The following is a 144,179-nucleotide window of genomic DNA, read 5'->3' as shown; positions in this document are numbered from 1 at the left end:
GACTGAGAATTTCCGCAAATTAATGTTAAAAACCAAACCATACATCCAGGAAGCAAAGACAACACCAAGCAGGATAATGTCAAAACAAACTCCTCCTAGGAACATAATTTTCAAACTATAGGAAATCAAAGATAAAGAAAAAATCCTGAAAGAAGCCAGAGGAAAAAATACCTTACCTATAGAGGAGCAAAGATAGAAATTACATCCAATCTCTTGGAAACCATGCAAGCAAGAAGAAAGTGGAGTGAAATATTGAAAATGTTGAGAGAAAAAAGCCACCAACCTAGAATTCATTACTCTGAGAAATTATTCTTCAAAATGAAGGAAAAATAAAAGGAAAAATTGTTGCTAGTAACCTGCCTTCCAAAGGCAGGGCTACATAGTAAAGAGTAAGAAGTAGGTCAGTTCTCAAAAGAAGTGAAGCCCTGCTTTGAATCATTTCAATCTTTATTGGATTATAGTGATCTCTGAATTTGATTGCCTGCCAGAAGAAAAATTAAATCCTCTCTGGAAGAAGATGTCATCTAGAGCTTAAACAATGTCTGTAATTTTTCATGCACAAATGCCTAGCACTGAAATAAAAATAACCTGGCATACAATAAAACAAGATTTGACTAAAAAGAAAAAGAACAAATAAACAGAAAATAGAAATAAACTGACAGGATATCTAGATATTGAAATTTTAAATACATTCTGTAAAATACCTATGATTAATATGGTCAAATAATTTACTGACATAGTGGAGAATTCCCTGAGATAAATGGAAATTATGAAAAAAGAATCACATGAAAATTCTAGAACAAAAAATAAAGTTATTGAGAGGCCAGCCTGGTGGCGTAGTGGTTAAGTTCACACCCTCTGCTTTGGCGGCCTGGGGTTCACAGGTTCAGATCCCAGGCATGGACCTGCACAGTGCTCATCAAGCCATGCTGTGGCAGTGACCCACATACAAAATAGAGGAAAGTTGGCATAAATGTTAGCTCAGGGAAAATCTTCCTCACAAATAAATAAATAAAGTTATTGAATATAAATAAGTTATTGAAAAATTCAATGGGCTTCAACATAGCTGAAGAAGTATTACTGAGTGACATGATATGGTCTAAGAAAATATCCAGACTGAAGCCTGGAAAAAAAAAAGAGATATGAAATATAATATAAAAGTTTAACATACATGTGACTGGAGTCTCAGAAGAAGAGAAAGGGAGAGAGTGAGAGCAAGCAAGAGAGAAAGCAGAGAGAGAGAGAATAGACAAAAGCAACATTTTTAAATATAAGATTCAAGCGTTTTTCAAAATTGATTAAAGACATCAAGTTACAAATATAAGCAGCAATATAAACTCCATTCAGAATAAATAAAGAAAGCCATATCCACTAAATTTTATCTCACTACAATTGCTAAAAACCAAATATTAAGGGAAAATCTTAAAGGCAGACAGGAAAAAAATTTATTATTTTAAACAGAGCAACAATACAACCTACAATAGATTTTTTCAATAGAAATAATGGAAGCTAGAAGGCTATGGATAATATCTTCAAAGTGGTGAGGAAAAAATACCACCAAAAAAAGAAAGAGCATATGATAAAATAATAGAAGTGAAAAATGAAATAAAAGTTAATTATTCCAAAAGAAGGCAAAAGAATATAAGAACTATATGCTGCTTACAAGAAACAATTTAAGTATAAGTATATGGAAAGGTCGAAAGTAAAAAATCTGGGAGAAATACACCATGCAAGCACTAACCAAAACGAAGCTGGTATATCAAAATGGACAAAAGAAACAGGCAAAAATAAACAGATCCATATATGAGAGAGAGTGAACTGCTCAGACGGTTTTATGGACTAGGCACGGAATTAGTGTATGTAACTTCTACCCACATTCCACTAATGTTAAGACTTCTAAGCAACAGTGGTTCTCATGTCAAGTAAGGGATTAAGATTTAAATTTGAGGATTAAATTTTTTTGTTTGTTTTTAAAGATTGGCACCTGGGCTAACAACTGTTGCCAATCATTTTTTTCTTTTTTTTTCTGCTTTATCTCTGCCCCCCTCCCCCGTACACAGTTGTATATCTTAGTTGCATGTCCTTCTAGTTGTGGAAAATTTTGTTTTCCTATATTTTTTCCAACTTTCAAGTATATAATACTGTATTGTTAACTATAGTCACCATGCTGTACATTACATCCTCAGAATGTATTCATCTTATATCTAGAAGTTTGTACCTCTTGTAAAACATGTCCCCATTTCCCCCAACCCCCAGTCCCTGGTAACCACCATTCTATTCTGTTTGTATGAGTTTGGTTTTTTTAGTGAGATCATACAGTATTTGTCTTTCTCTGTCTGGCTTATTTCAGTTAGCATAATGTCCATAAGGTCCATCCATGTTGTCACAAATAGCAGGATTTCCTTTTTTATGGCTGAATAATATTCCATGTATACCACATTTCCTTTATTTATTCATCCATTGATGGACACTTAGGTTGTTTCCATGTCTGAGCTATTATGAATAATGCTGCAATGATCATGGGGGTGCAGACATCTCTTCAAGATAGTAATTTTATTTTCTTCAAATATATACCAAGAAGTGGGACTGCTGTATCATACGGTAGTTCTATTTTTAAATTTTTGAGGAACCTCCATACTGTTTTCCATAGTGGCAATACCAATTAACATTCCCACCAACAGTGCACAAGGATTTCTTTTTCTCCACATCCTCACCAACACTTATTATCTCTTATTTTTTTTTCTATAATAACCATTCCATCAGGTGTAAGGTGATATAATATTGTGGTTTTGATTTGCATTTCCCTTATGATTAGTGATGTTGAGCACCTTTTCAAGTACCTGTTGGCAATATTATTCATTGCTGTTGTTTTGCTATCGAGTTGCATGAGTTCTTTATATATTGAGGATATTAACTCCTTATCAGATACAGGATTTGCAAATATTTTCTCCCATTTTATAGCTTGCCTTTTCATTTGTTGATTGTTTCAGAAGCTTTTTAGTTTGATATAGTCCAATTTGTTTATTTCTGCTTTTGTTGCTTGTGCTTTTGGTGTCATATCTAAAAAGATCATTGCTGAGATCAATGTCAAGGACATTTCCCCCTGTGTTTTCTTCTATGAGTTTTACAGTATCAGATCTTATACTTTGGTCATTAATCCATTTTAATTTTTGTGAACTCTACAAGACAGGATCCAATTTTATTCTTTTGCATATGAACAACATTTTCCCACCAACATTTATTGAGGAGACTATCTCTGCTTCATTGAGTATTTCTATTGTTTTTATGGTCTCTATTTCATTTATTTCTGCTCTGACTTTTGTTATCTCCTCCCTTTTACTAACTTTGGGCTTAGCTTGCTCTTCTTTTTCTAGGTTACCTGTGATCTTCCTTGTTTCTTAATGTATACATTTATTGCTGTATACTTTCCTTTTAGAACTGCTTTTGCTGCATCCCATAAGTTTGTTATGTTGTGTTTCCATTTTCATTTGTTTCAATATATATTTTTATTTCCCTTTTGATTTCTTCTGTGACCCATTGGTCGTTCAGGAGTATATTGTTTAATTTCCTGATATTTGTGAATTTTCCTCCTGTTATTGATTTCTAGTTTCAGACCATTGTGCTCATAAAAAATACTTGGTATGACTTCAGTTTTCTTAAATTGGCAAGACTTGTTTTGTGGCCTAACATATGATCTACCCTGATGAATTTTCTGTGTACAATTGAGAAGAATGTGTGTTCTGCTGCTATTGGATAGAATGTCTATGTATGTTACATCCATTTGGTATAAAGTATAGTTCAAATCCAATGTTTCTTTATTGATTTTCTGTCTAGAGGATCTATCCATTGTGTAAAGTGGGGTATTGAAGTCCCCTACTATTATTGTATTGTCTATTTCTCCCTTCAGAACACTTAATATTTGCTTACTGTATTTAGGTGTTCCAATGTTGAGTGCATATATATTTACAATTATTATATCCTCTTAATGTATTGACTCCTTTAACATTATGTAATGACTTTGTCTCTTGTTAGTTTCTGACTTCAAGTCTATTTTGTCTGATATAAGTAGTCATGAGCTGCATAATGATGTTATGGTCAACAATGGACCAGATATACGATGGTGGTCCCAAAAGATTAGTACCATATAGCCTAAGGGTATAGTAGGCTATACCATCTAGGTTTGTGTAAGTACACTCTATGATGTTCACACAATGATGAAATCACCTAACAATGCATTCCTCAGAATATATCCCTATCTTTAAGTGACACATGACTGTATAGCTACCCCTGCTCTCTTTTGGTTTCCATTTGCATGGAATATCTTTCTCCATTCCATCATTTTGAGCTTATAGCTGTCCTTAAAGCGGAAGTGAGTCTTTTAGGGTACCATATAATTGAGTCTTGTGTTATCCATTCAGCCACTCTGTACGTTTTGATTTGACAATTGAGGCCATTTACATTTAAATAATTATTGATAGGTGAGTACTTAGTAATGCCATCTTTCAAAGATTATCTTTTAAAATATCATTAATTGTTTTCTAGTTTCTTATTCTTTCTTCCTCTCTTACGGTATTCATTTATGAATTGATGATTTTCCATAGTGGTATGTTTTGGTTCCCTTTTCTTTATCTTTTGTGTATCTACTGTAGGTTTTTGCTTTCTGGTTAGCATGATGCTTAGATAAAACATCTTATAACAGTCTATTTTAAGCTGATAAAAACTTAACTTTGATCATATACAAAACTCTACCCTTTTACTCTCCCCCATATTTTATGTGTTTGAAATCAGTTTACCTCATTTTATATTGTGTATCCATTAACAAATTATTGTAGCCATAATTATTTTTAATAATTTTGTCCTTTATCCTAGAATTAAGTGATTAACACACCACATTACAGTAGTAGAGTATTCTGAATTTGACTATATTCTTACCTCTACCAGTGTGTTTTATATTTTCATGTTTCTGTGTTACGAATTGGCATGCTTTCATTTCAAGTTGAAGAATTTCATTCATCATTTCTTGTAAGAAGGTCTAGTGGTGATGAACTCCCTCAACTTTTGTTTCTTTGGGAAAATCTGTCTCTCGCCTCTATTTCTGAAGGACTACTTTGCTGCATAAAGTATTCTAGTTGACAGTTTTCTTCTTTCAGCACTTTGAATGTATCATTCCTCTCTCTCCTGGCCTCCAAGGTTTCTGCTGAGAAATCCACTGAAAGCCTTATGGGGATTCCTTTGTTTGTAAGGAGGTTTTTTTTCTCCTGCTCCTTTTAAAATTCTTTTTTTGTTTTTTAAGCTTTTTCTCCCCAAATCCCCCCCAGTACCTAGTTGTATATTCTAGTTGTGGGTCCCTCTAGTTGTGGCATGTGTGATGCTGCCTCAGCCTGGCTTGACGAGCAGTGCCATGTCCATGCCCAGGATCCGAACTGGTGAAACCCTGGGGCACTGAAGCGGAGCGTGCAAACAACCACTCGGCCACGGGGCCAGCTCCCTAAAATTCTTTCTTTGTCTTTGGTTTTAGACAGTTTTATTGTAATGTGTCTCAAAAAAGATCATTTTCAGTTGAAATTTTAGGGGGACAGTGAACTTCATGAACTTGGATGTACAAATCTCTCCCCAGATTTGGGAATTTCTCAGCCATTATTTCTGTAAATAAGCTTTCTGCCCCTTTCTCCCTCTCTTCTCCTTTTAGGACTCCAATATTAAGTACATTGTTTCTCTCAATGATATCCCATAGTTTATATAGGTTTTCTTCACTCATTTTCATTTTGCTCTTCAGACTGGATGATTTCAAATGACCTGTCTTCTAGTCCACTAATTCTTTCTTCTGTTTGGCCTAGTCTGTTTTTGAAGATCTCTGTTGAATTCTTCAGTTCAGTCATTACATTCTTCAACTCTAGGATTTCCGTTTGGTTTTTATAACGGTTTTTTATTTCTTTGTTGAACTTCTCATTTTGTTCATGTATTGCTTTCCTAATTTCATCTAGTTGTCTATTGGTTTTCTTGTAATTCACTGAATTTCTTTAGGAGAAATATTCTGAATTCTTTGTCAGACAGTTCATAGATCTCCATTTCTTTAGGATCTGTCATTTGAAGCTTTATTACTTTTCTTTGTTGATGTCATGTTTCTTTGATTATTCATGATCTTTGTGGCCTGGGGCCATGGCAGCTGTCCTGGAGTCTAGGTCTGTGGGAGCCAGCCTGGGTTGGGGCTTGCCAGAAATCTGGGACCATGATAACCAGTGTGGTGCTTAGGAGGGTCAGGATCCCACAGTAGCTTATTTGGATCTAGACCCATGAGGGCTGGCCTGGCACTGCAGTGGGCTAGGAGCCTGGGGCAAGAGCTGTCAAGGACCATGGGAGATAACCAGGTGCTGGTGTGGGCCAGTGCTGTGGTCCATGATGAAGTCACTCACTTCACTCTTCCTCCCCAAGAAGAAGGTCTCTCTCCATGCTGGGCTGCCCAGGCTTGGGGAGGGGTGGCAGGGTAATGTGAAACTGTCTTTCCTACCCTCTTCAATGCATCTTTTCTTAATTCTATGCTCCAACCAGGTGCTGTTAACCCTCACCTCAAATCCTTAGATCTTATAAAGGTATTTTTGTGCATGGATACTTGTTCAAATTGATGTTTATAGGACAGAACAAGCACTAGAAACTCTATACCTCCTTCTTGCTGACATCACTCTTAGGAATTAAATAATTTCAGAGAAGCAGGCCTCAGTTCTAGAGAAAGTAGCTAGCTAAAACTCAACAAGGAAGTCAGAGTCTCCAGCCTCCTGGCTAGGATTTAAGGTTAGATTTCATATTCCCTGGGAGAATAAGCAAAGGGAAAGTGGGTAGACTATCCAAGTACCAGAGCCTGATGGAGGTTATGTAGGGTCCTGAAGCACAAGGTAGTGGCCTCTAATGTGCTAATCACTCTCTAGGTCCTTATACAACTATGGAAAGGGTGGAATAGTCTCTTTTCAGGTCCTATTTATAAGGAAATAGACAGAGAGAGAGACTCTAAATCTCACTAGACGGTGATGGACTGTGATGAGCCTGTAAATGACATACGTAATTATAGACCAGGGGTGGAAGTAGGGCAGGCAGGTTCCAACAAAAGCAGTATTTCTTTGGAGCTAAGGGCTGCCTGGAAGACTCTCTCCCCACAAATTGAAATTCTTTTTTTCCAAGGTGGTTTCATGTCTCTCATTTTCAAATTTTTTTCTTAACCACCTCATCACCAACTCTTCTACTAGCAGCTAAGGTCTTTTCTCTTCCTCTTTTACTTCATTTCTACAACATGTAGGCCACAGAATTTGTCTGTGTTAAGTCTGAGCAAGGAGAAAAAAGAGACCTGAGCCGATTCTAAGCATAAGGATACAGATGCCAGACAAAAACAAAGAGTAATTAGCCATCAGAATAAGATAGAAAGAAAAGTAGCAAGTGACCAGAGGGGGATTAGGTTATGGAAACCTTGACTATGGAAAGGTGACAGATACCTGAGATATAAGGGCATATCATAAGCTCTAAGAATTTAGCAACTGGTGGTTTATTTTGGAAGAATTATCAAGAAGGGGGAAAAATGTGAAAGTTGGCTGGACTTATACCAGTAAGCCTAATAAGAAGTTTCACATACTATTTAGAATCCATGGTTATGTGGTTTGAGAAATCTTAAAAGGCTATATGTCAGTAATGTGAAAGTTTGGATAGATTTTTCCTGTGGGTAGGGAATTTAAGTTCAAGCTGAACTTTTATGAGGAGAAATTGGCTAGAATTCTTTACCCTGGAGCCAAGAGAGGAACTTCAGATATGCTAGTCAGTGATATATCTGTGAAAAATATGAATCTAAGGAATTTTAGCCTTTCTTCATATGCTAAAGGCACAGAGCTTAGCTTGATCAAAAAGGTAAGAGTTTGTGTTTTACAATGTCCCATTTCTTGTATGTCTGTACCCTATCTCCTATTACCTTTCTTCTCTATCCTGGAGACCCAGGCCCTTTATACTTCAGTCCAAAGCTGAAATCCGTAAAGGCCTACATTCTTTCAAAGTGTCTTATATACACCTAGCTTATTATTTCTGATTTTCAGGTAAAAAAGAATGATCAGAGTGGTTAAGTGATTACCTGAAGACAATACAGATTAAAAGTTGTATAGTTTATTTTCATGTATTTTGACTTCTTTCCATCCTTCATGAATCCATTAATTCATTTATCCATTTCTTTAACAAATATTTCCAGAGAGCATGCTATGCACAAAACATCTAACTTCTGCATAGAACCTCATAATTTTTCACATATACTTTTCATTTAATCTCCACAATAACTCTCTAAGACAGATGAGTTCTTAATCCCATTTTAGAGATAATGTAGTTAAAGCTCAAAGAAGTCGAGTTAATATGTCTTAGGTAACCAGGTTATTAAGTGTCACTGCTGTGAGTTGAATTTGGGTCCTCTGATGCAAAGTTCAGTGAACTTCCCATTAAACAGTGCTAAGGACACAAAGAATCTAACAACATATTGTTCCTACCTTCAGAAATTTCATCTAGCTGAAAACCAAGGACAGATTAAATAACAACATAAAGCAATATAGGCACTACAGAACACTGTATTTTAAGTGCCAACTAAATTATGTAGGCAACAGGCGCCAAGGATTCGGAGAGGAGAAAGATCACTGGTCACTGAGGAATTCTGGAAAGCTTCACAGAAGGGGCAGACATTGAGACAGACTTAAAAGATTAAGAGGATTTGTACACAAAAGGAGAAAGGGCTCTCCTGGCATAGTTGATGATATGAATAATAACAAAGATATAGAAATATGCATGACATGTTTTAAGGAACCGTAAGTAGAGTACTTATAAGAGTTGCCATTTATTGAAAGGCAACATGGCTTAGTGTTTAAAAGCATGACCTCTGAAGACAGACTCCCCGGGTTTGAAACATGATTCGACCACTTACTAGCTTTTAACATGGTAAGTGAGTTAATTTCACTAAACCTCAGTTTTCTCATCTATAAAATTAGGATAATGATATTACCTATTTCAGAGGGTTGTTATAAGGATTAAATGAGTTTACAAAGTATTTAAAGTAGTGTCCAAGCACTATGTAAGTTAACTATATGAAGTACTGAAATCATTGCAAATACACTGTACTCCATGCAATGGACTAAGCACATTATATTATTTCATTGAATTTTCATCATCCTATAAGGTATGTATTGTTATCTCCGTGTCACTGGTGAGAAAACTAGAACTAAGAGAGTGAAATTTCTTAAGATTAGACAGCTGGCAATTTAAAAAGCTAGGATTCAAACACAAATGCAAAGCCTATGCTCTTAACCACAAAGCTATACTTTCTGAGTACAGGAAGCAGTGCAAAAATAAAGAAAAATAGATTGAGGCCAAATTATTGAGGGCCTTGAAATCATCAGGCTAATACAATTAGGTCAAATACTACAGATAGTGAAAAGCCACTGAAGGCTTCTGCACAGTGATGTGTTTTAGAGAAATTTATCAGGCCACAGAATTCTGAAAGGATTAGAAATCTTTGGGCCCTAAGAAAATCAAGTAGACACAAACATATCCCAAATGAACTTGTGGAGAGCAGGCCAATTCTTTTCGTCCTACAAACTCGCCCTTAGAGTCATCCATCTATGTAACCCCATTTGGTCTCTAAATTGTAATCAATAATAACTTCAGCACCAAATAACCAAAAGAAAAGTTGAAACTTCTATTGGCTGATTCCTAAATCCACCCAAATCAAACAATAGTGTTACATTCTACTGCCTAAACATAGGTGCATACACTTATATATATCCACGGTCTCTTTGTGACCTACAACTGAAAGGTATTTAACAACTAGAAAATGAATCACATGTGTAATGCCTCTTGATTTAACAGCCCAACTCATCCCCCCAGATGCTATCCCCAACTATAAAGCATAGCTGGAGAAAATCACACAACCAGGTTTGCGGCTACTAAAAATTCATGATCTTCAACCTCAGTTTGGCCTGAAATGCTGCCAGGCAGTTTGAGTCAATCTCTCTCCTATTTCTCTCAGTGGCTGTTCCAAACTTTCACCACTCTTAAGCCTTCGACACCTCTTCCCCATCCTACCATAACTGACACTTCCTAATCCACACACACATGCTCAACAGATGATGTTTTCTGTATTTTGGTGAGAAAATAAATTTAAATGCAATCACATAGTAATTTCCCAGCTCCTGACTTGCTGCAGTCATGAATTTATCTGTAAATCCACTTATTTTTATATTTTTCCCTCCATGATCAGTAAAAAGGTGTCCTTTCTTATAGCCAAAGCTTAATCTTTTCATCTGTGCTCTGGACTCCCTCCCAACTCTATCCTATCACTCCACCAACCAATTCCTCTCATTTCTAAATTTTCAATCTTGTCTTCTCTACTGGTTCTTTCACTTTATCACATTCTCTTAAACAGTTCGATTATTTAAAATTCTCTTTTAACCCATGTCAACTACTCCCTACTCTTCTTCCTTTCAAAGTCAAGCTACTTGAAAGAAGAGCTGTGTATTCCTTGAGTTCTTTCTTCTCTTCATCCATTCTTTTGATTTTTCCTTGGGCCACATGTTCACAGAATGGGATTAATCATATTGCTTGGTTCATGACACACTCATCATTGGTTCATCCATGGCCCACTTTTAATAATTTGGTTAGTTGGTCAGACTACTTGCTCTCTCTCCTTCTCTATCCTGCCTTACAATTTCCCTTATGAGTTTTTCCTGAAGAGCATTCCCTTAATGAATCTCATGACCTGAATTCTCATCTCAGACTTAACTTCTAGGAATTCTGACTAAAGACATTAAGGATGATGGAGCGGAAAGATAAAAAAGAGCTTGAAACATGTGAAATCTTGGAACCACCACAACTAGTTCTGTACTACTTAATTCTGGGTCTCTTGTAATGTAAGAAAAATAGCTCGCTTTTTGGTGAATCTCCTATACATGGGTTTCTTAGACTTAGACTTGAGCATAGTCTCCAAATGATCCACTCCCAAACCTAGCTTCTCCAGTCCAGATCACTCTTTGGAATTCCAGATACATACATCTAAGTATTTTAGTAATGTCTCCGTTTAACACTTCAAACCCAACTGGCCCAAAACTGGACTCATAAATTTCTCCCAAAATATGCACTTTTTTTTGTATCTCAAACAACAGTGAATGTCACCTCTGACTGTTCACTTATCCCCCAAAAAATCTCAAATTACAAACAGAACCCTGCATGCCCTACCAATCCCTTTTATACCTTTCCTCTATCATGCTCCCGTGTACCACTGCTCCAGGTTGACTTAGTCACTGGGTCCAGTCCTGTGGATTCTATCTCATAAACATATCTTAAATATTCTTCCCTCGCCATTCCTACTGTCAATGCCACTGCCTTACTTTAGGTCCTCAGCATTTTGCTCGTTGATAATAGCCTCCTACCTGGCTACTTGTCTCTTGTCCTGATCCTCTCCAAGTCATTATTTACTCACACTTCCACTAGAGGGACTTTGTTTTGGCAGGAGGCAAAAAATATTCTCCTCTCAGGCCAGCCCAGTGGCTCAGCGGTTAAGTTCATATGTTCCACTTTGGTGGCCTGGGGTTCTCTGGTTCAAATCCTGGGTGCAGATCTATGCACCACTTGTCAGGCCATGCTGTGGCAGGCTTCCCACATATAAAGTAGAGGAAGATGGGTACGGATGTTAGCTCAGGGCCAGTCTTCCTCAGCAAAAAGAGGAGGATTGGCAGCAGATGTTAGCTCAGGGCTAATCTTCCTCAAAAAAAAAAAAAAGAAAGAAAGAAAGAAAAGGAAAAAAATATATATTCTCCTCTCTTCACATAAGTAGCATGCATGGTAAAACAGGATAAATTTGAACAGATTGTTTCCTGAAAGAGAAGGAGAGAAAAACAAAGGAAGAAAGGAGCTAAATTCTGCATCAATTTGGACAAGGTAAAGATTAAGGATATGTGCAGGATAAGGAGAGGATCTATACATTGAACCAGTTCAGCAGGAACAGACACTTTGAGCCAGAGTCCCAAGGAAATCCAACTACCTTCTCTTCCCTGCTCTTCCACTAAATCCCCTGAGAGATTGGGAGGGACATAGGACTTCCATCACTTGCGGTTTGAACTTCAAGCAAACTTCATTTGACTCTTAAATGGCCTTGTACCTTGCTGACTGCTGAGTTACAACCCAAATCTGATAATATCATTCCTCTTAGAATTTTTCAATGATTTTCTACCAGCATCAGAAAAATGTGACCATCTTAGTCTTACCATGTGATCTGGCTATAGTAAGCCCCCCAGAGTTTACCACACCAAACTACCCAGGTTACACTATTTTGTGCTTCAGTGCCTTTCTGCAGGTTGTTCCCCGACCTGGCACACCATTTTCTTCTACTCTTTCCCCTTTACCGATAAGGTCTATTTGTCCTAGACGATGCGGCTCAAGCCTTTCCTCACCTACCAAGTCTAAATACCCTTCAAATGGATTTCACTATCACTCTAGATGAACTTCTACTGAAGCATTTCTAAAACTATATAGTAATAGTTAGCATTGGGGAAGAACAGTTCCATCAGGGGAAGAAAGTACAATCTGTGTCTCCAGAATAGCTGCATGCCTCAGACACAGTAAGTACCCCCTCTCCGAAGTTTGTTTAATGTTTTTTTTGCCACTATTTACTGAGGACTTACTATTTTACAGACTTGGTAATAAGGGCTTTATGCACATTTTTTTTAATCCTCAAAAAACCCTAAGTACTATTATTAATCTTCCTTTTATGAGGGAAGTGCACACATAGGGGTTTAGTGACATATCCAAGTTCACACAGCTAGTGACTAAGCATGTGTCAGCAATCTGTATCCATATTAATAATAATAAATATTTGTAAATTCTTTGAAAAATGACTGCATCATAAAACATACATGTAAACCAAAAACTATCCACATTCATTCACTTAACAAATATTTAATGAGGAGAGAGGGGTAGGAGATGGGAGTCATGCAACTATACTTCAGTTTCTCTAAGTAAGTGCCTTATCCTTTTAAAACAAATTCACAAAATAAGTAAAAATAATTAACCCTCTTTTTTTCCGCTAACTCTCATTATTCCTTATTTATTTTCTTTTGCAAGGTGTATTGCCTAATTTCCTTTGGGCTACCATGATTTTACTCAGTATCTGGGCTTGCAGGTAAAAGATAGTGTTCATATCTCAGTTGAAGTCATGCATCGTTTTATTGGAAATCAGATATGTTGATTTACTTTAAAAAAATACAAGACAATCAGTGAAGAAAAGGAAGAAAAAAGAAAACCACAAAAAGAATTCATTGTACATGAAATACTTGGAAAAACAAGTAGCCATGTTAGTCTACTAACTAGGAGAGCTGGAATGAATTAAAACAGAAAATAACTGTACCAAAGTAAAAACTAGGTAAATTCCAAGCTTCAGGACCCTAAATCTAGTACTCAAAACATCCCAACACCAACTGAAATGGATGTCCAGTCCAAATATATAGCAAGAAGTAGGTGCGTTCAAATAGCATTTAGTCTAAAGCTGAGTGTTCATTTGCCAAGCAGACAGGCCATTAAAAACCTGTGCTTTCGGGTGTTTTTCACTGAACCTGAATTTTCAGATGTATAAATTAGTTTACCGCCTTGGAAAGACACGATTTCCTGTTTTCAAGAGAAATGCAGGCTTCTAAAAGCTTATTTAAAAGGTTCAAAAGGCTACTTGGGCATCAAATAACTATTAAAAACAATATTTTGACTATTTAAGTGTAAACGAATCAGAAACATATGGATCAAATTTCCCTTAAATTGCACATGCTCTGAACTGAAGAGTATAAGCATGGGTGAAACCTGTTTTGGATTTCACTGAGCCCAAAACATTTGAAAAAGCATCTGAGATGTTCAGTGAACTCAAGAGTACAGCTGGATTCACCCCTCCCTAATTCATCCCTATCCTATGTTTACGGTCTTAATATAAAGAAAGGGTATAAGTACACAGATAGCTGACAGGTAAAATGTTTAGACCTAAATTTAGAGGTGATTGAAAAAAGAAAGAGAGAATAAATTTTTGAAGTCTTTTTAAAATCTGTCTCAAATGAGAAAGTCTTTCAGTTTTAAAGAAAATCTGAAATATTCTTTAGATTTGTTAGGATTTTCTTTTGAATCTCTGTCTAATTAAAGATTTAACTTACATAACTCTAGGATGGAGTATAATAAACTAAACTAAGATTTTTAAAGCTTCTACTAGGTTCCAGGATGCATGCTTTATTCATGTATATCACGTGCGTTATTTCTTTATTCAATCCCACCAAAAACCAGCTTCAGGTCCCCATCACGCAAAGAGGAGAGAAGGCATTTGTATTTCACTCAGTTTTATTCTCTTCACCTGGAGATGTCAACCTGTTTATTATAAACAGCCTGAGTCTAACAGGTTAACTGAAAAAAATAAAACATTTTCCTCATCAAATTAAGCTGATAATTTTAAGAAATGAAGTCCTTAGCTACTAGTAGAACCACACAGAACTGGGAGACAGCATAAAAAGTGATTAAGACTACATGTTTGGAGAGCAAATTACTTGGTCTTTTTGTACCTCAGTCTTTCGTACCTCCTCTGTATAACTGGGGTAATAATACATGCCTTTTAAGAGCATTGTGAGTATAGAGTGGGAAGTTGTATGCAATGTTCCTGAGAGTAAGTGCACAGTAAATGATAACTATTACATAAGAAATATGTGTATATTGATGTGCTCAATGTTTATTTTCTCCAACAATCAGTCAGAGCCAGACTGTGTCACTGCCTAAAGCCCTTCCCAAAACAAGTCCCTCTGATCTCTCTGCAAACTCTCTTGATGAACACTTCCCCAAGCACACAATAGACAACGAAAGGCCCCACACATCTGGAAGAGGTTGCTTGGGACCACTTCCATCACAAGTTACAACTCTCCACCTCATGGTGTGTGCCCTTTGGGACGCCATGCTGGCTACTTGAAGACTGAGGCTATTCCAGCATGTGTCAGGTCAGAGTGTCAAACAGCAGGGCCTGCCATAATCCAGCTCCTGCTAACTAAAATACAGCACCACTGTTACAGGAGCCTCCCTTTTGCCATTAAAATCCAGCTGGCTCCTCTACTACCAGTTTAGGGAGTTTACTGGCCTCCAGGAAGTCATAGCTCTTTCTCAGGTCCACCTCAGCTCCAGCACTCTGCTCATCGACTCCACCATGGCTGGAGGAGCTAGCACAGCCCAATGTGCAGGCGTATTCAGGGTAGCTCCAATGCTCAGGTCCATTATCTCTGAGAAAAGAGAAGAGATATTGACAGCCCCCTCCCCACCAACTACTCATGCTTTCTTATCTGGGTGCCTTGCTTCTGCCTCTCTGTGACCTCCAACTTTTGCTCAAGGAGGGAGATGGAAATGGGGTGGCTGGGGAATGTGCCAAGAACTATACCACAATTCCATACAGGAAAATGGCCACAGGACATTTTTTTTTGACTGCTCCCCCCAGCTCTAACACTTTCCTGCACGTCCTTTTTCTTAGGAAAAGGTTTGATTCCCCAGCATGGCAGCCCATGAGGTTTTCATAAAGTTCCTGTGCAGGTTTTAACTTCTGAGTCATTTCAAACCCTGTCAAATTTGCTGGTTAGTCAGGTTTCCATTGCCTGTCAGCAGTGAAAACCTGACCAGAAGAGGTGTTCTGGCCAGCAGGGATCTGTGAGTCACTTATCTCCATGAGGTTTTAATGAGTCACATTAACTCAAGCACTCTGACAAATCCATACATAAGGTAATTGGTTATAACTGCCTAGTGAGAGGCTGCACATGGAGCGAAGGTGTTGAATGTTGTGTACTCACCACGGGTAAGAATTTTAAGAGGCAACCTAATGGCTTGAGAGCCTTCTAATTCTCATTAGGTCTCTCTTTGGTTCAGTTGCCCTTTGTTTTAAGTTTGCAGGACCAGGAACTAGCTTCAAATCATAGCTAAGAAGGTAAAAGTCACTGGTACTTAGCAGAGGGCACCCTTCAGTTATGTGTTCTCTGAGAGAAGTAACGGGAAAGTATGCCCTTCCTGCAGCTCCAGTGATATTCAATTTTAGTTCATCTGTCAAAGGCAGATGAGCTGGCGAAGTAGAATTCTGGGTGCTGCTTAAGCTTGCACACCCCATTATCCACAGTGTTATCACTCGGGCCAGTTTGGTATAAGGCTGCAGTGTCACTAGCAATACTAAGTCACCAAGGAAAGAGAAAAAATCATTATTAGAGCTGCTGACCTGGTAACAGATGATAACTGAGTGAAGACATAGGTCAAGATCATGCTAAAGGTCAGAGCAACTTCAGGCATAAGATTGTTAGTACCAGGGGCCTGTTTGTCAGACTGAGCATTGCATAGGGGGATCTAGGCAGGAACTTACATTAGTGTCCTGCAGTATTGTAACTATGATCCAAGGAATTCTGTCCATATTTGAGAGGTCTCTTGCCAATGGAAGTGGTGACTATGGACTTATTTCTAGGGGCATAGTACTAGCCCTCACAGAGACAAATGAGACTGTCAGGACCTTGCAATAGCCTGAGTTCAGGAGGGATGCTAGATCCCTAGAAGACCTGACTGGGATACCAGGAAGGGTAACCAAGCAGGCTACCAAGTAGGAAGTGAAGCCCCACAAACTCCTCTCTTCCTCATATTTCACTCTCTTGTCACTAGCCCCAACATACCACTCAAATGCCCAAGTCAGAAACCTAGGTACCATACATGACACTTCACTCTCTCACTCCCTCATATCCAAATCAAGCACGGATCCTTTCATTCCACATCCTTTATGTCTTTTGAATTTGTCACTTCTTTCCATCTCCACTGTCAATACCTCCATTCAGGGCACCATCAACTTTCACATGGATTACTAAAATAACCTCCTAACTATTCTACCTGCCTTCCTACAAGTTCCCTCTTCTTACCACTACCTCCCATGGAGTCTGTGCCCTAGCCTTCTCTAATTACCTAAAGCTCCCTGCATGTGCCATGCTCCCTCTTGCTTCTGGGGTTTGCACATCTCCACTTGGCTAAGTCTTATGCCTTCACTTCCTCAAAGAGGGCTTCCCAAGACTGAGCTCACTGTCCCACCCCCGTACTACTGCAGAACCTATAATAAGAGCTAAGAATACCACACCGCAGCTTCCTCTGCTTGCTTTTGTCTTTTTGATCAACTTTGTACTCCCAGCTCTTAGTACGCCACCTAGAACACAGAAGGCCATCAATAAATATTTAATTAGTGGACCGGATTCTGCGACTTGGGGTCTAAACTCCCAACATATCACATTCTGAATCTAGATGATATTGTAAAAGAAGAATTAGACAAAAAAATAGAACTCCCATATGATCTAGCAATCCCACTTCTGGGTATATATCTGAAGGAAATAAAATAACTATTTCAAAGAGATATCTGTATCCTCTTGTTCCCTGCAGTATTCACAATCGCCAAGACATAGAAATAACCAAGGTGTCCATCGACAGATGAATAAAGAAAATATGGTGTATATAGATATATATATACAATGAAATATTATTCAGACATAAAAAAACGGAGGAAATCCTGCCATCTGCGACAACATGGATAGACCTTGAGGGCATTATGCCAAGTGAAATAAGTCAGGCAGACAAATGCTGCATGATATCACTTATATGTGGAATCTAAAAAAAGCTGAACGGATAAAAACATAGAGTAGAATGGTGATTGCCAAAGTTGGGGATTGGGGAAAATGGGGAGATGTTGGTCAAAGGGTACAAATTTCCAGTAATAAGAAATACATTCTGGGGACCTAATGTACTATATAGTGACTATAATTAACAATACAGTATTATATACTTGAAAGTGTCTAAGAGAGTAAATCTTACATGTTCTCACCAAACACACAACAAAATGATAATTATGTGAGATGACAGATGTGTTAACAAACCTTATTGTGATAATCATTTTGCCATATATACCTCTATGAAATCATCACACTGTACACCTTAAAGTTACACAATGTTATATACCAATTACATCTCAATAAAGCTGGAGACATTTTTTAAATTTAAAAAAGAGTTAAGGGACATAGATCCCAAGAATTGTGGCTCTGCCTCCAGATTCTGAATCTGAAGAATGTGACTACACCCAATGAGAATAATCTTCTATCAAGTTTGTAAGACGGCTGGATGGGTATTTCAGTGAATCAGCAGTAAACAATTAAAGTAGGCAAAGGAAAAAACAAAAGAAAATAATACAAAAACAAAAACAAAACACCAGGCAGAGGTAATAATATTTCCTCATCCAAACAGAGCTTCTTGAACTTTCTATGGTGGCAGGAAATAGTAATGATATTTCAAAATGAACATTACATACTATAATCTGTTCAGACACTTCTTTCAGAGATCTCTATTTTTCAAGAAACTCCTTTTATAACTCATTCTAATACTGAGTCTAGATCAATTTGCTCCAAGCTGACCATAAATCCTCTTTTCACCCCCCCACCCCACACACACATAAATTCCACCTACCCCAAATTGAGGCTATCCTAGGCACAAGGAAAACCAAAACCTAACCTTGATATCAAGTATCAAGATGTTAGTCTGCTAAAATGAAACGAAACCTTCTTGCACACCCCTTTTACGTAGAAAACTGAACAAGTTGAAATCAAACGAGTTGAAATAAAACAGAAATTTTACATGATAATGTAAGAAAAAAAGCAAGGATCCTCAGGGCACAGTAATGTTGCATCTAAGACCGGTCAGAAAGTAAGGCTTCTTAGTTCTGTTTCCATTCATTAGCTAATCAAAACACTTTCTGTTTGATGTACTTGACAACTCCCTCATGCACTGAGATTTGCTAAAATCTGCTAATCATGGTCAACATCATGTACTTTCTCTAAAGGTTAGGCAGCTATCCTGTATGATTGTGCAGGTTGCTTACTACATAAAGATGTTCATCCAAAACAATGACTGGGGGCTGAAATCCAGCCTGAACTCAGCTCAACAAGCTTTGTACCCCAGCTTGGGGCTTGCATCACCAAGTGGAGAGGACACCTTTTTCTAATCCACACAAAGGTACTAAATGGATGGTAGGGATCCTGCTTGAAAGGGTTAAGACTCAGATACTGTCACAGCTCTCAAGTAACCCTAGAAGATCAAACTTCTGAATTATATGTTCCAGAGATCGCAAAGGCCTTCATCAATCTGAGGATATACCATTCTGCCCTCTAATCATCATGACTTTGAGCCTGAACCATTAAATGAATCCATTCAATCTCTGCCCATCAGAACCTTTGCTTACAGAGGAAACTGCCAGAACTTTAAACCATACAGAACAAACAACAAGGCTATAAAAGTCAGCTTGAGGCTAGAGAGTAAGTAAAATCTAGCATTCTGTTTATATTTCAGACCTGCTGATTCCAAGCTCTTTGAACACACTTGAGTCTTTGGCTGGTAGTACAATATCTCAACTTTCTGGGAACATCATCTTTCCTGAGTTTCAGCCCCCTAGATGTTACCTTCTGACTGCCATCCTGGATCTGGTTTCAATCTCATGCCTCAGCCTTTTACATCTTACTCCCCCGAGGCTGACCACCCTTTCCACTAGTGATAAATGTGATCCCAGGCCCAACCAACATTCAGCCCAATATAGGGAAAAGGTCTGATGTGGCTGCCAATATGGTGTATTTTATGGGCTTTAAAACACCAAACTTCACAACAGTGTTTTTCTTTTTACATATTATTTCATTGTCTTCCTTAACTACTTGTCATAAAAATCTCATTCAGTAAGACCAAAAGGGCTTACCATATCCTTATCTTTATTAACAACAATAACAAATATCCACCCTGGCAAAGACCATAGAGCTAAGATCTAGAGAACAAAAATCTGTGAAACCCAGGCCCTACCTTTGAACATTACCCCATAAATATCACATCATGTCCAGAAGGGCTCTCATTGTGGGAGATTCTGGCCATGACCAGCATGCCAGAGGAACAGCAGGAGGGCAGCAAGCCTAGGCTGAGAAAGCAGGCCTAGGCTTCAAGGTACCTGTTGGGAGCAGAATAGCAGACCAATTCTTTAGCCATCACATTTTCCTAAGGTTGGCCCCGTTGCTGAATCCTCTTCCTCCCTTAGTAGACTTCTGCTAAAATCAACCCAATATCCTCTTTACTATCTATAGGTCTTGCCTCACCCACAACATCTCTCCTTATTCTCCCAGAAATGCCACATTTGGTTTGTGGTTGCCTTTAAACTGACCATTTTTAACCATGACTCTCTTCCTTAGGACCCAGAATAATTTATTTTATTTAGGATCAGGCTCTAAAATCTCTACAAATTTTTCCATGACCCTTAGAAAACTAAGAGTTTTCTAGAGATGATGAATGACATTCACTGAATTCATATTACAATGTAGTCTTGTACTACGCTGGTAGGACCCAGGAAAGCCTGAGTTTTCCTGCCACTGTAGCCCTGCTATCCTTCCAGATGGACCTAGACTGATGCTGACGTGTCTTTGGAGATTGAAATCTACATTGACATCACTTACTTTTCTTGACATCACTGTTTTCGGGTGCATCATTCCTGTGATCTGCATGTTAATATAGTTCATCTTGCTCTCCTAAGGTTCTAGTGATCTCATAACTCAGTTACAGTTTCTGTTGTCTGAGGGAGGAGGATGAAGAGGATGAGGAAGAAATAACTAGCCTTAGCATAAAGTTGATGCTGTGGGTGGCAAAGAGAAAAGAATAAAAAGACCTGGGTCCTTGATGACTTTTTTTTATTGTGGTAAAATACACTTAACACAAAATTTGCCATTTTAACCATTTTTAAGGAGACAATTCAGTTGCATTAATTACATTCACAATGTTGTGCCACCATCACCACTATCTATTTCCAAAACTTTTTCATCACTCCAAACAGGAACATTGTAACCATTCAGCAACAGCTCCCATTCCCCCTTGTCCCCAGCCCCTGGTGACCTCTAATCTACTTTCTGTCTCTATAAATTTGCCTATTCTAGATATTTCATATAAGTGGAATCATACAATATTTGTCCTTTTGTGTCTGGCATATTTCACATAAGTGGAATGATAGAATATTTGTCCTTTTCTGTCTGGCTTATTTCACTTAGCACAATGTTTTCAAGGTTCAAGGGTAGTGAGGTATGGTATCCATTATCAACAGCAGTTCAATTCATATTTTGTGTATCTGGATATAAATTTTATATGGCATTTAATTTGACACAATATAAATCCATTTGATTTGAAGATAGTGGGGTGAGTACGTGTGTGTGTGTGAGATGTGTGCCCACTTTAGTTCCATGAGCCTTGGGAAACTGATTCTAAAAATATCATATATAAACATAAATATGTTTTGTTTGGCAACAAACATATATTTTTGGCAAAGTGATACATACATTACTCTCATTTATTAAATCACTGGCTTTGGTGTCATATAGAGATATTTGTAGATAGATTTCAGAATAGAATTAAAATATTGTGAAAATTACAGCTTAATAAATGTTTAGTGGAAAAAAATACTTCAGAACTTCATTACTTTTATACTGAATAATATTCTATTGTACATGTATACATTTGTTTATCCATTCATCTGTCGATAGACACTTGGATTATTTGCACTGACGGGGTTCAGGGCAGACCGCCCCAAGATGCGCCACTCTGGTATGCGGATTATTCCGACCTGAAGACAATAAAGGCTCAGAATCAGGAAGAACATTCGACCTTTCCCCACTAACTGCCTAAAAAAAAGTTAAAATAAAGGCCTATTCCCAGGACAGGCAATCCCATAGATACCTCTGGGTTTCCGTACACTGGGAGGATCCTTGCTAAGCTCACTCTTATCAAAGTTCTATTTACCAAACATTTGCTTTTCCATTTCTATGTGAATTGCCTTCCTCCCCTTTGAAGCCCTAAATCACTACCCTAAATGTCCTCCTTGTCTGTAGCTGAAGATGATTAAACAGCAGCCTCGGCCAGATGGGTGAGTCACTCGGTTTCTCCTGAGTTTCTCCCATGTGTACATGCTATTAAATTTTGTTTGATTTTCTCCTGCTAACCTTCCTTTTTTAATTATTTGACCAGTGATAAGAACCTTAAGAGAAAGGGGGGGAATTCTCCCACTTCCCCAATAGCACCTTTTGGCTTTTGTGAATAATAATGCAAGGAAAATTGATGTACAAGTATCTGAGTCCCTGCTTTCCATTCTTTTGATTATATACCTAGGAGTGGAACTGCTGGCTCATGGTAATTCTATGCCTAGCTTTTGAGGAACAGTCAAACACTTTTCCACAGCAGCTGCATTTTACGTTCCCACCAGCAACATATGAGGGTTTCCATTTGTCCACATATTTGCCAATATTCATTATTTTCATTTTAAAAAATTATTATAGCCATCCGAGTAGGTGTGAAGTGGTATTTCACTGTAGTTTTGGTTTGCATTTCCCTAATGCCTAATGATGCTGAGCATCTTTCATGTACTTGTTGGTTATTTATATCTCTTCTTTAGAGAAATGTCTATTCAAGTCTTTGTCCATATTTTAATTAGATTGTCTTTTTGTTGTTGAGTTGTAGGAGTCCTTTATATATTCTGGATATAGACTTTTATCATAGATATGATTTACAAATATTTTGTAGGTTGTCATTTTCTTGACAATGTTCTTTGATGTACAAAAGTTTTTAATTTTGATGAGGTCTAATTTATTTTTCTTTTTGTTACTCTTACTTTTGGTGTCAGATCTAGAATCTAATGCCAAATTCAAGAGTGTGAAGATTATCCCTATGTTTTCTTCTAAGAGTTTTATGGCTTTAGCTCTTATATTTAGGTTGTTGACCCATCTTAAGCTAACTTTTGTATATGGTGTGAGGTAGGGGTCCAATTTCGTTCCTTTGCATGTGGAAATCCAGTTGTCGCAAGAATATTCTTTCTCAATTGAATGGAGTTTGCACCCATGTCAAAAATCGATTGGCCATAAATATATGGGCTTACCTCTGGAATCTCAATTTCATTCTATTAGTCTATATGTCTATGTTTATGCCATTGATGACTTTTTGAGTTGCTGAATTAACAAACTCTGACAACTACTATATTCATTTTCTATTGCTGCTACAACAAATTACTACAAATTTGATAGCTTAAACAAACAAACAAAAAATTATTATCTTAAAGTTCTAGAGAACAGAGGTCCAAAATGGGTTTTACTGAGGAAAAATCAAGGTGTCAGCAGGGATGTATCCCTTTCTAGCAATGTAGGGAAAATCCATTTCTTTATCTTTTCAAGATCCTAGAGGCTGCCCAGATTCCTTGGCTTCTGGTCTTCTTCCATCTTCAAAGCCAGCAATGGTAGTTTGAGTCCTTCTCACATTGATTCACTCTGACTTTTGCTCCATCATCATGTCTCTTTCTCTGACTCTGACCCCTCTTTTGCCTCCCTCTTCTACAGTTAAAGACTCTTGTGATTACATTGGACTCATCCAGATAACCCAGGATAATCTCCCTATTTTAAGGTCAGCTGATTAGCAACTTTAATTCCCCTTTGTCATGTAATGTAACATAGTCACATGTTTCAGGAAGGAGGACTTGGACACCTTTGGGCAGCCATTATACTGCCTTCCATAGCCACTCTAGTTCTGGACTTACAGTCATTTGATACCATAAATTTCTCTATGATTAAAGTCTACATAATTTGAGGCTGGCCCTGACTTATTCACCATAGTCTCCCTATCACCACTCAGCACAGTGCCTGGAATACAGTATATAACTGATAAATACTATTGAAAGATATATTTATTGATGCTCTTAATGACCAAATAGTTTAGGCCAGTGATTTTCAAACTAGACCCCACAGAATCCTAAAGTGCCATTGCTGTGCCTTAGGGACCACTTGAGGTGGGGAAGGGAAACTGCTGATGAGGAGGGTGAGTTGGGCCCCCACTCCTAGCTTAGCTTCAATCAAAGCAGTTTGCCTTTATTTATTTCGTGTTTTGAGACCCCGTGTAACATTTTATTCATAAGAAGGGATTCTACTGCTACAAGAAGTTTGAAAAACACTGGGATTAGGTCAGTGATAATATAGCACAATTTCAAAATGTTTGCTTCATGAAGATGTTTTTATAAGATAAACTGAACCAGCTGTCTAGGTAAGTTACCCTTATAATGAGAAGGACGTGCTTCATATGGTGCCCAGCTGAAACTGGGTTGAGTAGAACTGGAGCATGAGATAGTCTCTTTACAACTCAAAATTCTAAATATATTTTCCTGTTCAATCCCCCCAATAGTTTCTTCCAATTAAGGAATTCCCTTGGCCCTGTAAGTTTCGCAAAGCTCCTTGGAATACAGTTGGAAATGAAGAACTGCCTTTTCCAAGCTACTGAAAGAAGACAAACAATAATGAACATTATTAAGTGCTTACTTTGTGCCAGGCATAGTACTAAGCAGTTTACACACATTATCCCTCAAGTGTATGCAATCCTTGCCATAATCCTGCAAAGTACACAGTATCTCCATTTTACTGATGAGAAAACTGAGACTAATAAATATTAAACAATCTGCCCAAGGCCAAAAAATTTGGTAAGTGATCTTTTAGTATCTCCCCCATATGCTGGTCTTGAAGACAACTATAAGAATAGGGGACCAGTTGTCTTGCTGTCCTAAAACGACCCTTTAACTTACATAATGTCCAGTGTCATTCACAGAGATTTAAGATTCATAGTTACGTTTAAGTGAAAAGTAAGATATATGGAGTGAGTAATCTGAGTAAAGACCATGCCTTCACTAAGATATAAAATTTCTGGTTGACTTTGGAATGACCAGAAAGTTATTTGTTGAAATCTCCACAAAAAGTCTCAAATGCTTCCTGAGTGAAGCATAGTAAACAGTTGACCAGAGGCAGTTTAGCAAAGATTAATGGCCCATCTGAGAGCAGTCATACTTGGGTTTGGGTTTGAGCTCCAGTGTTGACTTTGAGCAAATTCTTAACTCTACTAAGCTTATATGTTCTCATATGTTAAATGAGGGGTGATAATAGAGGCATTGAGAGGATTAAGCAAGATAATGACAACTGAAAGTGTTTGAAATAGTCCCAGTCACACAGTAAACACTCAAAAAATATTGGCTATTAGTATAATTGAGAGATTTATAAAGTTTGTGGATATAAAATTTCAATATCAGTTCTCATTGTACAGTAGCAGTAAAAGTTAGTAGCAATAATAATGAATCAGTAAAATAACAATAATAAACTGTTCCCTCTCTTTCCTGATAATCTGTTGTTCCCTCTACAGAGATGATCCCATCAGCATCAGGATGATATGCTTTATCTTAAAAAAGAGCTTTCCTGTGCAGATTTCCCTCTAGCTATCATTCAATGTTTATTCTCTGCATTAAAACAAAATCTTCAAAATCCTGTTTATACTCACTGTCTAAACTTCCTTTCCTCCCATTCTCTCTCTTGAAATCATACTAATGAGGTTTTCTTCCCAACACCTCTTTGAAAACCTCTTTTGTCAACATTACCAATGCCTCCTTTTTGCCAAATCCAGTCTTCATCTTACTTGTCCTGTAAGCACCATTTGACACAGTTGATCATCTTTTCCTTTCAAATCATTTTCTTCACTTGGCAACCATAACAGCACTCTCTTGGCTTTCATGCTACTCTCTCAGTTCTCCTTTTCAATCTTCTCCACTGGTTTCCATTTATCTTCCAAAACTTTTACTAGATGCCCTAGGCCTTAGATCCCTCTGTCCTTTAGCTGACCCCACTCTAGTGATCTTATCCAGTTCCATGCTTTAAATACCATGTACAGACTAATAGCTCCTAAATAGATATCTCTAACTCCAACCTCTCCCTTGAATTCCAGATTTGTATATCCAATTGCCCACTGGATATTTCCATTTGTATGCCTAGAGGCTATCTCATATATAAGATCTCCCAACCTGAACTCTTGTTTTCCTATTTCTACCCCCCACCCTTCCTTAACTCTATAAACGGCAACTCCATTTTTTTCAGTTGCTCAGGTTAAAAATTTCTTTGACATCCTCCACCACCACTCCCAGCCACATCCAATCCATAAGCAAGTCCTATTAGCTCTACCTTCAATCTGGCTTCAGTCTAATAATTTACCCTAAAATCTAATAAACAACCAGGGTATTTCTTACGTTAAAGATAAAAACCACAAAACCCAAAATGGGGTCACTTGTACTAAAGCCCATGATACCAAACCTAGATTTAACACCTAACCTAACTGCAGTTTGGACCTTCCTCAGAAATATAATCTTAATCAACCAGTCTGGAATTTTCTGGTCACTAATAATGAGGTAACTGTCACCTGGGTCCTTTCTATCTCCCAGAGGATGAAGCAATCTGCATGATAAAACCCTTGCTTGTTCCCTTCCCCTCAGAGATGTCCTGGCCTAAGATAATACTTTCTTTTCTTTTGCTAACATCCTTACCCCATCTTCCTTCTGCCTATAAAAACCTTCCATTTTGTACAACTCCTCAGAGCACCCTTGTATTTGCTAGATTGGATGCTGCCAGATTCATGAATCGTTTAGTAAAGCCAATTAGATCTTCAAATTTACTTGACTGAATTTTGTGTTTTAACACTTATTTTAAAATTTACACCAGATAGTATCATTCCTCTGATTAAAAATTCTATAATAGCTTCCCTTCTTATTAGCTTAAAATCCAAAGTTCTTACTTTGGTCTACAAGGCCCTTCATGATGTTGCCCCTAGTTCTCTGATTTCATCTCCCAACATTTTCCCCTGGCTCACTCCACTCTAGCCAGACAGAACTCCTCGGTGTTCCCTGAATACTTGTACTTACTTGTCCCTCCGCTTGAAATATTCTTCCCACTTATTTCTAAGTACCTCACTCCCTCACTTTATTCAAGGGTCTGCTCAAATGTCACTGTATCAGAGAAACCTTGAAATAGTCATCCCATCTCCATCATTCTCTATTCCTTACCTTGCCTCATTTTTCTTAACAGCAGTCATCACTACCTGAAATATTAAAATTTTTTAATTATCTGTGTTCCTCATTGTAATGTAAGTTTCATAAGTCCATTAACTTTGTCTTTATTATTAATTGCTATAGCCTAAATGCAAAGAACAGTACATGGCACGTAGTAGAAGCATTCTTAAATATTTGTCGAATTAATAAACCATTTGTTAAGCCCATACTATGTAACCACTATCTTAGTCAATCCTACAACCACCTGGGGTTAAACATTGAGTGTTGGTGTCAGAATGTCTTGAGTCTGATGCTAACTCTTCTACTAGCTGTATCAAGTTGGACAAGTTACTTAGCCTCTCTAAACCTCAGTTTCCTCACCTGTATAATAGGAAATAGCTATTTCACGGTATTATTGTAAAGATTAAAAGGGATGATGCATGAAGAGCTCTGCACAATGCCTAAAATTTGCTTAACATTAATACAAATAAGAAAACTAAGAATCAGAAAGGTTAAAAACCCAAAGTCAAACAGATAGGTTATAAAAATGGAGAATAGGATGGATAAGGAATCTAGAGCTTAAATGCTGGGCAATTTGTTTATTTGTGTTTGACTCATAGTTCTTGAAACTAAATCTAGACAAGCAGATTTTCTCCCATTTTCTCCATTTGTTCCTATATCTAAAAAGCAAAGTGAAGTCTTTGTTTTCAAGTTTTATGAGATCCTGTTGAGGCATCCTGTTTTCTAGAATGAGTACTATCATTTTTCTATTTTCATTTATTCACACAACAATCACATAACTACAAATTTATAATCATGTGTTTCAATGACAAGAAAATTAAGAGAACTGAGAGAGTGCTAAGGCAATTCAAGGGCGGCGAGAAGCATACTTTCTTTCTTTGTAGGTGAGAACACTCTCCTGTTCCTTCCCTCACTCCCAACCCATATGGCAGTTTCTTTGTAAAGCCCTTGTTATGGAAGCACAAATACATAAGAATTATTGACAAATATGCATACTTTTCTCCTAAGTGCTAAGGATTCCTGTTTAAATTCCTAACATCAATTTCTCAAAACAAAAATGCATAGATAATCTTTGGGGGAGTGAACCATAGTACTTACTATTCATCTCATCTGGTTTGCACACTCTTATGCGGTGCCTCTGGGTGCACCATGAAAAGAGCTTTAATTAAGAGCTTACTTATCTTGGGTCTTACTTATCTTGGGTCCAACAATCAGACTAAAGAGTTCATGAAGTGAGGGAAAAGCAGATACTTCATTTTCCCCACAGCTTTTGGTCTATTTCTGCAGTTATAAAAAAAGAAAAAAAGCCACATATACTGTGTAGGATTATTTGCAACCTCTGGAGAGAATGAACATGCAGCATTAGTGCACATGGATACTGTCATGTGTTAAAAGAAACACACTTGCGGTGGGCCTGTAACTACAGAATTCTGAGGTTGAATTTCAGGGTTTATTGGGGTAAGGGAGTGATTCATAGGGATGTTGATATTTTAGTATTTTCCATTCAACATGGGAATTCAGAGATTATCCTAGGAGAAATGAAAGGGAAAGCTATATTTTATTTTTGATTACAGTGAATTTGCAGGGATGTCTAGAATTGGATAGTCCATTTGCCAAATCTTCATTTTACATATGCACTTTTTTTTGCCATCTTATTTCTCTCAAAAATGTGTTGTCAGGAGTCATTCCTGTCATGGTCTCTAGTGCCAGCACTGTCCAAATAAGAGGGTATTCAGTTTGAGAAAGAACTGGCTTGAGAAGCACAGATGCTACATTAGTGTTGGAGGCACTCCTGTGTGGAAGCCTCTGTGCCTCACACTGAATAAAACCACATGATATTTACCACCACTTAATCCAGAGACCCCTCCTCCTTCTATTTATGGTAACTGAACTGTGCTGGGGTTTTTTTTAACTACATCTGGACTGCAAATATAAAAAATACATCAAATATAAGTAGAGTGGTGACAATAAGACAAAATCTTTGCCATTACTACTTTCACTCAAAGGCCTGAAATTCTTCCTTATGATTCTGTCTACCAAAGTGAACTCCCTGGGCAGACCTCTCTAAGCCTCAGCATCCACATTGGGAAATTAGGAATTACAATATTGAACATAAAAAAGACTTTTGCCAAGATTTAAAGCTATAACCTTCACATACCATTTAGCACATACAGCACAGGGGACATAATCAATAAGTGCTAATTGGAAAGGAACTAGAGTGGAGAGGTTTATAAGCAAACAACCTAATTTCTATCCTGTTCTACCCTTACAAACTGTGTGACCTTGGCCAGCTTAATTTCTCTAAGCCTCCATTTCTTTCTTTTTAAACTGTAATGATATATCACCTATGTCACAGACGTGTGATAATTAAATGTGATAATACATTTACAGTGCTTACCACAGTGCCTGGCACATCTATACATGAGCCATTATTATTAATTCATTATTTCTTGAATGCATGTATAAATAACATATTTTAGTATACTTTCAGGAAAATCTTCTGTGAAATAAGTTCATTTATTTTCCTATAAGAGTGGAGATTGACCTGGGACCCTCTACATATAAATAGAGAATTATAGAGCCCTAAAGTAAGTAGGAAGTACCTCTGAACTGATTAGATCATTTCAAGATCTCTCAGTCCAGATACATCCATCCTGACATGGATGTACACAGGCATTCCTGGTCCAACTCCTACTGAGAAGCCCATTGGCTCTCTGAGATTCCAGCTGTGTCCGCCCCTGGAACAGGCTAGACATCCAAAGAAGGACTAGCTCTTATCTAGCCCTCTTTGGATTCTTGGTCCCAGCTACACTGAGTTCCTGAACCGTTCCTTTGGCTCTTTGCTCAACAGCTCTCTGGATCCCAACTTCCATGAACTCATGTCTTCTTCTACCAGAGCTAGGCTTTTGATCTCTAGTTCTCCTGGAATCTAGAGTCATTTTATCTTGTAGACATGCTTGTTTTCCTATTTCCAGTTAACTCTGAATAAAAAACTGCAGACACACAAAACCATCATTCAACACAGGTACAAAAAGACACACCAAAGAGACCCAGTGCATGCAGTCAAAGAAACTGGAGAGAAGTCACTAAAGATGCAGCTAAAATCACAACCCTTCCAGCACCAAGGGAGTTTTATGGTTGTTTCTGTATTCAGTGAAGGATACCACATTCTGAAATGAAAAAAAGTCTACTTTGCGAATAGATTGCTCCATGAAAATCAATTCAGAAATATTTAAATACTAAAAATTTTTTAAAAGGCCCTTGATTCATTCATTCACTTTGTCAATAAATGTGCAGAGAAGCAAGAATAATGGCTAACATTTATTGAACATTTTCTATGTGCCAGATACTGTTCTAAGCACTGAAAAATGACAATCATAAAAGGAAGTGGATAATTGTAAGATCTCCACCTTACTAAGTGAACTGAAGCACAGAGGGATTAAAGAATTTGCCCAGGAACTGGCCCCATGGCCTAGTGGTTAAGTTCAGCATGCTCTGCTTCAGCCCAGATTCAGTTCCCAGGCACAGACTTACACGACTTGTTGGTGACCATGCTGTGGCAGTGTCCCACATACAAAATAGAGGAAGACTGGCACAGATGTTAGCTCAGGGCGAATCTTCCTCGGCAAAAAAAAAAATAAAATAAAAATAAAAAATTCCCCAAAGTCACATGACTAGTAAGTGACAAAACAAGATACTTACCATGTGCAAGGTACTTTGCAAAAAGCTGAGGATACAAAAGTAGTAATATCTACTACTTTTCTTCATAAAGTTTACATTCAAATGAAAAAGTCAGACAAAAAGAATAAACAAATAAAATAATTTTAAATAAGCACTATAAAAGGAAAAGAAAACAAGGTAAAGAATATTGGGGGAACTACTTTCCATAAGATAGTTGTTATGGACTCCAAAATTCATATGTTGGAGTTCTAACCCCCAGTACTTCCAAATGTAACTGTCTTTGGAGATATGGCCTTTAAAGACATAACTAAGGTAAAATGAGGTCGTATGGGTGGGGTCTAATCCAGTATGACTGGTGACCTTATAAGAAGAGAGATTAGGACACAATCAGACACTGAGAGAAGACCACGTGAAAATGCCAGAAGAAGACAGCCATCTACAAACCAAGGAAAAAGGACTTCAAAAGAAACCAACCCTGTTGACACCTTGATTTCAGACTTCTAGCTTCCAGAACTGTGAGAAAATAAATTTCTGTTGTTTAAGTCACCCAATCTGTGGTACTTGGTTAGAGTAGCCCTAGAAAACTAATACCATGGTCAAGGGGAGCCTCTCTTCCCTTGGGAGCAAATTTAAAATTAGAAGTTGCATAATGAGAAGAGTAAAAGAGAGTTCCAGACAGAGGAAAAACCAAGATCCCCTGAGGTGAGAATTAAAAGCTTCACACATCTTCTGGTTTCAGGAACCACCATAGCCCCTTCATTGAGTGATTACTCACAGAATACTTTACAATTTGGGAAGTGTTGTACAACATTATTCTCAATTAATCATCACAACAACCACACAAGTCAGATATTAATAGCTTCATTTTACAGATGGAAACCATGGCATGAGAGATGTTAAGTGACTAGTCTAAGGTCAGATAGTAACACAAGAGCCAAAACTTGCACCTAGTTCCTCTGATGCCAAAGCCAACATTCTTTCCATTATACCAAAGTTGCCTCCTAAACGAGAACATTCCAATTTTGTACAAAGCGCTCTAGGAATCATAAGGTCGTATGTATACAGAGAAAGGCAGATTAAGAGCTGAGAAATTATAATCAGAGTAGAGAGCTCTTCTGGTAGAAAGTTCTTCATATTTTCATATGTTTCATTTCCCTACCCCTACACTCTCCTCTTCTTGTCCTCAATAATGATGCTGTTATAGTATAGGTTTTGTTGGTTTTTAAAAGCTGTTTTCATGAATAAGATATTTTAATTTCTTTAATTTCCCCTTCACTTTGACTGAATAGACCCATGAATTCTCTTCCAAATTCTTTGAGTTTAACTGCAGGCTTTGCAAAGTGGAACTTCAAAAACTACCTACAGTCCTTGCTAGCAAGGCATGGGGAGGTAGTATAGGAAAGGGAGATTTCCATATAACACATGCGTTCTAAGCACAAAATTACAATAATTAGAGATGGCAAAGACTGAGGAGACTCTCTCCAGGAAGGTCAATGAAAGATTATGAAAATGTTTAGTCTAGGCCTGGTCCCATTCTCCTAATGCAACATAAAGTGAACAAGCCATATATGCCTTCTCTAGCAGACTATTCCATGATCTAATCAAATGTCATTTTAGCATACTTTTAGAATGTCATGACTCATGACTCTATCATATTTCACAATCAGTTCTTCCCACTGAAGCATTTGGAAATCTGAAAGTATAAACAAAACATAGTTAATCAATAAATATTTTTTAGGGTCTATTATGGAAAAAGCCCTCTATTAACACTGTGAAGGTTATAAAAATAGTTAAGAATAAGATTAGCTCTCAAAATGAATGTAAAACTCTAACAGAAAGATGTCATCCTTACCTGTAACTATAATTCAAGGCAGAATTTGTAATTTGTGGAGAAAGGGTTACCAAGGGAAAGGGGGAATTCACATCTAATTGTGAACATTAGGAGACTTTAATGGAAGTCTTTAATGAAAGTACTTAAACTGGGCCTTGAAAGGTGGTTAGGATTTCAACAGGTATAGATGATAAAGGGCCAACTTTCTGAGGAGGAGATGATGAAGAGATGAAGAGAAAAAAACATGAGAAAAATAAGGAAAAGTGAAGCACTTTTCAGGAGACAACTTAATGAGAGTTTGCATGTCAGGCTGAGAAGCACTGACTCTATTTTGTAAACAATACAGAGCCAGCAGAGGTGTTTAAATAAGGGAAAGTCTACCCACAAACGCCTACCATACACCAGGCACCAAGTTTGGCCTAGTACATATGAGTTTATACTTTAATCACCATAATCCAAACATTCACAACACAGTAAGTTGAGGAAACTGAGGCTTATGAAGGTTAAATACAGAATCAGCAATGGGAATGACATAATAAGAACTATACTCCAGGAGATGAGTCTAGCAACCATGTAGGAAGAACTCTCATCTATTATCAGAAACAAGGAAATGAGGAAAAGATGATTTAGGATCAGGATAATAACATGCTGAGTTTGAAGTAAGTAAAACACAGCTAAGTGGAGATTTCCAAATAGCAATTTTAAAGGCAAGGATGGAAACTGATTTCAGAGGTCAGAGCTAGATGTAGATTTGAAAGTCATACCTACAGAGATGATAGTCTAAGTCATGGGAAACACAGGATCACAAAATAGCAAATTAAGAGGGGACAGTGGAAGGTACAACCTTAGGAAACACCACCATTTAAGAGGCAAGAGGAAGAAGACATGCCAGTGAAGCAGAGAAAAATAGAAAAGAAAGATTAAGGTAGAGGAGAGAAAATCTCAAATTCCCATTATAAAATAATGGCAAATCTATCCACAAAGTTGGAGATGAAGATGAAGCAAATGAAGGAAAATGAGAGTGGAATAAGGAGGTTGAGAAAAGAGCAAAAGATTTGGAAAAGATGTGGGGAATGCAACAGGGAATCAATCTGGCAGGAATGAAAGCATTATCAAAAGCAGTAATGACGTCCAGCCAAGGTTAGGGCAAGGATTTGTGGTGGAGTCAGAGACAGAGATATTGTGACTTTCTCTAGGAATACTGATAGCCTATGAACATAACAAAACAGGCAGTGAGATAATAAGTTGACTGCAAAGGAGAATAGAGGGTTGCGGAACCCATCATGGAGCCCAGACTGAGAAGACAGCAAGTGAATTCTGCTTTCCCCATTGTCTCTGACAATCTCAATTGTGGCTGAAATGATTTTTTTTAATGCAAAGATCAATAGCACTCAAAGTTTAAAAATTCAAAATAAGCATCCAAACCAACTCCGTTTCCCTAGGGAAAACAGGTACATCAGCCATACTGAGAGACAAACGTGTATGTACATTGTTCAACAATGTTGAATTTGAACAAATTTCCCCTTCAAGCTATGACCCAAATTCTGACTTCCTGTAAGTCCTACTGGCCTTCTCATTACTCTGTATGGAAGGCAGCTTGATCAGATAGAAAGAACTCAGATTTGGAATTAGAGAGATCCAAAGTAGAATCCTTGCTTTATCATTTATCCGCAGTGTGACATGAAGAAGTTATGTTTCCGTGCTGAGTTCATTTTCTTAGAGATAAAAATATTATGTGGGTTCAGTGAGATAGCATATGTAAACCAACAAATATTTATTTATTCCAAAGATATTTATTCAGTGCCTTTAATATGCCAGAGTCTGGGTAAGAGAACTAGGATTAAAAAGTTGAATAAGACACTAAAATGCAGTTCCATACCCAAGGAAGTAGCAGTCTAGTACAGATAACAGACACTTAAATAGGTACAATGCAATAATAATAAGAGCTCGCAGAAGATGCAGATGGAACATAGACGTGGGAGTGAATATCTATTTTAAAAAGTGTGCAGGAGGGTAGGAAAAACTTCCTGGAGAATGTGACATCTAACGTTTACAAGTGCTCAATAGATGTTCCCTCATCCTTACACACATATTTATAGATAGGACCTTGAAAACCTAAAGACCTCTACTTCCAAAAAGTTCTTTTTTTTTGAGGAAGATTAGCCCTGAGCTAACATCTGCCACCAATCCTCCTCTTTTTGCTGAGGAAGATTGGCCCTGAGCTAACATCCGTGCCCATCTTCCTCTACTTTATATTTGGGACACCTTCCACAGCACGGCTTGCCAAGTGGTGCCATGTCCACACCCGGGATCCCAAGTGGTGAACCCTGAGCCACTGAAGCGGAACATGCGCACTTAACCGCTGCACCACAGGGCTGCCCCCCAAAAAAGTTCTTTCAGGGAGGTAGGAGAAGTGTTGCTTAAAAATTGATTATAATCCTCACGTGCTTTTCTCCTGTTTATTCTCTTCTAGAATTCTAGAATTTTAAGGCTAGAAAGGGCCATAGAGATCCCCATCCAAATCTCTAATTTTATAGGTTAGAAAATCAAAGCCCAAAAAGCTTCAGTGATCTATTTGTCCATGAGCACACAGCTGGCAGAGCTGGGCCAAAACTAAGATCTCTCTTATTCCCATTTCATAAACCCAGAACGAAGCACCAAAAAAAAATCCCTCTCGAAGCTTTTGGCACAGAATGATAACTATCTTCAGAGCAGTGATAGCGCTCCTCTCCTTTCTCCTAAGGGTTGGCCAGGCCTTTCTTTTCCTATAACCTTGTTATTGTCCACTCACAATGACATCTTATCTACTCTGAACTCTTTCTTTCCTCTGTCACTTATTCCTTGGTTTCCTGAGAAATTAGGTTATACAATACTGATGAGAAATTATCAACTATCAATCTTTGTTAATGCTGATGACAACTACTGTCTTCAAGTTATTTTACATTTTTTATAGATCCTAAACATGTTCTAGGCAGTATAGTAAATGGCACAAATAATGCCTTGACCTGTAACTGACATGACACAATGGGTAATGAAAGCATTTTCCATGCAATGTTCATACATTTTTAAAGTACTGAAAAGTGCAGGAGCCCCTTGGATTTTGAAATCTGACACATGAGGAAAAAAGACTGCTTCTGCCAATCGTTTGATCTCTGAGATACCTATCTCATTAAAATCCAGGCTTCTTTGATGATCATATTGGCTGAGTGAAAACATACCCATGGTACTCTTAAAGAATTATTAGGAACCAAGAATGTTTTTTATTTTGTCTTTAAACTTCTCTTTCTGAATATGCAAAACATTTTTCTTAAAATCTTCTTACTTTCATCATCTTCTTTAAGCGCAGTCTTTAATGAAAATAGGAAAAGGCTTATTTTGATTTTACAAACAGAACTAAGGAAACCAGGTAAAAGAACTCTAGAATTTTAAGTTAGTTAAGGCTAAATCAAGTGTGTGCTTTTTGCTTATTTGAATGTTTGAGTGTTTTTCTTTTTGTTTGGATCTTGGCCTACACTGATTTTTGTTGTCTGCAAAGCCCAAATTTAATAGCTATCTGCTAATTCATTCCATGTCGTAAATATTTAGCCAAAAACATACACATAAGTCTTCTGATTTTGCATGATAAATTTATTTATGGACAGTGTAGATTCATGATTGAAAAAAAGAAAGGAAAAACTTGTGCTCAAAGTGGACAACAGTTCTTCCATGTTTCTATAAGAGATGGAATAAAACTTGAATATCCACTTATTACTTATCTCAAGAATTATTTTAGAATAACTATTTACAAATCCCCTGGTGTAAGGAATATGAACATTTGTATATTTCCAAAAGGGATGCAAAGGAACAGAAAATATTTTTGTTTTCCTCTTGCATGTTTGTAAATGTTCTTTCACAACTGCATATGTCAAATGGTATTCAAGAGCTATAATAAAGTGTCCCGGGTTTATTTTATCGGGAATGATAGCTGCTTACCATAGCCCAACTGTTTCCAAGCATCCCACCAGTTTGCCAGGCAGTTATTCATAGAAAAGAATTAATTGAGCACCAGATTTTTTTTTCCCTCAATTACTTAAAATACAAGCCACATTATCAAGAATGATGAAAGATCGCTGAGATAAAGGCATGCAAACGTCCTCTATTAGCACAAAGGAAAAAATGTATATGTGCTCAAAATAAGGGAAATAGTCAGCTATACTCAGCACTGTCTAATCCAGGGCTATGTGAACTTTTTGGTTCTTTTTCCTATTCCCATCCCACTTCTGGAAAAGGGTCTATTCATAGTGGAGGATAAACGTTACTGAATAAGACTATTATAGAAGGTATATAATTTAGAGTCATTATATCCTACATCTATATAATTCCTATAACTGTTTAGTATAAATAACAGAAAACACTTCAGTATGTTGGCTCTGTGTGTTTCCCCATTACACTGTTTGTAAGTTACAATCATTCATTTTTAGCGTAAACTTTTCTTTGTACATGGTATTAAAAGCCACAGTCAAGTTAGATCAAGTTGGGATATACTTTATGCAAGGGTCATCTAGAAGCTTAAGTATACAAAAACAACCATCCTTCAGAAGCTAACTCACGTAATTACTACTTTTCTAGCTTCCATACCTTGTTACTGGCATGCTATTTCTTATCTTGAAATTCTTGTTAAACATCACTTGTTTAGGGACAAGAAAATCTAACAGATGTTTTGTATTCTGCCAATGTATTGTTCACATTTCCATTTCTCAAAGAAAGATCTACAGCCAGTAAAGCTTAAGTATACTGTAAAAACCCTAGCAATGTGGAATGTGATTTGTCATCATTACACTTCACGTGACAGGCAAGCTGACTCCATTGTGAATTTTGCACCTGACAAGCAAAAGACTAATTGAGAGTATAGCTCAAGTTTTAAAAGTCTGCTACCAATGCATGTGGTTATCAGTCATATTCTGAATGGAGTTTAACTCACAGAGAGCGACATGGTATTAGACTTTGTTAGGCTTGTCCTGCAAACAAAATAATTAGATTTGAGTCCTTCTCCATTGATGTGCTGTGTAGCCTAAAGCAAGTCACTTACCCTCTCTGTATCCCAATTTCCCATCTGTTTTTTCATTATCAAATGAAGCTAGTTTACAAATAAGGTAGGTGGAGAGCATTTGTAAAATTTGGATGCTGCATATTAACACAGATAACTACTATTATCATTATCGAGGCATTTCAAGAAAAGGATTCTTAGCTTGTGTTGCAGCTATTGGCTATATACATATTTATAGACAATTCAATAATTTGCTAGATTTAAGGTTTGGGGTTTAGAATCATATGGATAACTGCAGACCTTGCCTCTTTCAATACTACTCTATATAGCACAAAACAGGGTGGAGCAGTTGTAAACGGAAATCTCTTGATGGCCAACTCAAGCCAGGCTAGAAAATCTCATTGTCAATTAACAACCTCTCTAAAATCTGAAGTTTCTTGATCATTGCTTCAAATGTCCCATTAGTTTAGGAAACCTGGCCATCATTATTCTGGTAATTCTCACCTTGATGCATTCATTCCTGAAAAACTCGGCTGATGTCTTAGTCTATCTGAGCTGCTATAACAAAATACCACAGACTGAGTGGCCTATAAACAACAAAAATGCATTTCTCAGTCCTAGAGGTTGGAAGTCCAAGATCAGAATGCCAACACGGTCAGCTTCTGGTGACGGCCCTCTCCCAGGATGCACACTGTCGACTTCTGTCTGTGTCCTCTCTTGGTGGAAGGGGATAGGGAGCTCTGTGGGGTCTCTTTATCAGAATACTAATCCAATTCGTGAGGGCTCCACCCTCATGACCTGGTCACTTCCCAAAGGCTGCACCTCCAAATACCATCACAGTGGGCATTAGAATTTCATAGGAATTTGGTGGGGATGTGCAAACATTTAGACCGTAGCAGCTTCCAGCTAAACTGTGGTCATACTAAAAAGAAAAAACTGAAAGTAAGTATTTTTAAAAATGGAGCAATTTCTCAGAAGAAGAGATATACCAAAAAGATGTTGTCCCCTCTTCTCCCTATTCCTAATATCACACGCTAGCCAATTTTTAAGATTCAGTGTCTGGTCATATTCCATCATCCAACCTACCCAGTAGAGAAAACACCTGTTATGGCTTTAGAAATACAATAGAAAGGAAAATTAAGAGGCTGTCATTAGCCAGAATATCTTATTAGAAACAGGAAACATTTTGATATCCCAGAAGGTACTTTAGTGCTCTTCACTGCAGAATAAACCATGGTGATAGCCCCATATTATTAGGTATGTATATAAAATTACTGCTAGATCGTCGGTGAAACCTCTACATATGATTAAAACCCCAAGAGAAGTATGATGCTCCAGCCCAGTATAACACTAAAGAACTGTTCCAAATTCCAAGACTAGAAGGATGCTAGAAGTGAGCTAACTGGCTTTTCTTACAAAGCTAAAAAGAGATTACAACCTCTTCTAGAATAGAAACTGTCTTCTGCTTCTTTTGTATGCCTCCTGATACCTAATCCGGAGATATATTACAAATTTACTAAATGGTTATTGCTGTAGTCTGAACATTTGTGTCCTCCCAAAACTCACATGCTGGAATCCTAATGCCTAATGTGATGGTGTTAGGAGGTGGGGCCTTTGGTAGGTAATTAGGTTACCAGGGTGGAGCCCTCATAAACAGGATTAGTGCTCTTATAAAAGAGACCCCACAGAGCTCTCTAAACTCTTCCACCATGTGAAAATACAATGAGAAGTCTAGGACCCAGAAGAGGGGCCCTCACTTGACCATGCTGGCACCCAGATCTCAGACTGCAAGAGATAAATTTCTGTTTATAAACTACCTTCTCTGTGACATTTTGTTATAATAGCTCAAATGGACTAAGACAGTTATTGTTCAAATAAAGGATACAATTAGAAAGATTTCAGAAATTGGAATTTATACATATATTAGAATTAATATCATCTGGAATGTAGTATTCTGATTAATCAAGGGCTTGGATAACAAAGTGATACATATCCCATATAGTTAATACCATTTGTCAAATCATTAGAACATTTTAGAACGTTCCAGAAAAAATGGAATTTTATTTGCCAGATACTATGCTAAACCCCTGTGTGTATTAACTAGCTTAAACTTTTTTACAACCCATAAGGAAGATATCTTCCCACTTTATCCCACTTTACAGATGAGAAAACTAGTCATAGGGTTTGTAGGTATTGAAACCAGGATTCAAATCCACATTAGCCTAACTCCATAGCTGATATCCTAATTATTACACTATAACCTCCTCCCTTTATGGACCCATATCTTTGAATACCAATTATTACGGCTTGAAATGCACAGCAGAAAAACACCTGCAATTGACAGAATTCTGAAGGAGTAAGCTTTATTGTTCCAAAGTCCATGTCCCCAGGGTTCAAAGGCTGATGGAATACCCAGAGGAAAAAAATCTCTGGTTAAATCTGGCTAAATGAGGCAAAGCCTGAAGCACCTGGCAGGGCTGCAAGCCAGAAAACGTTGATCCAATAACCTGCTTAACTGTCTACAGCAGCTAATCTTCCAGCAGGATTAGCTGACTGCAACTCTGATGGGAGGCAGCTGTGCAAGGTTGCTTCTGGGTAGCCAGATTTCTATTACCTGCCATTTATGAAGGGACGCTGGAAACTGCCCCTTGCTCTAGGGTCAGCAGCAGTTCTCACAGGCCTTTCTAGCCACTTTCAGGCCAAGTGGCTGGGGACACACGACCAAGAGAGCAAACTAAGCAACTTGAGCATACGCTTAAGAGCTGGAGTGTGTTGCTTGCAAGAAGCACATCCACCAGACTTCCAAAACAGATGTGCCAGCATACACCCAGACTACAAGGATTGCTTTCCTCTGCTCTGCGTGGTGGCCAGCCAGAGGAGTATGGGTGCCAACAACAAACCAGCTACCACAGGTGAAATGTTCAGTGACTCTAATCTGAAGAAATAGTTCAGAACATTTCTTTCACTCTTTTGTCCGTTTCCATTAGTTATTTAGGAGCTTCTTAGCTAAACCCCAACAGACACCTTAAATAAAATGTTATTAATATATTCATCCATGGTAAACTGAAAGTGACCTTGAAATCTCTATAAAATTAATGTGATTTTTCCTTCAAGTGGAAGGAAAAATAAGAATAGGAGAAAAATTTAATTCAGAATGCCACTCTTTAAAATATTAAATACCACTACATGACATCAATGCACACATTAATGAATAAAATATAAGTTTGTATGTTTAAATAATATCAATGTATGCATATTATATAATTAGAAATAAAATTTGCCTAGATATTTTTTACTTTCTTGAGCTTGGCAAACAGGTTCCAATTCATTGTTTCTCTGAGCTATGTAAATTAGCTTTATTTCCTTAAAATGAATGAAAAGACTATAATATGTACAAGAATTTCTTTTCTTTTCTTTCTTTCTTTCTTTTTTTTTTTTTTTGGTGAGGCAGATTGGCCCTGAGCTATCATCTGTTGCCAATCTTTCCTCTTTTTGCTTGAGGAAGATTGTCCCTAGGCTAATACCTGTGCCAATCTTCCTCCATCTTCTGTATGTGGGATGCTGCCACAGCATGGCTTGATAAGCAGTGTGTAGGTCCATGGCTGGGATCCAAACCCGTGAACCCTGGGAACACGAACTTAACCACTACACCATTGGACTGGCCCAAGGAATATTTTTATATAGCTCCTAGAGTGTAGCATTTTTACCTCAAAAATTTAAATATGGTTACATTTAACACCATAATTCCAAGTTGAGGAATTTGTGATTATAAACATCACTAAGAAAACCATAATTTTCTTAGGAAAAATAAACTACTTTTTTACAGCCATTACATCACAAAATCAAGAAAAATATACTTACCTTGATTTTTTAATTGACTTTTTGAAATATTTCCTATAAATTCCCTATAAAACATTTCTCATTCATTCTTATAGTGTATTATCTATTATGTAAAAGGCATATAACTTGGCATTTTAATTCTCTTTATCAAAAATCACTATAATTATTCTACCCAATAGAAATACTCTGAGTCTATAAATCCCTTACCTCCATCTTTACATTTAAATCTGAAAAAGAATTTAATTATGATATTTGAGCCATGTGCCCAGAATGTCTGTGATTTCCCTCTGAAACTGGTCAGATTAATTAACAAAGCACCCCTAAAGATTCTTCATAGCAGTTCTGAAGGAAAGATCTGCAAAGACAAAGAAGAATATACATTTATAGTGCCAAAAATGTCTCCACCAGCAGAGCTCTCTGAGATCAGTTTAGTCTTCCTCTACTTTCCAGACCCTCCAATTTCCTGATACCTCTGTGAGGCAAAGACCAGCAGAATGCAGTCACTGCACATCTTGCCTCTGCAATGAGACTTCCTGGGTTTGAATATCAGCTTTGCTACTTACTAGCTGGGTGACCTTGGACAAGTTGCTTGACCTTTCCAACTTCAGTTTCCTCTGCTGTAAAACGGGGCTAAAGAAAGGATTTACCATGTAAAGTTACTATGAACACCAAATGAGATAATGCAAGTAAAGCACTTAATTAAATTGCTGACAAGTTATAAATAGTGGCTACATTTAGATTTTATTATTATAGCTGTAAGATGACCCAGGAGGGTTGAGGAAGGCATATTTACATTAGTGAGAAGTAACACAGGTGGGAGCAATAGAATTTAGTCACCAGGCCTAACATTGTTTCTAATGATACATAGTTAGTACTCTTGAATAATGTCATACAAAAATGAATTCAAAATAAAATCTCTGCTCATAAGAAGACAATCTGATGTTCAGCTCGACATACTTCAATAGCATTGCAGAAAAATTGATATGAGATAAGTACTGCTAGGAATCTTCAAGGAGTTACATTTTTCCATTAGCCTTGGTAAAAATGAATAGGGATTAATGCAGAAGGAAGCACTTCGGGAATAGTGAAGTAGAGAACTCAGAAAATCCACTCCTCTATAAAAGCATTGCAAACACTAGAAACAATTGCCAAAACCAACTTTTTCAGAACTCTGAAAATTAACTGAAGGCTTGCAACAACCCAAGAAGAGTTTATTAAAATTAAAAAAAAAAGACTGAATTTCATTGACCATTCAACCACTGAACAGAGACTTAAGTACCCAGACACAATAAAAAAATACAGATTTTACAGAATTAATCCAGAAAATCACTTAACAAACAAACAGAGACAACAACAAACAACAGCAACAACAACAAATACATGAGAGGGGAGAATATGATTTCAGGAGCTGTCACACTACATTAAATGCTTAGTTTTGAACAAAAAATTATGAGACATGCAAAGAAACAGGAGAGTATGGACCATACACAGAGGGAAAGAAAGCAATCAATAGAAAGAAATCAATAGAAATATGCCTGGGACGTCCAGATGTTAGACTTACTGAATAAAAACTTTAAATAAATGATCATAAATATGTTCAAAGAACTAAACGAACGGTGTCCAAAGAATTAAAGAATATGAGAACAATACCTCATAAAATAGAAAATATCAGTAAAGAGACAGAAATTATTCTTTTAAAGCTAATAGAAATTCTGGAGTTGAAAAGTATAATAACTGAAATAAAAAATCCACTAGAGGATCTCAATAGAAGAATGAGCAGACTAGCAAAAAGAAAAAATCAGCAAAATTAAAGATAAGTCAATTGAGATTAGCCAGTCTGAATAACAGAAAGAAAAAAGAATGAGGAAAAACGTACAGAGACTCAAAGACCTATAGGACACAATCAAGCATACCAAGATATGTATATGGGAAAGGAGATGGAAAGTGACAGAAAGAATATCTGAAAAAAAAGTGGCCTAAAGTTCCCAATTTGATTAAAAACAATCTACACAACCAAGAAGCTCAACAAACACCAGAAGACAAACTCAAAGAGATCCATGCTTAAACATATCATACTCAAAATGTCAAAAACCAAAATCAAAGAGAGACTAATGAAAGCAGGAAGTAAAAAACAACTCATCACATTCAAGGGATCCTCAATAAAATTAACAGCTGACTTCTCATCAGTAGCCATGGAACCCAGTAGGTAGCAGTAGGACATATTCAAAGTGCTGGAAGAAATGGAATGCCAACTCAAAATTCTATAAACATCAAAATTATCATTCAAAAATGAAGGAGAAATTAAAACACTTCAGATTAAAAAAAAAAAGATATTTTGTCACCGGCCATACAAGAAATATTAACAGGAGTCCTTAAGTCTAAAGTAAATAGACACTAGACAGTAACTCAGACCCACACAAAGAAATAAAGATCATAAATAAAGGTAACTACACAGGTAGATATAAAAGACCATAAAAATGTGTTTTTGTTTGTAACTCTTTTCTTCTCTCATTTAAAAGACAACAGCATGAAGCAATAATTATATGTTGATGAGCTTATAATACATAAAATATAATTTTTACAATAATAATAGCACAAAGGAGAAGTAGGGAATGGAGCATTGTTAGAGCAAAGTTTTTATATACTATTGAAATTAAGTTGGTATTAATTTGAACTAGATTGTTTTAAGCTAAAATGAGAATTGTAATCCTCAAGGCAACAACTAAGATAATAATTCAAAAAAATATGTAGTAAAAGAAACAAGTAAATTAAATTGGTATACTAGAAAACATCTATCACAAAAGGCAGCACAAACAGAAAAATATGGGAAAAATATGGGAATAACACAAGACATATAGAACACAAAGAGCAAAACGTCAGGCATAAATCCTACCTTACCATAAATTACATTCAATATAATTGAATTAAACACTCCAATCAAAAGGCAGACATTGGCATAATTGTTTTCTAAAAATGATCCAAATATATGCTGTGTAGAAGAGACGATTTAAATTCACAGACACAAATAAGTTGCATATAAAAGGAATGAAAATTATATACCATGCAAATAGTAACCAAAAGAGAGCTAGAGTGAATAAACTACATCAGACAAAACAAACTTTAAGATAAAAATGTTTGCTAGATACACAAAGGGGCATTTAATAATAATAAAAGGATCAATCCACCAGGAAGACATAATAATGATAAACACATATGTATCTAACAACAGAATCTCAAAATATATGAAGCAAAAACTCACAGAAATGATGGGAGAAATAGGCACATCAATAATAATAGTCAGGAACTCCAATATCCCACTTTCAATAAAAGATAGAACAACTAGACAGAAGATCAGCAAGGAAATAGAAGATCTGAACAATATTATAATGAACTAGATCTAAAAGACATCTATAGAACATGCTACTCAATAACAGCAGAACACACATTTTTATCAACTGCATATGGAACATTCTCCAGAATCGACAATGTTCTCAAACCACAAGAGAATGAAGTTAGAAAATCGTTTACTAAAGGAAATGTGAGAAATTCACAAATATGTCGAATTTAAACACACATTCCTAAAATTCCAATGAGTCAAAGAAGAAATCAGAAGATAAATTAGAAAATATTTTGAGGTGAATGAATATACCAAACTTACAGAATGCAACTAAAGCAGTGGTTAAGGAGATTTAAAACTGTAAACACCTATATTCAAAAAGAAGAAAGATCTAAAATCAGGAACGCAAACTTCCTCTTTAAAAAGTTAGAAAAAGAAGAGCAAATTAAACCCAAAGCAAGAAGGAAATAATAAAGATCAGAGCAAACAAATGAAATAAAGAATGAAAAAGCAATTTAAAAAATCAGCAAAACCAATAACTGGTTCTTTGAAAGATCAACAGAATTAACACACCTTTAGCTAGACTAAGGAGAAAAAAAGAAGAATCAAATTATGAAAATTAGGAATGAAAAAGAGGACATTACTACCAATCTTAGTGAAATAAAAAGGATTAAAATACCAGGAAAAACTATATACCAAAAAACTGAATAACCTAGATAAAGTGAAAAATTTCCTGGAAAGACACAAACTGCTGAAAGTGACTTAAGAATAAAGAGAAAATCTGAGTAAACCTATATCAAGTAAAGAGACGAAATTCGTAAGTTAAAAACTTCCTATAAAATAAAGCCCATGCCCAGATGGTTTTACTGGTCAATTCTATCAACCGTTTCAAGAAAAATTCATACCAATCCTTCAAAAGTTCTTCGAAAAAACAGAAGCAGAGGGAACACTTTTCAAGTCATTTTATGAAGTCAATATTACCCTATACCAAAACCAGACAGAAGACATCACAAGAAAACTATAGACCAAGATCCTTTACGAATAAAGAGCAAACAAAATATCACAAGCCAAATCCAGCCACATATAAAAACGATTATACACAATGACCAAGTGAGATTTATTCCAGGAATGCATGTCGGGTTAAGATCTAAAAATCAATGAAGGTAATGTATCATATTAATAGAATAAAGGACAAAAATTGCATGATCATCTCAATATTTGCACAAAAACCATTTAACAAAATCCAACAGTTTTTCATGGGAAAAATACTCAACAAACCAGGAATAGAAGGGAACTTCCTCAATGTAATAAAAGGGCAACTATGAAAAACCCACAGCTAACACCATAGTTAATACTGAAAAACAGAATACTTTCCATCTAAGATCAGGAATAAGACAAAGATGTCTACTATTGCCACCTCTGTTCAACATTGTAGTGGAGGATCTAGGCAGAGCAATTAGGCAAGAAAAAGAAATAAAAGTCATGCATATTGAAAAGGAAGAATTTAAACTACCTCTATTAGCATATTTTTAATATAAAAAAATCCTCATGAATGCACCAAAAAAGAAAACTACTAGAACAAATAAAAAATTTCCATAAGGTACTAGATACAAGATTAATATGTAAAAATCAATTGTATTTCCAGGCACTAACAATGAAGAATCCAAAAATGAAATTAAGAAAACAATTCCAGAGGCCAGCCCAGTGGCATGGTGGTTAAGTTTGCTCACTCTGCCTCAGTAGCCTAGGGTTCACAGGTTTGGATCCTGTGTGCGGACCTAGCACTGCTCGTCAAGCCATGCTGTGGTGGCATCCCACATAAAATAGAGGAAGATCGGCAACAGATGTTAGCCTCACACAAACATACACAAAAATAGAAAACAATTCCACTTACAATGGCATCAAAAATAATTAAACACTTAGATTTAACAAAAGAAGTGCAAGACTTGTTTACTGAAAACTATAAAACACTGTTCAAAGAAAATCTAAACAAACAGAAATTCATCCATGTTCATGGATCTGAAGATTTAACATGCTGTGACGGGAATACTCACAAAATTTATCTACAAATTCAGAGCAATCTCTATCAAAATCCCATCTCCCTTTTTGCGGAAATTAACAAATTGATCCTAAAATTTATATGGAAATGCAAGGGACCCAAAATAGCCAAAATAATCCTGACTAAGAATCAAATTGGAGAATTTATAGTTCTTAATTTCAAAGTTTACTACCAAACTACAGAAATCAAGATAGCATAGTACTGGCAAATGACTAGACAATAAATCAATGGAATAGAATTGAGAGTTCAGAAATAAGCCCAACTGATTTTCAACAAGGGTGCTAAGACTATTCAAAGGGGAAAGAATAATCTTTCCAACAAATGGTGCTGGGACAATTGGTTATCTGCATACAAAAGAACAAAGTTCAACTCCGACCACACACCATACATAAAAATTAACTCAAGGAGGGTCACAGACGGAAATGTAAGGACTAAAACTATAAAACTCCTAGACGAAAACATAGAATTATTTCTTCATGACTTTTTGTTAGGCAACGGTTTCATTTTTTTTTTTTATTTTGCTTTTTCTCCCCAAATCCCCCCAGCAAATAGTTGTATATTTTAGTTGTGGGTCCTTCTAGTTGTGGCATGTGGGACACCACCTCAATATGGCCTGATGAATGGTGCCATGTCTGCGCCCAGGATCCGAACCCGGGGGCCACGCAACCATGGGGCCAGCTCCAGGCAATTGTTTCCTAAGAAAACATAAATAAATTAGACTTAGAAAAAAAAAATCAAATATTTTTCTCCAAAAAACTCCACCAAGAAAACAAAATGACAATCCACAGACTCCATGGAAGAAAATATTTGCAAATCACATATCTGATAAGGTATACTGGTATTGAGAATATATAAAGAACTCTTACAAACCAATAATATAAAAACCCAAGTAAAAAGTGAACAAAGGATTTGAATAGACATCTCTCTAAAGAAGACATGCAAACGGCCAAAAGCACTTGAAAAGATGCTCAACATCATTAGTCACTAGGGAAATGAAAGTCAAAATCACAATGAGAAAGCACTTCATACCAACTAGGATGACTGAAATAAAAAATAAAAAAGACATACAACAAGTGCTTAGGATGACTAGAGAAACTGAAACCCTTGTGCTTTGCTGATGGGACTGTAACATGGTCCAGCCTCTTTGAAAAACAGATTGACAATTCCTCAAAATGTTAAACATAGAGTTATCATATGACCCAGAAATTCCACTCCTAGGTATATACACAAGAGAAATAAAAACATGTCCACACAAAAACTTGTCATAAATATTTATAGTAACAACATTCATATTAACCAAAAAATTAAAACAACCCAAATGGCCATCGCTGATAAATGGATAGACAAAATTTGGTATACCCATACAAAAGGAATATTGTTTGGCAATAAAAACAAATGAGTACATGTTATAATACATGCTACAACATACATGTTACATCACGAAACACACGTGCTACAACAGTGATGACCTTTGAAAATATTATGCCACCTGAGAGAAGCCAGTCTCAAAAGACAACATATTATATAATCCATTTGAATAGGTAAATCTATAAAGATAAAAGTAGATTAGTAGCTGCCAGGAACTGAAGGAGGGGTATGAGAAGTGGAGGCTAATGGGTGCTGGTTTCTTTCTGGACTAATGAAAATATTCTAAAATTAGATGGTGGTAGTGGTTGTACAACTCTGTGAATATACTAGAAAGCACTGAATTGTACACTTTAAGAGGGTGAATTTTATAGGATGCGAATTATTGTTAATAAAGCTATTATGAAAAATAATACAACAAAGAAATGAAGCTATCATAACAATTTCTTTAAAAAAGTGAATAGGCACGATGACGTATCACCTCACACCTGTTAGAAAGGCTACTATCAAAAAGACAAGAAATAACAAGTGTTGGTGAGAATGTGGACAAAAGGGAACACTGCACTGCTGGTGAGAATGTAAACTGGTGCAGCCATTGTGGAAAACAGTATGGCAGTTCCTCAAAAAATTAAAAATAGAACTAGCTTTGATCCAGCAATTTCACTTCAGGGTATTTGTCTGAAGAAAGTGAAAAACACTAACTCAAAAAGATATATACACTCCCATGTTCACTGCAGCATTATTTACAATAGCCAAGATATGGAAACAACCTAAGTGTCCATCAATGGATAAATGGATAAGGAAAATGTGGTGTGTATATATATATATATATATATATACACACAATGGAATATTATTTAGCTATAAAAAAACAATGAAATCTTTCCAGTTGTGACAACACGGTTGGACCTTGCGGGCATTATGCTAAGTGAAGTAAGTCAGACAGAGAAAGACAAATACTATATGATCTCACTTATATATGGAATCAAAAAATAACACCAAGCTCATAGATACAGAGAACAGATTGGTGGTTGCCAGAGGTGAGGGGTAGGAGTGGGCAAAATGGGTGAAGGAAGTCAAAAGGTACAAACTTCTAGTTATAAAATAAATAGGTCCTGGGGATGTAATGTACAGCATGGTAACTACAGTTAATAATACTGAATATTTTATATTTGAAATTTGCTAAGAGAGTAGATCTTAAAAGCTTTCATCATAAGAAAAAAATATTTTTGTAACTATGTGTGGTGAAGGATGTTAACTAGACTTATTGTGATCATTTTGCAACATATACAAATATCAAATCATTATGTTGTACACCTGAAACTAATATAATGTTATATGTCAATATCTCATTTTTTAAAAAAAGCAAATGGAGTGTGGTTTACCTTTGAAAGTGTGAATAGATTCCCTTTTTGTTTTCATTCTTGGCCCTCTCTAATAAATAGTCAGACCTATGTAAGTTGGGCCCTAACTTGACAAAAACAAGCAGAGGGAGGAAAGATAAGAGGGTTGTACTTGAGTGAACTGCCAAAAGCATCTCCAGCCAAAATCTCAATCATTGGGAGCACTTGACAGGTTCAGAAAAAACTTCTGGATCCATCCAAAAACCTGGAACTGTCATGAGAACAATTTGTCCCCTTTACTTTTCCTAAGAGAAGTTCTGAACACAGCAAAGAAAACCAGATTGCTCCATACCAGAATAGGTAAACAGACTGTCCTAAAAAACAAGATTGAAGGTAGCTCAAAAAACAGATCCAAGTCGTCCTGAAAGCTTTCAGTGCTGCTGCTAACTACAAAAATCATCCACTTTCCAATTTGTACTTATTGGACTCTCTTCTCTCAGGTCTGTTAGTGGAAAGAGGCAGAAAAGCAGGTGGACTTAAACCCTGCATCTACTACATATAGCTGTGTGATTAGTGGAAGTCTTTCAACCTCTCTGGACCCCAATTTTTTTATTCCTAAAATCAGGATAAACAAGGTCTGTTCTGCCTATCAGAGTGGTTTGAAGATCAATAGACACAATGTACATGAAAGAACTCTGTAAATTGTAAAATTCCACATAAAACACTTAGAGTAATTAACACGAGCACTGGAATTAGGTCATAGCTAAGGTACCCTGTGAAACCTTGCACTTTGCTTTGTAAATACAGGGAAGAAGAAGGAACTTTTGCTAATCTTGGGAGGAATAGTAGTAGAAGGAAGAGAAAAAGGCAGCAGGGAAGCTCCTATGGAATCCTTTGTTACCAGTGAGCCCTAGTGTGAAATTTTCCCCCCAAAGATTCAGAAGTCATATTCTTCAATTCCAAGAGTCAGGACGTTTAACTGTACATCTCTGAACTCCTTTACAGCAGTAGGGACGATATAAATATGAATTATTAATAATTAATTTAGACTTTCTAAATGGATGTTTTCATTTATCTGGGCAGCCAAAGTGGACTGTATCACACCTAAATATATCACGTCCCTGTTATTGTCTTATGTCTCATTTTCCAGTGAGATGTTCTGAGAAGCAGAATACCATGGTTGAAGGAGCTGAGACTAGATGACTAGAGGAGACCTGGAACTCTGATCGTAATTTGCTGTCTGACCTTGAGCAAATCACTTAATCCTTTTGTTTGAGTGTCATTATCTATAAAACAGTGGTAATTATATCTACCTTATCTTCCTCATAGGGTGAAAGTCATGTGAAATTATACGTGAAAGCAAGGTCTTAAAAGAGACAAACAAATAAGTAAATGCAAAGGACTAGTAAAGTAGGGTTTTTCAAAAAATAAATTTCAAATATCAAACATCACTCCATATAAGTTCTACCCATGCACTCCTTCCAGAGCAATACAAAATAAGCTATTTTCCACATGGAAGCTTTTCATTTATTTACTGTTCAAACATTTACTAAGCATTATATGCAAAATATGTTCCTTTATAGAAAACGGAAACAATGAGCTTTGAGTGAGAGGTACTTGAGCTGGAATTCCAGATGTGCCATTGTGTGATTTTAAGTGAATTACAGAATGTCTCTCACTGTCAGTTACCTCTATTGCAAAATGGAAGTAATACTATCCATTTTGCAATATTGTTGTTGCATCTTAAAGGAGATATTATATATGCTATTGCCTAGTAGAGCACTGGCCCATAGAACTGTTCACTAAATGTAGCTCCTATTAATTATTATTTAGGTATGTTTTCCTATATCCTCCAACTCAAGAATTCTTAATCTAGATTCCATGAAGCTTTTGCAGTTGCATACAAAATTTTACATATATATGCAATGTGCATTCTTCCAAGAGAAAGCTCATGACTTTCATAAAATTCTAAAAATAGTAAAAACATTTGCTTCAATTAACCCTTAAATGTGATATCCAGCATAGAACACAATATTGCAGAAGTTGACATACCAGTGGGCAAGATTGAAGCCATTATCTCACTTGATACTGCTCCCTCCCACACTCATATAATGCTAATCAATCACTAAACTATTTACCACTGAGCCCCAAAGCAGATTCACAATTCTTATCAAAAGATAGCTATGGGAAGATACTACCATTTTACCAGAGGAATCTCTAAAGGAGAAACTAACCTCATTTCTAGATCTGGAATCTGCCTAGATTTTTTTTTCCCCCTTTCTTTCATTTAGCTCATTTTGAGCTTAGAGTCACCTAAAATCCTTCTATCTTTTTAAAGAATTGTCATAAAAATCTCCTATACTCCTCCTCCATCCTATTACTTGGAATTAATTTTTGAAAATTTATTAAAATGTCAAAAGTTGATTTGAGTCTTTTGAAATCTTTTTAAAGGATAATACAGTTATCCATTTACCTAACAATTCATCTAACAAATATTTATTGGAATACCCACTATGTGCCATTACCCACCATTTGTTGGCTAGCTCTTCCAGCTTTGAGTCATATATAAATTTGATTTATATACCTCTGGGTCATTAATAAAACGACATTAAAATGAAAGCATTTATTGTAATCAGTACGTAGTTGTGAAACAAGATACCCACAAAATTTCTAATTTAGGTTACTTCCTTGATATAGAATTAACAGAAATAAATATGTAATGGCTGGTGCTCCAGTTACTAATTTAGTGCCTCTCACATCCAAATCCACCCTTCACTGCCTGCTTTGCAACCTGTACATATTTCTCCTATACTATATATAGTACTATGGGTCAATAATGTATGACACATCCCCGTGAATAGCTTCCCTCAGTGCCCTCTAAGGTGACTTCTGTAGTGCTCAGCTCCCAAAGGACACGAGGGTCAGCAGTACCTGGAGCTAACAGCATCTGGCACCACCCATGAATGGCTCATCCTTGGATGGCTTTGCAATGATTTCTGAAGTATGGCACCTCCCTTTAGAAGCCTTCCTTTAGCAGCCCTTGGAAAGCTTGGTAGTAGGTTCTGAGGTGAACCATCTCTCGATGGACAGCTTTCTCCAGCTCCCAGAAAGCACATTCTCAGTGAGTCCTACTGGCACACCACCTCAGCAAACTCCTCCACCATCCAGTGAACTGCATGCTCTCCAACAAGATCTGGATCTTAGCCCAGAGTGGTAGAGAGGCTCTTCCTTGGATGCTCTATCTCAGCCCTAGGGATGGTAACTGCTCCCTATGTCTGCTATTCCAGTATTCTTTAGTTATCCTAACCCAATTCTAGTCATTACTCCAACTGTCTATGAGAGTTAATAATTTCTTATATTAAACTTCTGTTCAAATTACCATGTGGTTTTGGTCTCCTGATTGGATCCTGCCTGACACAGAACTGAAATAATAATAGTCCAGGAGATAAACACACAAGATGGGGGTAATTTTTAACCTTACACTGCTCACAGTGAAGAAGAGGCACAATATTTGGTGGATGTCCTTGGATTATGAAGGTAATATGTGCCACATTTCTTGTCATTTTCTAACTCAGTCACCAAGTAGCCCAAAAGATTGCCAGTTTTGAGTGGATTCCTTAACAAATCCAGGCCAAGTGCAACCCTCCCTGCCATTTGGACTTTGTGACTCAAAAGATCCAGTGAGATTTGAAGTATCTGTGTTAGATAGGCATATATATCCTTTATTATTCCTCAGGATTGGGAGTCAGGAATTTGAAAAGGGCACAACTGGGATGGCTCATTTCTGCCCTTTTTTTTTTGAGGAAGGTTAGCCCTGAGCTAACTACTGCCAGTCCTCCTCTTTTTACTGAGGAAGCCTAGCCCTGAGCTAACATCTGTGCCCGTCTTCCTCTACTTTATATGTGGGACGCCTACCACAGCATGGTGTGCCAAGCGGTGCCACATCCACACCCAGGATCTGAACTGGTGAACCCCAGGCCACCGAGAAGCAGAACATGCGAAATTAACTGCTGTGCCACCAGGCCGGCCCCTGCCCTACTTTGTGAATGCTGGTGTTGGCGTGTCTGAGATGGCTTCTTCACTCACATAACTGGTACCTCAGCTAGAATAGTTCAAATCGCTGGAGAGTAAGTAGAGTAAGCAGACTCAAGTGACATCATTTGTCTGGGGCCATGGTGCTCACAATCACCTAGGTTCCTCAATTTTCCTCCAGTCTCAATGCCTCTTCCTCTCCATGTCACCTCTCCAACATGGCAGCTGGAGTTCTTCTGTAGCAGCTCAGGGCTCTCAAGTGGTAAAAAAATAAATGAGGGCTACCAAATCTTCTTAATGCCTGAACTCAGAAGTCCTAGGCCTCTAACCTACATTATAGTGTTCAAAGCAGTCTTTAAGCCAGTCCATAGTCAAGGGAAAGAGCTACACAAGAGTGTGAATATGGCATGATCCATTGGCAATGAACAATGTAACAGACTACTAATTTACCCTCTATCATGTAATGATTCATGTTCTTCCCACAAGTAAAATACGCTCAGTCACTCCCATTACCTCTAAAACCTCATCCCATTACAGAATTAGGCTCTGGTTTGAAGTACAAGATATCATGACTTAAATAAAGTCCAAGTGTGCATGAGGATCCTCACATACAATTCTTCTTTCAATTTGAAGACCTAGGAACCAAGAAGACAAATTATTTCCCCTTGTATACACGTATATGTTTCCTTGTATATATGTATACACCCACATACAATAGAGAGACAGAGATAGGTCAACCACAAGACACAGTCCTGTTCAAAAATAAGGATAAAAATGAGAGGTATAGGGCTTCCAGTTTTTGATTTCACACATAAGGAGCTTGAAAGTAGCCACTCAATCCTAATAAAAAGTAAAAGCTGAACAAAAAAAAATCAGCAGCACTTTTTGCATCTCTAAGAGAGGGGAGGACACAGGAGAACCCACTGTGCCCCAAGATTAGAAAGAGAGATAGGTAAATACAGGCAGTCATAGCTTACAAAATCAGAGACTCAGAAGCAAAAGCCACCATGGGAAGCAGTGCCAGGATAGGAAAACCTGAGCTGTAATTGATGAATTCCTGGAGGCTCACTGCAGACAACTGTGAGAGTTAGAAAATCCAGGAAGACCCAGTCACAGAGAGGGCCCCCCAATATCAAGAGATTTACCTCCAGGACCTAGATTAGATTCCCACAATAAATATCAGGAAAAAAATTCCCTCAGGCTTCTGGCAGGGAGAGGGAAAAAGGAACCATTTTGTAATGTACTAGAGTGCTCTGTTCTTCTCAACAAGGCCTGCCTTCAGGGGAAACTGGTTAACTAGAGCCTAACCTGATGCAGTATTATCAAAGCCTAACTGACCCGGGGAAGGGAAATACTCAACTCTAGTCAGCTCTAGATTTCCACATGGAAGAAGAGAAATGCTCAACTGCAGCCAATTCTAGCCATCCTGTCCCACTTAAGGGAGTAGGAAAAAAAACTGAGGAGAACATGTGAAGTTCACAGTACAGAGGCACTCACTAAAAGACTAAGACCTAATCATGGGACTAAAGAAAGCTCCCTCCCCCAACACATTACAACCACATTTCTACAGGCCTATTTATATGCCTGGTACATCATGTCTGGCTATGGACACGAAAAAGGTCCTTAGAAAGGACTATCTAGTCCTTTCACTAAGATCAAGAACAAGGCAAGGATGTCCCCTCTCACTCTGCTCATTCTTTTCAATGTCACACTGGAAGTCCTAGCTAATGCAATAAGACAAGAAAGGGAAACAAAAGGCATATAGATTGGGAAGGAAGAAATAAAACTCTTTCTTCACAGATGACATAATTGTCTAAATAGAAAATCTTTAAAAATGAACAAAAAACCCTCCTGCAACTAATATGCAATCATAGCAAGACTGCAGGTTGCAAGATGAATATAAAAAGGCTTAAAAAGTCAATTGCTTTCTTACACACTAACAATAAACAATTAGATTTTGATATTTAAAATACAATACCAGCATGTGATGTCAGCATCATCATGAAGTGAGCTCTTTGCTTAGTCTCTCCCCACTAAGATATAATGAAAAGGACATTCATAAACCAACAGAGGATATTCACACAACACATTAGACATCTAAGAGATCCACACAGCCATAGATCTGACGGTGGAGATGCCAGACCTCCTGGAAAGCAGTGGAAGGAGGTAAGGGGATCTCCTCTCCCTCCCAAACAGCAGTGACCTAGGGCATGGGACCTTGTGTGGTGGCTGGCACATGACTCTCAGAGGAGGGGGTGGGAAAGGGCAGCCCTCTGTGGGAACACCTTCGCTCTCAGACTTGCCTCCCAGCTCATAGGAATGCTCCACACTGAGGAGGCTAAGCAATCACAGGGGCAGAGCAGCCCAGGAGGGTAGAAAGCCAGTGAAGAGCAGGAGTGCCTGGGATCACATGCATGAAAGAAAGCGCCCCTCCCCACTGCCCCCCCAATGCACCAGCTCAACTGGTTAGCCAAAGCAGGGGACCCCCCCCCACCAGAGCTCCTGCGCACCTAACTGTATAAAGCAGTAGCAGCCAGCAGGCAAATACAGACAGACCCTGCCAGCACAGCTTCCAACAGAATGGCACAGCTGCCAAGGATCATAGCAGGCTCAGAAAACACAGCTCCTACCCCCAGCCCCATGGCAGCAAGTGGAATCTGTGACCAGATACTACTATTACGCAACAGCACAAGTCCACCCCATCAAATAGCATAAAGAGGTATATTAACACCCAAGAAAATGACAAATACCCAGAAATCAATCCTGAAGTCACAGAAATTTACAATCTAAATGACAGAGAATTCAAAATAGTTATCATAAAGAAACTCAATGGGTTACAAGAAAACTCAAAAAGACACTTCAGTGAAATCAGGAATAAAATTAATGAACAAAGGGAATTCTTCACAAGAGAGATTGAAACTATTAAAAAAAAACAATCAGAAATCTTGGAGATGAAAAACATCATGATAGAGACAAAGAAAAACCTGGAATCCTTAAATAACAGAGCTGGTTTATGGAGGACAGAATTAGTAATTTAGAGGACAGAAATATAGAAATGCTCCAGGTGGAGGAGGAGGGAGAACTAAGACTAAAAAGAAATGAAGAAATTCTCTGAGAAATATCAAACTCAATTAGGAAATGCAACATAAGGATTATATGTATTCTACAGGGAGAAGCGAAGGAGAAAGGAACAAAGAGCTTGTTCAGAGAATAATAGCTGAGACTATCCCAAATCTGCAAAGGAGATAGAATTACATGTAAATGAAGCTATTAGAACTCTTAAATACATCAATGTAAAAATGCCTTCTCCAAGGTATATATTAGTAAAACTGGCAAAAGTCAATGACAAATAAAAAATATTAAGGGCAGCAAGGCAGAAGAAAATAACCTACAAAGGAACCACTATCAGGCTTTCAGCAGATTTCTCAGCAGAAAACTTACAGGCTAGGAGAGAGTGGAAAGATATATAAAAAATTCTGAAAGACAAAAACTTTCAGCCAAGAATACTCTATCCAGCAATAATATCCTTCAGATACAATGGAGAAATAATAACTTTCCCAGATAAACAAAGTTGAGGGAGTTTATCACCACAAGACCCCCCCATACAAGAAATGATCAAGAAGGCCCTCATACCTAAAAGAAAAAAGAAAAGAAAGAAAGAAAGGGTTTACAAAGCTTGGAGCAAGGAGATAAATAGCAGACAAAATCAGAAAAGTGCAGCTTTCTATCAGAATAGGTTTGCAAACAGTTAATTATAACATTAAAGATAAAGGGAAGGAAAACACAAAAAATAACTATAACCACTTCATTTTAACCACAAACTCACAACACAAAATGGAATAAGTTGTGACAACAACAATTTAGACAGGGAAGAGGAAAGGGATGGAAACTGCTTAGTCTGAGAAAATAAGAGGCTATCAGAAAACAGACTATCTCATCTATGAGATCTTTTATACAAACCTCACGATAACTAGTAAACAAAAAATTTAGAATAGGGACACAAATGATGAGAAAATAAAGAGACACAAATAAAGAGAAAACTGAGAAAACCATCATAGACAATAACCAAATTGAATCGGCAATCAGAAATACGCAGGACAAGAAACAAGGGAAATACAGAACAACCGGAAAACAAGAGATAAAATGGTAATATTAAACCCTCATATATCAATAATCACTCTAAATGTAAATGGGTTGAATTCTCCAATCAAAATACACAGTTGGATGGACTGAAAAACAAGACCCTGCCTCCAGGAAACAATATGCTGCCTCCAGGAAACACTTCTCAGCTGTAAAGCTAAACACAGGCTCAGAGTGAAGGGGTGGAAGATGATACCACAAGCTAATGGCAAACAAAATAAAACAGGTGTTCCCGTACTTATGTCAGATAAAGTAGACTTCAAGATAAAACAGGCAATGAGAGACAAAGAGGGACAGTATATAATGATAACAGAGACATTCCACCAAGACGACATAACACATATAAACATATATGCACCTGACACAGGAGCACCAAAATACATAAAGCAACTATTAACAGACGTAAAAGGAGAAATCAACAGCAACACAATAATAGTAGGGGATCTCAACACCCCACTTACATCAATAGATAGATCATCCAGACAGAAAGTCAACAAGGAAATAATGGAACTAAACTAAAAGCTAGACCAGATGGACTTAATAGATATATATAGAACACTCCATCGAAACCAGCAGACTACACATTGTTCTCAAGTGCACATAGAACATTCTCAAAGATAGACCATATGTTGGGAAACAAGACAAGCCTCAATAAACTTAAGATGATTGAAATCATATCAAGCTTCTTTTCTGAACATAATGCTATGAAACTAGAAATAAACCACAAGAAAAAAGCTCGGAAAGTGACAAATACGTGGAGACTAAATAATATGCTGGTGAACAACAAATGGATTAATGAAGAAATTAAAGGAGAAATCAAAAAAATCTGGAGATAAATGAAAATGAAAATACACCATACCAACTCATGTGGGATGCAGCAAAAGCAGTCCTAAGAGGGAACTTCATAGCAATACACACCCACATTAACAAACAAGAAAAATCTCAAAGAAACAATCTTAAACTACACCTAACAGAACTAGAAAAAAAAAAAAAACAAAACAAAACCCAAAGTCAGCAGAAGGAGGGAAATAATAAAAATTAGAGCAGAAATAAATGAAATTGAAACCAAAAAAACAGTAGAAAGGATCAATTAAGAAACTAAGAGCTGGTTCTTTGAGAAGATGGACAAAACTGACAAACTCTTAGCCAGACTCACTAAGAAAAAAGAGAGAAGGCTCAAATAAATAAAATCAGAAGTAAAAAAGGAGAAATTACAACAGATATCACAGAAATGCAAAGGATTATAAGAGAATACTATGAAAAACTATATGCCAACAAATTGGACAATCCAGAAGAAATGGATAAATTCTTAGACTCATAGAACCTCCCAAAACTGTATCAAGAAGCAATAGAGAATCTGAATAGACCAATCACAAGTAAAGAGATTGAAACAGTAATCAAAAACCACCCAAAAAATAAAAGTCCAGGACAAGATGCCTTCTCTGGAGAATCCTACCAAACATTCAAAGAAGATTTAATACCTATCATTCTTAAACTATTCCAAAAAATTGAATAAGATGGAACACTTCCTAACACATTCTACAAGGCCAACATCACTGATCCCATGGCCAGACAAGAGCAACACAAAGAAGGAAAATTACAGGCCAATATCACTGACGAACATAGATGCAAAAATCCTCAACAAAATATTGGCAAACTGAATGCAGCAATAAATTAAAAGGATCAAACACCATTATCAAGTAGGATTTATACTAGGGATGCAGGGATGGTTCAACATCTGCAAAGCAATCAATGTGATATATCACATTAACAAAATGAGGACTAAAACTACATGATCATCTCAATATACGCAGAGAAAGCATTTGACAAGATACAACATCATTCACAGTAAGAACTCTCAACAAAATGGGCATAGAAGGAAAGTACCTCAACATAATTAAGGCCATATATGACAAACCCACAGCCAAAATCATACTCAATGGGGAAAAACTGAAAGCCATCCCTCTGAGAACATGAACAAGTCAAGGGTGCCCACTCTTACCACTCTTATTCAATATAGAACTGGAGGCTTTGGCCAGAGCAATTAGGCAAGAAAAAGAAATAAAAGGTATCCAAATTGGCAATGAAGAAGTGAAACTCTTGCTGTTGGCAGATGACATATTCTATATATAGAAAACCCTAAAGAATCCATCAGAAAAGTATTAGAAGTAATCAACAACTACAGCAAAGTTGCAGGGTACAAAACCAACTTACAAAAATCGGTTGCATTTCTATACTCTAATAACAAAACCAACAGAAAGAGAACTCAAGACTACAATCCCATTTACAATTACAACAAAAAGAATAAAACATCTAGGAACAAATTTAACCAAGGAGGTGAAAAACCTATACATTGAAAACTATGACATTATTGAAAGAAATTGATTATGACATAAAGAAATGGAATGATATTCCACGCACATGGATTGAAAGAATAAACATAGTTAAAATGTCCCTACCACCTAAAGCAATCTACAGATTCAATACAATCCAAATCAGAATCCCAATGACATTCTTCACAGAAATAGAACAAAAGAATCCTAAAATTCATATGGGGCAACAAAAGACCCCAAATAGCTAAAGCAATCCTGAAAAAAAAGAACAAAGCTGCAGACATCACAAGCCCTGACTTCAAAATATACCACAAAGATATAGTAATCAAAACAGCAGGGTACTGGTACAAAAACAGACACACTAATCAATGGAACAGAACTGAAAGCCCAGAAATGAAACCACACATCTATGGACAACTAATCTTCAACAAAGGAGCCAAGAACATACAATGGAAAAACGAAAGTCTTTTCAATAAATGGTGTTGGGAAAACTGGACAGGCACACGCAAAAGAATGAAAGTAGACCATTATCTTTCTCCATATACAAGAACTAACTTAAAATGGATTAAAGACTTGAAGGTAAGATATGAAACCATAAAACTCCTAGAAGAAAACATACTCAGTACACTATTTGATATTGGTCTTAGAAGGATCTTTTCAAATACCATGTCTACTTGGGCAAGGAAAACAAAAGAAAAAATGAACAAATGGGACTACATCAGACTCAAGAGCTTCTGCAAGGCAAAGGAAACCAAGAACAAAATGAAGACAACCCACCAACTGGGAGAAAATATTTGTAAATCATATACCTGACAAAGGGTTAATCTCCAAAATATATAAAGAACTCAGACAACTCAACAACAAAAAACCAAACAACCTAATTAAAAAATGGGCAGAGGATATGAGCAGACATTTTTCCAAAGAAGATATGCAAATGGCCAACATGCACATGAAAAGATGTTCAACATCACTAAACATTAGGGAAATGCAAATCAAAACTACAATGAGATTGAAGATACACAGATGGTCAATAGGCACATGAAAAGATGTTCAACATCACTAATCATCAGGGAAATGCAAATCAAAAGTACACTAAGATAGCACCTTATACCTGTTAAAATGTCTATATTCACTAAGACAAAAAATAACAAATGTTGGAGAGGTTGTGGAGGAACGGGAACCCTCATACACTGCTGGTGGGAATACAAACTGGTGCAGCCACTATGGAAAACAGTATGGAGATTTCTCAAAAAAATTAAAAATAGAAATACCATATGACCCAGATATCCCACTACAGGGTATCTATCCAAAGAACTTGAAATCAACAATTCAAAGAGACCTAGGCACTCCTATGTTGATTGTAGCATTCTTCGCAATAGCCAAGATGTGGAAGCAAGTCAAGTGCCCATCGAATGATGATTGGATGAAGAAGATGTGGTATGTATACACAATGGAATACCACTCAGCCTCAAAATACACAAAATCGCCCCATTTGCAACAACATGGATGGACCTTGAGGGTATGATGTTAAGCAAAATAAGTTAGACAGAGAAAGACAAACACCGTATGATTTCACTCATACATGGAAGACAAACACATGAACAAAGAGAACAGATTAGTGGTTACTAGAGGGGAAGGAGATTGGGGGGTGGGCATAAGGGGTAAAGGGGCACATATATATGGTGACTGACAAATAATAATGTACAACTGAAATTTCACAATGTTATAAACTATTATGACTTCAATTTAAAAAAATTAAAAATTAAAAAACAATTACCATTTACCTTAGAATCAAAAAAAAGGAAGAAATACCTGGGTTTAAATCTAACAAAACATATACAAAGAGGTCTTGGAGTTAACAGAGTAATTCTCCCTAATTTGATCTATATAGTAAGCATTACTACAGACAAATTCAATTTTTTTCATGGAACTTAACATGTTTACACTAAAATTCCTATGTTAGTATACAGAGTCAAAAATAGTCAATATGATTTTGAAGAGAAAGGACAAAATGAGGAGTTGTCTACCTGGTTTCAAGACTACTCATAAGGCAAAATAATTCTGACATTGTGCTATCCACAGGTAAGTAGACTAATGAAACAGAATGAATTAAAAGGTCCATGTGCATACATATGGACATTTTGTTTATGACAGAGGTGACATTACAAATCAGTGGGAAAAGGATGGACAAATAACCATCCATATGAAAAAAAAATAAAAGTTTTGTATGTGTAACTCACGACACATAAAGGTAAATTTTGGATGGACTAAATATCTATGTGTGAAAAATAAAATTACAAAAAACTATAGAAGACTTTCTTTTTTTTTAAAGATCTTATTTTTTCCTTTTTCTCCCCAAAGCCCACCGGTACATAGTTGTATATTCTTCGTTGTGGGTCCTTCTAGTTGTGGCATGTCGGACGCTGCCTCAGCGTGGTTTCACGAGCAGTGCCATGTCCGCACCCAGGATTCGAACCAACGAAACACTGGGCTGCCTGCAGCGGAGCACGCGAACCCAACCACTCGGCCACGGGGCCAGCCCCAGAAGACTTTCTTCATGACATAAAAATACTGTCTCTGCCAGGGTTTCAATTGGAGAAGCAGTGTGAGATACATATACACACACACACACAAAGATTTGTTATAGGCATTTGACCTTATGTGATTGTGGAAGCTGGTTAGCCAGGTTCTGTAGGCCTACTGTCTTCCAACATTATGTAGGAGCTTTAAGTCCACATGGCAGCAAGTCAGAAAGGCAAATAAATGTGAAGTGGGGAACAGCAAGAACAACCCAGAACTCATAGGCACGAGCTGGAACCAACAAGAACAGGCTAAAATCTTTGTCAGTTCTTGTTGCCTCTGACCTTGATGGTATAGGTGTCCTGTAGAAACGGGAGCTCTTCTTCATGGAGCTAAAACACACATATCTGACTGAGGTGTTAGAGAAGCTAAAGGAGGAGCCAGGAAAAAATAAATCATTTACAGCCTGACTCCTGCTTCCTGCCACTGAGGTTCTTTATCAGATATATGATAAAAGTGTACGAGTTACAAATGACTGTTGTTTAACTTCAGCCCACCAAATCTCACACAAGAGTCTCTCTTTTGGCCTACCTAGCTGGAAACCCATAGAAGGAAATTCCGGGAAATGTAGTTCAGCCTAGTGAAACTGACACATTATAAAGCCACCATAATTAGGAAAGAATTTCTTATAACCACCCCAAAAGGGCACAAATCATAGAAGAAAAGACAGATCAAAATTAACATTATAAGCTCCCGGATGTCAAAAGGTACAATAAACAGGGCCAGCTCTGTGACCTGGTGGTGAAGTTCAGCACACTCCACTTCAGCAGCCTGGGTTCGTGAGTTCGGATCCTGGGCACAGACTTACTCATCAGCCATGCTGTGGCAGCAACCCACACACAAAAACAGAGGAAGACTGGCAGATGTTAGCTCAGGGCCAATCTTCCTCAGCAAAAAAAAAAAAAAAGATACAATAAACAAAATTAGAAGATAATCCTCATACTGGTAAAAGAAATTTGAAATCTTTTTAATCCCAAAAGTATTCCTATCTAGAATATTTTAAAAGTTCATTCACATCAATAAGAAAAAGTCAAGGGACCAAACAGATAAACAGACAATTCAGGGAAGGAAAATCTATAATAGACAATGAAAAGATGATTGACCTCATTAATAAATCAGAAAATTAAATTAAATTAAATTAAATTAAAATTAAATAACAATAGTCTCCAGATTGGCAAAATGTAGTAAATCTGAAAACACTAAGAATTAGTGAGGATTGAGGGAAAGTACAGTCATAAGTTGATGTTAAAGTACATACCGGTAAAACCACTTTGAAGAGGTAATTTAACAATATGTACTATATGCGAAGATGTATGTACTATAGAACACAGCAATTTCACTTCCAGGTTTCTAACAAAAAAACTTGCACATAAATATAAGGAGACATGAAAAGGGATGTTTATTGGAATACTTTTGACACCAAAAAAGTGACATTAACCTAATAGACCCTCAGTTGGAGATAGAAAATAGACTGTTTATTCATACAATAGAATCTATTGTTAAATTAATTAAGCAAGGAGGCCATTAGGCTGAGGTGGTTCTAATGCCTTAGCAGCCTACCTAAGCAAACTAAAACCTAAGCCCAAAATGTTTCAAGGTTAAGAAATCAAAACCTAAGGACAACCAATCACAAACAGCCAACTAGCCCTTTCCAAATAAGGCAACCCTTTAACTGTAGCTAAGCAAATAATTTCCTTGCTTTGCTTCTGCCTCTTCTCTATGAAAGTCTTTCCCCTAGATCCTGTTGGTGGAGCACTCCTAATCACTTCTGGTTTGGCACTGCCCAATTCGAATCAACTTTTGCTCAAACAAACTCTTAAAATTTTTAATATGTCTATCTTTTAACACTATATAACAATTAAAATAAATTAACTGTATCTAGTGTACCACTGTGGATAAATTTCAAAAAATAATGTTAATAAAGTTTCAATAGGATATGCAAAAGGATACATACAGCAAGATAATGTAAACTTCTGAGCACATATCAATAGCTTACATATATATATATATGATATATACATATGCATATATATTCTGGATATATACATATGCAGTAAAAAATATGCATAGAAATGATAAATCCCAACCCCAGAATACTACTGTAGTTCCATTTGGTGCAAGAGAGAAAAGGATATGCTAGGAGAGTGAAACTTTATCTCAGTAACATTTATTTATTACCTATTTTTTTTTAATTTTTTTTTTTTTTGAGGAAGATTAACCCTGAGCTAACATCTGCCACCAATCCTCCTCTTTTTTGCTGAGGAAGACTGGTCCAGAGCTAACATCTGTACCTATCTTCTTCTACTTTATATGTGGGACACCTGCCACAGCATGGCTTGACAAGCAGTGGGTAGCTCCGCACCTGGGATCCAAACTGGCGAATTCTAAGCCACTGAAGCAGAATGTGCGAACTTAACTACTGCACAACTGGGTCGGCCCCTATTTACTTATTTATAAGAGAGATCTGCTAAAATTTCTAAATCTGTAATCTGTGGTAGGTACATAAATGTCTATTACACTATTTTCTGAACTTCTATATACTTACAATATTTCATAATTTAAAAAAATACTTTAAGAAAAAATTAAGGTGCACGAGAAATTTGTCTTTCACAGTCTCATACATAGGGAGTCCACTTAACAGTTGAAGGCCTTGAAAACAATTATGGGACCATCCTCATTACTTACAATTAAATCAACATGGAAAAACTTGTCAAGCAGAATATTGAGAAGAGTTAAAATCTATACAAAGACTGGAAAGAATCAAACAATATAATTCTAAACAAAATAATTTCTACTAACATGCAATGGATTTTGTGTGCAACCTTTGTATGTAATATCTCTTGAAGGATACACAAGAAACTGGTAACCAGCAATTGCTTTGTTTAGAGAAACAGAGGAACCAGTAAGCAGGAGTGGGAAACTTTTCACTGGGTTCCACTCTGTAATGCTTGAATTTTTTACAGTTTAAACTTTCCCAAAGTATGCAATTTCATATATGTAAAAGAAAAAAGGAATTAAATATTTTCCTTGATAGTATCTTTCTTCTTTTTAAATGTAAATGCTCTGGGAAGAAGAACACAATGAATCTACAATATTCTGGGGTAAATTAGTTTACAGATGACATTCTTCTATAACAGAGTGGCAAAAACCTGCCACAAATGCCACTACTTACTACTCCATTGCCCTTGACAGACATTGCTAATCTATGTGGCACTCTTTCCTGTTGAACCTAAAAACCTCAACAGAAGGCACCAGGCAGCCATTTGTCAATTGATCAAAGACTGCACTCTAGATGATACTTGCCATACTTACTTGATACTCTGCTCTATATTATGAATAAATTTGAAGAAGTGAAGAAAAAACGTAGAAGAAATTTTGACCTTCAATGGAAAACTATGCATTGTCTACAAGATACCACTTTAGGTTATCTGATTTTAGTCTTTCATTGTCTTTGAGCTATTTTTACAACTCTGTAAAATGTAGGTAACTGATAAAAATGCAAATTCTGTCCTGTCAGATAGAGATTTATTGGACTTCCCTCCCCAACTCTGGAAAAACCAGCTTTGCCTTCATTTGGGTGTTTGTTTCAATACTACTGATCTACAAATCCGTCTGTTTTACAGATTCTCTTTTGACCACTTATAACATCTGCCTGGTTTTCTCATTGAACCAGTTAAACAAAATCTTTAACACATGTTCATTTTATATCTGTATGAGAGTCATGATTTTACTTTTTTTTCTCTTTTAATTATCTTTTATCACACTGTAGGGTAAAAGAATGAAAGGGGATATGTCAAAAGAGCATGACAGGCCCCTTCATTACGGCAAACTTCACTTACTGTAATACTTTATAGGAAGATTTCCTGCCCTGCTATTCAAAGGAATATTCCAGCAGTGTAGAAAGCTCAGGTGACCAGACTCAAGGGATTTTTTTCTTCAAATACATCAACATGGATGAAAGGAGAGATATCTGAGCAGCAATCTAGAGAATGACCAAAATTAACATTCAAAATCTTTACTCTTCTCTTGTCCACAGGGGCACTGCAATAAATACTAGTTATATAATATTCATAGGCACAAGCTAAAAGCATGTTTTCTCTTAAGGTTTCTGAAATCTTAAAAGCATTTATTTTCTTTTAAAATTTTTGAAATGTTTGCTTATTTCTAGCAGGTTCCTTCCAGACCAGCTTTGGCCATGTGGCTTTAAGTCCATTCAAAGGATTCTGGGAGCAGGCTGAGAATACCAGACTTTCCAAATGGGAAAGTTTATGTATGCCATTAAATACCTATCCCCCACACTCCCTACCCAAGCCACCTCTCACCCAATTCAAGAGCTTTATTTCTATACCAAGGGAGTAGCAAAGGCATGTGGTGATCCTCTGGTTTTAGACCAGTAGGCAGTATGAGAAAGAACCCCCTATTTCTAAAACATTAAGCCATAATTTTAGTTAACTCTGACTAACTGCTTAAGATAAGACAGCAAAAGATACTTCAAATAATTTTTTAAAGAAACACATAAACAATGCTAGGCCCTGGTTTTTACAAAGTAGGTATCTAATTAAAGCTTTTTGAGTCCCTATTCTACACCACGGTCCCAAACCTGCTTCTTAGAGTTACTTTTAATGGCAGAGCTTTCACAGAGAATGGAAAAGAGAAAGGAAGACAGGATTTGTAAATACATAGCCACAAAGGTCTGAGCTCATCCTCAGTGACTCCTGGGCACACTCTTGGAGAGGGGCTGGGCCAATTAAGGTGATTGTGAAGGTCATAATCACTGTGAGCTTGCCGGGAAGTTCATGTGAATATTTGAATATTAATGCATGTAATATATGCGGAATGAATTTTCAGAAGCCAGACTACATTGTTTACACAGCCTTGGAAATCTCCTCACCAACTAGCTTGTGTGTGTGCAGTTCTGAACACAGAAACAAAAGGAGTAGTTAAGACCATGTTTAATGGGGTCCTAAAAGCAAATTTTCCATATGGAACAGCCATGATCAGAAAGATAGCAATTTCACTTTTGGTAAAAATGGTATTTTTTCCTTTAGATTCTCTTCTTATCTCCCCTTTCAGCTACCCATTCTCAAAGACCATTTGGTTGTTGCTAAAATTAATTACTGTTCACTTAAAACTAAACAAAATTTACTTGGTACCAGGCGTATCGGTTGCTTTCACATTTTATTAACTCCACGTTTAGATGAGAAAATTGATGCAGAGAAGGTGAATCACTGGTCAGCCCAAGGTCACAAATGATAGGTTAAAGGTTTAAACTCACATATCCTGACTGGGTTTTGTCTGCCAGGCAGATCCCTAAAGTAATTTTGTTTAAATATCTTTAGTATTTTCCTTTTAGAGGTATTCGTATTGGAGAATTTTATGCACTGCAGTTTGGCATCTTTCCATGCCTGCACACAGGCAGCCGTATATTGCCCCAAAATACATCTCAAATTTATATACTCATCTCCATTCCCATTATCATCACCCTAGTTTAAGACAAAATCATCTCTCACCTGAACTACTGCAGTTTGCTAACGAGTCTCCCTGTTTCACAATTTCCTTCCTTACAATTTTTTTTCCTTAACATAAATCAGATCATGTAATGTTACTGTTAAATTTGTTCAATGATTTCCCATGACACTGAGAATAAAATTCAAATTCCTGACCATGACCTACATGACTTGATTCCTGGCCCATTTCTCCAATGTCACATCCTACTTTTACTACTCTCTTACCAACTATATATACTGCAGCCACACTGGCCTTCTTTCCATTTAGTAAATACATCAAATCAATTCTGTCTCAGACCCTTTGCACTAGCTATTCCAGTTTCTTGCCAATTGAAGTTTTAGCTCAAATGTTACTTCCTCAGGGAAGCCTTGCTCCCTAGCAAGTCCTTTATTTTAGTTTCTTTATTTTGCTTATTACTATGAAATCTCATTTGTTACTTATTTTCTGTCCCCCTCTTTTAGAACTGTCTTGTCTATTCACCACTGTATCCCTTGCTTATGAAAAATTCAACAAATATTTGTTGAATATATGAATATGTGAATGAATAAAGTTGCCAAGGTTCAACTGGTAACATTTCACAAAGAGTTATAGCATGTTGGTAGGGGATGGACATCAAGGAAGAGAATTTTGTTCTTAAGGAGAGTGACCTGTCCAAACCCTTTAAGAATTTGTTTACGCACAAAATTTTCACAAGCAATTCCCTCAAGTTCATCCATGACTCCCTTCAAGGCCAAGGAACCCAAGTTTAGAACCCCTGTTTTAGCATACTGTCAAAATATATTATCTTGGCTTATGCAATGCTGAATAATTTGACTTTTCTTTAGTTCTCTTCCCTCCTCCTTTGCCATCTCTTTGCAATCTAAATTCAAACCACACTGGACTATTTTCAGTTCTAGACTCTTACTAGGATTTCACTTGCCTCTAGACTTTTCTCTTCCCTCTATCTGGAATCCTCTCCAAACCCCCACCCCTCACTTTCATCTGTCTCTCACTCATTTTTTAGATCACTACTTAGACATCATTTCCTCTGGGAAGTCTTCCCTGATAATTATGAGTTTGGGGCCTAAAAGAGCTTCCACAGTTTATTCTGTACTTCTCCTATCAAAACACTTCCACTTCCACCAAGCACTATGATTGTCAGTTTATATTATATACACCTGTAAGCTCAGGGAATATGTCTGTTTCATTCACCATGGTATTAATAGTACTAGTACAATGCCTCACACAATGAAAGGCCTAATTAATATTAGAGAATTAAAATAAACTCATTTTTCTTGGCCTCCTACTTATTTCTTGTAAATGGTGGTTATTTCAAATCAGAAAATAGATACGACTAACAATCATTTTATAGGACCTTCAAATTAGAGGTTTCAAATTTGGTCATAAATTTTGTTTCTGAATTTAAGGAAAAGCTTTTCAAAGACTAATACAGGCTGTGTCAATATTTGTGTCTTTCAAATGTTTTGAAATAGTAAAATAAAATGTAGTGAAACAAGTAATACGTGTAGTTGCAGGAAAAACATAAGTTTCTCCACTATCACATTCATATTCATACTGAATTTGCCTGTCTGTGGGATGCTTATTGCTATCTAACAAAAACCGAAGAGGCTGTATAAATCACTCAGTCTGCTTCTAAACTAAACCAGCTTAAAGATTTTCACGGCCAAGGTAAAACAAAGCAATAATATAACATGAATGTATACTGGGGGAGACCATTGAACCTGATGAATTAACAGTATGATCAGGAAGCAGAACTAGCAAGGAACTTAGGGTAATAACAAACATTGGTACTAATCTTCTCTACATGGCTTCCTCTATGTTTTCATAGTAACAAAAACTCTGAATGGCAAAGGATTTTAATACTACTCTACTAAAGAAAAGCTCCTAATAACACTACACTCTTCTAGCCACATTCATCTCCAGAGGGCCTTAAATACACCCCCTTTTCTTGTTTCATATATTCATGGGGACCCCAACAAAGGAGTGGCTCTGTACTCAGAATTCCCAATGCAACAGTTCTAGCATTATGGAGGAGAACCATCATTTTGGAAAAAACATGTGTGATTCCTAAAACAACTCATTTTTTAGTTTATATGAGAACCAGAGATGAAATATGAATATGAGCAAAATAAGCGGAATCACAATTCAGAGACATGGCTTGGAAAAACAAAATAAAAAGATGTGTTTACATAAATTATAAGCGCTCCAGGGCTGGGATATTATTCTTTCTCCAGCACTGTCAACCATTTATAAAGCATTGTGTACACTTGTGGCAATGTAGAATGAATAATAATAATTAATACAGTATGTTTGTGCTGAATCCTACAGACTTCTTCTTATCAGATTCCTGCAGCCTACTTTTTTTTTTAAGTCAATTCATAATTGACCATATGTATTTTCCAATCCTTGCTTCTTAGGCTTCCTTCTCTCTTATAAACTCACTAGTGATTATTTTAGACAAATATCTGCTATATCATTACCAGCAAGGCATGGACTTCAAAGAGTCCAGCTTGGATAGTGTTGAAATGATTGGGATGTTGGCCAAGAGCTTTAACCTCAAAGGGGTGTGATTTTAGTGATTTCTGGTTTCAGATGGCTCAGAAATGGAGAAAAGAAAATGGGGAATGGAGCAGAGGACTAAGGAGAAGAGAGGATAGAGAAATTAATCACAAAACCATACAGTATCATTTAAAATACCAAGACATATGAATTCAAAGGTATCTTTTTTGACCTTCTTAGGCATTTATTTGTTGAAGGAATCAACAAATGAATGTGAAGCCTCCCTATGTAAACAGTTTCTAACTGACTTCCTGATCCAAATAATTTTTCCCTCTCCAATCTATCCCACACACTTCTACCAGAACAATCTTCCAAGAGTCGAGTTCCAGCAATAATTTTCCTTTAATTTTAAAAGAAAATCCAGCTAATCACTTCCTGCACAATAACTCAGCGTGGCCCACAATGTCCTGGGCCTACCTTTCTAGCCCCATCTCCTTCCTCCCCCCTCCACATGCCCTATGTGCACAACATCAATCCTCCCTGAATTTCCTCAGACATCCCTGGCTCTTCAATATCTCAGTGCCTTTGTCTCTGTTACTCTCTAACACTCTTTCTCACTTTGTGAACCTGAAAAACGTACTCAGCACTCAACATGCAGAACAAATGTCACCTCCTCCATGCTATCTTTCCAGACCCTCCTCCTATTGAGTTAGCTGCTTCCTCCTCATCAACTCTTAGTCCATGTAACCACACTTGCATGTCATTTGCTTTACATGGCAGGCAGTCTCTTTCAATAGACCAAGCTCATGGGCAGAGATGATCTTCTCCAGCCCTGGGTCAAGCATAGTGTCTGACATACAGTAGATACTCAGTAAATATTTGTTTAATAAAAACACTGAAATAAAATATTAAAATTATATTTTCTTAGAAGGTAATATAATGAAACTCCTGGTAATGAAAATTGCTCACTGCCCTTAGCATTTGCCTCCAAACAGAATAATAAACATTAAATGTCTGGTAGAAACAATTAGCCTCTAAAGCAGGTGCTGGTTCAATCCCTTAACACATTCTACACAGAGGTCCCATTCTGGATTTCATTTAGTTCGTGAAACCCAGAAAGAGACTTCTACGCCCACTCCAGCAGTGAGCATAAACAATACCAAGAGCTAAATCCAGCAGCCTTTAAGTGCACTTAAGTCGGTCATTCAAAGTCAAGGGAAATTATGCATACATGAGAAGTAGGAGGGGAGGGCAGATGAGAAAGGTGACTTGCTGCTTCTTGGAAAACAGGAAAAAGACCACAAAGGTTCAGTTCCTGAGAAAATTGTCACCTATTTGCTGTCACTTTTTCATCTTCATAGGAATTTATTGGATTAGGAAAGACCTTTGCTACTCCACATTCTCCCAAGCTCCCAGTTGCCTTTGCATTAACTAATGTCTGAGCTTCCTGGTTAATTGTGGCAGGCGAGCAGCAGGCTGCACAGATGTCAGATGTCATACTCTATCAGATGAAGAGGTTCTTGCCTCAGGCTGTTTATATATGACCTACCAGGATTTCCTGCTGCATGATGAAATAATTAGGGGTCCGCCATGCAGGGAATAATGTTGCAAGTAAGTTGTAACAGCATTACATTAGAAAACAAAAATGAAACGTTTGGCCTTATCGGCATCAGAATTTTACTGAGGTTTATTGTGAACATTTTGTTCCTTATTTTTATAATATTCATGTGGGTGCTAATTTTAATATTCACTGAAGAACACAATGAGTTTAGCAAGGCTTTCTTTAATGCTTGTGCTCCAATTTGAGGAAAGAGTAAATTAAATGGGGGGAGATGTCTTTTTTTTGTGTTTAATTTTCTAAATAAAGTTTGTCTTTTTCCTCTTATAACCAATTCTACAGACTCAACAAAGTCTGAATGGTCTTTAAAAGAAAATAGTGATATTTTCTAAATTCATCAATTCTTAAGTCTTACTGAATTCTAACTTCTGACTCTCTGACCCAGAAAATAAGTAAGCATTCATTTATAATACTTAATATTTGCAATATTTTTAAATGTTTTTATCCATAAAAGCATACTTTGAGACTATCAGCTCTTATCCGCACACGGTTTCCATGATTCAAGGGAATTATCCTATATACAAACATGATTCAAGATTAAGAACAAAAATTCTAAGCAACTTTGATCATTTAAATTAAAAGGTTAGCAATGATCTCGTGAATTCTAGAGACACAGCTGGATACACCAGACGATTCAGATCAAGTTATCTTAGCATGTTTTCCACTATCACCCTATGCACCCCTGTGCTTTAGTTCTTAACACCTTCCCTAATAAGACTGCAAACTCCCTGAGGGCTGCTTGTCTTATGCATTTTTCCATCTCCTGTTTCTAGTAGAGTATTTAGCACAAGTAAGTACTCAACAAATTTTTGTTAAGCTGAATGATACAGTGTGGAGTGAGGAATGAAGAACAAGGGATTAAGAAAAAGGTAATGATCAGGATGAATTCCTCACTTCTCCATATTTTTTCCTGTGTAGATACAATATAATCTTTCTATGTAGGTACAATGTCATCTTTCTGCCCCTCCACATCCCCCCTCCTATAATTCTTAAAAAGTTAATGGTTCCCAGCCCCCTCACTGAAAGTGGGCTTAATACAATGTGTTTATATGAGTATAACTCCTATCATAAATTACTTAAAAAATGAAAATCCATCTAAGCTTCATTGCTTGAAGACCATACACATATGAAAGTGGCCAGGTAGATTTCTGGAGAGCCTAGGGAACACAGCTTTAGAGTAGAAGAGAGGTTTCATATTGTATTTCTAGAAAAAAATTAAGAAAAACAAGAGACTCTGTGAGATGTATAAGAACAGCAAATAGTTCTTGTCCCAAACGTCAACTCTGATCCATTAATAATAGCTACCAAGAAAAGAGGTAGTGTCCAGCTTGTGTGACAATGTGCAGTAATTGATACATGGTGTCTGCCTTGGGCTTGGAACAAGTGACAATCTGAGTTCTATAACTATCTGCCATCCCAGCAGTTCCTCCTAACGACTAAGAAGGCTGCAGTTATTTTAGGGGAGAACTTGGGACAAAGAGACATTCAAACAAAGGATGTGTGAAGCAAAGCAAAAGTTCATTTAGGCACCATTATACCCACGTGTTGCCCTCCCTGCCTTGTTTAATAAACATTTATTGAGCACTGACCTGTCAGGTAATGTTCTCTGGCCTCAAGGAATTAATGGCCACCTGTAGGAGGCAGACAAATAAACAGGAAATTTTAGTATTATGTGATTAATAACATAAAAGTCTACAAAGAATGTTAAAGAAGTTCAAATTGAAGTGACTAACGCTGGCTGAGGTGAGGGTGAGGAGAGGGAAATCAGGAAATGTTTCCCACAGAAAGGGGTCATCTGAAAAGGCTTTAAGAATAAGTGAAAATTAGCCAGGTAAAGAAGGAGGAGAAGAGAGAAGAAGATACAGGGGGAAAAGGAAGGAGGAGAGGGAAGGTGAGGGGAAGGAGGAAAGGAAAGGCATTTTGGGCAGCATATACAATGACATTCAAGGAAATGTCCTTAGTTCAGTTGCACTGCTTAGTCCAAGTGCATGTGGAGGATGATGACAGTTAAAGCTAGAGAGGTAAAGAACAATCAGAACTCAAAGGACTTGTATGTCAAGCCAAAAAGACTAGAGAATTTCAACCAGGACAGTGGCTTGCATCTCTTTCTTGGCATGCATCTACTATCCCTTCTCTACTGTCTCTGTTCCCCCAATCCATAGTCATGCGTCACTTAATGATGGGGACACGTTCTGAGAAATGCGTTGTTAGGTGATTTTGTCACTGTGCAAACATCATAGAGCATAGCAAAGGGGACCAAAATTTGCCACCCCAAAATGTGTCTCTTTAACACAAGGATCACCTTAGGCCAATTATTTTTAAGAAACAAAAGACTGAGAAAGTTTTTCTTGTTACCTCCCCCTCAACTGCCTAAAAGAAGTCAGATTAAAAAAACCCATCTCAGAAATCGAGCTGTCACCTTAGCATAAACATGAACTAGGTGGTAGACAGGCAGGAAACTAGAAAAGCCTATTTGTTGGGCTCCCTCTGTATTACTCTGTTTCTGTGTGGCCAAATAAACACTTGTTTTCCAAACCTTTGCTCCTTTTCATTTACCTGTGAATTGCCTTCCTTCCCTTTGAAGTCCCTGACTCTCCAGACTCCCAACATCTTCTTTTGTCTCTAGCTGAAGATGGCATTTAAAGTGACAGCTTTGTCCACTCTGGCAAGTTATTTGGTTTTCCTGGGTTTCTCCCATGTACACATGTTATTAAACTCTTGTTTGTTTTTCTCATGTTAATTTGTCTCATGTCAATTTAATTCTTAGGCCAGCCAGAAGAACCTAGAAGGGTAGAAGAAAATTTCTTCCTCCCCTACAGTACTTACACATAGATGCTATAGCTACTACACACTTAAGCTATATGGTGCTAATCTTATGGGACCACTGTCCTATATGTGGTCTGTCACTGACTGAAATGTTATGTGGTACATGACTATATGAACATACCAATGTCTTTCCTCCTTTAAGAAGAAAATCTCTTTTGATCCTACATTTCTGTAACTTTTCCTGTATTTTCCTTCTCTTCCCAACCAAGCAGCTAAGCTTCTGAGAACAGTAATCCACACTTCCAGTCTGCACTTCACATCGACTGCTAAACCTGCTGCAATATGTCTACTATCCCATTGGTCTACCCAACTTCATGAGAAAAGTCTTCAGTTAACTTTGTTGCCTGTTCTAACAGACATGAGCCTTAAGTGGGCCCTTTGTGACATCTGAAAGGACTGATAAGCATCCCCTTGAAGCCTTCTTCTTTGGCTCCCAGGACTCTGGTCTCTCTTGCTTTTCCCCTTACCTCTCTGACCTCTGTGGGGGACTGGAATTGGCCACCCCAAGATATGTCTCTTTGGCACGAGGATTATTTTGGGCTGGTTACTGTTAAAAACTGCAGACAGGAAAGAAACTCTGAAAAGTAGAATTTACTCACCCTTTGTTAAGAGACATTTACATTATAAAGGAAATCTCCATCTGTAAAGATGTCTCCCTCTCTGCACCAGGAAGGAGGGATGACCTTATCTCTAGAAACTCTCATCAACGTGGAAGGCAAGGATTCAAGTCTGCATAATAACCTCTTGTTTACTGTACTTGTGTGGTAATCTCCCATGATCGACACCCCCAACCCCCAACATCCTACTTTGTCTTTAGCTCAAGATGATACTTAAGGTGGTGGTTTCAGCCATTTTGGTGAGTTGCTCAGTTTGCCTGAGCCTCTCTCACGTATACATGTTATAAAGCTTTGTTTAATTTTCTCCTGTTATTCAGTCTCATGTGAATTTAATTCGTCCTCCAGCCAGAAGAACCCAGAACGGGTAGAGGAAATGTCTTCCTCCTTGAGTCTCCACTGTGAGTTCTGCTTCCTCTACACAGACCTTAGATGTTGATATCTCCCATAGCTCCAACCTCTCCCCTCTCTCAATACAGACTGTTTATTACTGGATTCCTTTCCTTTCTTTAAGATCCAAGCAAAATTCCACCTCCACTGTAAATCCTGCTTCTGAAGCATTTTGTTTACAATTATCACAACATATTGCACTTACTGTATGTCAGCCTCTCCCTGTAAACAGTAAGCTTTCTGAGGGCAAAGGCCATGCATTATCCACTTCGTACCTATAGTGCCTGACACTTGGTACATACACATTCTTTCTTTGTCACAGGAAGGAAAGGAGGGTTAGCCAGTGGTAGCTTTTGCACAGGAGTTTCATCTCTTGGAGCTCTAAAGGGTAGTAACTCTTCATGTTACAAATGAGGAAACTGAAGCTTGGAATGGCCAAGTAGTTGAACTACAATCACAGAACTCATCAAAGACAGGTTTTCAAAATTCCAGTTTCCTGCTCTTTCATGGCTTGCCTGCTCCATTTTAAGTAAAACACTCAAATGAACAGTGTGAAAATTAGGAAAGAGTATGAACTCAACAGTTCTGAATTTATGAATAACTGAATCACAGAGGAAATGAAAACAATTACTTTGGACAAATTCAGGTGCCTTGTGTTTCTCAGGAGTGTGAAAGCTGAGCAACATCCTACCCTGCCAAACATGAGGTAAATTTCTAGAAGGAATAATCCCAGGAGCTGCAGAAGCCTCTGTGAAATGTGTTTAATCCAGTCAGGAGATCCTCAGAAATGCAAATTGCCCACTTGAAATAAGAAGGCACCTATTGTTCAGGCTTGATTGCCTCTGCAGGCCTACAGGCAAGGGAAAAAAATCCTCGAAGGGAAAGGGAGTCTATGTAAACTGCACAAACAGAGGAAAAATAAAAATGAAGCCAAACTCCAATAGGGCTTCCATTTATCATCTACTAACTGGCAGAGATTTTAGAGCAAACCATTTATGATTCTGAATCCTTTATAACTTCACTATCTGTGTTCCTTTTTGTTGTCTACTATTTTCTCATAGATGTTGATAAATCTGAAATTTTTAATTTGTCCTGTGAAGCCCAACCTCAGCATCAATGAATGCATAGAGTGAGAAAAATTAGAGGTGTCCTTAGTAATAGAAAACACTTTATACCAAGAGCATATATTTACAGCAATAGGAGAAATAATGGCTTTCACTTTTTCCCTTCATTTAGACATGTCCTTCCTTTAGATTTTTTGTTCCTATGTTACAAGTTCTGTCCTTTTGCCTTGGAGGGAAATACACTGATTTTTATTTAAATGCTAACGTAATTTCTTTTCGCAAGAAAAGATTTACCAAAAAAAGTATTAAAACTTTCAAAGTCTGCATTTAGAACATACTGAATCTTTCAGGAGAAAATAAACAAAGTGCCATTTTTTTCTAAAATAATTCTCATCTAACCTGTTTACCAGCTGAGAAATAAAAGACCTTGGCATTTAAACTTGAAACTTTTTTCATCTCTTTATCCCATCTCTTTTTCATCTTTATAAACAAAAGAAAGTCTATAATTACTATACTAACAAAGAATACAGCTAAACTACACACGGGTTAAACCATTCTAAATAAAGTAGAAAATAATAAATAATAGAAGAGGCAAAGAAGCTAGCATAATAAACACATGAAGAGTAACACCACATCCTACAATGTAAGACGTCTCCCATTTCTAAGTAGTTTAAACTTCCTGAGTGGAAAGAGAACTTAAAAAGCATAAGCTAACAATCTATTTTCATAGAAACTAGAGAGATCATATAGTCCAGCCTCTTAGCTCAGTTTAAAAATCCCCATTAATAATAGTAATGACAGCAGTAGTGGTGACAGCAGTGGTGGTTGCAGTAGTATCAACAATTACCATTCTCCGAATATTTACAATGTGTCAGGCACTATGCTAATCACCATACGCATATTATCTCATTTAATCCTCATAATTATGTGGTTGGATGATTATTATCCCCATTTTACAGATGAATATAAAGGTACATTTCTGATTAGTGGCAAGTTAGCTTCCATTAGAACATTTTTAGTGTTAGAAAGATTATCTGATAAGGCGGCCCTTTCTATTTTAAAACAGTTGTGGTTGAAAACCTTTTCCCCAAATGGAGTCAAAACTACTTTCATGAAACCTCCAGTCATTCATTTTAGTTCTATCTTACAGAAATAAACAAGTATAATATTTCTTCCAAGAGATAACTCTTCAGATCTTTTAAGACCACCATGATGATATCATTTGGGCTAACTAACCTGGATTGGTGTCTCTGTAGCTAGACCCTACACCAAAGCTAGACTAACCAATTTAGTCCTCACTTGAAAACTCAGTTTTGAGCCAAATTCTCAGACAAAACTACCTCCTAACTAGGAACACTATAAAGAATGTTTATCCTTACCTTTTGTCACTGCCAGTTGGCCCCAATACTGGCCTCTTTCCAGTTTTTGGCTCTGGTCCCTATGACAAATCCCCTGCCTTAATTTCATTCTACTCTGAATCCTTGAGTGATTTTTACTAACAAATGTAAGGCATTAGCAAACCCTTCAAGGCAAATAACTTGAGATATCACTCTTGTACCCTTTAAATAGTATCTTGCTGGCAATGCTCACTGTTATTTTAAAAAAATAAGAACTGAAGTTACAAATAACTAACATTTATTAGTGATTACTGTGAGCCAGGCACTATTCTAAGCACTTTACTTATATTAACTCAATATTGGCAACATTCCTATGAGATGGGTACTGTTATTATCACTATTTTAATAATGAAGGGAGGCTGGTCCTATGGCCGAGTAGTTAAGTTCACGCCCTCTGCTTCGGCAGCTCAGGGTTTCACCAGTTTGGATCCTGGGCACGGACATGGCACTGCTCATCAGGCCATGCTGAGGTGGCGTCCCACATAGCACAACCAGAAGGACCTGCAACTAAAATATACAACTATGTACAGGGGGGCTTTGGGAAGAAGAAGAAGAAGAAAAAAGATTGGCAACAGATGTTAGCTCAGGTGCCAATCTTTTAAAAAAAATAATAATAATGAAGAAACAGGCACACAAAGAAGTTGACTAACTTGCTCAAAGCCCTCTTGACCTTTAGGAGCTGGACTGCAATCCAGGAATTCCACCTTTAGAACTTTAATTACTACATTATGCTGCCTTCCAGTAGTGAATAAACTCTTCCCAGGCTGCGATCTGGGAATTGCTTCCTATACTTTGGCATATTTCAGCAATTTGCCAGAGGAAAGAGCTATCTGGAGCAGCAAAGTACTTTTTCTGGGCCTCACCACTTCCTCCTTTGTGAATTAACACATCTTTCTACTTATAAGGGTGGCCATCAGGTGGGCTGGGGGCAAGGAGACTTTGACTCAGCATTCAGGAATCCAGATGCAGACTGACCACCAAAAGACTCAGTAGGAACCAGGCTTTCATGAGAAGTGGAGGAAGAGGGATGCCACTGCTTTTAGTTGTATTGAAGATACAGTTTATAATAGATACTACTATGGCCCCCACTGCCACATTGCAGCCATCCTCTGAAATGAAAATCCACTGATCATCTATATCTGTATTTGATTCAATATGTGTCTTTTCAGATCTGTCTCTTGTCAGTTATAGTCAGGAGATTAGGTCTGCTTTGCAAACTCATTGTTCTGAATCTGAAAATACAAAAAAAAACAGTTTTAGGGGTCTGCCCGGTGGTGCAGTGGTTAAGTGTGCACGCTCCGCTTCAACAGCCAGGGGTTCGCCAGTTCACATCCCGAGTGCGGACACAGCACCGCTTGGCAAGCCATGCTGTGGCAGGCGTCCCATGTATAAAGTAGAGGAAGATGGGCACGGATGTGAGCTCGGGGCCAGTCTTCCTCAGCAAAAACGTGAGGACGACTGGCAGCAGATGTTAGCTCAGGGCTAATCTTCCTCAAAAACATAAAAATAAAAAAACCAGTTTTGCTTGGAATGGAGCCCACTTAAGTTCTACAGCCACGCTCCCCGCCCACACTAGGAGCTAGTATAGTGGTATAAACTAGAGACATTTAACCTTATGGCCTGTCTTATCTAAACTGTGAGGACAATATAAGAAGATAAACTCTGCCTCTCATATTCAACAGAGTCATGGAAATTGAAGAAAAGAACAATGACTCTTTACAGGTATTTTTCTCTTCACTGTTGGCAAAAAAAAAAAAAAGAAAAGAAAAGTTAAGTGAAAAATAAGGCTACTTTAAAGGTACCTCAACTTCTGTTCAAGCACAGTTTTGTATCACACTCAATTGTCCACATAATGTAGCAACAAATCTATCTGAATAGTTAGAACTCAAAGAAAGAACTTTCTATTTTGACCAACCTACTTATAAGCGAGTAAGTGGTTCAGTCATCTCAAAAGAAAGGTTTTAGTGAGCTATCCCCCACATCCAGGCAATTTTAACATAAACCAGTCTCTCAATTTAACAAAGCAATGGAGACACTGATTTTAGAATGGAATGAATCTTCCAGATCTTGGCTCTGTCTTTCTTTCTTGGCTCCCTCCTAACTATTTGCAGCCTGTTGTTTGTTACTTTTTCCCACTTCACATCCTTTCCTCCACTCCCACTCAACCCCGTCCTCTAAAATACAAATTTTTCTTATACATCAGACTCCATTTGGCAAGCTAGATTACTGATTCAGGCTTTTTTTTTTTGCTGATTTAAAAAATTACTTATTAGTTATTTTTCTGTCCCTAAATCCCTATGCTGTGATAGGAAAGACGAGAAATTTTATTCTCCCATTATCTTTTTAAAGCAAAACATGCCTAATTATCCTACGTGTGTGTGCGGGCGTACAGGCACACACATACATACGCATGCACACACACACACATCCCCTAAATGCCACAATCTTCTCAAGTTTCCAATATATAATAATTTATTTTTTGAAACAATATATCTTCACTTTGGGAAGAGGTATGAACAATTTATCCACATGCATCTTTGCTGCGAGTGAAGACAAAGTATACTGAGAATTCAAGAACTTTCTCCATCTTTGTCATGTGATAATTCTGAGTAGTCCCAAAAGAGTGGCATTTTCTCCACACACATCTGTGTTGTAGCTCTGGCTACACGTGTTCTTGTAATATTTTTTCATTCAATATATCATCCTCCCAAATAGTTTCTCACAGCCTATTAGCACCTCTCCACAAATTTTAGCAGCCCACAGCCCACAAAATATTCCTAAGCATCACAGTAGTTTGTTTCTTACCCATTGACAAGGCTTGTCAGCATTTCACCTTCTAGAAAACATAGAATAGAATAAATTCTCTCATCTGTGGGCTAGAATTAGGTTCAAGAAAACCTGTTGAGATAAAGCCATCAGCTTCTACAGGACAAGGCATGCGATAGCGTAAAGTATCAATAGTCACCTTCTCAGCTTCTCTGTTCTCAGGTGTATGCAACCTTATTTGGAAATGGAGCCTGCTCTATTCAATAATCCAGGAACAGTTTTTTGTCTCTTTTTCAAAGCAAAGAGAAGTGCTGGAGGTACTAACTGAGAAAACCATCTGCTATGGCTACATAATAATCTTCTTGAGACAAAGCAGGGTTTCTGCCTATAGCTGCACAAGTTGTGCAGAAAACTATGCAGCCAAGGGAAGAAGTGGGGCTAAAATCCAGTTTTATTCAGCAGGACAAACCCTGTACCCTCAGGCTGTGCTGCTGAAAGGAAGCACCTTTTACTAATTGTGTAAAGGCACTAATGAGCTAGTGGTGACTGGAGACAAGGACCATATCTCCCTCATCCACTGCTATATCCTCAGCATTTTAAATAGTCTATAGTACATAATACCAACTTAATAAATACTTGGGGAATAAAGGGAGAGAAAGGAAACAAAGAATTCTCTATGTGAAGTACTAGTAAGTGCAAAACTCAAGCAAGAATCTGAGATAAGTGCTCCTTTCTTTGGCTCTAGAATGTGCACTGTTGGACCTGAAACATCAGAGAGAACAGAAAAACGAACATCATAAGTTGTCATTGTGTTTTTATTCATATATCAAACAAAAAAAGACGACAAACACAAATTGTATTGAGGTAAATTAAAACACAACCTTGGGGCCGAGCCGGTGGTGCAGCGGTTAAGTGCACACATTACACTTCAGGGGCCCGGGGTTTGGCAGTTTGGATCCGGGTTGCAGACATTGCACCCCTTGGCAAGCCATGCAGTGGTAGGCGTCCCACATATAAGGTAGAGGAAGATGGGCATGGATGTTAGCTCAGGGCCAGTCTTCCTCAGCAAAAAGAGGAGGATAGGCAGCAGTTAGCTCAGGGCTAATCTTCCAAAAAAAAAAAAAAAAACAACCTAGGCCAGCTCACTGGCATAGTGGTTAGGTTCACATGCTCCACTTTCGTGGCCCAGGGTTCAAGGGTTCAAACCCCAGGCGCAGACCTACACACCACTCATCAAGCCATGCTGTGGTGGCGTCCCACATACAAAATAGAGGAAGATTGGCACAGATGTTAGCTCAGGGCCAATCTTCCTCACCAAAGCAAACAAAACAAAACCACATAACTTAATTTTTATCATTCTGACACCTTCCCAGTCTAGCCAAATGTTTTTTACATGAAGAGTATATAAGACTCTTCATTATTAAAAAATGGGGAACATTTTGATGTAGCAAACTATTATATATCCTTATAAGTTTACATAACCATATAAATTTTAAGTTGGGGAGGAAAACAAAATTTTTGCAAACCTATACCCACTGTATTCATTTCCTGCAGCTGTTGTAACAAATTACCACGAACTTGGTGGCTTAAAACAACAGAAGCTAATTCTCTCATAGTTCTGCTGATCAGAAGTCCAGAATTAAGGTGTCAGAGGGCCCCGCTGTCTCCAGAGGCTCTGGGGAGAATCCATTCCTTGCCTCTTCCAGCTTCTCGTGGCAGTCAGCATTCCTTGGCATCTCTCTCTGCTTTGCTGTCACATTGCTACCCTCAGTGTGTGTTCTTCTCCTCTTCTGTCTGTTTAATCTCCCTTCTGTCTCTCTCTTATAAGAATACGTGATTGCCTTTAGGGCCCAGTCAATAATTCAGGACAAGCTCTTCCTCTCAAGATCCTTAACCACATCTTCTGCCATACAAGGTAACATACAAGGATCTGGGGATTATGGCATGAAAATATCCTTGGGGGTGCCACTTTCTCTACCACACCCACATACTATTTTTACTGTTATATTATCTGAATAAATATTTATATTATTCTTGGTTTTCATGGTTCTGTAAATAGATTACAGCAGTTTTAGGCACTCTCCTGAAACAGCAAAGATTCCTTACTTTAGACACCAAAATTTTTCAATCAAAATCTGAGATTCCTAGTTTGATTACAATGCTTAAAAAACATGTTTTACTTATATATAGTGAATCTCCCATACACATTCTGAACTAGATAATTTTGTACAATTCCAAAATATTTTCTTTACAGATATTATGATAAACTGCTTTGTTACATAGTTATTGTTGAGCTGATGGTGCCAAAATACGAGGCAAATACACAATTTGACATGCCAGCCCTTGCTGCTTTGTCAAATTCAGCTCACACCTCAGAAAGCTTTAATGAGCTGAACCAACTGGTACTTTGCATACTGTCAAAATTGTGTGTTCAAATCAGAATTTTATCAAATAATGGTGATGGTGATATCTACTCACTGTATTGACAACTGTAGTGTAATGCTTTAAAATGTTTCGAATAAAGTTAGCTGAGAGATTAGGGATAAAATAAAAGAAGTGTTAGCTGGCCACACACATTTATAAAAGGCTAATCACACAACACTGTATCTTTACACCCTGAGAGGTCATTGTCAATGTTTTCAGTGCACCCAGAGTTGAATAGGCTCCTGAATCCTGATTTAGCCTAGCTAAGCTCATCAGAGGCTGATTCCTGAAGCAATACATTCATTTACAATGAGGAATATGTGTTTTCCAGTGACCATTGACACAGGTCTGTCTGTTATTCAAGGAAATAGATCTTCTAGATCAAAATATCTAGAAGACTGACTTATTAATCAGAAAGTAGCTTTGTAAGCAAGTAATCTGAGCAAATTGAGTTTGGAAGAGTATTTTTTATCTAAACTATGAACAACCTCAGGTACACATCAACAGTTTCTATAGATGGCTAATCTCATGTAAAACTTGGCTCTTACTTGCCTTACATTTAGAAAGTAGTCTTACTTCCAAGTTTTAGGAGCTCCTCACTTTGCTCCAAGGTACTAACTATACTTTGGTTAGTTGGGTTGCAATCAAATAATTAAATTGGGGACTTTCTAATGCAAATGTTTTGGCAGCTCTGACAGTAATTCTTGACAACTAGAACACGTAAGTAGATTCCACTTAAGGTTGACATGAAAGCCAAAATCATCCCAGCTAATCCCAATAGCTTCAATGTGGAGTAAACCTCTTACCTTTGACACTGAGTCCGTCAGTTACCACAAGCTTAATAAAATGACGCTAAATCTATACTTACAACAAACAGTTTTAGTAAATTCCAGAAAGTGTGTAGATGATACAGTAAGGAGTCTTCATTCTGCACCAGATCTAAATCTAATGATTCCCAAATGGAAGAACAGGTGGGTTTTTTTGTTTATTGTGTTCTGTTTTTTCAAAAGGAATTATAAAATTCTATGGTTGACTTTTATAAGAATATGAATAAAGAGTCTATCCTTGTCATGTGGTCTTATTTCAGTTCACAGAGTTGTTCTTGCTCCACTTTCCTTTCCTACTGGACATAATTTCCATTTCATGGTTTTAAAAATGGCTTTAGGCCCCTAAGGTAGTGCTTGTTCAATAAAAGACAGACATTGTCCAATGGTTATAGGGATGGTTCACTAATTTGTTCACCGAATATTTTGAAATGTTGGGATAAACTTTAAAAAATACAAAGAATTGTTTTCCACTGATAATGTAACCTTGAAATTTTAAGAAAGGAACAAATCCAGGATCTGGCAAAAAGACACATACACTGAGTTGAGCTATATTCATTTATTCATTTTTTCAACAAGTATTTATTACGTGCTAGGCAGTTTGCTAGGTGCTAGGGATATAATGCTGAGTAAAAATATGTAGCCCCTACCTTCATGAAGTTTACACTGTAGTAAAGTATTAAATTCAAATTCTGTCAGATCAAAATATATCTATATTTCCTAGTCATATTTTGAGACTGCTTTTACGATAGCAGAGTGAGGTAAAATGAAGTAATAAAGAAGTAGATAGCGACAATGAATCCTTTCTGTGAATAACCTGGATCTTGGTATATATGACATAGGGAAAGAAAGATGAAGGTAAATATTTGGGGACTGTAATGTAGGAGAAGTAGATTAATTATTTGCTACTCTAAAGGCAGAAAGAGATGGGTTATAAAATGTTACATTTTGATTCAATATAAAAAAAAGAATATTTAAAATACTAGAATTGCCCCAAAACAGAGGTATCCAATTAAAGGACATCTATCAAAACACTACAGAAAGAATTATTGTACTGGATGGAGTACTGTCTCACTGATTGCCAAACTATCTTCCAGTTTTAATACACTAGGATTCCATGGATCAGTTTTGGTTTTGTGGATAATCAACAAAGGAAAACAGTTACTAAAAATACTAATAACTTTTTTGGTAATATCTGCATTTTCCAGATCGACTATCTACAATATATACCTATTTCATCCATCAGAAAATGCCTTAACTCTACTTCACGTTGTATAGATTCTTACTATGTGCGTTACTGGTTTCAAGTTGCTTTTCAGGCTCAATTTTCTGCATAAATTAATCTTCAACAGAGAATTTTTTTAAATCAAAGGTGGAAAATTTTTCTCAACATACCACTTCACTAAAACACTGAAATCCAATTTAATTTAATTTCTTCACTTATCATTAACCTATTCTTCACCATTATGATTTTTAGTAATAAAGAGAAATTTTCCTTTCAAAAACAACATATAAACCTTGTTTTCCACAGCTACACCACCCTTATATCTCAAGTCCTAAGGTTATATTTCAGTGTAACTATTTTCATTCTATGGCAATTTCAGTTGAATATTCTGTCAGATTCCATTATTGTCAACATATTTCTAATGGTCATTTCTATTCTATAGCTCAGCAAAGGTGATTTATATCACTGAACAGGGTTGACCTGGGTGACTAATGCAATATTGCAGAAGTGACAGTACATATGTAACTTCTGAGGCTAGGTCATAAAAGGCCTTATGCATTAGGTTCTACCTTAGAACCAAGAACCATCTTAGGTTCTCAGATCACTTGTAGGGGAAGCCAGTCACCATGTTCTGACAACTCTCAACCAGCCCTTCGGAGAGGTCCAGGTTGAGAGAAAATAGGGCCTCCCACCAACAACTAGGACTAACTTGTCAGCCTCTTGAGTAAGCCACCTGGGAAGCGAAAATGCCAGCCCTAATAAAGGTTTCAGATGACTGCAGGCCAGCCAACATCTTGACTACAACCTCATGACAGAGCCACAGCCAGAACCACCAAGCTAAGCCACTCTTGAACTTTTGTCTGGGAGAGACTGTGTGAGATAATAAATGTTTATCGTTATTTTAAGCCACTAAGTTTTGGGGTGATTTATTTCACAGCAGTAGATAACTAATACACAGCACAGCCCATATCCCACATATATTCATGCCATCATCAATATAGAAAGGAATATATATTACTTCTTAAAGTCTATTTTATGGTGTTTTTGTTTGTTGATTTTATTTTTTATCTTTTTTCCTTATAAAATCTAAATATTTAAGAATAATTGCATGATCAAATATTCATGATACAATGTCAAATGAAAAAAAGTAAGTTACAAACTCTACACAATAAGAATTACTCCAAAATGCTATTAGCACTTTTGCCTGTCCTGTGGCCCAGAAGCAGCAATCCTGAGCTTTATAAATTTGGCTTCAGTAGGACAGTGGCCCAGAAAGCCAGCATGATAAACCTGAGCACATCAACATCGAGCTTCAAGTCTGTTCGTTTACCCCAAACCATGCACCAGCCTATCTCAAGATGCTTGAAGTCAACATAATACAATCAAGAAACAATCCTAGAAGAACTTCACATCAGAAATGAAGCATGAGTTTATACTTTTTTATTATGAAATGTTAAGAATTTAAAAGCTCAGAATAAAGCAGTCATTAGAAATATTATAACAACAATGGTAGTCACCATTTATTGAACTCCTACAGGTATCATTTATCATTCACTATATCATCAGCAAGAATTCTCTGAGGAAGGTATTATTATTACAACCCCTGACCCCTTTATACATGAGGAAACTTTTTAAATGGCTTGCCCAAGGTCAGCCAGGTTGTAAGTGGTAGAGTTGGGATTCCAGCCAGGGTCTGCCTGATGCCAAATCAGTGATCTTTCCACTTACGCTATACAATACCCTCTAACTTTAAATAAAGTTCTCTCAGAAAGTAATTCATTTGAGACAAACTACTATTTTAGACATATGAATCAACTCGACATTCTAAATTATTTCACTGCTTTCCTGGGCATATATAAATGGTCATCACTCTTAGACGTTCTCTACATTCAGATAGATTACAACATAAACAAATTATCTAAGTGTCTTCTATCTGCTATCTCTTAGTCATCATCAATATTGTCTGTCCTATAATAACAGCTCCCATAAGACAAAAGGATTCAACTTAAATTTATTGACTGACTGCATAAATTCCATCTTTAGCTTTTTAGTAAATAGTATCAACTTAGAGTACCCATTAAATATTAGTGATTATTATAATTACCTCAATTAAAAAGTACCAAAAGAACTAATGAGGTTTGGTGAGCTCCTAAAGGATGTTTTTCAAGTCTCAAGATTTTTTATCTTAATTTCAAGTCTGTGACAAATACTTTTGAGTAACATATGGCAGGGATTTATCTATAGGTTATCTACCTTTATTCAGAATCTTTTTACTAAAATTATAAGACTCAAATATACTCAACCTCCAAGTACACTTGGAATTCTCAGCCCATAATGTTTTCTTATTAGATTTAAACTACTTTTTTTTCTTAAACTTCTTTTTATTATAGATTTACATATTTTATTAAGTGAATCTGAGAAATAGTGCATTTGAGAGATAAACCTGCTAGAAATTACATTTTAAACTACTAAAACAGTGGTGAAGGAGCAACAACATGGGCAAATTTCCAGGTCATAAAACCGAATTGACTAAAATGTTAGCGGAAATCTATTCCTAGTTGTCCAATTAATTAAATAAATTTAAAGACTAATACTTGTTATGTCAAGGGCAAGAAAAAAAAAAAAGAAAACTAGCCTAGAGGGATTGAATCCTCTTCTTTTTCTAGCCCCCTTTAAGTTATTTCTGGGAGTCTTACATCCTAGATTTTGTATGAGTTTGTCTCAGTTTGCTTCATTCAGTATATTTCCAAGCCTTTCCTTGATAATAATTTCACTCCCCTGTATGCCTTCTCTTGGCAACAGCTGACCTGGCTACAAGCCCAAAACATGGTAAATGACAAATCACTACCAGATGAATCTGTGCTTTACACAGAGTATTTCCTCCAGGCTCAGAACACTTTGAGGCCCAATAAAATTACTGGAATGATTCAGAATCACAGTGAGATCCATTTTGAGGGGGAAATCCTCTGGTTCTGCTAGATGATAAAGCACTAATGAAGAGTCCCCTAATTTTAAAAATCAGAAAATAGAAATAAGTTGTGATGGGCCAGACTAGAAAGAAAGTTATTAAACAGATGATATCGTGATAAATTCTCAGCTTTTAAATTATTTTCCTGGTAGTTTCTTTATAATAAAAAAATTTCTTATAAAAAATTAGGCATGACAATTTTTTATTAAAACATTACAAACCAAACTCCTCAAAGAAAAAAAATCACACAATCTCACCATTAAAATGGTTGACTATACCTTTTTTTAGTATTGTTACTTTTAGTTTTAAATATTTGTGACCATGCAGTATTGGTATATGATAATCTAATCAACAAATAATAAAGTTTTACTTTTTAAAACTTCATTATTGGTTTTATGGATGGTTTTTTTTTAAAAAAAGATTTCATTTTTCCTTTTTCTCCACCAAGCTCCCCAGTACCTAGTTGTATATTGTAGTTGTGGGTCCTTCTGGTTGTGGCATGTGGGATGCTGCCTCAGCGTGGCCTGACAAGCGGTGCCCTGTCTGCGCCCAGGATCCGAACAGGTGAAACCCTGGGCCGAGGAAGGGGAGCACGGGAACTTAAGCACTCGGCCACGAGGCCAGCCCCTATGGACAGGTTTTTAAGAGCAGATGTACAATAATTTTTTCTAAGATCTAATGAATTAAAAAATAAACAAAAATAGAAAATTCAGTCTACAACTGAATCCACAATAAAAACAAACCTACCCATTTGAATCACAAAGAAAATAATCTTAGTAACTCTTCTGCATATCTATAACGTATAACTTTTCATCTCTTAGGAGCCTTAAAAATCTACCTTTCTCAGTCCCCAACCTTAAACATCAGATTTAAAAATCTTACTCTATCCCACATGCCACATAACTTGTTCTGAAAAATAGTTGGAAAACCACTTCCCAAATATATGTGGCATAATTTGGGGGGAATGTTTATAATATATTGAACGGTTATGTATACAAGTAAAAACGTACAAGGTCAATCAAATTAAAACTGAACATCTGTAAAATGCTTTGTAAAAGAATGTAAAAAAACTTATAAATCAATTTGTGGGTGTTTAAAACAATACATATTTTCCCTGTACTTTGCAGATTCGATTTATTCTCAGGCTTAATGATGCTTACACAGGTTTAGCCTTTGGCAAATCTCAAGGAACCAAATTTCTCTATAATTCCCTTCCCACTAAAGTATCCTCATTAAATTTTGGTATAGTGGCAAGATCTTGCAATCAGAAGTCCTAGGTTTCAATCTTTTTCCCTTTACTAACTATGCAAATTTAAGAATGTTACTAAGCAGGAGCCTCAGTTTCTATACTTTGAAAAGTGGAATTTTGGTGATGGTTATTTGATGATGGCCTATTTACGAAGGATAGTTTTTAGGATCAAAATCAAAGTGAGAGGATATATAGGTAAAATGCTGTTTTAAACTATAGAACACTCCATAAGGCAAGAAGTGTTATTCCCAGGACTGCCCTCTCTGGCCTAGCAATATTTATGCTGCATCCTTTCTTCCATTTCACTGCTCTGTGATAGGAATCAACTCCAAATATCATCCTCCTAAATCTCAGGACTCATTTCAATTATCTGATAATAAGAGACCTAGCGCACTATCTGAGAAATTTAAGTGCATTTCTTGGGGTTTTCTAAGAGCCCTGTTCCCACCATGTTCTCTAACTAATTAGTAATTGGAATTAGTAATTCCCCACTGGAATTAAGGCCTTGGCAGAGGAACCATAAAGCCCTACTTACAAAAGGTTTTGGCAAACTCACCGCTTCCACATTTTCCCTGAAACTGCAACCCAGACAAGGCAGATGTGAATTTGAAATGAACGAACCTTTTTCCTGCTGCAGAAGGAGAACATGAAGGGGAGTTACTAACATTCAAGCAAACAAACAAATGGGTATGTAAAATGAAACACTAAAGTTTATCCTTTTACCGGTAGAAGAAAAAAATGTAGAATTACTATGCAACCCACACTCTAACCCCATCTCTCCCCCTCTCCCAAAAAGTACTCCTTGACTGTGAGACTGACTTCTGGAAGCTGTTATTTTTTTCTAGGTAAAAGTCTAAGGGAGTTTCAGGGTTTATTAAGGTTACCATTTCTTTAATATTGTACTCACGATGAACAAGCCAAGGACTATGCTAAAGACAGAAATATCAACCCCTTATCCCCAATCTACTGTATGACTGGAAGAAGTAGGGTACATTATGAAAAATTAGCATTTTTCCTAAGGTGACGAACTTTCACTCCTTTGAAACTTTGCATAATGTATTAGTATCAAGAGAACTTAACTACATTGCTTTGTGGGGGTAATGTACAAAAAACAAAAGCAAAACAACTCAAGCTTTTTAAATTAGTTAAGAAACTGCCTGGAGCACCATTCTTTTCTGTCATTACTGTTTATTACCAGTTTAAACTGCAAAATTGAAATGAATGCTCTGTTCTTCAGAAAAACAAAAGAAAAATTACTATTACATGACTGAGATAAACTCCCTTGCACCTTCCCAATTTGCAAAGATCTCTTCCCAGGTTTTTCCTGTCTTCCTCCCTGGCCTGAAGCCACTGCCTGGGTAAGGGCCACCCAAGATTGACACTGAATGAATTCCAGGCAAATTCCATATGCAGCCTGACTTTTCCTCCAGTACAGAGTACTACAGTAAATGGTTATAACTAAAGCAGCATTGTCCACAGGCTCTGAGTATTTAAGGTTGATGACCCTCCAAAATGAAATTTCAATGAGCTAAAGATGGAAGTAAAGAAAACTTCAAAGGGTCACATCTAGACGACACCTTCCTGTCTCAGGGAATTGCTTGCAACCTCCACCCTGATGCAGACTAAAGAGAAGGAAAGCCTGTCAAACCTCATTGACCATAGGTAATGGTACAGGGTAATTTCTTCTGATAATGTCACCCGAAAAGGAAATCCTACAGACTAAACCGATTAAGACCTCAAGGGAAATATCACATGAACGAAATTGTTTTTTGTTTTTTGCTTTTGGGGAGTTGTGGGGAGGAGAAAGGGGTTGTAGATGGGATGTTTTAAACTGATTTGGGCCTTTTTTTGTAGAAAGACAGAAAATGGAACTAAATTTGAGAAAAAAAATGTTGTGATATATAACAACAAATACATCTCTTACAAGATCCCCTATTAGATATTTATGAACTCTTATATCCTTGGTTCCCCACAATCAGAAAGCACGTGCTTTTTCAAGAACAGTTATTTCTTTAAAAAGAAAGAAAGCTGATTTGGGGATCTTGAGCAGTTTAATTCTTACTGTGTGCTTCTGAGATGAGACAGGAAAATATGGTTTGATTAGCTGAACTGATATCCTGTGAATACATATTTAATACAAACTTGTTTATAGCATTCATTTATTCATCTATAAACATAGTGATTAAAGAAGATATAAGTATTAACATTTAATATTAACATTTAATTCTAGTACTTTCAAGTTCAGATGTCTTATGTGAGTAGATTTCTTATGCTTATTATGGTATCATATATTTTTATTTGAAATGGATTTTTTAAATGAAGACAAAAACTTGATTCTATGTTTTAAAATATTTTTATTTCCCCTTTTGGCCAAATTTCTCTTTTAAATTACGTTTTAAAAAAGCACGAGTGTTTTAGGTCTTTATAATGACCACTGATGTATTTTGAAATACGTGTGTATATTAATGGAATGTACTTGACATTCCAAGATAATACTTCTGATGATTCTATAGTCATATGAATGTGAACAGGCTGTGAAAGGTTCATCTTGCCTGCCATCCCTATATGTTACAGGGGTGGAAATAACTGTTTTTTGTTAAGAACATCTAAACTTTTCAGACTATACAGCTAGCTACAACCTATGATAGCTAGTAGGTGGGTCTACCTTCCTAACTATTTACCAAGATGGGTCCCACACTATCCTGTATTGTTTGAAAATAGGCTTTGCTGTACCTTTTTTCTCATTCAGTTTGACACTGCAGTCGGCACCATCATTAGTATCTCCATGTGTCACCTTCTATACGTTCCCCCATGAGACTGCACTTTTCTGCAAAATAAGACTCATTTTAAAAAGTTATCCATGGCACTCAGGAACTTTGATTTGGTGAGAAGCGTGAAACCATACCATCAGGCACATTTGCTAGCCTTCTTGATTTGGTTTTCTACATTTGTTTGAGTATGTTTTTGAACAGTGACTCAGGTATCAAAATCCTAAAAGACCATAGGTTATTTGTTATTAGTGAAATTACATGCTTCTACAAGAAAACCTCCTTAATGTAGGTTAAAAGAAAAGAGTTCTGTCCACTGGTAAAAGTCTGACATGAAACTTAAAAGCTGTTGTTATTTCCAAGTCACTACTTTTCAAGTTATTACTTAAGTTATAAGAAATATATATTATTATTTAAGTAACTAAATTAAGGCTAACAAATTTCATTCAGGAGAAATATTTTTAAAACTTGCTTATTAAAAATTCCAACTCCTATGTTTTCCTGATTGTAAAAGTAATTGAGGACACATATTGAAAATATTTAGAAAATGTAAAATCATTTTAAAAAGAAAATAAAAATCACCAACATTTTGACACACTTCATTCTATTCTTTTCTATCCCTATATTATTCTGCATATAGTTGAGATCATACTTTATATATGACATCCTTTTTTACTTAACTGTATAATTTTCTCACTTGAAAATCTCTTCAGAAAAATAACTTTAAGAACTATACAATATTCTATTCTAGAAATATACTATATCTTAATGATTCACCTATTTTGGATAACTTGCATGCTCCAAATAGCTTGCTATTAAAAACAACTACAAATTTGTACTCCTTTTGCACAAATCTGAGTCTATATTTAGGATTATTTCCTCAGGATAGATTTCTAGATGTGAGATAGCTGAGGAAAAGTTATGAATTTTTTTAAGGTCCCTCTTCCCTAATTTAAAATAAGATAATGTTCTTTGGTTACTAGCAGTAAATAAAAAAGCAATGGGAAAAAAATGCCCATAACTTTCCTCCTTGTGCAACCACATTCTGTTCATATTTCCTTCCAGTCTTTTTTCATTCATTTTAACATATTTGAAGTTATTTTGCATATATACTTTTATAGCCATCTTTTCTCATCTAACATATCAGAAGCATTTTCATATGGCATTAAATTTATTTATAGTTATTATTAATGACTGCATTATGTTCCACCATTTGAGTGAAGCATAATTTACCTAACTATATCCCTGGGCATTTAAACTGTTTACAATTTTTCCTTGTTATAAATAAGGCTGTGCCAAACGTCTTTGAGTATAAACCTTAGTGAGAATTTTATATCATTTTCTTTGCATAGATTACTAAAAAGGGAAATACTGCAATATAAACATCTTAAAGCTTTTTTGCTAAATATTGTTAAAAGCTGAACCAGTTTTTACTCCTAGCAAGAGTATAGATGACCTACCCCCTCACCAGCATTACACATCTTTTATAGGCTTTGAAATCTGATTTGAGTAATGAGTAACCTCATTACTCTATTATTTGTATTTTTTCAGATACTATTGAGGTTAAAGTTTTTTTTCATATGCTTCTTAGCCATTTGTGGCTAAGTTCCTCTTTTCTAAGATAGTCATGCTTTTTGCCCATTTATTTATGGGATTTATTATTTTTCTTATTGAGTTACATGAGCTCTTTATAGAACAAGGTTATCAATTCTTTGTCACATTTACTGCAAATTTATTTCACCATGTTAGAAAATTTACTATTTAAATAATACACAAAGCCAATTTTATTTAACATATCATAGTTCACATATAAATGGTACACCAAAAAATTCCCTGAAATATTTTAAATATTACCAAAATAATAATTGTGTAAATTATCCATGAGTAGTCACTCTTTCTTAAGAAAGGCTAACTTCCATTTATATGATCATCAACTCTAAATTAGCAGAATTTAAATTAATAAGCCTTTTCTGAAAGTAGATTAAGTGTGCCACCTACCTTTTGTCACTTTAAAGGCTAGAGATGACCATAAAATGATAATCGTAATTCATGTGGTTTTTCTCATATAGGAAAAGTCCGTGCATATACAGAGATGCTACCAGATATAGATATTCCATAGGGATTTCTATAGTTTTATAGCCTATTCAGCATAAAAGGATTTCCAGAAGACAAGAAACAATGCATAGCATCAACTTCAGGTCCTCTACAGGATCCTTAATTTGAAAGAGTAAAATAAGCAAACAAATCAGTTTTCATATAATAAATATATTTTTTAAGTGGAAAAATATCTAAAAAAATCTTGGCAAAACTCTTCCTTTCATTACATTAATAGTAGGGAATGGATTTCACAAAAATACTATTTCATTTTAATTCACTCAAGATTATAAAAGTAAGTTATTATTTTAATCAGATGGACATTGTCAATATAAGCATTTATCCCACAGAATTCTCAAGTGACAGATTGTCTTTCTAGTTCCACATAGTTTTTTAAAATACTTTTAATTATATTATATACTTTGAAAGTTATTTTGTAAATTATAAAAAGTTTATCAAATTATTATTCATGTCCTCTCATTTTGATGCTTTCGGGGGTTTAGAAAATTCTCAGCTAAAAAATATATTTAAAAATCTACATGGGAAAAGAGTTTGAAGCCTTCATTCTATAAGTAAAACATATTAATTTCAATTTATTAGCAACCAAGCTGGCCAATGAATATTAAGAATTTCTACATAAGCAGCACCACTACCCATAAATGTTTCACTCTTAGAGAAATTTAACCAAGCATATATTAGAATGCGCTAGTTAAAATCTTGTCAGAACATTTCAGATTATTTTCAGAAATAAAGCAATTTCAAATTGTTTAGATCTTTTTCTAGTTGAAAAAAATATGATGCAATTAAAGCCAATTCAGATATTCTCTATCAGTAATAAATCAGAGGTAGGGGGATGGTAAAAACTCAGCTCAGATGTAATCTAATTTCAAGATATGCTCTCCTTAATTTCTTCATAAAAAATTAGAAAACTTCCATGTTGTTCCCTTACAAACATACTCATGTATTAACATTTTACTGCTAAAAAGTAGGGCATTTTTCTCATTAACAATGAAATCAACAGTATACATTTTAAGAATCTACACTTTTTCCATGGGATCCAATAAAATGAAGAAACAATCTTTTATCATTTACAATGTAACACAGTCTGCATGTGAGATATTGTGTGGGTTTCTTTATTTGTATGTTTAATATTTTAATTTTCCAATGAGTATATATACCATATTTATAGTTAGAAAAAAAACAGAATAATTTTTCATTAGCCCCAAAACATTCTTCTCTGATATACCTTCCTGAAAAAAAAGTTTGCTTAACACAGCACTACATATTATTTCCGTTAGGGGAAAAAAATGTTAGTAGTCCTAAAAATGAAGCCATGAAGTCATCATATCTACTATTATAATTTACCAAATCAAATAGTTCACAAATAAAAATATGCTGGCTCAAAATCATACTTTTTTTTAAACAATTACTGTAACTAGGGATCCATATATGGTTTTCTCTTCAAGCATTTCTGAATCATCTAAGTACTGCATGATCATTCCTGTTCTTTTCTCCAAAGTAAGTCAAACATAAAACAAATCTACCCTGATTCACATACATACAAAGGCTTTGTGTCTAATGATTTGGACATGATGAAACTGCTGGAACCATGCCTTTGACGAAACAGATGGAATGCAGCTAAGAAAATAAAAAGTAAAGCTTCCAATTCTGAATGCACTGTTACTTTGTCTAAACATAGCTCATTATTTCAAATTATAAAATGTAAAAATATATCTAGCGCTGGCATACTTTATGAAATGCAAAAGAAAACAAAACAACGTAGGCTCTTCATTATAGTATCTTTGTAAATTGATTGAATACATCAATTATTTCAAAATGACTTTGTTGAGTTTTTTGTTTTGGTTTTTTTTTTTTGCCTTGACATTGGCTTTGAACATTTTGGAACAGATTCACAAGGGAATTCATATAAAATTGATGCCTAAATTGTAATCCTTAATTTTAATGCCAACATGTTTATAATGACCTATAATCTTAACTAAGGAATATGTACTATAATATTCTGTTAACCAGATACAAATATAATTAACAAAGGATTATAAATGTTAACTATATTTATAATTCCTCATATGTAAAATATTATGTAATATTAAACATCTTAATTATGATTATCTAAGTATTTTGGTAATAAAACTGCATATTCTAATACTTTTTAAAATATAAACTAGTGTTTTAATTTTTATTGTTACTTTAAGAAAAGCTTAAATTTAAGAGCATTATTTCCTTAATACAAAGAATGTTTAATATGTAGTTGATCAGAAGGGAAATAAACTCTTATAGTGTCTACAAAATCTTTCTTTTTATATTTTTGCAATTTCATTTTAGTAATGATTTCAAGTCTATACAGAAAATACCCAAAGAAATATATCACAATTTTTAAAAAGTGGTTGCTGCAATATCGTTTTTCCCAGAAAATATTTTACTTTGCCAGCTCAGTAACAGAAGTTAATCTTCACTGCCTTAATACTGTATTTCCCTCCACCATAATAGCAACTTAATGTGAAGAATCAAGATGTTAATAAAACAATAAAAAACATTGAAATTTATCACTATTTTACCTTGAATAAAAGCTCAATTTCCAAAGACTTTATCAAAAATAAAGAGTGAAAGTGTACTTGGAACTAAGAGTCTATTAAAATCCACCTTATTTACACTCTAATTCTGATCAATTACTTTTATACACCTATAGAGAATAAATTCAAGATATGACTGACCAATTTTCTAAAAACACTATAATAACGTATTTTCTACAACACATTATTTGAAAATTTTTTCCAAATGGAATAAATATCAGCTCTTCATTTGTGCAATTTAATTCAAATTTTGGTTATTTTTGCTATCATTTCAGTTGTTCATAAATCTCTATTTAGCATTTCTCTTTGATAATTTAAGATAAAATGTTTTATCAACAGTATTATTTTAAACATTTTCTTGCTTTCTAAGGAGAAGAGTAAAAAAGAAATGCCCTAAAATTAGAGATGTTTTACTTGAAATTTAAATCTTGCTGAGACTTTTGGCTTGTTCTCTTAAAAAAAAAAAAAAACCACATTTAGCAATAGATACGATAAACAGCAAGGCAGCCAAAATAAGTTATACTTGAGTATTAAGGGTATTTTTACTTTATCTCTCCTTTCCCCTAAATGCCTAGAAATCCTTTCCAAAGACAAAATGCTGATTAAACTATAATATCCTAGGTAGATCTAACAGTGGCCCCAGCTGAAAGACAAATAATGGCATTTTACCCATTACATTTTCATTGAACTTAAAAGATATGAACTAATTAATTACTTGTGAGCATTTTAAATACATCAAATATAGTATATACTTATAAATTGCCAGATTTGTAATGAAGCATTTTCCTATACTTAAAGTTTTAGTAGGAGGAAAAAAAAGAAGATACTAGATTTCCAACCTAAAAAGATCAGCACTGAACGTATTTCAAACTGCATGTCCTATATATTAACAACTTACTTTAAAAACCACCAATATTCTGGAAAGTCTCTAGAATTACTAATACATATGCCTTTGGTCAATTACCTATTGTCACCACAACTGCTGATGGTCAGAGAGTTTAACAGGTTGCCAACTGGTAAGCTTTATATGAGGAAATTGCAAAAAGAGCCAGAGTCAAAAAACAAAAAACAAAAAACATGCCACGTAAGTCCTGGAAAGTCCTCCACCCTAACTGGTGCTCTAGAACTCAGTGCCTATGCTAGAAGGAACTACAGACTTTCCCACTTAACCTCACCATTAGAGACTCTTTAAAATCAGAGTCTAAGCCAGAGAGAGGCAAACACCTGAAGACAGAGACATTTACTGTAAAGTTTTTTAAATGTACCCCTCAACAATTAAAATAGTGAGAAAAGTCTAGATGAATGCAATATATAGTAGAAAGTCTCAACTATTAGAGCTGAAGCATGACTTGTTCTGAATTTCTAGCTGGCAAATATCAGCAATATATTTACCCCCTGGATTTCATCATTTTCAAAAGCTCTCAAGTTGGAGTTTTTAATTTCCTCTTGGTTCTATTTAGGGCAGAAGTACATTTTAAGAGACATTCACAAAAATAAAAGGTTACTATGCTTTACTTTAAACCACAAGTTTCCATAATTTTTCTCTTTACAACATGAAAATCAACACATCAAAATTTTAACATACTCTTTACTTCTCAAGAACCAGAAAAAAGTAATCTATGAGGAGTATTTGCCCCATGTAAATCCACAAGTTGGAAAATACCATAAGCAAAACAAGTGAACAGTAGCTCAATATAGAGAAAGGCAATACCCCAAAGCAAACTCTCAAACGCATCTAGGAGACAGTTTAAAGTTTAGCAAACAAGAAAGCCTAAATCCTTTAGCAGACACTCTGAATTAATGACTCATTACATACTCAACAGCTTAAAAATATTTTATAAAGCATAAAACGGTGGAATTGGTGATTTGGCAGTTATTTAGAAGTATGAAATACTTTCTAAAAATGGAAGCTAGCTGCATCATGATAAGCAAGCCAGTCTGATTATTTATTTTTCTCTGATCTAAACTACCAGATTAGCTGGTAGCTAGAAATAATGGACAGATGTGGAAAGCCTCTTTGCAAAATAGTTTTCTAAATAGTCTTTTGTGATGTGAGATAGGTAGTAAATACGGAAGTATTTAAAACTGACTGATTTACAACTGACTCTGAAGCCAGCAATTTCTAAATAGTGTTTATTGGCTTTGAAGTTTTTTGGTTTTTTTTTTAATTCTTTCTGCCCTGTAGACTCTCAGGTTTTTGATATTGTTGTTTTTTAAATTAAAACTACAATCATCAGCTCCATAGGGTCATAGCCTGTAGGAGGAAAGTAAAATCTCATTTTTTTCCCTACTGTATTTCCACGTCCTTCAGGATCTGACCATGAATTTATTCATTTATGCAACAAATATTTATTGAGCATCTGCTACAAATGAGATAAATAAGAATAAGAAATAATGGGAAATATATTTTAATGGACCTTTTACCTTTAAAAAAACCCACTAAAATTTATTTAAATAAAAAGTTTGCAAGAGCGTTTATAGTTAAACTGTTTATCAAACTTGGTTTTTATTCTTACTTTTTTTGTTTTTTAATTATTTGCTTTATTCACTTTGAGATTTTGGAGAATTTGCCTATGTCTACTTTCAGGGTTGAATTTGATTCTACATACTTAAACAATCAGACTTGGCAGTAACCTTGAAGAAGAAAAACAAAGAAGTGCGATACAATTTATTCTGAAGGATGCAAGAAAATTAGTTTGAAAAGAAAAGATGAAAGAATTATATTATTCTACATTAGAGAACTGGTTCGTAAATATTTTTGCACTATCATCTATTCTCATCCATGGGAAAAATTATTTGTAAAGTAAGTTGTTTAATGTCTATGACAGCCACCTGCCGGAGAGCATCAAGGGATCAGAGGGACTGTGTCTCTTCTGTTCATCAGTATGTCCCTAGGGCCTGTGACAGCACTTGCTACATAGCAAGTGCTCAGTAAATACTTGCTGAGTGAATATTCACAAGCCATCTTTTCCATTCTCTTGCTATCAAAAGAAAAGATGTACTGCTGTTCTGCTCATCACTTAGGTTATTTACACTCTGTACTTTTTTAAAAACAACTTCTACCTACCTACTCCCCTCTTGAGGGAAGAACCTTAGTGCCACAGCTTTTTCCTTCCCCACAGAGGAGTTTTAGACTCTGCCTTCCTAAAGGCCTCACTGTAAAGTGAAAACCAAGAAGCAGCACAAATTTGCTGGGAGAAATGTAGTGAACCTCTGTGGGTATGTAACCTAGTTCAAGCAGTGTCTGTCCCATTTGCCATTCCACCAGGACTTCCCAATGTGTTTTCTCTTAGTAGGAAGTCTTTTTGGATCTCATCTTATCAACTCTTTAAAAGTCCCAAGCAGTTCTAAACCCCTAGGTTGTACATTATCTACCAAAACCAAATCACTGAATTTAGATATGAATTATAATAGAAACCACTATCAGACTTCCTCATTATGGTCCCTAAGTGCTAATGAGCCCTTATCCCTGTGGCTTTTTTTTGTTTGTTTGCATTCAGAATGTCCTCCACAATTTATACTCTAGAAATTCATACGGTTATCTAAGATCTGTTTATTGCTTTACATTTTAAAAAGCATCTCTGATTCATTATTTCATCTGATCTTCAAAATGACTTTATAAGTTAGTCAAAGAAGTTATTATCTTCATTTTCTAAATAAAAATGCAGACACAGGGGCTGGCCCCGGGGCCCAGTGGTTAAGTTTGCACGCTCCGCTCCAGCGGCCCAGGGTTTCGCCGGTTTGGATCCTGGGAGTGGACATGACACTACTCACCAGACCACGCTGAGGTGGCGTCCCACATGCCACAACTAGCAGGACCCACAACTAAAATATACAACTATGTACGGGGGGGATTTGGGGAGAAAAAGCAGAAGAAAAAACAAAAGATTGGCAACAGTTGTTAGCTCAGGTGCCAAGCTTTAAAAAAACAAGCAGGCACAGAAAGGTCACAAGGCTAGTAAGTAGCAGAGCTGAGTCTTTTACTAAGTTCAGATTTTTTTAAAAGAAGATCTAATGCAGGGAGCCCAAACTAGCAATCTTCATAAGTGTCTTGACACTCAGATTTTTAAAACCAAAAATAATTTGAGTGTGCATAAGCAAGTACGTCACAAGCCTACCATCCCCTATTGTATTTTATTGGGCCCCTTTCCACATTCACATTACTACGTGGTCACTAAAGCAATCTGCAATCAGACCCTATCAAAAGAACAGCCATTCATTTATGCATTGATCCATCCATTTGTTTGTCAAACACAGTACAAGCACTATTTGAGACACTGGGAAGTTCCATAAGACATGGTCACTATCCTCAAAAAGTTTTAAGCTAGTGAGGGAATCAGACAAGCCCATCTGGACAACAGGGTAGCAGATAGAGGAATGTGCAAAGTGCCACCCAAGTACAAAGCAAAGATCAGGTATTTAAATCAGAATGTGGGGATTAGATCATGGAAGGTAATCACTGTATGGCTATTATAAGTCTGCATTACCTCTCTCACTTTGATTTTCAAATGGCATTCCAGAGTGTAGCTTTCAAAGTTTAAATTCTGAGTTCTTATTAACATTCTGTCATATGGAATGAAAACTATAGACTTAGCTTCAGGTTAAGCTCAAATCAGCTCAAATCATTACAGATTTGTGTTAAAAACTGGTAACTGTTTTGGAGGAAAGCCAACTGCTACAATTCTAACATACATTTAAAAATGTTTTAAATAGATCTTCAATATATAATGAAAAGGTAGGTAAGAGAGATGCTTATTTCTAATCAATAAAGAAAATTTATTCTATATTATAGTTAGATTAAAGCCATTTCAAATGTTTTATTTAGCACTTCATATAGCATTGTGTTCTAAATACACATGAATGTATTATAGCAAACTCACGGAAAGTAAAAAGCAACATAAATTTACCTAAAAGGAACATATCCAGTTTTCCATGTATTATCTAATATTCACTAAGCCTCTGGATCTAGAAAAACTGAATTATATTTTTTGAAACTATTTGTGGGTTTGTTAAAGGAGCTCTGGCTCAACCATGATATGAAAACTGTTTAGATTTCACGTCTTAGAGTTTTCTACCAAAAACTCTAATTCAGTCAAAGACTGTCATGTGGTAATTTTGTTTTCAAGTCTTTAAACTCTTAGCCTCAAGAATTGGTATTTATAGGAAAAGAGCTAATGAATGAATGCACTAATTGTTCTTTGTTATATACCTTGAACCATTTTCAGTATATCATTTAGGATGCTCTTGGTTGAACCAAAAAAAAATCTAATTCAAGATAGTTTAAACCAGAGAGGTAATGCAGACGTACAGGTTAACACAAAGGGTCTGTTTCTTACTCATATTCTCAGCTTTGCCCTCCCTCCTCCATGTGTGTTTCATCCTTGGGCATTTCCTTCACCACCACAAAATGGATACATCTGCTACATGCTTCCTAGTTTGTACCTAGGAAAGATAGGGACTCTCCAACATTCTGAGGATCAAACAAAACACCCAAAGATCATTTTGATCAGGCAATCTTGCTTTATTCATTCTTTCAACAAATATTTATTGATCACCTACTGTATGTCAGGTACTATTCTTGGCACTGGGAATACAGTCATGAACAAGAGATTCCCTGTCTTTATGGAACTTAAGTTCCTGTAACCATCCCTGCATCAACTACAGAGAGGCGGAGGATTGGGTTACTTCATTAGTTTGCCACTCCTAGACCTAGGGTTAGGCTCACTCCTAATTAAACTGCACAGTTACTATGCAATGGTGTAAGGAATAGAACAGAAAAGGTAAGTCAACTTCAATGTCTTATCACTCTCACATATTAATATTTTGGCAATGGATATTGATAATCAACTAGGTCAATTCATACAGAATCCTATATGAGTTGAAAAGAGAGATATATACAGAATTACTTTATATGGAAATAACCTATACCTTGGGGATAACAGAAGTAATCCCCTGCAGTTGTAAAATGGCCTGCAGATCCCAGCCAGACAGGATGATGAGACTTCTGTTCTACCCAGTTGTTAACTGAGATGCCAACCACCTAAAAACAACATTAGCCATGCCAATGTTTTTACCACCATAATTAATGCCAGGAAATATGTTGAATAAGTTTTTTTAAAAACATACATTTTTGTAAAGTAAAATATCATCACACTCCAGACCAAGCCAACAGTGTCCTAGCTTCTTTTAGTCTCTTTCATGGCCACAGCTTTCATCGTTGACTTAAGTCCACTGCCCTGCAAATATCTACTAAGGAGACCAGAAGAGAGGATGGACATTTCAGTCCAAATACATTACGACTACCACAAAACAAACATAAAAATATATGACATACTCATGATGAGTGAGAAGTCTCCTTGAAATAAAGGACACAAAGTAGAATACGTTGAACTTACTAACAAACGACCTATCGGATAACATTACAAGTTTCTAGCTCTGCCTCATCTGCATCATTAGTGGGGTTTACTTAACCCCAAACTCTAAGGCTGAATTCACCGAAAACAAGATGCCAGAGCTATAACATTAGGAGAATCACATTCAGCTGTGCCTGTAGTAGGCCCTAACTAAATAAACAAGCAACTGCCCAACTTGATGAAAATTGTTGCTCAAAAAAAAGAGAAATCACCTCCAGCTTGAATGGAAATGTTCAAGGAGAAGGCAGCATTCAGGCTAGGTTTTAAAGGTCGAAGGAAGAGAAGTGGAAGATTGAGGAAGCTTGTTTTGGAATTTCTCATTTTGTTAGACTTGAATTCAGACTCTGGGCTGGCCTCAGAGTTAATGTCTCTTAAGATAATTTTTTCTAGCTTTGGAGAAGAAACTGCTGCTGGTTACAGGCAAGTTCAGCCTCAACTTGATTTTAGTATATACTATGACATAACGGTACTCTTAAACAGAGAGACAACCTGAAGAAAAATTTCCCTCTGGAGGACTGTCATAACTAAGATTTCAAAGCTAGTTTAAGAAAAGCTCTTGAAAATTTGTGAATAGTGATTTACCATTAAAAGCTAAAAAGATTTTCAATGATAGCTTACTCTGATGACTGTTATCTCGCAAAAAGACGGAAAAACTAAGGCTCAGAAAGTTAAGTGATTTCCCCAAGGTCATCACACAGCTAAAAATCGAAGGGGCTAAAACTGAAATACAAGTCAGCAGACTCCATCTGCAAGAGATTTCACTTCAGCATTCTGGCTTTCTAAGAAGCAAAGACTTGAGGAAAATGGAGAGAACCAGAAATGAAATGTGTGACAACAGCCAGTAGGAATCAATTGTTCACATAAACAGATCGGTGACTATGATGAGGGAAATGAGATGCAATATCCTCTAAAAGGAAAGCATAATACAGACTTACTCCAAAAGACGTGATTAAACAGAAGACAATTAAAATACAATGTTAGCCTTTAAAATTTAAAAAACGTATAGAAAGTATTGTGATGAGATCATCTGATACTTTACCAATTCAAAGCCCAACCAGTGGATAGAAATCAATATAGAATTGCAGGGTTGAGCTGGTTGTATTTCTGTCAGTCTCCTTAACTGATGGGAATTTTCTGAGAACAAGGACCACCCATGTCCTATTCTTCTCCGTAAGCCCAGCACCCAGTACATTGTAGGTGCTTAATGAATTAAACACATAAAGATGTACACAGCTTTCTTTCAATAATCATTGACACTCATTTTGAGAGCATCTTCCTTTTATACAGATGTAACTGCAAAATATTTTTTTTAGAAAAATGCATCTAGTTATTCCTCTAATCCCAGGTTTTATATAATTTATATAACTATGAACTAAATATGTAGGAAAAAGCATTAGAACTTAAAGAAGCACATAGAAAAATGGTGTAGAACTCCAGATTGACCAAATCAGGCTTGTTATTTTTTCCATTAAATAGTCTAAGCAGATTAATTGGAACCAGACGTGAAGATTCATAAGGTTTGCTTTCTCGTAACATCAGTTATTAAAAAAGAAATTTATAGGTCATATTTCAGAACATCTAAATTAACAATTTAAGGAAAATGCAGATCTTGATAAATAACTTTTTAGAAGTATATGTAGCTAGAAATGTTATGAGACTGGTTCCCTTTTTACAACCCCATTTATCTCACAGTAACAGGTACTGAATTCCAACTGTCTTGCATAAATGATGTCAATTAGCTATATCACCAAGGATACATTTTGTTTAGAAATTAGATACACCAGTTTCTTTAGGAAAATTTGGTTTTCCTAAAGAAACAGAGACTACGCATCCCTAAGCAGTTATCTAATGCCCACACTTTTAAGCGCAGCATCTGCAATAAAAGCAGTGTGTCCAGGTAACAACTGAAAGGATGTGATGACCTGTTTTTGACAGATTTCAATCAAAGGAAAGATCTTTGTCAACTGAAGGATACTGATTTCCAGCAATGAATGTCATAAGCTTATTAACCCAAGAGTCAAGGCTGATATTTCCTGGGGTATAACTAAAATATCATGTGCAATTATAATTTCTAGGTCTTTACACCGGGGTACACATGCTGAGTGTAAACAAAACAGGTCAATGTATCAACAGGAGTGTTGTGTTCTAGAAAAGATATTTGAAAACATACAGCCAGTATTCACTTTTTCAAGTCAATTCCGTCTCGTAGTTATGCCACTATTAGATATATATATATTTAGCCATCAAATATACATCCTTGAATATTGTTTGAGCTGTCACAAATAATCCTACTTTTAAAGAACTCAGAAGTGGGCAACATTGCCTCTTAGCTTTTCATAACACGGTGTAAAATCTTTATGAGTGACCACAGGATAAAAAAAAAACAAAACACCACTTTAGTTAGGCTCAATGCTTAAGTTCATCTGTATGTGTTACATTGAATATATATTTGATACAGTCACATTACCATGTTATTCTACTTTATTATTTTTTAAACCAGTTGTTACACCCTTGGGAATAATGTCAAAAATACGAATTTCTAAGTTTAATATATATAATGAAGAAACATAAATAGTCAGAACTATACATTAACTCCCAACAGCCACATTTAAATGCATGTGTGTGTGTAGCAGTTGTTTATTTGGATCATTACTTGATTTTAATTTAATTGTTTTGTTTCCAAATATTTTCTTTTTCAACATCTTTACTATTTTAATATTGTGCCTCCTATCCAACATTTAGCTAAACTGCCGTTGACCTGGGCAAATGTGTTTCTGATGTCTGTCAGCAAGCATAAAAGCATAATTTCATTAAAGTGTATTATATATGCTCAGGACTGAGAGAACATTACAAAATGAAGAAGTTTGGCTAAAGTTCAACTGGGCATCAAATAGCATTGGCAAGAATTTTCTCAAACAGATGGTGTAAAATCTTGCTAACACAATAGTGGGTGCTTAACACAGGAACAATATCAGAAACAGATGTGCTGCAAATGACCAAAGTACCAAACAGAAACAATAAACACGGGATATACATTAAAACGATGCCCTTGCCAACCGAAAAGAAAAAAGACTGAACAAACGCATTTCCTTGTCAAATAAGAAATGCTACTGATATTTTTCCAGACCAAGGTTGGCATACAAATATTTTCCGTTTGGTTTCCTCTTACGCATTAGTATTAAACCTCTATCAGGGTGGCCAAAATTAAGAATATAAATTCTTTTACGCACGTCAAAAAAACCCTAGTCATACAAAAAGAAAAGTCCATGATTTAACATAAGAAATTGAGGAGATCTCTGGACTCCTATCCATTATTTGGCACTGAAAATATTCTCATCAGCCCAGAAAAATCTCTTCCTCTCCCTCTCTCTCTCTCTCTCTCTCACACACACACACACACACACACACACACACACACAAACACACCCCTTTTCCAAGAGCTCTAGACAAGGGCCTGGTAATTACAAGTATTTGCCCAAGCATTGCACAACAGTATTAAAAGTACCAAGAGCCAAGCGACTATGGCTGGCACAGAAACCAAGGCCAAGTAGAAGAAACTCGAATCCCTGGGGAGGCCCTGGCTGGGCTGTAACCCTGCCCCTCGGGAGCGCAGTTCCGGCCCGCCGCCCCCGGGGCCCAGCCGTGCGCGGCCGCGGCTGCCCGCGTGGACGCCTCGCTGGAGGGACGCTCGCTCCTCGCGGGGCCGCATCACTAACTCAGCAGCTCGGCACGCGCCGCTCCGGCCTGCTCCGGCCTTGCCCCAGGCCCTGTTCCCCGCTGGCTTTCTGGCTTTCCCCCTTCTTGCAACAGCTTTCTGTGAGGTACCGGATGTGCCTTCTGGGCCTTCTGAAGGGTTGAGCAAGAATTACCTACCTACGGACGGACAGATACGGCTGAGGGGAAGAAGGGCCCGGGCCTTGGGTCTCCTCCAGGCGCTGACTTTCTCAGAAAGGAAAAGTCTTAACATCCTCTGGAAGCCAGATCTGATTCCAGGAGACGGAGGTTCCGCATTTGAGACCCAAGCCTCCGCCCTCGGGTCGCCCACGGAAAAGGGCGCGAGGAGCGCGCCGGTGGGACCCTACAGGGCGACGAGCCTGCCTCAGAGCCGGGCCTGGGGTAGGCGTTCGGGCCACCCTCCTCCCCGCCTTCTCCCCGAGTGTGGACTAGTGATGAGGTGGGGGTTTCACGCAGGGCCCCCCCCTCCCCCAGCTTTCAGACGAGAGCACATTTCCGGGGCCCTGCGCCCACCCGCCGTGGCGCCTCCCGGGGTGCACCGCGCGGGGACGCTCCCGGCCTGCCCCGGGGCCGCGCCGGCGGGGCCGAACTCAAGGGGGCCGCAGAACAGGGGCCTGAAGGCCACCAGGGCCTCCGGGGCTCAAGGGCTGCTCTCGGGAGGTCGCCTCCGAAGGCGGGCGCCGGCGGGAGGGCCTCGGCTCCCACAGGAGGCGGCCTGGGGGTTACCAAGGAAATGCAATAATATTTACGAGCAGCCGGCGCTGAGAAAGTGTGCGCCCAGCACGCGATCTACACCCCCCTCCCCCGACAGTTTCCTAATCCCTCTAGCCCGGCCTCCCCGTGGGCTCCCCACGTGCGCCTAAGCCCTACACAACTGACCACCGGCGCGATCAGGTCCCTCAAGCTTCCAGGCTACCCCTGCTCCCCCTGCCCCCTCCAACTCCCAAGGGAATCCAGGCTTCTGGGACTCCAGGAAAAAGGGAGGAGCTTCATGTCCAACCAGCAGGAGGGGGCACTTGGCTTCAGATCCTCCTGCACAGTTCACAGTATATCCTATATATCTAGCACAATGGTTAAGACCTTGGAATGGGTTTGCATCTAGACTGTCGCTAATTCGCCCTAAGAACTTGGGCCTCCTCTCTGAGCTGTAGGTTCCCCATCTGTGAATTGGGCATAATGATAGCTACCTCATAGATGATTGTGAGGAATATACCGTGACAACATATGTGAACTGTGGGGGATGCTAAACAATAAATGGTGTTTCTTATAAAAGGATAGCTACATATGTACGTATACACTTCTAAAAATAGAAAGGTTTTTTAGGAATTATGGCTTAGTTTACTAACTGCCTATTGTTTTCCACCCTGACCTTTAAAAAGCACATTTACATGGACTGACCCAGATAGTTTTTAATGCGAGAGGCTTTTCCCACTATACCCCTAGAATAAATTATTGAAGCAAGGCAAAAGTATTTTGAAAGGAGGAGGAGGAAGAAGTCTTGAAAAAAACATTGTATGTATTCAAAGCTTCACAAGAAACTGCTGCCTATTGTTTCTGTTGATTTTGAAACTCAAAAGCAATAATAAACGCAAACTATAAAGCACTGAGCCGGGTCAAGGCGTTATACCTGAAAGGTGGTGCAACCTGAAGGCACCCTTTTAAAAATCGCCCCTCTGAGTCCCTCCAGGGGCAGCTATGCAAAGGAAATGAGGGGGATTCGACACTTTTTAAAACGATTTTTGCCACGTTTGTATGCCTGCAGCAACAGTGGCTGAGTTTGCAAACTTTCTTGGTGCATCTGCCTAGAGATCAGAGTCTTCATAATAAAGCTCTAGTGCTTTCCCCCTTGGTGTCAGGGTAAGTTCAACACCATGGGGGCTGGTGCAACCATCCAAGGTCAAGAGACCTCTTCCAGCCCTTTTCCAGGACTCTGGGGCCTTAGTCCCTGAGTCCCACGGCTACTGTTCCTACTCCCGACCGGCTGGGATGATTAGAGACTGGGCCGAGCCACCGAGGCATCCAGGACACAGGATTATGGCCTGGCGCAGAGCAGGGATCTGTCCTGTTCAAGACTCCATCTACCACCCCGCGTCTCTTCCGTGGTCTTTTGCCGTTTTGCAGTATGCAAACAGGGCTGCATCTCCATTCCAGGCCAGGGAGGCCTGAGAACACCAGCATGTGGCTCCGAGTCTTGGCGGTTCCCATCCTGACTCTCCACCCTAGGCCCCATTCTTGCCACGGGGCAAGCCAAAACTTATATCAGCTTTTGTGCCGGCCAACACACACAGCATTTCCATGTGTGCAGTCAGAATGGGTAATAGAGGCTTTCCCAGGCTTCTGAGGTCCAACACGTTCCTACTCCGATTCCCGATCCAGTAGCCACCTCCTCCACAACTGAGGCTCAGACCCGATGGTCTCTTAGGCACCCAGAGTAGGTTTCCAATTTAATTGCAAACACAGGTCTGAAAGACTCTCCAGAGGGGCGGAAATGAACCATTGTGCCTGATGATCCATGGGAGGTTACAAGTCCCTGGCACTAGCAGGAAAGTGGAGCCCGGGAATTCCCTCAATTCCCTCAAGTTGTCAGAATCTCCGTGCCTTTCCTTGCCTCGGTCTTCTAGGGATTCAAAGATTCAGCTCCTGGGCAAGAAAGTGCCAATGTGAAGAAGTAGAAAGCTAGAATTAAGAATACAGAGAAAGACACGAAACCCTCTATACCTGCCAGTACATTCTTTCTTTCATTCAAAAAGCCATCCTTTATTGTCGGGTGCCAGGCACATGGTTCCCGTCTCCAAGATGCTAGAAGCCTAGAGCTGAGGAATGATCTGTTGGGGGCGGCTTTATTCACTTGTTTCTGTCGGTAAAACTATTTCTAAGGACTTCTCCCGAGTGGTGATAGTGAGGTGAGATGATCTTTGCGCAGCCTGAGCCGGGCACTGCGGTCTCCGAAGACTCCACGTAGCGACCCGAACTATGGTCGAAGCCGAAAGCAAAGTTCCAGAAGTAAGCCCCCGCCTTTGAATTGAAGGAGGTACAGAGAGCGGTGGTCATTTGTTCTATCCAGGTTTTGATCACTTCCTGATGATTAGTCATGGGATTCTGCAATGTGCAAAGAAAAGGAGAAAGATTTTACCGCCGATTAAATGCTCGACTACTTTTTCCCCTTTGCTGCCGGTTTATTTGACAACTCCAAACCATTGTATGCTATTTAACCTCAGCACAGCGAGAGTAGAGGTGAGAAGGGGGCGCTCTTTCCCACCGGATACCAGAAGCCCCGCAGCTGCCAGCAGATTGCCGCTTGGCCGGAAGCCGGCCCGGGCCAGGGGCTGTGGCTGGACCAGCTGCGCTAGAGCCTCAACCCAAGTCAACAAGACTATGTAAAGAACCATCTCAAGTTGGGGCATACGAATCCATTAAGTGAAAGGGTCCGTTTCTGAACTCACTGCAAAGAGGACAACATAGCAATATAGCGGAATAGTTAAAAGGCAGGCCTTTAAAAAAGAAAGCAAGCAAGCCGGGCCTGGCATCCGGGTTCGAATTCCGACCCAGCCTCCTAAGGTGGCCTCACGTAAGTTACAAGTAGGGTTACGGGCCTCAGCGCCAGTGGGACGTTTAACGAGTAATAAGCAACAGCTATGATTACTGCTACTTTCACAATATTCAGAAGTTTGCACAAACTGACAGAAGTCAGACTGCCAAGCATTTAAACAATCCAAAATAAACCGGTGACAAAAGGGGAGGAAAAGTTGTTCATTGTGCGTCCTTGGGCCGAGACGCCCTAGTAGAAGTGGCTGCCAGCTGAGAGCTCTTCTCCAGAGCCTCTGCAGCCCTGAGAGGCTCCTCTGGAGCCGGCCACCGGATCTGGTGAACTCCTGGAAATGGCCAACTGGAAGCGAGGTTGGTGCTGAGGAGCATCAGCCTTTCCCCTTCACCTGGGGAATGAGGCCTTTGGTGACGCCCCTGCATCCAGGGCTCTCTAGGGCAGAGAAAGAGAGCACCGGAGGAGAGGAAGAAAGTTGCATTCATTGAGAACCTACTGTGTGTGGGTGAAGACATTTCAACATAACTGCTGTCATCTCCATTTTAAGGATGAGAAAACCGAAGTATTAAGTTGTTAAATTGCTCAAAAATCCATTACAGGTTTGATTAACTTCAAATCCTGTACTCTTCCTATAATAACACGTTGTCTGGCTCTTAAACTCTGAGTTCCCGAGAAGGAAGGCAGTCAGGCAAGGAGGAAGGCAAGGGAAGGAGGAAAGGAGGAGGGAGAGGGGGAGGAGAGGAAAGAAACGAAGAAAACACTGCCACAGTTCCGAGAACCAGTCTCCTGTAGCAGAAATCCATATAGAAAGTTATTTAACTCTAAAAATATACGGCTCAAGATTATTCCTCAGACTTTTTTTTTTTAAATATCATTTTACAAGACACATCGGATAAGCTACGACGAGACGTGGAAGTGTTGCCTGGGAGAAACGCCTAACACCGAGGTTGTGGGCAGGACGGTGCGGGCTTGTGTGGGGCGCTCTCACACTGCCTGACAACCGGAGCTGCGTGTTCCCTTATCAAAACCGGATCAAAGCCTGCGAATAGGAGGCTCACACAGCTCCTTGTCACCGCCACCCCTCCCCACGCCACCCACGAGACAGCGTCAGGCGCCCATGTTTTTGCACTCAGATCAAGTTTGGCTTTCCTGTCTCCCTGGCCCGGTTTGAGTTCGGCTCTCAGGGGTCCCTAGGGAACAGAAGAGTGGAGGAGGGGAAGCCTGTGGGTCTTGGGTTTCCGTCCTCTTTCTAGATTAGCCACCTCCGGGCTGGATCCGCCCCAGGCGCCTAGGATGTGTAGGAAAACACCGGGCAGGGGAGAATGGGGTTAGAGAGCTGTTGGGATTTTCGGTATTTTTCTCTCCACCTCCTAGTTTGATTTTTACAGAGCAGTGTGGGCAGAGGTCTGTAAAAGCAGGTTAGAATCAGGTTTCCGCTGTTCCTACCGTGTTGCTCACTCTGAACTATAAAATGCATATAAAATCAGCAGCTCCAAACCACAAGCGTGCTTAAGGCGAGATTGTCGGCTTGGAAATGTCACAATGAGTAAATGGTGTAGTGGACTTTTGCGCTTGGCACAGTAGCGTTTAGCCCAGGAGCGTCCCAGACTGCCCCCTGCCTAATTTCGGGCTCTAAACGGCTCCTAACTCTCTCTCCCGTCACCCGCCCTACCAGGCGAGAAAAGCTTCCCCTCTCCTTCTGAGCCGCCCGGGCCAGTTCATTCGCGCTCTGGGGTACGAGCGCGCCGACTGAAAAAACGCCGCATCCACATGTACAACTCTTTCGGGCGCAGAACTCGGTTTTCAATTGTTGTTCTAGCACCGCTGGAGACAACTGGCCCCAGCGGGAGCACCCGACTGCCGTCAGCAAAACAGAGGCCGCGAGACCGAATCCCCAAGGCCGGGGACGCGCCCCGGTGCCCAACCGGCTCTCCCGCGCCCGCCCGAGCACGCTGGCCTCGCCGGGAGCCCCGCGAGCCTCGGCCTCGGCCTGCAGGGAGGGAGAGACCAGGGTGTTCAAGACCGAGGCCCTCGCCACCTTTGGACGGCCTCCACTGGCGTGAATAAAGGCACCCCTCCCTTTCCCTCGGAAAGTGGGTGACAAGGTCAAAGAAGGAGCCTGGGACCGGTAAAGTCCCAAGGTGAGCGAGTTTCCCGCTCCGCCATCTCTGAGGGGTGACGCGGCTTCTGAGTTGCTCAAGTTTGTGGGAAAAACCGCTGGAAGCTATCTCCTTCAGTCCCTTTCCAGAGCAGTATTAATAATGGTTAGACGGCGTGGGCAAAAGTCGAAGGACACCCTCTCCTACCCGAGAGCCCAGAGTGACCCGCGCAGTTTCAGAGCGCTCTGGGCTGAGCTTCACTTTCACGGGTAAAGAGGTCGCCACGAGAATCAGCCAGAGCCGCGCCTACTCGCCGGCGCGGAGCGCGGAGGTCTCCCGCACCTCCACCCGCCGACAGTTGGCCGGCAGGCCCGGCGCGCGTGCTGCGGGCGGTCAGCGAGGGGCGTCGGCCCGGGAAAGCGCGGGGCCCCGAGGGCTGCTGCTGGCCCTGCGCCTGCGGGCGCGGGAGTCCTGCACGCGTCTCGTTTGCTCAAGCTTTCGTCCAGGCCCCAGCTGTGCCTCGCCCAGGCCTCCACCCGTCTGACCTGCGCGCGTCCTCGAAGGCGGGTGGGAGGGCTGGGAGCCCGAGCCGAAGCAAGATTTCGGAGATTGCCGGAGTGCCGCGGAAACTCCAGGTTAAGTTCCCTCAAACATGTGGTTACACACTGCGAGGAGCTCAGAGGCAAAGGGCTCAATAGTCAAGTTGGTGGGGACTTTCCCTACTTAAAGTAATAATTTGCTAATTCGGATCTATTGCTTTTAAATATCGAGTTCCAGAGACCTCTGTCAATGCGGGCTTAATTTCATCCCACTGATGAAGGATGTTTATAAACGGCTCCTGTGGTGCAAGCCGAGTGTGAAAATATCAGTTTTATGCCTTTTGATAAGAATTACCGAGGTGGAAGGCTTATTAGGCGATTACAAATTTCGCAGCTGCTCGCAGCCCAATTAGGCAGCTCTTCGCGGTGAGTGGAAACTGTGGGGGTCAGGGAGCGTTGGTGTTCCTGCTCTCCAGCCTCAGACCTCCAATCGAGGCCTGGCTCTACGGGACCCAGACCCCTTCCCGGACCCCCTCGGGCTTAGGGAGACACACCCAGCGCCTCTCAACTCTCTGGGCGCGGCGCAGCCCAGGACGGGACGCACTCCCAAGACACTCCGGCTTTCTTTCCCCCCCTTTGCTGAGAGCCCTGCCGTCCTGGGGTGTTGGTTGTGCCCCCGGGTGGGCCTGCGGTCTCTGATTTTCACTTGAGAGTGGCCATCTAGAAATTTCAAGTTAGTAGGTAGTATTCGCCCCAACGCGAGCGATTCCTCCCCCACCTGCAGACACACAAGATGATGCTTTTTGGTCTGTCCTCGTTCGACCAAAATTGCTCTCAATTGGATTTTTGGCTAAAAGCCCTCATTACGAAGACAAAAGGAGTCCTGATTTTTAGCACAAGCACCTAACATAGAAAGAGGTACTCTACAAAACAGCAGGCGAACTTTTTCTTTGCCGGAGCCAAGGAGGAGCGGGGGTAAGAGGTGTGATGAGAGCTCCAAGAAGCCGGGCCACTGTGCAAGAGCAACCCCTCGGTGTGCTTGCCCCGACAAGGGGTCAGGAGGTCAGTGGGTCCAGGACAGGCAGGATGCTCAGCCCCGACATTCATAGCAAATACCTGCACATCCCCCTCCTCCCACCTCCACACACGACCCCCAGCCCACGGCTTACACCGCCCGGGACGCAGAAACACACTCACCGCCCGGAGGCCTACAGAGCAAGCCTGGGTGCGGGCAAAGACACCGCGGGAAAGGTCCGCGTGCGGCCGGCCCCGGGAGTAAAGCGCACGCCAGCCAGACCAGGCTTTTAGGTCTTCTCGTGTCTGACGACCATTCTTCTTCCCCAAGCCTAGAGCCTCTAAAAATGAATCATTTCCTCCACTTATGCAGAGATAGGAGCTCTTAGATCAAGATTAGTATTTTGAAAACCTGATTGAGAGCCGCCTGATTAGGCGAGGGTGGGTGGAAAGACCGCATAAACGCCCGCGCCCCCGCCCTACTTCCCAAAACAGCTCCAGCGCTCTCGGGATCTCCAAATGACCCGCGCGATTAATTCTCCCGGATAGTAGCCAAACAGTACCCCAGATTCATTTTGCAGATCCTAACAAATAGAAACTGTAACTAAATCTCCGAACTGTATCTTTATTTTTAATTCCACTTTCAATCCTTTTCTACACAACGGTCGGATAGAGCCAACGTTCTGCTCGACTCTCTTTCCATTCCGAAGAACCGTCTCGAGACCGATGCTATTTCATGGAAAATGCATTATGTGGGATTTTTCCCAAAATACTAATTTTTACCCCTGATGAAAAACACAAGTCTGTCTGTTCTCCACGCACAGGTTAGCTTTTCGAGAAGTTGGCCCAGCTCAAGCCTTCAATTCTGCGAGAGGGCACAGGTTATCATAGCGTCCCCCTCCCCCTACTGCCTAAATTTAAGCGTGATCTCCCAGAGAGGACCAGCAGAGGGATGGCTAATATTAACGTGTGCGCAGCTGCGTGGAAAGGAAAACAATGGCGATAGGAAAATGCTCTAGAGACCCTCGTGTTTATGGGAGAAAAATGTAATTGAGGAAAAGCTAAATTTGCAGTCGTTGCTGGGTCCCAGACTGTTGCGCAGGCTCACTTCATTACAGGAACGTCTACCTGTCTCTGCCCACTGGCCCTCTAGTCGGCTGACCCGTCTGCGCGAGAGCACTTCGATGTTCCTCGTCTAGACAAATAAGGCAAGGAGATAAGATATGTGTGTATATATATATATATATATACCAGTCTAATCGAAGCAACATCACGGTTTTGTTAAAGGCCTTTAGGAAACAGAGACTCCCAGATATTCTTACGTTATTTATAATGCGGAAGTTTGACTTTTTTTCTTAAAAAGGGAAAATTGGAAATAAAAGATATTGTTAGTCTCTTACCAAATTCCTCTTCATACACTAAACAATGAAGTAAAATTTATACCATAAAGAAGCTATTTAACAAACACACTCCCCAATCCTAATCAAAATCACGGTATTCTGAGAACACCCCTCCCCTCCGCGCGAACCCGCAGCCAAAATTTAAGGCAGGAGCAGGCCATTTCGAGGACTTAAATTTTGTCTAGGACGAGATGAAAGAGCAATACTATTAGCAACATACTTTTGTCTTTCCTGTAGCCTTGATTTCAAATCTAGTCGCAAATCATAAGCTTTTGTGCTGATCAGATGTTCCTTCTTTATCTTTAATGAGAAAACTTTTCGCAAAGGGAGCGCGAACCGCTAGATAAGTCAGCTGCCAGGGAGCTGTCACGTTCCTCGGCTAGACAGGAGAGCCGTGCGTTTCAGGAGGATGACTAAAACGTTCAAGTCCCCCAGACCTCCGCTTCCCCTTCTGCTTACTGCAGAAAGACATGTAACCTGAATCTTTGTTTAGGTTTTGGTTGGGGAGCGAGAATTAAAAAGCCACTGCAAATGCACAGAGCAGATTTTTTTTTTTTAAGTCAAAAGTTAACAGGCCATTCCCAATGGGTTTTTTTTTTCTTTAATACTAAATCTGGAGTAAGTTGGCTTGTCCTGATAAAGATCTTAACATGTACAGAAGGCGGGTTTTCCTTAAGGAGGTGAGGCTATTCCTCCAGGAAAAGACTTTGCTCCCCACACCCCCATCCCTCCCTTTATGTAAGGTTCCACCCTCTGGAAAACAAAACGTTTTTTTTTTCTTTTCCTGGAGGGACAGACCTCAGTGAAGTTGGGAAAAAAATCTTAAGAACAGTCCATCAGAGAGTGGTTACGGCCACAGCGGCCTCTTTGGACGAAGACCTAACTTGTGGCCTTCTTACTCTTCGGTGTCAGCTTTTATTAGTGCATTGGGGCGGGGGAGGGAGGGAAGATCGCAGACACGGACAGCCTCTGACCCTCTGGAGTTGGTATGTGATAAGCAGCTCTAGCAGTGCCATGTATTGGAAAAGCGATCAGATGTTTGTGTGTAAACTAGAAGAAAAGGACGTGCCGGAGCTGGCAGTTCCCACTGAGAAGGTGAGCGAGCCGACGCCTGGCCAGACCAGCTGAATCGCAGTTTCCTTGAAACGCGAGCTGTTTGGGCTCCTAAACGAGGTTCAGAAAATTACCTGTAACCGGCCTCATCTTCAGACCTGGCAATTTTTTTTATTACGTAGTAGCGTTAGTCAGTAATCATTGCCTCCCCTCCCCACAAGCTCACTTAACCTGAGGCATGGAGACTGTAATTTGGGAGACGAAGCCTCGAACCTAAGGCGCTCTCGGGTACATGTGAGTGGTGCTTTTGTTCTATTTGCCGTGGTGATCGTGGCGGTCGGGGAGAGCGAGTCGGGAGTTCCGGGTGACTGTCGGGTGGGACCAAACCGAGGGGCGGCTCCTTGAGCCCGGCCGCCTGCGGACCCCGAGGCGCGCCTCCGGCCGCCGGGCGATCCGCGCTGCCGGGGGCCCACGGCGAACCAGAGACAGACGTAGCTCCTGGAAGGCCTCGGGGGATCCCCAAGGCGGGCCCGGAGGGCTATTTGACTTAAAATACCAAAAGAAGCAGACTGCAGGGCATGCAAGTCACACCGTTCGTCTAGTGGATGGGGGAAACTGATGAGCTCTCACCTCTCTCTGCAGGCAGGACCTGTGGGTGTCTCGCGTTTTTAGTTTGAAAACATTTGCAGCCTGTTTGAGCGGCTCAGCGGTTCCCGCACGGGGCACCACTGACTTGGTCTTTGCTCCGACGCTGGTGGGGAGCACCCGGCGAACGCAGGGCGTTTCTGCTTAAACTCTCTTTGTGTCTACCAGGACGCGGCCTCCGTGCGGCGGTGCCAGGTCCGGCGTAGGGAGCGCACCCAAGGGTCCGGGCAGAGAGCCCGGGGATTCTCGGGTTCGGACGGTATCTCGCCTGATGCTGCCAGAGGGAGGGAAAAAGGGAGGCGAAGAGTTAGAAATTAAGAGGTGTGGGGCCTCTCAAGTTCGGCGCTCCCCACCCCAGCCAGAGTTTTCGTAAACCAAGGCAGAAAAATCCCAGAGAGGCTGAGTTTTTGTTTAAGATCAAAACTCCAGCAAAGGCTTGGAAACACTTGAGTAATGCGCGTTGCTGCTTTAAAACATTTTGGCCGACGTTGGGTGAGTTTTTTTAATGGCACAAATTAAATTCAGCTGGATATTTTCCATTATTCGACCCGCTTTTTGCGCTGGTTAAAAATAATCCTTTAGTAGCTCAAATGTTGACTTACCGAGCAATAAGTGGCAATTTACACCTTAAAGAAACGAGTGTAAATCACTCGCAGCTCTAATTGCTGTAAGTTTACGAAAGAGCTGCTGGCTCGGTTTAATCTGAAGCATTTTCATTCAAATTGTCATCGGAACAAACACCAGGCTTCTTAAATCCCGCTGTAATTAGCTTTCAAGTATCCTATTAAACCTCTTCACCTTTCGGGCTATCCAATTCAAAAAGCCCCCTTTTAAAAATATATATGTGTCTTGCTCTTTTAATTGAGGTTATTAAAGAAATCAAGTTTCTTCCCCCACCCCCTCCTCAATCCTCTTTTCTTCTCTCCCACTCCACCTCCCCCCCCCCTGCCCATGCACCTCCTTTAGCCGGGTGATCCCCGCTCCGCGGTGATTGACGTCTAGAAAGAAAATGCTTTGTGCGGGGATGATTGTTATTAACTTGTTACCCCCGGGAGGGGGGCGGGGAACCGACGTGCTCCGGTGAGCACTGGGGACCCGGAGCCCCGAGAGCGCCGGGCGAGCCCTCGGCGCTTGAGTGGCCGCCTCGCCGCACGCTGGGGCTGCGCTGCCGCCGCCCGCTGCCCGCAAGCAGGCTGCGCGCCTCTCCGCCCGCTTGCCCGCGGCGCCGGGCCCGGGCGCCCTGAGCGCGGCGCGCGGCCCGGCGCGCGAGGGGCCTTCATTAGCCCGCCCCGCGCGCGGAGAGGCTGAGGCTCTGGGCCGCGCGTGCCGGCTCAGGACTTCTCGTCTGTTTCTCCCCACTTCCCCCACCCCCGCCCCGCAGTGCCAGGGGCTCATGTCGGAGGAGTGCGGGCGGACTGCAGCCCTGGCGGCCGGGAGGACTCGGAAAGGCGCCGGGGAAGAGGGCCTGGTGAGTGGGGAGGGACCTGGGTGCTGGCGAGACTGGAGGTGGAGAGGCGGCCTGGACCAAGGGCTGCTGTCCTCGCGCCCCTTCCCGGGCCCAGCTGGCCCCTCAGCTAGCCAGTGGAGGGAGGGACTGGGGCGGGGCGGGGTGGGAGGCTGAGCCGCTGCTGCGGGCTGGGCAGGGCTGCAAGCGCCCCGGGTCCTCGAGGTCAGGGGTCGGCAGCCCCGGCGGGTGCGTGGTGAGAGCTGGGACCCTGGGAGAGGGCGAGAAGCGAGACCTCACGAACTGGGGGTGGGACGGGAGGCTGTGGGGGGGCCCCCGTGGGTCGGTGGGATGAGGAGGGAGGAGGGGTCTAGAACGGCCTGCGACGCGCTTCGTGGCTTCCTGCAGGTGAGCCCCGAGGGAGCGGGGGACGAGGACTCGTGCTCCTCCTCGGCCCCGCTGTCCCCGTCGTCTTCGCCCCGGTCCATGGCCTCGGGCTCCGTCTGCCCCTCTGGCAAGTGTGTGTGCAACAGCTGCGGCCTGGAGATCGTGGACAAGTACCTTCTCAAGGTAGGGCGGAGCCGCGGGGCCCAAGCGGAGCGGGGTTACCCTGGAAACTCCAGAAAAGAGAAAAGTTTATTTTTTCCCTCTTTTCCACTCAAGTTCTCTCTCAAGGTTGTAGGCTTTCTCAGCAAAACAGCCCAGGCAAGGGCAACTCATGCAGTGGGAAAGAGTGGGAGAAGAAATCTTAGAATCTCTGGCGTTGTTGCAAAACAGCTTGTGTGACACATCGTGGTCTGGAAGTGCCGGTACCCGGTGTTGTATATGTACTGGAGTCAGCCACCGACTCGTAAAGGAACGCAAGTGGGGAAACTCTTACCGTTCTGAAACAGGGTCCCGCCTGATTATTTTTCCCGAGCCCCGGGTTATGGTCCCTCCACCTCCAATAACACCCACACACCTGCCTGCTTATGAGAGTTCCAGGTCAGTAATACGTTACCTGATTTCCCCTTTGCAGTATCTCCTTTGGTGAGAACCACTGTCAAGTGTCTTAAAGGGTCTTTTCTGGACAGATTTGGTTTTTTTTACATATTCCTATGTTTATTTACAGTAACATGAGGCTTTTCCAAAGTAAAAGTTCATAGGAACATTTAAAGAAAAACTATTTTGAAACTTTCCTCCTCTTATTAAGGTTTAATATCTAAAAGCCACCCAATGCTTTCTTATCTCTTCTCCAGTACTTGGGAAAAAAATGGAAATTGATGTACAGTTCGACAAAAAAAGAAAGAAAGAAGGAAAAATGCCTGAGATGAAGTACTTCAAGTGGTGCTTTGAGAGTTGACTGTCTGTTTTAATTTGTTTTACTTCTCTCTTAAAATATTGTGGGGGAGTTTCAGAGTAGAAATTCTGGCAAGCCACTGTTACCCATGTCATTGCATGCAGGATCATGGTCCCATGTGTCTTAATCCCAAACCCAGGGGTTTTCAACTTCAATAATTTTTTAAAACCAGTATTTAAAATAATGATCTCTCCTACACTGAATTAGTAGCAAACCGGTTCACTTTCTATTCCCTCCCCCCAACACCCTTCCACCCCCAGTTTTTAAAAGGATTAATTATGGAGAATATGAGTCCAAAAAGCAAGTTAGTGAGTTTCATTGTTTCTGCCTCAACATACAAAACTGCTTCATCTGTAAAGTGAGAATGATAGCCTACAGATACAACCCAGATAAAGCGCCCAAAGAAGTTTTGGTGAAAACATTAAACAGTGATTAACTTAATCTTAATTGGTGGTTGATTCTTAAAGCTGGTAAATTAACATGGCTTTCTCTTTAAATCTGCGTTCTTAAGATTCCCATTCCAATGTTTCTTGACCTGAGCCTTTTTGGATATTTAAAAACCATCCTTTGGGTTAAAACTAGCTTCTTATTTTCAATAAGCCCTCTTGATAATTAGCCTAATCTTTGAGAATGTTTCTGAATGGATCTATAAATGTTACACACCTTATAGCAGAGAAGATATAGAAAAAAGGCTATTATAAAGTGACTCTTACCCTCTGAAATAGGTAAAATAGTTTTTGGTGTTCATCTTTGATTAAAAATGTTTATATATTATATATTTATATTATATAAAATATCTAAGTTATCTAAATGAGTTGTTTAAAGCTTTCCTTTGTAGCAGGACTGGACTCCTCCCAATGAAATCTAGGTACAGTGTGATTCTGACTCTTCTTGTACGTCTTAGAACATATATTAGCTCTAATGAAAACTTGGTACTATGCGATTATATAAAAACAGAGTTCTTAACTTTTTTTTTTTCCATTTTGAGTATTTAGTCTTCCAGATAAGTTGGAATTCAATTCAATTCATTGGTAAAAAATAATGGTTAGCTCTAGTAGAGTATTTGAAGGTGTAACTGTTTAATATAGGAAAACACCGTATCGTGAGACAGGTAAAAATGCAGTTAGAACAAAAAGTATGAGAGGAGATAGATGCATCTGCTCTATCTAATGCTTCAGTGCCCTGTCATTTGGCTGGTTTTTCTGGCTGGTCCTATGTACGTATACAGATTGGATCAATACCAGCCATCAAGGAAGGTTTATAGTCTCCAGAATTTTATCTCTTCACCTTACTCTCCTCCCTGGAAGAGAAATAGAAGATAAAAGAACATTTTTTTTTTTTTTTGAAAGTAAACTTTGAGGACAGGTGGCAAAGGAGGCATTAGGTCTGGTTTTAGGGAGTTGGAGGGTGGCCATGACTCTGCCTCGATGTCTGAATCTACCCTGCTTTCAGAAAAAGAGAAAACCTGGATAAGATGGAAATGCAGAAGGCCCAAAACAGTGGACTACTAAAGGAAGCCTGTACTTCTAAATTTTAACTTAACTGGGCCCATTTTAGGAAAAGATAGAAGGAAAACGCATCTTTATTTCCAGTACAGTATTCACCATTGTTAACATCTTTTTATTCTGATTTCCTCAGGTTTTTTCTATTATTTATTTGTTATTTTTCATGTTTTCTTGTATAGTGAATGTATACCTCTTTTGTAGCAAGACTAAAACCTAAAACTTTCAAAATTTCACCAAAATGATACTCTCATTAATGCTTTGGAAAGAGGCATATAACTATAATTAGAAGTCGGTGAAACTATTTCCTTCAGCTTGGAAGTAATTGTTCTATTTCAGATCACAGAAAAACATGTTGAACAGTAGTGCTAATCTGATAGAATCATTGGACACATAGTTTTTATTATGAAATAGTGTAGCAAAAGCCATATTTCACAATTTCCCATTTTTTCAATTTCCTAATTCCTATTTTAGGCATTAGATTCATTTGTAGGATGTGACTAGTGTTTTTGCATCATTACTGTTCTTTTACATGAAATTTAAGCATAAACCTAATTCTTGTGTCCAGTTAACAGGAGCAAACTTTAGGAGCTTGCATTAGAAGGCAAGTTCAATTCAATACACATCTTCATTCTTGAAGGTTAAAGCTTATAGTATGATGGCAACAGTTTAAGGTGAGGGTAATTATGATGTGGTCCCTGAGTTGACAATATTTCATGTTCCTATTTAGAAGATACAAAGTGCTGTGGTTTATTAAACACCATTTTATGCCTTACTACTTGAAGTATAAATGGCAAACAATGCTGGCTGCCTATGTAGATCCACTTATAATCAGATTTATTTTCTTCTTCAGTAACCAAATCAAGTAGGGTAACCAATGCTTTCCTCCTGGATTCTATTACTTAATATTAGAAAGGAGCCAGGGCTTCTGCCATATCAACATTTAAATCCACCTTAGCAGTTTCTATTTTGTAAGCAAAATGGATTGGCTGGCTTCTTTACAAGGGTAAGTACTGATCATACAAAGCTTGTTTTTCACTGTCTTTCTCTCTTACTTTAACTGGTGCACAGTTTATAATTATTTAGCCGAAAAATAGATTGAGAAGATATGTGGCTTGACTTCTTTAGCTACCACTTTTCGTCGTGGGAAGAATTTGGTAAAAGAAAAAGCCAACCAGTATGTAGGACTTTAAAGTGACCACAATTTTCCCTGTGTTCATAGAAGTTCAATTTTAAAAAGAAAAAAAAAAATCTGAATTCTTTAAAGAAATAAAAAAAAATTTTTTTAACACAAATGTAGAATATACTATTGTGATTTTCTGGTTGGGTTCTAGAAGACAATATATCTAGATGCCTCTTTGTGTAAATTACTCCTTTTAGATGGAAACATTCAGAGAATTTGTTAAAATATTAAAGGGTCAGCTTTTTAAATTGACAAATACACAAAACCAATGAATGATACTCTTATTAGAATAGCATCTCATCCTGCCCCTTTTTGCTTCACAGGTGAATGACCTGTGCTGGCATGTTCGGTGTCTCTCCTGCAGTGTCTGCAGAACCTCCTTAGGAAGGCATACCAGCTGTTATATTAAAGACAAAGATATTTTCTGCAAACTTGACTATTTCAGGTACACTGAAACTTTTTTTTTAGTAAGTAGATACTCCAAGAAATTATCCTGCAAAGAGAATTTTGTAAAAACACTTTCTTGTTTAGTTTTATTAAAACCTAGCTTTTCTTATATTATGGATTTCAAAATGAGAATGTTTCCTATATTTGGAGGTGTAATTTGTATTAAAAGAAATAAAATAAGTATGTTTATGTTTTAGGAATCAGTATACAAAAACTAATTTTAAATATTTCCACTTTGGCAAGTGAAAGTTTTAGGTCTTAAAAACTAGGAAACTTCTTTGCTATGTGCAGGTATACAGCTTGAAACAGAAGATGACTTATTGTGACAAAGCCCCTTATTTTTGGGAGTAGTAAGACAAAATGAAAATATTATGGGGGAGCAGGAAGATGAAATAAAAATATTATGAGGATAAAAATATTACTTGTTTACTACAGAATGATCCCTAGTTATACGCCTGTAAAGTATCAGCAGTTTGGAGACTGTCATAAACCATAACATTCAGAAGAATTGACCATTCTAGTATCAGAAATGCACTAGGTCTAATTACTCTGCCTAAAAATCTTGTTTCTTTTGTCTGTTCTTTAATCTTTGTTTTGTGACATTATATTTGCCTAAGATATTAAATGTAAGATTTTTTGTGTGATCTCTTTATAATTGTTTCTTCTAGATATAATTCAATTACTAATGTATAGCTACCTAGAAATTGAAATCATCCTTAAGCATGACTTTTAAAAATTACCATAGTTTTTCTTCATTTGCACTTCCCAATGAAGAAGAATGTTCATTGTAAAAGTGGGAAGTTAGTATTATATAATGAAGTTTGTTAATACTAATTATGTTTATACTCCATTTCAAAAATTGACTTCAGAGAGTTTAGTGATTGATTTGAATAAAATTGCTAGGTAATTTAAAGCACTTCATGAAATCCAGAGTCTTTTATAAAGTCACAGAATTTTATAGTTACTGAAAATGTATATTTCTCATTGGATTTACTCTCCATTTCCTCAAAAATAGTAACAATTCGCCTCCTTTTTCACTTAGGATATGCTAATCTTAATTTTTTATGGTAATTTAAAGCCCTTTGAAAGGTTTGGTTTCAGAGACTTATTAAAAGTCTAGTTCTTCAGGATTTTTTATACTTCATATTTTATTATATTCTCAAATTTATTTAGAATTCAGTTTTTCAAGTTAAACTGAAAAAAAGCTGACAATAGCTCTAAAGATATATTAATGAGGAGACACAGACACATACTTGTTCAGTTTGGTGTAGATGTTCCAGGCCATGACTAATTGTGATAAGAGATGTGACAGAATGACCAGTAACTCAGACTGAGAGAAAAAAGAAATGTTTACATCAGGCATTTTGTTAAGTTTAACCTACATTTAATGTTCAGATATGTCTCTGGACGTTTTAGGTGATATTTCCCCTCCTCTGTGGATAGCAGTGCAACAGCTCATTGACCAAAGGAAACATCTCTGAGTTTTCTTTCCTCGGCCCCAGGATAAACAATTTCTGTCCTACTCATTCTTTGATAATATCAATTTTAAGTGCTTAAATGTTTTAACTTTTTGAAAAATATTTAGAGCATTTTTTTAATTATCTCAACTCTGTTTTAAGAAGTCATTATTTGTGTCTTCAGTGGTAGGCTTTGCACTTCTGGGTTTCAATCTGGAGCATGTGTGTGTGTGTGTTTGTATCTTGAATCTCTAGGTAATTTATAAATGCACTGATATTTGTTTAAAGAAGGATATTGAAACTCATATTTCATTTATTTTAAAAGAAAAAATGCAATCTTCCTTTAGAGTAACAATGGAAAGTTTTTGTTTTATAAACAGCTTTGAATTATGACCCTATCTCAGTCTTCATTGCTTACCATATTGACTTTTAGAAAAATAATTGATTCCTGTTTCATTTTCAAAAGATTTAAATACTTAGCTTGCTCCAATGAGTATTATAACATGTTAATTTAATCTTAGACTGATGAATTTCTCACCAAGCATTAAAATCTCCATCTCCTGCCCTTCTGTTTATGTAGAAGGTATGGAACTCGCTGCTCTCGTTGTGGGAGGCACATCCACTCTACTGACTGGGTCCGGAGGGCCAAGGGGAATGTCTATCACTTGGCATGCTTTGCCTGCTTTTCTTGCAAAAGACAACTTTCCACGGGAGAGGAGTTTGCTTTGGTGGAAGAGAAAGTCCTCTGCAGAGTGCATTATGACTGCATGCTGGATAATTTAAAAAGAGAAGTGGAAAATGGTAAATATATACTTAAAATACTTTTGAGTCTTTTGGGACAGTGAATACAGGAATAAAACGATTTTTCCTAAGGTCATCTTAATGCATTATTTTGTGCAGTGTAATTGCGGTAAAACTCATTAAGGACTCTACTGTTAGGGATGGTCTCCATCTGTTTATTTACAGGGAAAGCCATGGCATGTGTTTTAGTCTTGTGCCATATTCTCAGGCGGCAGCCTTGAGTTTAGGATTCTGTTTGCTTTTTGTAACCAGTTGTTTTCCTGTATTTTCCTTTCTAAGGATGAGCCTTAGATGTGCACTTCTAACGTTTTGCACTTTTGACTAAATACATAAGCCTACATATGGAATATTGTTTCACAGTATGTTTCTAGTGTGTTTTAAAACTTAAGGGGTTTGACAGTCTAGAAGATGTATACAGTTTCACACCAAGGCAAGAGATGCAAGAAACGTATTATTGCATGACTGGTGGACCCATTGGAGTTACCAACATGTATGGTGTGCTTTTTAAATGCAGGTAATGGGATTAGTGTTGAAGGTGCCCTCCTCACAGAGCAAGATGTTAATCATCCAAAACCAGCAAAAAGAGCTCGGACCAGCTTTACAGCAGATCAGCTCCAGGTAGCCATGACAATGAATTTATGATTTTTGAAGCCCCTTCCTACCAAAAACAAAAAACTAAAACCCAAACAAACAAAATGAGACAGAAAAACAATCTCCATGTTGTCTAAAAATATTTTTATGTTTTCAAAATTTTAGACTGTGGTTTTTGTGAAAACTAACTTGGTGAATGTATGAAAACATCCTTATTGCCCTAAAATGTTTATCAGTATTTCCAGAGGCATGATATGGTATGAACTAGTCATTCAAGCCTTGTTTCTCTGGGGGTCTATTGATATTAACATCAAAGTGGAAACAAAATGTTTATCTGTCCTAACTTTCTGATAAAATCAGTTTAACCCAGGCATTTACATTACTACATGTAATTGTAATAGAAGACAAAATATTCTAAGACTCTTAACAGAAAGAGACATACAGTATGTGGGTCTATGGGACACTAATGTGTTCATCTTTTTAACAAACCACAATGAGACTTTTAATGGACAAGACTGTATGTTTTCTGAGTAGGAAGAAATTGAATATGCCTTACCATGATCAGGAATCTACTGATTGACTCCAATCAAATAGACCCTTTCTTGTTTTTGCAGAGGATAGAGGGAGTAATTCTATAATTTGATGTTAAAGGTTGATTATGTCCCCTGAAGAGGGAGAGATTACTTTCGGCTTAGCTGCCCTAAATATAATTATTATAAATTCAATTTATGCAAATTTTCACAAAAATAATTAAATAATTACTCCTTGCTTTGTATTTAAGTCTACTCAAATAATGATTTTTTTCTGGCATTCTTTCAGATAAAGAAATCACATTTTCTAAAAGATTAATGTGGCTGAGGTATTTGTTTTATGTTAAGGTAAAGTAACATTTATTGAGCACCTTACACATACTGCCAGGTGCTTTATACAGAGTAACCATCTTAGCTCAGACTCTAAAGGACATTTATACAATGTTAACAAATAAGTGGAAGTAGTTTTTTGAAAAATCGTGTAGTGTTCCAAGACTTGTCAACATTTAAGATGAATACAATAAAAGGGTTTCAAGAGAGGATTTTTCAGAATGATTAAGAAAGAAAGATTAAGAAAGAATGATTAAGAAAGAAAACTTGATGTGTCCGAGGGAACTTAATGGCATTGGAAAGCAATCTAGCATTAAAATCTAGATCCATTCTGACAAAGTTCCAAATGATGGTTTGGGATTTCTTAGGCATAGACTATGTGGTCAATAAGTGATAAATGAAAGATAAGGCAATTTAAAGACATATCTCTGTTTGACCCTTGCTTTTCTGGATGCCTCACTGAGTTGTAGTAAAGATCACATAAAGTCCTAAATTAGAGATATAAATCCCTGTGCGAGACCTGGCAGCAATACCCAGTGGCTAAAAGATGTCTGTGTTAGAATAGAATCTCTAATATAAATATATCCTGTTGTTAAAGTTTTCATGAAAGGCTGGCTATAATTTTAATAATTATAAGGTTGATAACTTATTTAATATAAACATTTATTATTGAAATTGTAATTGCGAAAGTCCAAAACCACTTTAAATGGATACACAGTCTTAGATAGGAAGATAATTACACATGCCAATTAAAAAGGGAATAATATTTTCAGAGGTCTTTGTGTACTAAGTCCTATGCCAGGCATTTCTTTATATTATCTCCTTTAACTCAACAATTCTTCAGTGTAGGTAGCCTCTTCCAAGAGGTACAGGAACTTCTCTCAAGGCAGACCATCAAGGGAACGGCAGAGAAGAGATTTGGACCCTGCTTCCCAAACCTCTGGTCTTTTCATTTTGCTTGGCCTCTCAGGAGACCATGAGTAAAACTCTGCCTTAACAAAACTTCACTTAATGGCAGCAGCAGCTAAAACAAGAGTGAGATTCTGAATCTTGTAGATAATCTTAAAGTTTTAAGTTGCAAACATGCATAAACCATGTAATTCATGCATTATTATTTGAAAAATGTGATCTGAATCATAAGTTAAAAACATTGATATCAGAATCATAGGTTTTAAAGAGTGAAAACAGAAATGATATGCCTTCAAAGCATGTTCTCATTTATCCAGTATTTGTTAGCATGTATCTATGCCAGGGATAGCTAAAACAAATGAGACAATCTTTGTCCTCAAGTGGTTCTTTATAACTTAGAATCTGGGATAGCTGTAGGTTTTTTAAAAACTCGAGTCATTATATTTTGCCAGAACCTCTAATCAATCAAGTAATGCATTGTCAAATTGTCCTACCTTTCAGAAAGCTGAATATATTCAATAGTACTTGAATTCAGCAAAATTATATTATAGATGATCAGTAAGTAAGACTATTCATGAAGTACCTGCTTTGGGCAGAGGAGAGTTAAAATGGGAGGAATAAACAAGATAATTTCCCAAAATTCTTCTTTAGAAACTTACGGGAAGAAAAAATAGTTTGTCTCACAAAATAGAATATATTTTGTGTTGGCAAAAACCTTTCAAATATTGTCCCATTTGTAGAAATGATATTTAAGAAGTTCTTGCCAATATTATGGTTTGCTTATTGTAGTTGGAAGCACTTGCTCAATGATTATTATGTTGAACATGCCAAGGTTAGCACTGACTTTAATCTGTTTTCGGATTGAGTTGGTCAGCTGCTACCACGCAGACTCCTGACATTTCTGGTAGATTTCCTGGCCGTAAAATGATGAGTGTCCACAGAGGCTCACTCTTTGACCACGTTCAAAGAACTGAGAAAAGGGGTAGGGTGGGTTTTGGCATCATTAGTGACTGGAGAATAATGAAACGAAGTCGAAATTAAAAGGGTTTTCTGTGTGTGTGTGTGAGAGAGACGAAACACTTGTAAGCATATCTTACTTTTCCTTTAGTACATTCCAGTTCTAAACCCTCAGTGTTGGTTTAAGTTTTGCTTTATTCCTTGATGAGAAATTGCTTTATTAAATGTAATTTGGTTCCATTATTAAACTTGAGAATTTGAAATGCATTTGTGAAAAGCATGCTATTTTTATTTTATAAATTATCAATAATGGCCTTATAAGCAAAACCTTAAATATCTGTTCAGCTTTTCTCCTTGGAAAATTAAAAAACAAAGACATAATTAATTTGCTCATTCTTTTTTCTCTTTGGGATGTTATACGTTCTGCTACACGTAAACACAACTCTATTTGCACATGAAGATATTAAAGTAAGACATTGGAGGTAGGAAAGGAATGAAGTCCACTGAGCGAGATTATAAACTTTTAGGCTGATTCTGCCTATTTTTTAAAGCAAAAATACATGTGGTGTTTCCAGTGAGTATGTGGACAAATATAGTTGGACAGGAAGCCAGGAATACCATATTCTACAAGAGGCTCTAATCAGAGAGAACTTAATTTGTAAACCTCATAAGGTTTCCTGGAACAACATCGATCTTTTTCTCCATACTGTCTTCAGATTTTCCTCTTATTGTCAAGGTTCATTCAGTCACAAACTCTTAAACGTACTATGTGACAGGAAGGTAGGTTAACTCTTGGAGATATAAAGAGAAAACCATTCCCTTTGACCTCAAGAAACTCACTTTCTGCTACGGAGAGCTGGACTTGCCAACCAATTATTGAGCTACCCTGTAACAAGTGCGGTGGCAGAAGACAGTATTGTATGAGGAGCATAGTGGAGAATGCAATTAATTTTGCCTGTTGGAAATGGTGTTGAGGTCAGCGATGCTTAAGGTCTGTAGCTAGATTGCTCACCCGCATTCCGTGCCCGTGGACATACACAATCATGCTGGATGCCAGAGCCCCTCTCATTCTTTATAATACTTTCTTTGTATTTCATAATACTTCCCTTGATCACTTGACTTTTAAGTAATAAAATTCAAACATCCCACTTGATTGCCATGATTCCCTTTTCTGAAAGAATCCAAAGCCCTTGGCTTGTGCTTTTGTTCGGGTCCTCCCTCCACCTCCTCCTCCGTGCCTCTCCCTTTACCCTGTATTGTCGGTAGTTATTGGCATGTCTGTGTCTTTCTCCCAGGAAGTTGAGACCAGGGACAGTTTTTTCAGGTATCACTATCTCATGGTGATACCTTAGCACAGTGGCTCCAATCCAAAGGTTCACATTAGAATCACTTGGGAGCTTTTTCAATATATAGATATTTAGATCCTAGGAAATTCTTATTCAGTAGGCTGATGGGTTTCCCTTTTTAAGATCTCAGATATTCCTTTGCATAGAGCAAGTGCTCAAAACAATAATGGAGTCATTGCAATTAAATGGAGTCTATCTGTTGCATTGTGTACTATTTGCAGACTGATAAAAATTGTGATAGAGGCCTTGAACCTGTTTAGCTCAGTAGAGGTTGGAGATAAATGTGATAATGATTTTTGTATTTTTAAAAGTTTTCTAATGCTAGCAATTTTTAACAAAGCAGAAAAATGCTAAATAGATATACTTTTTATGCATTTCATTTGTGGGTTTTGAGAATGGAAGAAAAGAAAAGCTGAGCTTATTTTTGATTGTTTAGTTGAGAGACAAGTTCTTATATTGAAATGGATTATTTTTTAAAGATGTAACATGGCAAGTTGTATGTAAACTTACAAAATATACATTCTTTTCATTTATACATACTTCCCCATATTGATGTCCCAGTAATAAAATATAAGTATCCCATTTTGTTGTGCATGTCTTATCTCACGTGTCATCAAAATCAGGAGATTGAGCTTCTTATTTTTAGCTATTTACTACCTACATTTTTTAAAAAACAGGTTATGCAAGCACAATTTGCTCAGGACAACAACCCAGATGCACAGACCCTCCAGAAACTGGCAGAAAGGACAGGCTTGAGCAGACGTGTGATACAGGTAATTATTTTAAAAGTTAATCAAGAGATACTAAAAGTTCTATTCTAGGTCTTTATGAGGTTGCATTTTTTTATGTGAAGAAATGTCAAAGCATTAGCTTCCCATTTTAGGTCTCTTCACACTCTAACTCAATTTCTTTAAACCTGATAATTAGCCTGCTTGGGCTGGGCTACCATTTGTTAAATGACTCTTCGCAGAAGTTACTTCATTCAGTGCTCACAACAACCCTAAGTTCCTCAGGCTGTAGAGGACAACTGCAGTTCCAAGCCAGATCTGGTTCTGAGGCCAGTTTTTTTTGTTTTTTGTTTTTTCCAAAGATTGGCACCTGAGCTAGCAACTGTTACCAATCTTCTTTTTCTTTCCTCTTCTTCTTCTCCCAAAGCCCCCCAGTACATAGTTGTGTATTCTAGTTGTAAGTGCCTCTGATTGTGCTATGTGGGACACTGCTTCAGCATGGCCTAATGAATGGTGCCATGTCCATGCTCAGGATCCGAACCGGTGAAACCCTGGGCCGCCGAAGTGGAGCATGCAAACTTAACCACTCAGGCCAATATTTTTTTCTACTTTTCTATGATTGTGTATGTGAGTGAATATGTGTATGTAGGGGATGTTGATGGTCTTTGTTAAAGATCCAGGTAGAAAGAGTAGTGTGAAGAAAGCTAGGGAAGGATGAGTTAGAACAAATTTATTGGAATGTAGGATCTATGTTTGCAAATTTGGGGAGATGAAATTGTTGGAGCTGAAGTTGGAGAGGCCTGTGAATGCAGTGTTCTCTCCTGAGCAGGAGAAAGCCTTGATATGCGTTTTTAAGAAAAAAGGGCTGGAGATAGTACATGGGAGGAATTTGAGTTGTGAGAGGCTAGATAGAGATTGACAGATTAGTTGGGATACCCTGCAAGGTAGTGATTTTTGAACAGATACTTAACTGGGGTAGTGGCCTAGAATTCATCAAGAAACATTTTATTGACTGCACACTGATGGCAGTGATGGATGCTAGGGAGACAAGAAACGGAGCTGGACACTGTAAAGGGGAAGCAGAGAGAAGTCAAAGATGACTATTAAATTTGAAGTCAAAGTATCCATGGGAATGGTGCTATTGAAAGGAATATTGAAGTCAGAAGAAAGCTGGTTTGGTAGTTGGGAGGGAGATGAATTCCCTTTTAGCTCTACTAATCATACAATGATGGTGGCAATTGAGCATGTAAAAAGGTATTTTAAAGGATGACCATGACTCAAGTGAAAAGATCTAATGCCATGAAATTGGATAAGATCCTTTAGAAAGAGATCATAGACAGGAAAAAGTAAAAAATGGACTTTAGGGAGAGAGCAGGGTAAGAAGTGCTGGTTGAATGGGATGTAATAACAGCCAGAATCAAGAAATGAGTCTGGTGTAGAAGCATCATGGAGGCTGAGGGGGTGAGGTGTGTTCAAGATGGAGGTGGTCAACTGTGTCAAGATCTTATAGAGAGGTCAGGGAAATGGAAAATAATTTTAAATAACTTTCAGGGTTCAAAAAAGTTTAAGGAATTAATGCAAGTAACCATAATCAGCAAGATGAAAGTCAGCAGGGGAAAAAAAAGGTAAAGTTCATTGTACGTGTAATGTTTTGTTTCTTAAATTGGGTGGTTGATAAACAGGTGTTTATTCTTATTAAGACTGAAGTATTTCATAATTAACCAATCATCTATACAAAGAAACCAGTGGGAAAGATGTGATGGTACTGCAGCTTCTCTGGACACCTAGATTCCCAGTGGATTTGGTTGACTGTAGTGGGGTGAGGCTCTCTTGAGGAGGCGAGTCCCATGACCTTGGTGCTTTTCAAATGTTCAGGGTACTGTGTTTATTTCACAGTGCCAAATTTTAAAAAGGGACTAACAAGGAACCAATCTGAAAAGAGTCCCCTTTTTTAGAGAAAGGCAAATAAGGTCATGAAAGATCAAGAAAACATGTGCTAATATTAATGGCAACAGGGATATTTATCTGGAGATAAGATCAGGAGATGATGAGGGATGGAATAGTATAAACAGAGTAGCTATCTTTAAATATATGCGACAGGCTGTCCTGCAGACAGCAGAATCAAGTCTCTGCAAGGGATGTAGAAAAAGGCAGATTTCACTCATGATGAAGAACTTTCTCAGTATGAAAGGCTAGAGAAATAGGGTGGGTCTCCATTGGAGGTAGTGAGTTTCCTATGCCCAGAAGTGAAGCTTCCTTTGTTGTAGTTCAGGCTCAACGGGCTGAGGGGTCCTTCTAATCTAAGACTATATGTTCAATGACTGTGACAGCTGCAGCTAAGTCAGATTCATGACTATTATTTTTTAGATTATTTTGAAGTTGGAAGCAAAAGAAAATGGAGGGTTTTCCTATTTTTTTGAGGAAGATTAGCCCTGAGCTAACAGCTGCCAATCCTCCTCTTTTTGCTGAGGAAGCCTGGCCCTGAGTTAACATCTGTGGCCATCTTCCTCTACTTTATATGTGGGACGCCTACCACAGCATGGCCTGCCAAGCGGTGTCATGTCCACACCCGGGATCCAAAACAGTGAACCCTGGGATGCCAAAGCAGAATGTGCACACTTAAACCACTGTGCCACCAGCCGGCCCCTGTGGAGGGTTTTCTGAGAGCTTTTCTTATCGTTTGAAGAAGTAAGGACCCCAGACAGACATCTGTCATGTAATTTCCAGGTATTTAGGTCATCAGTATTATGAGCAAGTTAACTTGACTCCAAGAACTAGAACTTGAAGAACACATTATTGGATGGTGGCTTTTAATATGTGAGGATTAAATTTAAATATTTTAGATAAGATGACAAAGGAAGGAGTACTAACATGCATATATATATATATTATTTTTATATATGCATAGGTGTATGTAATTTAAATATATAGTCCTTCACAGTATTTTTGAAGAATTAATTACTGTGATCTCAAATAGTAGTTATAACCTCTTTGCTCAGCCTACTTCCTAGCATTGGGCACACTTTAGAAAAGTTAAAGAAAAGTTTTGATTATTAGGCCTTGATCCTAATATACAAACTATGTTATCTAAAGATTAGGTAGAAACAGTGGTCTGATTATAGGGACAGTCATACCTTTACTAACTAAAGTCTGCTTAGTGAGACATTAGTAACAGAACAGGTCATCATTGTACTGAAATCACAGAATAAAAATGGGTAATTTTACTTTTAACAGTCTGCGTCCCTATATAATCTCTGTTCACATAGCCTTTTAGACAGGTGAATTATGAATTGTATATTCTACAGAAACAGAATAAAACATTGCTGTTTCTTCCACTTGGTGTACTGGGAATACCTTCCCATGTTAAGATCTACATCATTTTTATTGCTGCACATATTGAGCTAATTTATTTCCAGTTTTTCACTATCATAAAAATGTTACAATGAACAACATTGTATATATGCCTTGCATGCTTACTCAGTAGTTTCTGTAGGATAGATACATTTCTAGAACTGGGATTAATGAGTCAAAAGATAAAACATTTTTGGGGCCTTAACTGAGTACAAAAATCACCTTCCAGAAAGTTCATACCAGTTTATTCTGCCAGCAGCTACATATGAAAGTTCCCTCTCCCCAACCCGTGTGAATCCTGAATACTGCCGTTCTTTTATATATTTTCCAATTTGGTAGTCAGAAAATCTCATTTTTTTATACATTTCTTTTATTATCAATGAGTTTTAATGTTTGCTTATTTTGCAATCTTAAAAATCGTACATTTTTAGCCCATTTTTCTACTGGTGTTTTTTCTTTTCCCTCCATCTTACTGACATTTATTAATTCATTTATTATGTTAAATTTCATAGTTCATCAATTTCCTTTTCATTCATTTGTTCCACATAGAACTTTTATATTTCTTTGTATTCAAGTCCCCTCATTTTTTTTTTCATAGATTTGGCTTTTTTTATGCTTCTCCACTCAGAGTATATCAGTAATGGCTTTTGTTTCCTCAAACATTTATGGTTCCAATTATTTATATCTAAACTTTGATTTATCTGAAATTGACTTTTGGTTATGGTTCCAATTATTTATATCTAAACTTTGATTTATCTGAAATTGACTTTTGGTTACATGTGAGGTAGGGATTTTTCTATTTTTTTCTCCCAAAAGATTAGCCAGCTTTCTCTAAATCAGTAGTATACCAGGGTTTCGCAGTGATTTAATATTCCATCTTTTTCTTACACTAAATTCTTTTATTTGGCTCTTCGGGCTTTCTAAGAGACTCATCTTACACCTTAATCTTTGTCTTTTGCAGAATGTCTACAGGGCCTGGTTTCAACATTTATAGGTTACAATTTAGAACTCACAAATTTTTAAAGTATGTTGCTCAGAAGAAATTTTAACTTTGTTAGAGATTTGTGAAGCAGGAGGAAATTTTAAGTCAGTGAGAAGAGTCAACATGACTTGTATTTGAATTCTGAAGCTGGGTAGCCCTCATGTCAGAACTTATTTTCTGATGTCTGGAATCCTCAGCTATATTTTGCTGTACAAGTTACATCACACTTTGTGTTTAAAAACCTCTCTCTGCTTGATGACTTGTTGATGGTCTTTCCAAGAGGCTATTCGAATCAGCGTTAAGGTAGTTATTCTGCTGTTTATGTCATGCCTTCTTTTGTTTCCAAAGTCTGGGATTTTTTTTTAAACAACTGAGTAGGTTCCATCCAATATATAAGTTATTGGAGACAGAAGATACTTTGAAGAAACTCTGGGAAGCACAGTGCCATGTGTGTTAGGTTATATGTAGTCCTCTGGGGTGTGTGTCTTGTGGGTACTGTCAGGGGAAAAGGCAGGTGGCAGCAGTTGCCTCTGACAAATTGGAGACTCTGTGAGTGTATCTTCTTGGCTGGTTGGGTGACAGTAATGGCACCTATTGTTAAGGAGCCTGTGGAAAGAACTGTGACTGGAGACTTTGGGTGTGGTCTTTGTACTAAGAGTCCAACTAACACTCTGGAAGACAGGGAGAAGGCTGTGACTTTCTGCTCCTTTTCCTTGATATCTGCCTTGTCTTGTTCCTAAAACATTCCTTGGCTGCTGCCTTTCAGCCACCTGATCTCTAGAGCTGCATTCCCCATTCCATTATTAATTTTTACTCCTTTAGTTTTAATCCCTTGAGTTTATCCTTTACCAGCCCTCTATTTTTGAGTCCCAAGGGCAGGGTGTGTCTTTGCAATCAGGCCAGCTTTTTCATATAAATCTTTTTGCAGCTTCCTTCTCTTCCACATTCTCCAGCTTCGATACCCTTGTGCCATCAAGTCACTACCTCCTAGTCCTGGACAGAACCTTGTGCCCCTGACCTTGCCTGGGCCTTCTCCTCTGATCCCAAATGTTCTTAATTTCCTTCAAGTTTTTATCTCTCCATTTCTCTTTCTTCTTGTGACAGAATTGTCTTGGAGTGATAGCAAATAAATGCTGTAATACTTTAATAGAGTAACACTTTATAGTCAAGTTTTATCTAATGGCAGGGAGTTCAAACTCACGCAGGTGAGTTGCTGGAAGCATTCTTGGCATTTTAGCCTCACTTACTCGGACCTGGATGGAAAACTCCGCTGGCCCTTGAATGCACTTCCTTTATTTCTGGGATAGAGTGGACAAGAGGGTGGGTAGCTCTTTACATTTTGTGAACTCGTTCACCAATGTATGTATTTGTATTTTATTCTACTTAAATGTTACCGGTTTTTCCATATTATAGGCCTGACCGTAACATGCTTCTTAGGGAATAGCCTATGTATTCACTGAAGAAAATTGAACTCGGCAGGTTAAAATGTGACTGGAATAACTGAATCAAGAGGTTTGTAGAAAGCTTTAAGTTCTCAGTAGGGATTTTAGTCAGTTGAGAAAGGATTTGAAATAAGTCCAGCAGGTGTCTAAGAATACGTTTTTTAGTGGTTTAAAAAAAATTTTTAAGTTCTGATTAAAAGGTCTTTTTCTGCTTTTCTTTTTGTCTCAAATGCCAGTAGTAAAACCAAGGAGACTTTTGGAAGATTCTGGTTTAGTATAGAATTGACTTTTAAGTAAATCACCAGATAGTTATTATTTGAAAGAAGAAAATGACCATTGTTATTTGTGCTAGAATGTTTCTCTTCTGCCTGCAGAACTTTTTAAAAAGGTTATTTAGTTTTATACTGTGCTCATATGGTAAAGTAATTGAGGTTGCATTCCTTTTTAAACTGAGCTGATAATATCCTCAGAAGCCGACATGTGATACAGCTGCATTACTTTTCTCCCCCCTCAGGTGTGGTTTCAGAATTGTAGAGCGCGCCACAAGAAACACGTCAGCCCTAATCACTCTTCCTCCACCCCAGTCACAGCAGGCCCGCCCTCCAGGCTGTCCCCACCGATGTTAGAAGAAATGGCTTATTCTGCCTACGTGCCCCAAGACGGGACGATGTTAACTGCGCTGCATAGTTATATGGATGGTAGGTATCCCAACATTTAACAGCTATCTCCCAAGCAATTAAAAGCTGATAATTTCTAATCTTAGATTATTGATAGGATTCACATTTTGAAATATTACCTCAGTAGTAGCTGACAAATGTTGTGGGGGGTGCAGCAGGGAGCAGAACTATCCAGACATTTTTATTTCTGTGGCTGCATTTTAAGGGACAAATTTAACAACCACTTTATAGCTAAAATACAGATATAGAACATGACTCTTAGTGCTTGATTTTTTTTACTTAGAAAGCTTTTTTGTTTGTTTTGGCTTTCATCTGAAAAATATTTAAATAATTTACTTTCCTATGGTCAGAGAAAGTATTCACACTCAGACTTTTAGATTGGGGTTTACTGAGCTTTGTTAAATTTTTTATTGAAGCAAAGCATACATATAGAAGCTTGATGAATTAATAAAGTGAACATATCCATGTAAATGCTACCCACATGAAGCAGCAGAACATAATTAGCACCCAGAAGCCTCTCTTATGTCCCCTCCCAATTATTATCCTCTTCTTTGATTCTAAAACCATGTTTTAGTTTTGCCTGTTTTTGAGCTTTATATAAATTGAGCCATACAGAACGTATTCTTGTGTGTCTCACTTCATCCAATTACGTTGTTGGTGAGATTCATCTGTATTGTTGCAAGAATCAGTGATTTGTCTTTTATTGTTAGATAGGATTCTGCTGTAGGAATATACCATAATTTACCCATTTAATGGTTGATACACATTTGCATTTTTTCTCATTTGGGCTTTTATGAATATGCTGCTACAGACTTGATTGTACATGCCTTTTGGTGCACATTAATTCACATTTCTATTTGGTGTGTACCTAGGAGTGGAACATAGGGTCTTAGGCTACACATACACTCAACTTTAGTTGATTCTGCCACAGTTTTCCATAGTGGTTGAACCAGTTTACACTTGGACCCACAGTATATGAGAGTTCAAGAGAGTTCAAGGTGCTCCATGTCCTCACCAACACTTGGGATGGTGTGACATCTTAATTTTAGCTAATTTGATGGTTGTGTAGTGCCATCTCGTTATTTTAATTTGCTTTTTCCTCCTGACTGATGAGATTAACCATTCTTTCTTTGGGCATCTGTGTATCCTGTTTTGTGAAAAGCCTGTTCATGTCTTTTGCCTGTTGGTCTATTGGTTTGTCTGTTTGTTTTTTCCTTGATTTGTTTTAGTTCCTGTTATATTTTGCATTTAAATAAGTTTTTGATGATTATGTGTTCCAAATATCTCCCCCTATTCAGCGGCTTGCCTTTTTCTACTCTCTTAAGGGTATGTTTTGTTGAGCACAACTTTCTAATTTTAATGTAATTCACTTCATCACTTTTTTTCCTGCATGGGCATTGTTTTTGAGTCCTGTTCAAGAAATTGTTCCTTCTCAGAGATAGTGAAGTTATTCTTCCTGTGTTATCTTCTAGAAACTTTGTTTTATCTTTGCTATTTAGATTTACATTCCATCTGGAATTGAATTTTGTATCTGGTGTGAGTTAGGAAGCAACGCTTTTTTGTTAAATTGATGAAAATACCAATTTCCCAGCTGCTTTGTAGTGCCACACTTGTCATAAATCAAGTGTCCATATAAAGTATGTGTCACTTTCTGTACCCTCTATTGTTTTATTGGTTTATTTTTATATTAATACCTAATTGTTTTAATTATGCTAGTCCTATAATTCTTGATAGCCAGTAGTACAAGTCTTTCCACTTGGTTGTTATTCAACTTTGTATTGCCTATTCTTGACCCTTTGTATTTCCATAAATTTTACCAGCTTGTCAATTTCCACTAAAAAAGGGAAAACAATGGGTCTGGTCTGGTGGCATAGTGGTTAAGTTCTCATGCTCTGCTTCAGTGGCCCAGGGTTCGCAGGTTCAGATCCTGGGTGCAGACCTAGCACTGCTCATCAAGCCATGATGTGGTGGCATCCCACATAAAATAGAGGAAGATTGGCACAGATGTTAGCTCAGTGATAATCGTCCTCAAGGAAAAAGAAAAATTGGTGACATATTTTAGCTCAGGGCCAATCTTTCTCTCTCTCTCTCACACACACACACACACACACACACACATACACAAAGGGAAAACAGTTGTATCATAGTCTCAAGCTATTACATCAATTTGTAGGAATCTGCTATCTTAATAATATAGTCTTCCATACCATAAACTTAGTCTTTTTATTTATTTAGGTCATTTCTGAATTTTCTCTTACATTCTAGAGTTTTCTGTTTAGTAAACTTGCACATCTTTTGTTAGGTTTATTCATATTTGTCTTGATGCAGTTGTGAATGATATTTCCTCCGCATGTGGAAATCCAGGTTGGCAGCTATTTTCTTTCACCATTTTGAAGATAACATTGTCTTCTGGTTTCCATTATTTCTCTTGTTTAGAATATGGATAGTTAATTAACCTGATACCCCTTATTGTTGAAGTCAGCTGTTGACCTTATTCTTGCTCCTTTGAAAGTGAGTCTTTTTTTTTTCCCCAGCCTTTCTCTTTGTGTTTGATTTTCAGTTTTGTTATAATGTGCCTAGACGTGCTTCTTGAATATGTAGTTGGATGCCTTTCATTGTGGAAAAGTTTCAGCTTTTGTCTCTTCAAATATTGTTTCTGCCCTATGAAAAACATTCCATGTTTTCCAGCCTTTTGACCTTCCATGCTTCTGTCTAGATATTTTCTTCTGACCCACCTTCTAGTTCACTAATATACTGTAAAACTCATCCACTGAGTTCTTAATTTCAGTTATTTTATCTTCAATTTTAGAATTTCTATTTCATTCTTTTATATACAGACATACCTCAGAGATATTGCAGATTCAGTTCCAGACCACCACAATAAAGCAAATATTGTAATAAAGCAAGTCACAGGAATTTTTTTTGTTTCCCAGTTCATATAAAAGTTATGTTTACACTATACTGTAGTCTAAGTGTGCAGTAACATTTTGTCTAAAAAAAGTGCATTCCTTAATTAAAAAATACTTGATTGCTAAAAAATGCTAACTGTCATCTGAGCCTTCAGTGAGTCATAATCTTTTGCTTGAGGGACATCTTGTAAAAATCCCAGTATCTGTGAGACACAATAAAGTGAAGCACAATAAAACGAGATATGCTCGAAGTTTCTACTTCTATGCTGGAATCATCTATTTTGTCACCTATTCCTTAACTAAATTATTGTCATACTAATTATAGTAAAATTTGTGTCTGATAACTCCAATATCTGCATCTTTTGTGGGTCTGTTCTATTGTTTTTGGGTTTTTCCTCTTTGCTTTCAGTCAAGTCATGTCTTATTTGCCTTGTCATTTTATTTTTTGCATTTCAGATGTTGGGTATAAAAAACAAGGAATAATTTGAGGCTCTGGACGATATCTTCCACTAGAAAGGATTTAGTTTTGCCTTTGGCAAGGGGTTAGGCTAGGGGAAGATGAACTTAATCCAATCAGGCATCAGTCCTGGAGGGCTGGGGTATTTCTGGTTCCTCCTCCTTGGACTTAGCCCTCAGGGAATCCCCAAGAAAAGTCTGTGTTCTATTTTGTTCTTTCACTCAGACTTCTCTTCCATCGTCCCTGATCTTTAATTTTTGTGCCCCACAACCTAGCCAAATTCTAACTCCTGAAAACTCTGCTAAACCTCTCAGCCTCTCAGATATTCTTTTTCTTTTAAAATCATCACTAACCTTCTGGGAGAAAAGTAGCCACATTTTTTTTCCCCTTCTCTTCTGGGACTTGACTTTGAAAGTTTTCACTACCTTGGTATCTTTCAGATGCCTTCAAACAAATTTTTAAAAATTTTGTTCAGCTTTCCTAGTTGCTCTTAGAGGGAGGTTTGGTTTGAAGCAAGATAGCCCTTGCTGAAAGTGGAAGCTTCATTTTAAGTTTTGGTTAAAAAAAAAAAAAAAAAAAATCAGAGCCTGTACCATTGTTGCCATTTACTTATACTAGCAGTGAAATTGTGTGTGTTCACAATGACTGCAGTGTTGCCTGAGTCAAATGTGTTTTGATGTATGTTTAGAGAAGAGGCAGTTAAGCATTCATAAATGAGAATTTGGGGTGGGGGGACGGTCATCCTATACAGACACTGTCGTATGAAATCTAGCAACATCTCTGCAGACAAAGCTCATGTGTCTTTCTAGCTGCAGGGTGAAGTGCAGTGAATGGGGTATGGATGGAGGACATTAAAGTGGAAACAGTTGTGGCCCCAAATAAAAATTCAGGGGTAAACCATTCCTGGATTCTTATTTAATACTGTACTTACTATGCTGAATAAGTTAATTCTTCTGCTGAGGTCAGTGGAATGAGTGTAGTTTGGTGCCCTCAGCTGTACTGAGTAGTGAAAGCATAGTGCCTTGGGTTGTTTTTGTTTGTTTTTAAATCAGTTTTATTTACCCTACAAAACTGATCCACAAATTTCTTTCTATTTTGTAGCTCATTCACCAACAACTCTTGGACTCCAGCCCTTGTTACCCCATTCAATGACACAACTGCCAATAAGTCATACCTAATTCCTTTTTTCAGGGATAGAAATGATTAAGGATATAAACTTGTCATTTATTATGTATAAAATACCACTGAAAAGATATTAATGTTAATTTTTTATTTAACACCCAAAGCATTTCCAACATCACTTTGCTGACCAGGTATGTATCTCTAGTTGGCCTGCAAGACACTTTTATTGATTCTTCATTTTTTTGTAAAACTTATGTTTACAAGAAGAAAACAAATCGAAACTTTTTTTGTGTGTTGTCTGGAAATAGTTCACTCTAGTGTGTATCTGTTAATTTATTTGTCATCAAAAGAGCACTTTGCCTAAAAGAAAGGACTGACAAGTGTGCAAAATGTTTACAATCCTTTGTGAAATTGTAGTTTATCATTAGTTTGTATCTGTAAGTTATTGTTATAAATATTACCTGTATTTTTTTTGGTTATATACAACTTTATACTTTGAAGCTTGTTATCTGTGAATTTGCAACTGAAATTTATTTTGCCAATGTTTTCTGAATGAACTGAATAAAGCTTCTGTTGTAGCATGCCATGCAAACACATTATTGTGTTTGTGATTGATGAATTATGGCTGTAAATAACACTATAGTTTAATAAGCCCACCATTCTAAGTTTATTAAACATTTTCCATTCTTGTGAAAATTTCAACCAGTTGGTCCTTTTGTGTTTGTTTTCAGCTGTAAGTTGACTTTAGTCTCTTTCAAATATAACAACTCAATTAAAAAAAATTTTGTTTTGAGTTGCTTTGTGAATACATTTTTAAAGGAAACTTAGATGAAACTTTTTTTTTTTCACATTAATGAAAATTAATGTAAAAGAAAAGGCAGAGCACTTTTCAAAATGACTGTCTGGGTATCCTAAGTCAGAAGTGAAATATAGACCATGAGAATATATTTCTTTAGGGAGAAGAAGTAAAAGGAGACCTGGAAGCATTTGGAGTTGCTGAGGAAGCTTTCTTGAGCCAAGACTGTATTTTTTCTTCCTAGTGAACTCTCTTTGGGGATTGTGAGTCTGAGAGCTGAGATCTAAACCTCAGGACTTGATTCTGGGTAGCCGTGGACACTAGTCTGGGCATTGCAAAAGTAAGGAGTGCCACCCTCACCAATTTTTGGATTTAAAGAACTTAATCAGTACATACTTCTTGTCTTTCATTTACCAGTCAGGAAAAAAAAGGTAATGAGAAAAGATCTTCAGTTTAAGTCTTTGTTTAACTTAGCTGAGTCACATCTGGCTGAGGACTGGAAGTAATAGCGGAGTATTTGTAATTCTATTCTAGTAATCATAAATGCAACCAGAAAGCAGTCATGTGGATGTAAGTAACTTGCTATCTGCCTCAAACCAGAAGCAACGAACCTAAGTTTCACTATGGGGGAGGGAGGAAGAAAGTTTTCTTTTTTCTTTTAAACCAGCTACTCCAGTTAAATCTTTTTGGCCGAACACAAAGAAGGTAGCCAACAGTCACTCTATCTGATCTTGTGAGATTGATGCTAATCTCCTTGGATTTTTGTCTACCTGTCCCAGGCACAAGTGGGGAGGTCAGCTTTACCTTTCCCAGATGTCAGGAGAGCTCTTGTGGTCTAGCCCAGCTCTGCACTGTTAGCGGCTTATAGCATTTCCCAGCTGGATATAATTGGCATCATTTAGGTTGGAAGGTGCTTGATTGTGATTCCTTCTCCTCTCTCTTTTGTCTTTTTCCTGTGCTCCCACTCACTGACTGTACCAAAAGTTTTTACAAACCACATCACTACCCTTTTTAGTTCCAAAGATGAATGCCCGAAGTTAAGTAAAACTTCCGTAACAG

General features: G+C 37.9%; 1 protein-coding gene and 2 long non-coding RNA genes across 7 annotated transcripts; 1 reads left to right on the top strand and 2 right to left on the bottom strand.

The window, feature by feature from the left end:
• Positions 1–41,581: 41,581 nt before the first annotated feature.
• LOC139079102 (uncharacterized) lies at positions 41,582–108,064 on the bottom strand. 4 transcript variants are annotated; one of them, XR_011532411.1, is made up of 6 exons: positions 107,668–108,064; positions 92,662–92,755; positions 90,485–90,559; positions 73,771–73,812; positions 66,396–66,538; positions 41,582–41,722 (listed from the first exon to the last, which is right to left on the bottom strand). It is a non-coding gene; the product is annotated as an uncharacterized lncRNA (long non-coding RNA). The 4 variants fall into 4 exon arrangements; XR_011532409.1 differs by lacking the exon at positions 41,582–41,722 and having other exon boundaries at positions 66,282–66,538; XR_011532410.1 differs by lacking the exons at positions 41,582–41,722; positions 66,396–66,538; positions 73,771–73,812 and adding an exon at positions 87,137–88,716.
• Positions 108,065–108,920: 856 nt separating this feature from the next.
• Positions 108,921–113,564, bottom strand: LOC139079101 (uncharacterized). Its single transcript, XR_011532408.1, has 2 exons — positions 113,377–113,564; positions 108,921–110,628 (listed from the first exon to the last, which is right to left on the bottom strand). It is a non-coding gene; the product is annotated as an uncharacterized lncRNA (long non-coding RNA).
• Positions 113,565–117,087: 3,523 nt separating this feature from the next.
• Positions 117,088–143,026, top strand: LHX8 (LIM homeobox 8). Of its 2 annotated transcripts, none has more exons than XM_008534586.2 (9): positions 117,088–117,217; positions 119,202–119,288; positions 119,673–119,834; positions 123,612–123,733; positions 125,773–125,993; positions 126,508–126,611; positions 131,334–131,429; positions 137,674–137,857; positions 142,304–143,026. In XM_008534586.2, exons 1-9 carry the CDS (start codon positions 117,137–117,139, stop codon positions 142,378–142,380), a joined length of 1,134 nt encoding a protein of 377 aa, XP_008532808.1. In that variant the 5' UTR covers positions 117,088–117,136; the 3' UTR covers positions 142,381–143,026. The 2 variants fall into 2 exon arrangements, with proteins under 2 accessions (XP_008532808.1, XP_008532807.1); XM_008534585.2 differs by having other exon boundaries at positions 117,097–117,469.
• The last annotated feature ends 1,153 nt before the right edge of the window (positions 143,027–144,179 follow it).

Source organism: Equus przewalskii, chromosome 24 (assembly GCF_037783145.1).
Source record: "Equus przewalskii isolate Varuska chromosome 24, EquPr2, whole genome shotgun sequence".
NCBI classification, from domain to species: domain Eukaryota; kingdom Metazoa; phylum Chordata; class Mammalia; order Perissodactyla; family Equidae; genus Equus; species Equus przewalskii.
The sequence above is the reverse complement of the archived record's forward strand: the minus strand, read 5'-3'. Positions and strand labels throughout refer to the sequence as shown.

Coding starts and splice junctions, on each gene's coding strand:
- LHX8 (XM_008534586.2), top strand. CDS start 117,137: ATGTATTGGAAAAGCGATCAGATGTTTGTGTGTAAACTAGAAGAAAAG. Junction 117,218..119,201: donor TGGCAGTTCCCACTGAGAAG/GTGAGCGAGCCG, acceptor CCCGCCCCGCAG/TGCCAGGGGCTCATGTCGGA. Junction 119,289..119,672: donor GCGCCGGGGAAGAGGGCCTG/GTGAGTGGGGAG, acceptor GGCTTCCTGCAG/GTGAGCCCCGAGGGAGCGGG.